The 143,537-nt window shown below is 49.5% G+C and overlaps 2 protein-coding genes across 2 annotated transcripts in view; one reads left to right on the top strand and one right to left on the bottom strand.

Moving 5' to 3' along the window:
* Positions 1-8,906, bottom strand: part of RSPH1 (radial spoke head component 1) — a 24,337-nt gene extending 15,431 nt beyond the window's left edge. The window contains exons 1-3 of the mRNA XM_075542905.1: positions 8,853-8,906; positions 4,550-4,663; positions 4,339-4,444 (exon numbers count right to left, since the gene is read on the bottom strand). Of these exons, the coding sequence (XP_075399020.1) occupies positions 4,339-4,444; positions 4,550-4,663; positions 8,853-8,906 (274 nt within the window). The remainder of the gene's footprint in view (positions 1-4,338; positions 4,445-4,549; positions 4,664-8,852) is intronic.
* A 39,235-nt stretch (positions 8,907-48,141) lies between these two features.
* Positions 48,142-103,246, top strand: SLC37A1 (solute carrier family 37 member 1). The gene is made up of 18 exons (XM_075542904.1): positions 48,142-48,343; positions 57,382-57,463; positions 67,825-67,957; positions 68,562-68,640; positions 70,275-70,410; positions 71,039-71,115; positions 72,870-73,036; positions 80,927-80,964; positions 82,760-82,840; positions 84,205-84,336; positions 85,492-85,582; positions 86,914-86,976; positions 87,416-87,501; positions 88,459-88,507; positions 89,767-89,840; positions 91,026-91,104; positions 99,543-99,640; positions 103,178-103,246. Exons 1-18 carry the CDS (start codon positions 48,234-48,236, stop codon positions 103,244-103,246), a joined length of 1,644 nt encoding a protein of 547 aa, XP_075399019.1. The 5' UTR covers positions 48,142-48,233.
* Positions 103,247-143,537: the final 40,291 nt, after the last annotated feature.

The following is a 143,537-nucleotide window of genomic DNA, read 5'->3' as shown; positions in this document are numbered from 1 at the left end:
AAAGGTACTCAATCTGCTCCCTGAGCGGCAATAAGCCTTCTCTCCACCCACAGCTCTTATCAGATTTTCACCCTCCTGGGACACTGGGCACCCATCCGAATCACCCTGGGCCAGGCACCCAATGACTAGGGATAGCCACTACTTCCCTCCTTGTTGCTATTAGGTGCTGTCATGTCAGTTTCAACTCACAGTGACCCGATGTATGACAGAGGGAAACCCTGCCCGGGCCTGCTCCACCTTCACAATTGTCCTGATGCGCGATCCCATTGCTGCAGCCACTGTGTCAGTCCCTATCGTCAAGGGTCTTCCTTTGTTTTTATTTCGTTCACTGACCCTCTACTTTACCAGACATGATGGCCTGTTCCAGGCACTGGTCTTTCCTGATCACATATCCACAGACGGCCCTTTGGCCCGTAGAATGATTCAGAATGCCCAATCCCCAGGAAGCCCACAAGACCTGCATAACCCCAGCCAAAATGCCCTCCATGAGCCTAGACTTACAAGGCCAGTTTGCTGGGGCAGACCCCTGTGTGGCTCTGCATGATGGCATTCTGTGCCTTCCTGCCGCTGGGACTGCGTGGGCAGCAAACCTAGTGCCTTCCCCCTAGAGACTCCTCTCTCCTGCGCCTCACCTGACTTCGTTAGAGAAGGTAAACTAGGTGACGGATGGGTGAATCCAAAGAGCCTGTAAGATTAAGCCCTGAACTAGAAAACGCAAAGGGACCTCAAATCATACACTTCACATGTGAAGGAAACTTAATGGCCATTTTCACAAATTTAACAAGTCTCCTAAACATGTACACGACGTTATGAACAGCAAGTTAAGCTGAAAAACACTTTTTGAAATGATGAACAATTAAAAAAAAAGTTTTCTCCATCTGTTGAGCAGAAGAAAAATGAATCACCTTCCTGTTCTATTTGTTGTTGTTATATGCCGTCTAATCTCTTTCAATTCATCACAACCCAACACAATAGAGCAGAACTTCCCCCTACACACACACACACACACACACACACACACACACACACCATCAGGTTAATGCATTGGGATGCTAACTGCAAGGTCAGTAGTTCAAAACCACCAGCGACTTCTTAGGAGAACGAAGAGGCTTTCTAATCCCATTAAGTTACAGTCTCAGATACCCACAGGGCCCGTTCTCCCCAGTCCAATACGATCACTGTGAATTAGAATTGACTCATGGACATTGAGTGTGGTTTTTTGGAATCTTTACAAACAGATCAAGAGGTCTTTGTCCCATGGAGCCAACTGCCTGGGTTCAAACTGCCAGCCTTGAGGTTTCAAGGTCAGCACTTCATCATATCATCATGGCTATAACCAGGGCTACAGATGAGTGCTGTAAAATCATTGTTGTCATGTACTGATATGTTCTAAGAGTATTTATTAGCTTAAAAGTGGGGGGGGAGATATTCTAGATGCGTGACAGATATTAATAAGGCTCAGGTTACTACCTTGGATTTTGTGCTATTTATGATATTTATAATGTTTTAGTTTATTCTTATTTCTTTTCTCGTTACAAATTTAAAAGTCACTTTATGTCAAGTTTATATCTTTTTTTTCTTTCCTAAAGAGGAAACTTGGATAAGCCCCTATTCTACCTTACAAATCTGGCTAGACCAGAGGATGTACAATGGTATGGGTAGGAACTGGAAACACAGAGAATCCAAGATGGATGATCCCTTCAGGACCAGTGGTGAGAGTGTCAATAGTGGAAGGGTGGAGGGAGGATGGGTTGGAAAGGGGGAACCGATTACAAGGATCTACATATAACCTCCTCCCTGGGGAATGGACAACAGAAAAGTGGCGTGAAGGGAGATGTTGGACAGTGTAAGATATGACAAAATAATTTATAAATTATCAATGGTTTATGAGGGAGGGGGGAACGGGGAAGGAAGGGGAAAAATGAGGAGCTGAAGCCAGGGGCTTAGGTTGAGAGCAAATGTTTTGAGAATGATGAGGGCAATGAATGTACAAATGTGCTTTACACAACTGATGTATGTATGGATTATGATATAAGTTGTATGAGCCCCCAATAAAATGATTAAAATTAAAAATACTTGTATAAGCTTCAGGCTTATTTAAAAAAAAAACCAGCTCCACTTCTATAAAAAGAACACAGAATATGCTAAATGAAATGTTAATGAGCCGAGCAGTATGTGTTTACATGAATAAACACCAGCATTTATATACAAAAGGAAATTTCTCCATATTTGCCAAAATCAAAACAACATTTATTCAGCTCCCATGACGTCCTGAGCATTCTGTGAAGTATCTATACATAAAACCGAAGCCAAGCCCACTCTCACCAAGGCTGCTCCAATTCAAAGTGACCCTGCAGGATGGAGTAGAGCTGCCCCCTGGGGTTTCTGAGGCTGCAGATCTCTACAGAAGCAGGCTGTTCTCTCTCTCTCTCTCTCTCTCTCTCTCTCTCTCTCTCTCTCTCTCTCTCTCTCTCTCTCTCTCTTCTGTGGAACAGTAGGCAGATTCAAACCACCAACCTTTTGGTTAGCAGCTGAGTGCTTAACCCACCGTGCCACCTGCGCTCCTCTACTTAGACTTAGAGTTGTAGGGTAATTACGCATGTCCTCCAGTAGCCTGCACTCCGCTGGAAGGGTAGTGAGACATGGATAATTAGCAAAGGACAATGAACGGTCCCATGCAGGAATACACTGTGTGGTTCACAAAGTGAATCATAGTTCAGAAGAAAAAAAGGAAAGTCTATAAAAAGATTCTACTCTGAGTCATGGAGTTGCTATGAGTTAGAAGTCACTCGCTGGAAACAGGTCATGGCTGGTGGGCAGATGTGTAAATAGTGCCTGGTGGTCAGGCAGAGATAGAGACTGGTAGAGCCCCAGGACTAAGGCTGCTAGGCAGCCTCCAGGTCTAGAACTGAACTCACCCCATGGCTCAATTTTCAGCCAAACAACTGACAAATCTAGAAAAGGAACAAGAACACTCGTGAGGTGAGCACACTTTAAATCATCAAGAGGGCAAAGTTCAGACGGGTTAGGAAAGGAGGAAAGGAAGCAGGAAACGCCGGGAGGAAGTGGGGCAGGTGGGGACAGTCCATTGAGGGACTGCAGTCAACAAGCACAATGTGTATGGATTATTGAGTGTAAAGCTGGGGACCTGCTCAGTAAACCTTTGTCCAATTTACAATAAATTTGCTTGCTTGCTTTAAATCAAACTGGGGGGGCGGGGGGATGTCGAGCAGGTGGTCTCCTGCTCAGAAAACTTGTTAGCTTTCTGCTCAGTAGATCCCAGGGCCGCCGCAGCAAACCCTGCACAACTGAGGAAGGTGATTCTGAGACTGGCCACTTCCTGGAGCAGGGCATTAACGGTCACCAGGCAGGTTGCCTTTTTTTGAAGTGGATGGCTTTTCCTATATTTTATTCTCTTGTTTCAAATCTGGATTTCACTTTTTTTTCTTTAAGTATTATTCAACTCTTCCTAACTCTGCTATCTCCCCAGGATCAGGCCCGCTTCCCTGGTTCCTCATTGGAGTTGGATGAAACTTTGAGTCGCATGGGGTGTATGGAGGGGGCGGTGAGGGGTTGGAAATAAGGAAGGAGTCATCCTCCTGAGAAGTACAATTGGCCCGGAAGGAAGAGTGGCTGAGTCAGGAAGAGCCACTGACAAGAAGACCTCCTGGGTCTCAAGAACCCATGTGCTGGCCAGAAGAGGTGTGGTACAGAAATGGCACGTTGCAGAAGGAATGTCAAAGACACCCACGGTACAAACCAGTTGTCATCAAATTAATTCCCCCTTGTGTGTCTGACGTGAACTAGATTCTACTAGGTTTGAGGAAGCTGCTTTTTGGGAGAAGTACATCACCCGATCTTTCTTCTGAGAGGCCTCTGAGTGAAGCCGACCCTCCAGACTTCTTCTTTTTTTTTTTTTAGCAGCCATGCACACTAACCATTTGCTAGACAAATGGTACCCAAAACCCCTGTGCCATCAACTCAATTCCAACTCTCTGAAGTCGTGGTCCCACCACCTGCCAGGTGTGTTCTCCCCAGGCCTTGTCCCTGCAAGCTGACTCACTGGAGAGAAAGTGCTGGCCACAGAGACGGCCCTGTTTCCCATAGTGGACTAATGAACTAAACGGCAGCCTGCTTTCTCTGTCCAGCCCCTAAGTCTGAAAACACAATTTGTGTTCGTTAGCTGACTGGCTACTCCAGAGAACTTAAAGCCATTTCTTGTATTTCAGTATCCACAGACAAGCCTGATTCCCCTATGAAAAATATATATTGTTCATTATTTATATTTTATTATATATATATTACAATGGGGAAAAAAGATTCCGCATACTATGTTACCTTCATATCGTGATCCATCCGGGTATATAAAAGTGCCTTGGCCGTGCTTTTTGTTCTTAAAATATTCTCCAATGTAGCGAGCACCATTCTTAAATTTGTAGATTCCCTGAAACGCATGGAGCATGTATTTCCTGCGGTTCCTGAATGTCTACTCGCTCATAGGCTCCACCCAGCTCTACAGGAAACCCTCTGCTCCGGCCACCGTGCTTACCTGGCCGTGCCTTTTGCCGAATTCATACCTCCCTTCGTAGGTGTCCCCGTTGGGCAGTCTGGCTCTCCCCTGCCCGTGCCGCTCACCCGCTTCATTCCGCTCCCCTTCATACTCCTGGGGAGAGACACTGAGATGGTGACAGCCCCACTGCTTCAGCGCGCACCCCGGGTGCCACGTGCTCCATAAACGCATGTGAATGATGCTCGCGGGCAAAGGATACCAGGGACTGTAGAAGTACAGCCAGAATGCTTCTGAGAAGTGAGCATGGAGTGACTCTGTCTCGTGTTCTTTGGGCATGTCATCCGGAGGGGTCAGTCCCTGGAAAAGGGATGTATTGCTTGGCAAGGTAGAGAGGCAGCAAAGAAAAGAGGAAGACCCTGGAGGAGGTGGACTGACGCAGCGGCTGGAACACGGCAACAATTGTGAGGATGGGGCAAACCAGAGCAGTGTTTCATTGGCTGGCGCGTCTGGCTGCAATGCGTCAGAACCAATCTGACAGCACATAACAACAACACACTACTGAGCCCACACATTTCTGCGCCGTGTACAACTTTCCTGGGGAAGTGGGTGGCCAAGCCCGGCAGGTAAAACATTGGTCCAAAGTCCCACAACTTGGCGGCTGGCCAGGGCGGCAGCCACCCTCCTTCCTAGCACCCGAGTGCACAAGTTGTAATGATAATCCTCTACACTACAAGCAAAATCAACCAATCTGAAGATTACTAGGTACTTCAAAGAAGGTTCTTAATAGCAGTGGTTCTCAATCTTCTTAATGCCCCGGCCCTTTAATAAAGTTCCTCGTGTTGTGGTGACACCCCCCCCCCCCCCCCGCCGTAAAATTATTTTCATTGCTACTTTGTAACTGCAATTTTGCTACTGAAATGAATCGTCATGTAAACATCTGATATGCAGGGTGTATTTTCATTGTTACAAATTGAGCATAATAAGAGCATAGTGATTCATCACAAAAATGATATATCATTACCTATTGTGAAATATTTCTAATTTCAAATTAATGAAATTTTGTCTTGAAGCATGGTGTAGCAGCACTTCAGAAGAAAGGCCTGGCCGTCTACTAAAAAGCCACCCATGGAGTCCTATGGAGTATAAGGCTGTTCTGACACAGGGTAGATTGCCTGCCATGAGCTAGGGGTGGCTACGGAGTAAAAAAGTGGATAGTAGCCGGTGCTGGTGGCTCAGTAGTAGAATCTTCACCTTCCATGTGGTAGACCTGTGTTCGAAGCTCAGCCAATCCCCCACATGCACAACCAGTCCATATCCCTCAGTGGAAGCTTTCCTGTTGAATGGGTCTCAGAAAAACCTACAAATTAAGACAGACTGAAAATAAAAGGCCAGGCTATTGACTTGTGAGTCAGCCAGCAAAGACCTGACTATGCACTTCTGAGAATTAGCCAGGGGAACGCATGTGGATCACAATGACCTGATCTGCAAGTAATCGTGGGAGTGATGTGGGATCCAGCAGGCTTCACCATGAGACGGTAAGTCTCAAGGGCAGTAATAAGAGTAACGTATATATGACTATCGTCGCCAGGCTTGTGGATTCCCTGAAGATGGTGGGGTTCTCACTCTCCATAAGCACCCAGGTAATTCTCAATGGACACGGGAGCCGGGTCGCATTGGGAAGATAGACCCCCGAACTCCAGACCGAGGACTCCCGAGCTGCAGTGGGGATCCAAGTGTCTCTTTGTACTCCCCCAGTTTCTCTGTGCCATTTAGAAAAAAAATCCTCTTTGATGTCAGGCTCCGCACACATCTCGTGTATACAATCCCACTCTCCCCAAAGACACCCAGTTGGTAGTGATGGTGCATGGTTTCACCGATACGCCTTATGCCTGCATTCTTGGCTGGATGGCAGAACCTATGAGAGCTTCCAAGGTCCCCGTACCAGCAATATGTTCTCCACACATGGCAGGGGAAGGACGGGGCTCCCAGAGCAGCAGGGAGCACAGACAGAGGACAGCTGCAGCCAGGTAGCCCAAGAGGACACAGAGGTCTCCAGAAGGCTCCGTGCAGATCTGGAGAGGCAGCGGTCAGCTAGAGCTGCCCACACAGTGCAGGCTTCCTGGGAGAGAGGATTCGTGGAGGAAGAGCACGGGGCACTTTGGGAAGGAAGTGGCTCAAGAAGAGCTCCCTGCCATCAAGTCACTACTCACTCGCAGCGACCCTATAAGACAGAGTACAACAGCCTTGTGAGTTTCCAAGACTGTCACTCTTCACAGGAGTAGAAAGCCTCGTCTTGCTCCCTCTGAACACCTGGTGGTTTCAAACTGCTGGCCTTTGGGTTAGGAGCCCAATGCGCAGCCACTGTGCCGCCAGCACTTCAAGGAGAGGGCCAATTCGATTTGAAGCTGGAGGAGGAAACCAGGGTGGTTCCCTCCAACATAAAGGATCAGGAAGGAGGATAGTTCTGGGCTGTGAGAAGCCATCACAGAGCCTCAACAATACCCAAGTGGCAGTGTTTGGAGCAGTGATATGGGTCTGGATTCTGGAGAGAGGGATAGTGGATAGAAAGACAAGAGAGTTATCCATCCATAAAGGGAAGCAAAAGCCATTCGCAAGCAGAGTGTGCTTGATCGTTGTAAGATGCCCTTCACTGTCCTGGGTCAGCCTGGCTCATCACGCTGGCCCTCTTGTGTGGGTCCAGCTGCAGACTCCTGGCTGGCCTGGAAGCTACAGAATGCCAGCTCTGCCCAAGACACACTACTGAACACAGGGACCCCCAGAACGTGCTGCTGCTTGCCATCGCGTCGAGTCTGCCTCCCGGTGACCCTGCGAGAGCCAAGGAGCAGTGCTCCTGGGATTCTCACAGGCGTGGCCTTCCGGGAGGAGGCACCTCAGCTTGGGAGCAAACTCTCTCCCTTTGGGCGAGTCATCGAGCACTCAGCCAGGTATGCCATTCAGGGGCTCGGGTCTCTACACACTGCACTGACTACATTCATGCAGCTGATGTTCAAACCCCACACTCCGGCCTTGGGTCCACTGAGAAGCAGAAGGAATTGGGTGCCTGCCCTCCTACAGAGATGAGTCTCAAATACCCGAGCAGTAAGTAAGTTTAAAAATAAGCCAGTTACAAAAGGACAACTATTGTATCCTTCCACTTATACGAAATGTCTAGAAGAGGCCAGTAAATGCCCACCCAAGTTCACTGGTGGTTACCAAGAGGCGGGGTGGGGGTGGGCAGGAGAGGGAGAGAGGACTGGCTGCTTTGGGAGCCCTGAGCTCCTGTTAAGGGTGATGGGGACTTTTGACAACAGGTAACAGTGGTGATAAGCACAATTCATCCCATGAGCTGTACATGGGAAAATTGCTGCCATGGCAACGGTTTTGTGACATGGACTCCAGCCGCACCTGACAAACAAATCCAAGCATCCTCGAGGAAGAAAAACAGACGTAGGAAGCCCTATGTCCTACCTTAGAGAAAGTGGCCCACAAGGAACAGCTCAGCCCCTCAGAGGGAACTGAAGAAGCATACGGATTCTAGACCGCAGGAATCGTTCTGATAGTGACAGGTTCCGCAGAAGCAAGGACGGTGAGGTGCACTCTGGACATGTCGTCAGGAGGGGCCAGTCCCTGGGAAGGGACATCAAGCTGCGTCAAGGAGGAAGACCCTTAGGGAGATGGGCTGACAGGAGCTGCAACAGTTGGGTAAAGGAGGAGGACACCGAGCTGGGTAAAGGGAGATGGACTGACAGTAGGCAACAGTTGCTGGGGACAGCCCAGGCCGTGGCAGTGTTTCACTGTACTGTGTACGGGGAGGCTGTGGGTCGGATCAATAGCTCGGCAAGAGCAAAGGACCTCTCAGCGCCTCTTGGAGGCTGCCACCGGGTGCGTTTCCTTCCCCCTCTTAGTCCTGGGGAGCCCCGACCTCAGATGCAACAATGACTGATTCAAGGGCAGTGTGACAGCTGGGGCTCGGGGACCCAGAAATCCCAAAGAAAGTACCTGAGAGTGGAAGTGGAGGTGGCGGTGGGGTGGAGGTGGGGTTGGAGTCGAGAATAGGTAGTGGAGGGGTGGAAGTGGGGGGGAGGGGGAGTTTCGGAAATCTTTGACCTTGGAAACTTTGCCTTTGGAAGAGGAAGGGCACCGGCCACGTGGGAGGAAGAGATGTGGTAACTGAAGGTTTCATCTTGCACAACCACTTCCAAGAAGCAGCGCCTGGTGAAGCTAGCGCGGTCCTCCCCGCTGGCTGGGCTGGCTGGGGAGGGTGGCTCTGGTCCTCTGGCCTCCGGCCCTCCCCTCCTGACTTCCGAGCATCTCCTCCCCCCCCCCCCCCCAGAGCTCTCACCCCAAGATCATTCTCTCCCTCCTCCTCCAACTCCTCCGAGCCCAGATCCGACATGGCCTCGCCCCGGCCTGGGTCCCCGCCGACGCCGCTGCAGCCAAGGTGTCCCTTCCCCTCGGGAACCGACGGTAAGCGGGGACGCGTCCAGCGTTGCCTAGGCGAGCTAGCCCGCCCCGCCTCCCTCGCGTTCTGGGCGGGAAGAGGCGTGGCTAAAGGCGCGGGGCGGGACTAGTGAGAACCAAGGCTGTTGTCATGGCAACGTGACGGCCAGGCGCGGGGAGGAATCTGTGGCAGCCGCAGGCTACAGCTCGTGCAGAGGAAAGGCCAATCCGCCAATCGCCGCCGAGAGAGGGCGTGGCGGGTCAGGGGTTGGACCCCGAGTGGGTCCAGGAGCGAGCGGCCAGCGAGCTCGGAGCCTCTCTAACCCGCACTGGCGGCGCTGGTCACTAGGGCCCTTAGAGGCCACCTTTAGAACTGTGCCCCGGTTGTTACGGAGAGTGCACTGGCACTGCCCACGTCCGACGTCCTCCCCTCGGTCCGCGGGTCCCTGAGGGTTTGGCCTGCGCCTTCTAACTTTTCTGGGTTCCTTGACCCTTTGGTATTGGCGATCCAGGGCTGGGGCCCCAGTATCTCTTGTTTGCAAACAGCTCCGCCACTCTAGAGGAACCAGATCTGGTGTCTTGTGGATGCGTGTCCACACGGACGTCTGCCGAATCTGGCATCTCTTCCCAACAAAGTGACTGTGGACCACCTTGGGGTCTTCTAGGGGCCTCAGACTTGGGTATCCCAAACGGATCCCCATCCCTTCGCGTTTCCTTTACACACATACACACACGCACACACGCATGATCACCCATTTTCCCATTTGTCATTGGACCCCCTTCATCACCACCCCCTTGGCTTCCTTTTCCCTCAGCCCCACAGTCCAGTCGCCTGACACTCCTGCCCAAGGATCTCCTGCTCTCCTTTCCATCTGTCATCACCCCAGGATGAGTCCTTCCTACTCCCACTCCCACGTCTAAAGTCAGCTCTAGAAATCACCTCCCACGGAACCTCTAGGCCTACGCCTCGAGCTTTCTTAGGCACCCTGCAGCCCTCCTCGAAGACCACTGTATGAAAACATGTAGCAGAACTCAAAGCTCCCTGTTAGTCCGGGTTGACTAGAAAAACAAATCCAGAAGCACTCATATGTGTAATAGAGAACTTTATATCAAAGAGTAATTGTATATTAAGATAACATTCCAGCCCAGTCTAGATCAAGTCCATAAGTCCAATATTAGCCCATATGTCTGATCTCAATCTATAAATTCCTCTTCAGACTCACGCAACACACGCAATGACGCTGAATGCAGGAAGATCCCAGGCCAGTGGGTGGAAAGTCTTGTGGATCCAGTGGTATTGTAAGCATCTCAGCCCTGGCAGGGATCTCCACATGGCTCCTCCAGCTCCAGGGCTCTATTTCCATCAGTGTAGCGCCATGAGTCTTGTCAGCAGGAATACCAAGCTGAGAGTGTGTGTCTCACCTCCAGGGGGGAAGACAGGAGTTCCCAGAATCCTCAGAAGGTCATGTGCACACAGAGGCATTATTGACTACAACCTAATTGACAGGATAGACTCCACCCCTTACTCAAGTTGACAGGAGATTATATAACTGCCACACTCACCATGAGAACACCACCATCTTCATCTTGTTCTACCGGAAATCACATTCATCACTCATGGGGGAAAGGCAGAGATTTGATAGTCATACAACATGGAGATACGGGTGCATCAGATCAGCAGATGCTCCCACAGGAGTGAGATGGGAACTTCATCTGTGAGTCAAGTCAAGGTCAGGGGGGAACATCTAGATTTCTACAGAAGCATTTGCATTTCTGTTGGGTAAATGGGGAGGAGCCATCCCAGGGGAGCATCAGCCCTCTACTACATTCTTGGTTAGAGACTTTTTCACTCACCCTTGGTGACCCACCCATGTGCTCTGCACTATGGTGACCTTTCAGGGAATATGGCATCCCTCATAGGCCACATCAGAAAGACTCGATGTGGACACTCCATTAAATAAATGGACCAAAAAAACCTCAAACTCACTGCCATGAGTCAATACTCACCCCACCCCCTAACCCCCCCACACACACCTTCTGCCCGTGGTTTCTGAAACTATAACTGTTTAGAGGAGTAGAAAGCCCAGTCTTTATACAGCAGAGATAGAGGTGGTTTCTACCTGCTGACCATGAAGATCGAAGCCCAACGTGTAACCATTACTAAGCTCTACCTCAAAATAGCCTGTAGCCCTTGACTTATAACTGAAATTCCCTGGTGTGGGAAAAAAAGGACGGCCACCCCAAAGTTGTGCAGTGGGCAGTCAGTGGCCCTGGTTAGGGTCCCGGCTTTGCAGGCATCCAATGAAAGGTGGTCCAGAAGCACCGCATGTTCACTATTGTCATGCCCTCCTGGCTCTACTACAACGTGTGTTAATCCCACAGGCCAGGTTCTTCCCGTGTAAATGAATGTGACTGGAAATCCTCCCTAGCCCCAAGACCCACGCTCAATGTAAACAGAGCCCAATCATTTAAGAATTCAATCTGCTGGCCCCACTATGAGAAATGATGCCAATCAGTGACTAAGGGCAATACAGGGGACAGCACCGGAGACACAGTGTGGGAATTGCACCTGACCTGATCCCACCACACCGAGGCAAAGCACTGGGGGAGTGCAGCGGAACAGCAAGGGAATGGAGTGGCAAGGTCCCCAGGGAATGCTGAAAGTGGACTTTGGGGCCAGGGCGTGGTACCCAAACAGACTGGACTGGAAAATGCTCCTAAGGGCCAGTAAATGATCCCTGAACTAACTACAAGCTTTTCTCTTGTGAAGTGTTTTGTTTTGTTCTTTGTCAGTGGTTTGTTTTACTGTCTGGTTGTATACTGTTGCTTTGTTTTCCTCTGTCTTGTTTTTGTGCATGTTAGTGTCTCCACAGGTCTGTCTGAATAGTACAGGCTGGATGAACTATCTGGAGGAAAAACAACGGGACCGACAGTTCCGGGGGGACTTGGGGTGGGGGGTGGTAAGGAAGTGGTGTTAACAAACACAGGGACAAGGGAACAACATGGGATCCCAAATGGTAGAGAGGGGGGAGTGGCAGGCCTGGTGGGAAATGATCAAGGGTAAGGTTGCTTAGAGAAGAGGTATACTCTAGCCCAGGTGGCGACGAAGCATGGTAGTAGGGCAGGAGGAAAGTCAAGGGAGATGGAGGAAAGAGCTAGGAGTCAAAAGGCATTCATGGAGGTCTAGACAAAGACATGTACATGCAAATATATAGGAGGATGGGGAAATAGATCTATGTGTCTATATTTATAGGTCAAGTATTAAGGTGGCGCAAGGACCTTGGGCCTCTACTCAAACACTCCCTCAATGCATGAATACCTTCTTTTATTAAATTGGAATTCTATGATGCTCACTCTCCCGACACAACTGCTGGAGCCAAAGTGGGTGAACAAGTAAATGTGGTGAAGAAAGCTGATGGTGCCCGGCTATCAAAAGATATAGTGACTGGGGTCTTAAAGGCTTGAAGATAAACAAGCGGCCATCTAGCTCAGAAGCAACAAAGTCCACATGGAAGAACACACCAGCCTGTGTGATCGAGTGGTCATGAAGGGATCAGTTATCAGGCATCAAAGAACAAAAAATCATATCATTGGCTGCACACCTCCATGATAGGATCGCTGAAGACAAATGGGTGCATAAGCAAATGTGGTGAAGACAGCTGATGGTGCCCGGCTATCAAAAGAGATAGTGTCTGGGGTCTTAAAGGCTTGAAGGTGAACAAGCGGCCATCTAGCTCAGAAGCAAAAAAGCCCACATGGAAGAAGCACACAGGCCAGTGCGATCACGAGGTGCCAAAGGGACCAGGTATAAGGCATCATGCAAAAAAAAAAAAAGGATATATGTGTGTATATGTATATATAATATATGTGTGTGTGTATGTATGTGTATATATATGTGTGTGTGTGTGTATATATATATATACATACCATATTGAATGAAGGGGGAAGTGCAGAGTGGAGATCCAAGGCCCAAGTGTCGACCACTGGAGATCCCCTCATAGAGGGGTTTAGGAGAGAAGATGGGTCAGTCAGGGTGCGAGGTAGTACCAATGAAGAACACAGCTTTCCCCCAGATCCTGGATGCTTTCTCCCCCCAACTACCATGATCCGAATTCTACCTTGCAGGACTGGATAGGGCAGAGGTTGTACACTGGTACATATGAGGGCTGGAGGCACAGGGAATCCAAGGTGGATGATACCTTCAGGATCAGGGGTGTGAGGGGCGATGCTGGGAGAGTGGAGGGTGAGTGGGTTGGAAAGGGGGAACTGATTACAAGGATCCACATGTGACCTCCTCCCTGGGAGAGGGACAGCAGAGAAGCGGGGGAAGGGAGACTCCGGATAGGGCAAGATATGACAAAATAACGAGGTATAAATTACCAAGGGCACATGAGGGAGCGGGGAGCGGGGAGGGAGGGGAAAAAAAAGAGGACCTGATGCAAAGGGCTTAAGTGGAGAGCAAATGCTTTGAGAGTGATTGGGGCAGGGAATGTATGGATGTACTTTATACAATTGATGTATGTATATGTATGGATTGTGATAAGAGTTCTATGAGTCCCTAATAAAATGTAAAAAAAGAAAAGAGGAAAAAAAAGAAAATGATTAGGGCAAAGAATGTACAGATGTGCTTTATACAATTGATGTATGTATATGTATGGACTGTGATAAGAGTTGTATGAGCCCCTAATAAATTGTTTTTTTAAAAAAAAAAGAATTCAATCTGTATAAACGAACCACTCATGGATCGCCGTTTGTAGCTGGGTTATACTTGCTTTTCTTTTTAAAGCAGTATGTAAATTATAAGCCATTGGATAAATTAATGACACTCAGTGGAATTGCCTTCTGTTCCAGGGGGATGCTTGATACTTTTATATCTCCCTCGTAACCTATTTTGGATCTGCTCTAGTTTTCAACATTTCCTACTTTTTTCTCAACAGAAGTTTTTTTTTCTCTAGTATATTTTAATATAGTTGTTGGTCTTTGATTTCTTTAAAAAAAAATGTTTTCCGATATGTGAAGCACAGGCTGGGGGGATGTGTAGAGACACTGGCGTATGGGGGTGGGGGGACAGAGGTTGGAGGGAAATGGGGAGCAAATAGTGAGCAAAGGAGGGGAGAGGGCGTTCTAGACCTGACTGTGACGATGTATATACAGCTCTTGTCAAGTACGCCTGAACTATGGAAGTGTATGATATGTGAATTATATCACAATGAAATGTTGGCGGGGTGGAGACAGAAAACCAGACCCATCCTTCAAAGACTAGCTAATGCGCCACTTCCTGGAAATGCTCCAGGAGCGGTGAGCTAAGGGCGCCTTTGCGGACAGCAAGGGGAGCAGGGCTCCGAGAAGGAAGAGAGAACTTCAGCTCTGGGTATGGAGCTACATTCTTTACAGTTGAAGCGAGTGTGGCAGAGGATAAACCTCCAGTCCTTTCCTCACAAGACAGTGTGTACATTGTTTAACTGTCTCATTTTGGACACTGTATGGATAGCAACAACAAACCTGTTTTCTAAAATCTTTCTACATTGAATGACATCATTATTCGTGATTAAGACAAAGCACCTTTAACTTTTCTCCTTCTTTCCCTTTAATTATTAATTCTCAGATGAATAATGTGTGATGCCGTTTCCCAAATACCACTTACCACAGTGCTGCAGCTATCAGGAAATTTGGCAGAAGCAATGCCCACAACAGCACGGAGAGCAACAGCAGGGCTCCCTCCCAAACGCAGACGGGCCCACGTGATTGGAACCTCCTTGTAACTGGGCAGTTACAACGTGTTTCCAAATCATGCTCTGACGATGCACTTGCTGAAAGCAAATTGGCAGAAAGTTTTAGCCTTGTTGACATATTGATAATAAAATTTTAGCCTTGTTGACATACCGATACTTGTATGGCAGCCTAAAGAAAAAATGTCTTTTCGTTGGTATGCCTAACTAGAGGGATATTTTTTTATAAAAAATAATAAATTTCTGCTGAAACTACACGAAAAAATACATAAATCTTGACATCACCTTCTCTAGTGTGTCACCCAGTAAGGCCCACATTCCCCCCGGTGACACAACTGGTTTCAAACATTCTTCCTTTATCAGTTTTATTGAAAAGATTCTATTTTGTCCTTTGCAAATTATACAGGTAACTGTGCCTCATTGAAAATCTAAATATTGTTTGGTGCTCTTTACTGTTTGTGACGTTTAAGGTCTCTAATATAATAACAATAATAAATCAATCATTTTATTCCTTTAAATATAGCTATTTAAAATTCCAAGAATCTGTCTTAACAGAGGATAGTAGGCCATAAAGTCACTGTTTGGGGGGAGAAAACATTGCTTTCCTAAAGTCAGAACACCCAACTTCTAATTCTGTGCTGCCCTTGTTTATTAGCGTGGGTGGCCTTGGGCAACTCACCCAAACGCTGAACCTCAGTTTCCTATTCCGTAAATTGGGGAGAATAAGCGCTCCCAAACTGAAAGGGATGAGTGGAGATCAACAATATCTTCCTACCGTGTTGTCATCCATTGCAGTAGTTACACAATTAACCGTGAACTCTACAGAGAAATTACATCGTGGAAAGTGCTCTCCATTCCCACCCCACCATGTGTATTTGTTTTGGCTGCAGGACCCTGGGGAGGCAAGTCTGAGTAAATGCAGACTTGGGACTTGTTGGCAGCATTAGGTGGCAAATCCGGGGAGTGAATAACCCAATGTCTTCCAGAATGCACACACCCTGCCCTGTGCCCCAGACTGTTGCTTGGGAGCAATGACGTAATGGAAAGTTACCATCCGAACCAAATCCTCAGGTCCAATACATCACTTCCTGAATAAGAAAACAATTAACTGGCAAACTTAATAAGCAAGGCTCCACAATTCCATTTAGTTGCAGAGATGAAAATAAATTTGAACAGGCTCTCTGAGAAGGGAAGAAGTTTGAAATAAAAGACAATGATTGATTTTTTTAAGTACTTGCTGGTAGTTCAGACACCTAGTACAATTAATGTCATGTCATATTTGTATAATAAAACAAACAAAATGTTAAATGCTAGAAATCTGGAATGGTAAAAGAATTACAGATGTGCAACAACAACAACAACAAAAGAGTAGCTTTGTTTTTGTTTTAAAAAGAATGTCAGAAATTCCACTTTCAAATTTGTTCCAAACATTCTCTAGCGCGCGCGAAGGGCAGGCTCCAAGACTACACTCAGCAGACTGCATGTGTTCTCTCCTGAAACCCTTGCTGTCATTCCCCCTGTATTGCTCTGGACACCGACTCCCAGTGAAGTCTAGCAATGGCTTCACTGCGTTGCAAACCAGGCAACCACTCCACAGCCCTCCCGGTGCAGGGGTTGAAACGGGTAACCATGGTTTTCTGGGAGTTACCTTCAACATCCTACCTAGCAGAGAACCCTCTGTGAGCCTGAAACTGTAGAGACCTCACGGTGGTTTAAGCAAACAAGTGGTAAAGGGAACCTTGTTCTTAAACCAGGAGAGTAGCAGTTGGGTGTCAAGTCCAAGTGCTACTGAATCACAAAATTTACCATTTGATTTATAGCCCATACGGATTATCACACACACACAGTCCTTCAATCTGCAGTAGTATCATGATCTTGAGGTCATCCTCCATATAGTGGACATCAAGCAATGGCTGTCCCCAGTGGAGTCTGAGGACAGAGTTGAATTGTCCCAGAGGACTCCCAAGGCTGTAAATGGCTCAGGAACACCTCGGCGCCACGTTCTTTGTTGGGAGAGGAGCCCTTGGCCTCAGCACCACCTGTTTCTCCACCGAAGGCAACTCGGCGAAATAACAGAAGCCGCTCCCCTTGCAGCTCAGATCCAGCCAAGAACCTGAGCTGCCGGCAGCGCTTTACGCGCCGTGACGCAGAAGTGCCTGCAGATTCACAGAGGTGGTCCTTCCCAATTGTGGAAGTCCTCAAAGCATTTGTCCTTCTCTTCTTTGGGAAAATATTGGACAGGACGGTATGAGATCACCAAGAGGGTTTTTTGCTTTGGTTAGTTTCACTGAAAAAGGAGGAAATCTTCCACCTCTGGAAACCCTGGTCCAGGAGGAGCTTTCCACGGTGCACCTGTTGCCCTTTCCCTGCAGGTACTAGATAGAGCGCTTTCTCATTGTCCTCCCACGGGGTCTTTCCATCACACACACGCACACCACTGGGCCCTAGCCATCATCACGCAGGAGGGGTGTCCCATAATCCACTGGCAAGCCTCACCCATCATCCCCCAACTTGTTTCCCACCATGCACCAGTGGTGGATGCAGCCCCTACAGAGGAAGCTAGGGTCAGGGGTCGTAGCAAGATGGGCCGTAGATGTGTGGAGGGGGTGCATGCCCACGGTTTAGCCTACCTCCATTTCTCCAGTCAGAAGTTACTTCCTTTCCTTTGTTTAATATAAATGTGAGGCCCCTCCCATGCCCACCCTCCCTACAAAAAAGAAATGAGTGAAGGACAAACACTGTCCTTGGCTGGCCAAAGTGGGTCGCCATAGAAGAGCTGCAGTGCCTTCTGCTTCTGTCTGCGTCTCGGAAACCCAGAGAACCTGGAAAGCAACCCCTGGGACTCTGCTACCAAGTCCTGGACAACCTTTCACGCCAACCTCCAGCCTTGGGGCTGGGGCAACCCGGCTATTGCCACGGCAACTGGCCAGTCCCTGAGCTTGTCTCCTCCAGGCAACCAGTTGGAGAAAGATTTTCTATCTTTTAGAACTGGTATAGAAAAGTGCTAACAGATTTTTTTTTCTTTTTAATGTTAGTAGCAATTACTTAAGTCAAAAAGGCTTTCAAGAAAATGAATTCAACCCCATCTTAACTATGTAAATATGAGGTTGTTAGTTGAAATCATTGTATTCTCATGTATTTACATTGGGAGTATGTTTACATCTCTGCCTATTTGGGCACACATATTAAGATATAAATTAAAGCGTCTTATTATACTGGAGTGAAGTAAAATGATTTGGCATGGTTCTTCAATCCATCGTCTTTGTAACCACCTCCAAATGACGGACTGAGATCTTGCAAATAGGGGTGTAAGAGGGATTGGTCAGCTTTGACATTGCACTGGATAAAAAGTGAGCTATTTCAGAAGCAGGAGCAGAGAACACCATAACCAACAAGAAAGAGTCAGAGTGAAGTACATGAGATATCTCTGCATGAAGCAGCAGCAAAGGGGCAGCACCAAGACCAAGGAGCAGAGCAGGCAAATAAGACAGAGTGCCTTTGGGCAGAAGACTGACTTGCAGAGTGACGTACCCTTTGGGCTTTGATCATCAGCTCCAGAGGAGCTTCGTAGCACTGTGCCACAGAGAAGGGCCGAGGCCCCAAACCAGAGAGAGACCAGCCTGCCAGCATGGCTGAGAAGAAGCTACTGTAGAACAACAACAACCCGTATGCTTAACATTTGATAACCCCTTAGGTTCCCGAATAAACTCCCTAATCTGGAATTTCGTCTGGGAGTCCTGTGTGGCCATTGGAATGGATGGTCAAGAGCGCCGTGGGAGAGACAGTTGGTGTCAGAATAAAACAAAGAAGGTGGAAGTAAGTCTGACCTCACAGGAATCATCCTTGGACAGGTATGGGGTTGGATTTGCCTCCTGTTGGTAGGCAGAGGAGGTCAGGCATGACTTCCATGCCGTTTCTCCACACACAGAGACAGATATATACAGGGGGCTTCAAAAGCTGTGGAAGGACTCAAAGATAATGGATTTTTACTATAAACTCTTTGAAGTCTCCTCATACACATAGATATAAATAATACAGGTGAGTAAATCTGGGTTGCCTAGAGAAACAAATTCATAGACACTCATACGTGCCTAAGACAGAGCTTTATATAAAGAGTCATTGTACATTAAGAAAACATCCCAGCCCAGTCCAGATCAAGTCCTTAAGTCCAATATTAGCCTATATGTCTGATACCAGTCTATTAAGTCCTCTTCAGACTCACGAAACACATGCAATGACACAGAATGCAGGAAGATCACAGGCCAGTGGGTGGGAAGTCTTGTGGATCCAGTGGTGTTGTAAGCATCTCAGCACTGGCAGGGGTCTCCACGTGCCTCCTCCAACTCAGGGCTCTAGCGCAGCTCCATGTAGCTTGTCAACTGCAATGTCTCCGATGGAGTGAGCCAGAGCCCCGCCTCCAGCGAGCTAGTTATCTCCTTAGTGCCTCCAAATGAGTTCATTGAGCTGTAGCTGCAACTGATTGACAAACTAAACTCCACCCCTTCGCTCTTAATCCTCTCAAATTGACAACAGATTATAAATTCCACAACAGGAATTGATACTTTTTTTTTTATGGGTATTTGGTGGGTAGGAGTCAGACCCTGGACGGGAGTCTATCTTGGTTCACAGCTCTCTGAAGTCAGTTTTCCCATCTGTAAATCAGAGAATAGTGATCAGAATGATTTCCTGAGAGGTCTGAGAGATTTATAACAAGCTTTCGACACAATTAGTACTTGGGAAACGTTAGCTACCATGGGTAACTATGCTGCTATTGGAATCTAGACTGTCTGGAGTCATGGAGGCTGAATGAAACCCTGGAACCATTGCCCTGACATTTAAATCTTAAACTCAAACTACCCCCACTTTGAGCCAGTTCCAGACCATGCAGCCCCTTCCCCCAGCCTCTCAGAAAGACGGGTGATCTGCTGGACTGTGCAGTCCCTGCCTCCAGCGTTCCAAGCAGCTGATCTCTCCGGGCCGGGTCTGTACAGCCCCTTCCCTCAGTGTTCCAGGACAATTTGCTCACAGAGCACTTCCTGACTCAGACCCTGCGACTGCAGCACCAGAAGGCCTTCCTTCCCCTCATCAGCACATACGTCCTTGGCTCAAGCCCTATATATGTCCCACTGCCTCCCTACCAGACACGACTTCCCTGACCTAACTCACTGGGTCTCGGAACCTTCCCGGGAGATCAAGATGCCCCCATCTCTTTGCTCTCCCTTCCCTCCTGGGAGTTCTTAATAAAATTGTTCTCAACTTCACATTCCTGGCTGAATTCTACCTGTGCTCTGCACCTCTGGTTTCCACCTCTCACCCCAGGTGGTCTTTTAAAAAAACAAACAATGTTTTTGTTGTTGTTGTTGTTGTTGTTAGGTGTCATCGAGTTGGTTCCAAGCTATAGCAACTACAGAACAAAACACTGCCCAGTCCTGCCCCATCCTCACAACTGTTCCTATGTCTGAACCCCTGGTCCCAGCCACAGTATCAGTCCATCTCCTTGAGGACCCTCCTTTTCTTTGCTGCCCCTCTGTCCTACCTAACATGATGTCCTTCTCCAGGGACTGGTCTTTCCTGTGGACAATATGTCCAAAGCAGACAAAGTCTTGTCATCCTTACCTCTAAGAAGCATGCCAGCCGTGTGTCTTCGCTACCTTGAAGAGGTCTTGGGCATCATATTTACCTAAGGCAGGTTGTCTATTCCTCTCTTGACTGCTGCTCTCATGAGCATTGAGTGTGTACCCAAGCAAGACAAAGTCCTGGGCAACGTCAACCTTTTCTCCAGGTATTTTATCGTGATGTTGCCTATTGGTCCACTTGCGAGGACCTTGTTCTTTTCTTTAATGGTAATCTTTACTGAAGGCTACAAGCTTCATCAGCAAGTGCTTCAATTCCTCCTCCCTTCAGTAAACAAGGTTGTGTCGTTTGTGTATCGCAGGTTATTAATAGGCCTTCCTCCAATCCTGATGCCACATTCTTCTCCATATTATCCAACTTCTCTGATTGTTAGCTCAGCATATAGAGTGACTAAGTATGGTAAGAGGATACAACCCTATCGTACATCAAACAATACTTTAGCTGAACTAGTAATGAATGTATTCATTGAGCACTGTGCTCTCTTAAGAACTGTCTATATGACCTCCCCCAGAAGGATTTATTTCAGAGGACAGCACTGAATCTGAAGCTCCAGGAGAGGGAAATGTCTGATTGGAGCACACGGGAGCAGATGAAGGGGGAGGAGGAGAGAATGGAGCACATCCTGGCCCACCAGGCCTTGGGGTGATATTCCCACTCAGAGCAGCCATTCCACAGAGAGGACCACATGGCCAGCCCCACTATGAGACACAATGTCCCTCACTGACTCTACAGGGACAACACTGGAGACACAGTGTGGGGATTGCACCTGATCTGATCCCGCCACACCGAGGCAAAACACTAAGAGAGGGCAACAGAACAGCAAGGGAACAGAGCAGCAAGGTCCCCGAGGAATACCGGTATACTTTGGGACCAGGGCTTGGTGTCCCAACAGACCGGACTGGAAAACATTCCTAAAGGCCAACAAACAGTCCTTGAACTAACTACAAGCTTTTCTTTCTTGTTGTGTTTTGTTGTCATTGGCTTGTTGTTGTTGTTTTGTTTTATATTGTTGCTCAGTTTTTCTCTGTCTTGTTTTTGTGCATGTTATTATCTCCACGGGTCTGTCTAAATAAGATAGGCTGAACGAACAATCTGGGGGAGAAAACAGCAGGACCAACAGTTCTGGGGGGACATGGGAGACAGGGAGGTGGGGGGTGGGAAGGTAGTGGTATTAACAAATCCAGAGACAAGGGAACAACAAGTGATCCAAATTGGTGGTGAGGAGGGTGTAGGAGGCCTGGTAGGGTGTGATCAAAGGTAATGTAACCAAGAGGAATTGCTGAAACCCAAATGATGACTGAGCATGATAGTGAGACAAGAGGAAAGCTAATGGAAATAGAGGAAAGAGCTAGGAGGCAAAGGGCATTTATAGAGGTCTAAATAAAAGCATATACATATGCAAATATATTTATATATGAGGATGGGCAAATAGATCTATGTGCATATATTTATAGGTTTAGTATTAAGGTAGCAGATGGACATTGGGCCTCCACTCAAGTATTCCCTCAATGCAAGAATACTTTCTTCTATTAAATTGGCATTCTATGATGCTCACCTTCCTGACACAACCGCTGAAGACAAAGTGGGTGAATAAGCAAATGTGGTAAAGAAAGCTGATGGTATCCAGCTATCAAAAGATACAGCATCTGGGGTCTTAAAGACTTGAAGTTAAACAAGTGGCCATCTAGCTCAGAAGCAACAAAGCCCACATGGTAGAAGCATACCAGCCTGTGCAATCACGAGATGTTGAAGGGATTAGTTTTCAGGCATCATCAAAACAAAAAATCTCTATCATTGTAAATGAGAGGGAGTGTGGAGTAGAGACCCAAAGCCCATTTGTAGGCCACTGGACACCCCCTTACAGAATGGTCTCAGGGAGGAGACAGGCCAGTCAGGGTGCGATGTAGCAACGATGAAACATGTTTCTCTAGTTCCTAAATTCTTCTGCCCTCCTACTATCATGATCCCAATTCTACCCTACAAATCTGGCTAGACCAGAGGATGTACACTGGTACAGATAGGAACTGGAAACACAGGGAATCCAGGGCAGATGATCCCTTCAGGACTAGTGGTGTGAGTGGTGATACTGCGAGCGTAGAGCAAGAGAGGGTTGGAAAGAGGGAACTGATTACAAGGATCTACACGTGACCTACTCCCTGGGGGACAACAGAAAAGTGGGTGAAGGGAGATGTCAGACAGTTTAAGATATGACAAAATAATAATTTATAAATGATCAAGGGTTCATGAAGGAGGGAGTGTGGGGAAGGAGGGGAAAGTTGAGGAGCTGATGCCAGGGGCTTAGGTGTAGAGCAAATGTTTTGAGAATGATGAGGGCAATGAATGTACAAATGTGCTTTATACAATTGATGTATGTATGGATTGTGATAAGAGTTTTATGAGCCCCTAATAAAATTGTTTTTTTAAAAGCAAAACAAAGTGCTACTAATAAAAACCATAAGAGCCAAAAAAAAAAACCCAAAAAACAAGTGTCTATATGGAATCACATTGACAAAACAATTGAAAAGATTTGACAGGAACCTGAGGGTGCAGTGGGTTGATGTTAATGAGGGAGACACTCAGAACCGGTGGGTGGGAATGCTTGCTTAATTGGAATAATGCAATCAGGGCCATTGAATTGTATGTGTGGAAACTGCCGAATTGGTGTATGTTCTGCTATGTGCATTCTCAACAAGAACACCAAATAGAAAACAAATTACTTTTCTAATTGTGCTGTCGTTTCTTTCTAGTGGGTTAAGCATCTACTTCCGGTCTGCCGATAGGTATTTGGGGAAGTGTTGACTGCAGCTGACCCTTACCTTTTTCCGCTGTGTTTCCTTATTGAGAGTCAAATTGGCGCAGATGAATCAGCACTTGGCTGACTGCGACAATCAGAAACTAGTTGATGATGCGCAGATTACTTCCGTGTGTGTGTGAAAATATACACAGCAAATAGTCACCAATTCAACACTTTCTCTGCGTACAGATTGATGGCATTGCTACATTTTTTACATGTGTAACATTCTCACTATCTTGACTCTTACGTTACATCACCCTCAAATTTTAACTCTCTCGGCCTCTTAAAGTTTTCATTTCTCATTAGCGTGACCGTTGTCCTGTATAGATCATGTGATCATGTACAGCTACTTCTTTAGAAGATCAGAATGCTCAAGGCTGATATTCCTTCTTAATTGAGCTAAGTGATTGTTTTATTTTACACATAACTACATAGTATCGCCCGGTTCACAGTTTAAAAACTATTTCAGGATGATAGATTTGTGCATTCTCCCCAGTCTCCATGGATCCAGTAAGTCTGGTTTCCATAGAAATCCAATGTTCTGTCCCACAGTTTTACCTCCTTTTGACCGGGATCTATCTCCTGTGAGCAGATTGTCTTTAATACTATTAGCGCTAATACACATGAAGGTGGATAGATGAGGGAATTTCTTGAAATATATAGAAATGTAGATCCTTGAGTATAATGTGTGCTTCAACTGAGCAGTGTGCTTCATAAGATTGGCAGCCAACAAGAGGAACTCACCGGATACACACCTACCTGCAGTATGTGGTTTAACAGGAGATGTTGAGAACACAGTTGCTGAGAGAACAAAGTAACTTCTTTTCTACCCAGGAAATGGGATTACTGAGATTCATCATGCCCTGTGGGATGGGCAGTCTAGTGGAAGTCAGCAGGGAGGAGACAAATATTTCAGAAAATGGAGTTTCCTCCCACTTCATGCTGGGCGGCAGCTCCTGTAGACAGCCTGGCTCACCTCCATCCTCCTCCCACCCCAGGTGACACATCACCCATGCTCAGTCAACATGGCTCAGGAAGGGATGTTTGTTTTGTAGCAGAATTGAACTTTATGCAACCCTTGGAAGGGGAAGTAAAGCAAAGCCTATCAATTTTTCACTACTTGTCCTTCTGCTTTATGATATCATTATGACTCAATTCAGACCTCATTTTCCAGGGGTTTTCTCAGCACGGTAGGTCAATAACTACTTCTCAGTGTCTGCCGGGTCCTTGGGTCAAACTCTGTGGGGCACTGAGGAAAAGATAAGGGAGTTATAGACCCATCTAGGTTTGCAATGAATCTATGCCATTAAAAAAATTACCAAAATGATGGCCCGTGTGAGTCCCTTCTTACAAAATGGATGCCATGCTCCCTTCTTGGTGGCTATGCAAAGTTGTTTCTATTTGTAACGTTACATTCATATCCCTCTGACCAGGGATGGTACTGGGAGATCTCAAGGCACGTGGACCTTCACTCTCCAAGGGCGAAGGATGGATCTCTGAGAAAGGAGCAGGGGAGAAGGCAATACTTTGATGGCTATGTCTATTTTCCCCCTAAAATAAAGCTTTCCCTGCCCAAATTGTATGAAGGTTGTGAAGATCGAATAATGTAATGATGATGAAAATGCTTCATCTGTAAATTCTAGATGCTGTAAAAAAAATATGAAACCAAAGAAGAGAAGCCCTGACCCTGGGTCCATTCTGACCCAGAGCATCCCTGTACGTCCTTAGAGGAGCGCCTGGGCTCATCTTTCTCCCTCAGAGCTGCTGGCGAGGTTGGACTGACGATTTTGCAGCTTACCCGACAGTGCCACCAGGACGCCTTGTAAAAGTGTAAAGTTGATAACCAATATTCCAATTATATAATACCTGATACCTACAGGAAAATGTGTTCACTATTGGTTACATAGGAAAACGCGATGAACACCTGTGAGCCCACTGTCAAAATTGAATGAATGAATGAATAAAATAATCCTGGGCATCTTGGTGCATGGATCTTTGTCCACATCTCAAATTCAATTTTATATGAGATTAAGGAACATTGAGACTCTAAATCCGTCTCGCCACGTGGCCTCCTGGAATGACTGGGCTAGTTTCCGTCTCCGGAGCATGGAATCAGTGACTCATGCTGCCGTAATAAAGTCCTCTTGGCTAATTTAAGGGCAACCATAAGTAGCACCAGAACTCATCTCTATTCAAGAGATGGAAGAGACTCAGGACCAGCCCAAAGCTGATCCTTGGGAGTGGAGATCAGACAGAGACCTTCTATCAACCATGCCCACACGCTGACCCCGAGCTTTGCCCGGTCCAGGCTAATAGTAGAATTCTTTAGTTCTGCCACCAGGGATGCAGGGGAACCTCACTCTGCCAGGCAGCGGCCTCTGAAGGCACTCCACTCTCTTTAGCTCCGTGGTCACCGTGCCCACTGCAGCGACCACCTAGCGCCGTGGGCTGGAAAGTGCAGAAAAGCTGCCTCGTGCTAGTCTTGTGGTTTCTGCTGCTACACTGTCTCTAATGTTACAGCTCTCGGTCTCCTGGGTCAGGAAGTCCTCAGAGTCCATACTGAGTCCACACTGTCCCAGGCTCTTCTGGATGGTACTGAAGCGTCCCTCCACCTCTATCGGATTGGCCCTCTTAATAGCCGACCATGACCACAAACTGACCCATACCCTTGGTAGGCCACAGTCACTTGATTTGCATTGTAATTAACCAATCCCCATGAGAGTTTTCATAATACACTAATCAATCCCCCTAAAATATTGTGGCCTGGGAAATCATCTTGGCAGAACTGCAAACACAAGAGTTGACACATATAAGGAGAAGCACGTTCTACTGACTCAGTGCCTGCAGTTTGCATTCCCTTGTGTATTTGTATAGATAATCACCCCCTCAAACATTTATAGGTCATCTGTATCGATTATTGTTAACTCTTTAGAGCATGACGCTAATCCCTCACACCTCTGACTGTGCTGTCCCTCTTCCTTGAATACTATTCCTAAATTTCTCTGCTTGATAAACAGTTAGCAGACGTTCATACCTACCCATATGTAATCTCAGGTGCACTACTTAAAACCCAGGATTGTCTCCAAGGGCAGCAATATAAAAGATTCCAAAATGGGTAACTTTACAGAACAAACATTTGTTTCCTCACAGCTCTGGGGACTAGAAGTCTGAATCAGGGTCTCCACCATGTTGATTGCTTCAGGGGCCTTTGACCGTAGAACTTTCCATGCCCTGGTGCTAGTTCCTGGCAGCTGCTCACAATCTTGCTCGTTCTTTGGCTGATAGAGGGATCCTGGCATGTCATCTTCTTCCTAGGTGACCGTGTTCCCAAGCCTGTCCTCTTTTATAAAATACCACAGAAGTAAGGAGGGTTTCTTTCTTCTTTTACCCTACTGTGGCGTAATTTTGTTAACTAATGATCTCGGTCAAGAAACCTCTTAGTTCCCCAGTCGAAATCGCATTCACCTGTGCAGCAGTGTGATAGGTGGGTTTATTGTGCCAACTAGGCCAATGGGAACATGTGGGTCGAGTTCGGTTGGGACCCAGTGACCGAAATGAAGACAGTCAGCATCCCATCTACTTCTTGTTCCCTGGTGATCAGACCAGCATGCTGCTTCCTTATTTGGTTCTCTGCTTCAACCTGTGTGCTACACTACCTGTGGGCCAAACCAACCCATGGATTGTGTCGCTAGAGCTTGAGGCTCCTCTGATACTTATTTCTCCACGCTGATAGTGTGTACATTGCTTGAGCTTGAGGCTGGTGGCTTCTGTCACCATGCTTGAGTTTGAGCTCCCATAGGGGCCTGCTTCACTAAGCTCCCAAACTACAGACTGTTGCTGACCCACCTGCCATCTGCTGTCTGCAGGCAGACACTCCCTGCCTGGCCTGGAAGGAAGACTCTCCTTTCTGCTTCCTTGATCTTGGAGCTGGCAGCCCATGTGAGTTGAAGGACTTTCAGTATAATAACTGTGAGTTGAAATGAAAGGGACTTGAACTAAGGCCTCTTTACTGCTGTGTGGACTAATTAGCTGCTACATTCATTCTTGCTGTCTATATCTATCCTCTTAAATATATACATATATAATCATAATCACATAATCATAAATGTCCTGGTTTTGTTTCTCTAGAGAACCCTGCCTAACACAAGCAGTTAGGATTTCCTATTTTTTTAGGGACACAATTCAGTCCATAAAAAACCCTCTTTTGATACTTTTCTGGATTACTCCCTTGAAAATTGTGACTGTGTTTCCAACTAACTGGCTTGCATCCCAAAGACCCTCTGAATCTAGTACCGAACTTGATGCAGAGTACAATCAGAATAATTAAAATGTGCCAAGTTTTTTTTTAATCAGCTATTGGGGCTCATACAACTCTTATCACAATTCATGGATACATCCATTGTCTCAAGCACAATTGTACATTTGTTGCCCTCATTATTCTCAAAACATTTGCTCTCCACTTAAGCCCTTGGTATCAGCTCATTTCCCCCTCCCTCCCTGCTCCACCTCCCTCATTGACCCTTGATAATTTATAAATTATTATTTTGTCATGTATTACACTGTCCGACATCTCCCTTCACCCTCTTTTCTGTTGTCCGTCCACATGGGAAGAGGTTATATGTAGATCCTTATAATTGGTTCCCCCTTTCTACCCTACCTTCCTTCCACCTTCCCAGTATTGCCAGTCTCACCCCTGGTCCTGAAGGGATCATCCGTCCTGGATTCCCTGTGTTTCCAGTTCCTATATGTACCACTGTATACTCTCTGGTCTAGTTGGATTTATAAGGTAGAATTAGGATCAAGATAGTGGGTTGGGAGGAAGCATTAAAGAACTAGCGGAAAGTTGTATGTTCCATTGTTGCTACACTGCACCCTGACTGGCTCATCTCCTACCTGCGACCCTTCTGTAAGGGATGTCCCATTACCTACAGATGGACTTTGGATCCCCAATCTGCACCAAGTTTTTTTTAAAAGGGAAATTACAGTAAAATGTAAAGTAGAAAAGAGCCAATTGTCTGTAGTCCTACCTCCCATTCCTCAACAATGCTGGCATTTTGGTGTGAATTCACCCAGGCTTTTAAAATGCATCTATATGGTGACTTAATTGACATTGTTCCAATTATGCATGTTATTATCACTTACATTTAGATGATGGGTATGTCAACATTTCTTCAAATTTTTATTTTAATTAGTGGGAAGCATGCAACAATGCCCTTTATTACCACTTCTAGTCAATATTGTGCTGCAAATCCTAGCTAGAGCTATAAGGCAGGAATGGAAAATTAAAGGCATACAAATTGGCAGAGAAGTAAAAATATATCTATTTGCAGATTGTATGATTTTATATGTAGAAAGTGCCAAAGACTTGGTAAGAATAATACTGAGATGAATCAAAGTATTCTGCAAAGTGGCAGGAAACAAGATCAATATACAAAATCTGTCAGATTACTTTATACTCATGAAAATAACTTTGAAAAGAAAGGGGGAAATACCATTTATTATAGCCACCCAAAAGATGAAATATCTACTAATAAAGATAACCAGAGAAACAAAAAATTGTACAAAGAAAACTATAAACACTATGATTAGAAACCAAAAGAGACCTAATAAATGGGAAGCTATAGCATGTTTATGGATAGGAATATTTAACACTGTGAAAGTGCCAGTATTACTCAAAGCAACCTACTGATATGCAATGCCAGCCAGATTCCAACATCATCCTTTAATGAGATGGGAAAACTATATGGAAAGGGAAGAGACTTCAGACAAGCAAAGCAGTATGAAAGAAGAACAAAGTAGGAGGCCTCATATTTCCTAACCTCAAAATATGTTAATAGCCACTATAGCCACTGGTATATGACAGACACATAGACCGATGGAATAGAACTGAGAACCCAAAGTAATTCTACCCACCTATGGACAGCTGATCGTTGGCAAAGAGCCACACGCATTAAATGGGGAGAGAGTCTCTTCAATTAGAACTGGGAAAACTGGATATTCATTTGCAGGAAAATGAAACAGGACTTATATCTCGCACCATATCCAAAAACGAATTCAAGGTGGATCAAAGAGCTACATGTAAAACCTAGAACCATAAAGACCATCAATGAAAATATAAGGATAAATTTGGGGGGCATAATAAGTGGTGTAAATACACTATCAAACATAACTGAAAGCATATAATCAGCAGAAGACAAACTGAGACCTCCTAAAAATTAGATGCTTAGGAGGAGCCTTGCTGGTGTCGTGGTTACACGTTAGGCTGGGATCCACATGGCAAGCAGTTTAAAACCACCAGCAGTTCCACTGGAGAAAGGCTGGGGTTGTACTCCTGGAAACAGTTACAATCTCGGAAACCCACAGGGAGACTCTGTGTCGGTATCGACTCAGTATCAGTGAGTTTAGTTTTGATGTGGTACGTACAGCAAGAGATTTTCCCCAAAGCGTAAAGAAGGAAACCTACAGACTAGACCCCCCAAAAAGTGTTTGCAATAGTGTATCAGATAAGGAACTAAGCTCTAAAATGTACAGAAAACTTTTGACACCTCGGTACCAAAAAGACAATCTAATATAAAAATGGGCAGAGGATATAAACAAACACCGCCTAAGAAGACATCCAGGGGCCAACAAACATGACTAAATGTTCTCAATCAGGAGCAAGTCAAGAGATGCAAGTCAAAACAACTGTGAGATATCATCTCAGCCCACCATGAATACAATGTTCGCACAACAACAAAAGCACGCTGGTGAGGCCGTGTGGCATGGGGGCTCTCCTATTCATCAGTGGGACTGTCAGATGGGACCGCCACTGTGGAGAAGAGTGTGACACATCTGGGTGAAGTTGGAATAGAAATGCAGCACGATCCAGCAACCCCACCAGCTGTTAGACTGCCCACATGTTCAAGAAGTCTGAAAAACCATTTATGATAAGCAACTCAAAACAGGAACTATCTAGTAATAACTGTAACCAGAGAAATAAGAGCTGTGACTCAAATGGATGTAGGTACGCCATGTTCATCATGACATTAGTCACAATAGAAAAAAGATGGGAACAACCTAAATGCTCACCCATGGAAGAGGAGATAGACAAACCGGTGTGAGAGAGGGACCGTGAATCTTCGAAGTGCCTCACCGCGTGGAAGAACCTGGAGGGCAGCATGCCAAGTAAAATCAGTCAAGTCCTGAAGGACCAATACTGTGTAAGTCCACTATTGAGAAAAAAGAAAAGAGTTAAGGAAAGGTTTCACACTCACAGAAGCATTCTTTGATAGTTTTCATGGGAAGGAGAGTAAATCACTAACCTGGGAGACACGTATTGGTTTGAATGAAGAGGGGAGTGAAAAACAAAAATCCCCTAAAATATTTTGAAAGACTGAATAGTATTTTACCTTAAAAAAAAAAAAAGAATTGTATGAGCCCAGAATAAAATTATTTTTAAAAAAAGAGTATAGAAGACCAAATTTGGCATAAACCTGACCTGAACAGTTAAAAATTTCCAGTAGATTTCCCCCTCTGCTGCAGGCTGGACTTGATCTAGTTTCCAAAATGTTCTGTAATTTTGGTTTGTATTGTTCGGTTTGGTTTTTGTTCCTTCACAGTAGAGTGTATCTCCGAGTGTATCTCCATTGCTATGTCAATGGAGGTCACCCCTGAAGCTGGTCATATCCTTTTCTGTTTTTCGGTGCATGAAACACAGGATTGATGAACCTATATGGACAGCAAGGAGAATAGGGATTTCGGGGGGAGGAATGGCACAGTGGGGGGCGGGTGAGGGTGAGGGGGTGGGGTGGGGTAAAAGGAAGACGATGTCAAGGAGTCCATGTAGAGAAAGAATGTTTGGAACCTGATTGTGGCTTCAGTGTGCAATGCTACTTGATGCGACTGAAATATGGAATGATCTGTTATGCTCGTATGTATTAAATCCCAACTAAAAATAAAGAAAAAAGCACATACCCAAAGTATTTTGACTCCATACATGTTATATGAATGTTTGGATGATGCAAATGTTTATCACCAGCTGGGAGGAGGGAGGGAACATTGCTTCAGGAAACTGTACTCCAAGATAATTTCTTAGCATCTTTTTACTTATTTATTCAATACATAATTGGGGGGAGAGGACTCCCAATAAATACTTCCTCAGCCTCACCCTTTTGGGGGGCTTTGGCACCCCTGTAGATTTTTATGATCCTTCTTCTCATCTCTCAGCCCACTGTTAATTGTCCAGCTGTTTGATAACTGAACAAATCGTGTCCCTCCCTGTCTACAAAGAGGACAGCAGGGAGGTTTGGAAAGAGGCCTGCAGTTTGAGGTTTCCTAGGCCGAAACCTGTGCCACCTGAGCACGGAGGCCTGATGCTAGGCCACTCCTTGGCCACTCTGGGCCTGACGGTCACCCCTGGGCAGTATCTATCTTCTACCCTAGGGGACCATGCAAGTTTCCCCACTGAGCAAGAATGGACAGGTAAAAAATCAGAATCTGTTATTAAATCAGAGTATTGTCATGAAATTCCCACAAGCTCAGTGACATAAGGGAGGCGCCCAGGCAGTAGCTAAAATCTCAGCTACAAACTGGAAAGTAGGTAGTCCAAACAGGGACAAGCCGTTCATCAGGGACAACAGAGTGGCCATCTGTGTCTGTCAAGACCTACAGCCTTGGCAACCTATGGGCAGTTCTGCGCTGTCCTGGAGCATCAATGTGATGTGGACGTGATGTGGATGTGGCGGGACTCTACTGAGTTTGGCTTTTTGAGTGGGTGACCTCAGACCACAGGAACTTGCTCTCTCACAGTTCTAGAGGTCAGAAGTTTGAACTGAAGCTGTCAGCAGGGCCATGCTCTCTGGAGTCTCGGGGAAGCATCCTCTGGCGGCTGGCAGCAAGCCTTGGTACTTCTTAGCCTAGAGTCACGTCACTTTACTCTCTGCCGCTGTCTCCACATTGCCTTCTTCCCTGTGTCCTCTATGTGGTCCAATGTCTCTCACCGCACAGGGACATAGCCACTGGAGTTAGGGTCCACCCTAATCCAGTATAGCCTCGTTTTCCCCTGATCTGCAGAGACCGAATTTCCAAACAAGGCCCTAATTACCGGTGGAGGGGGGATGGGACGGTGGGGGATTGGTTAGGCCTGCAAGAACCATGTTTGTGAGGGAGGCAGTTTAACTCACAGCAAGAAGCTGGGACAGTGGCTCTCCACCTCCCTCATGCCGTGACCCTTTCATACAGTTCCTCATGTGGTGGTGACCCCCCCACACCATAAAACTATTTTCTTTGCTACTTCATCACTGTCATTTTGCTACTGTTATGAATCAGGCGACCCTGTGAAAAGGTCATTTGACCCACAAAGGGGTCAAGACCCACAGGTTGAGAACTGCTGAGTGACGAGATGCTTTCACACAGCATGTGATTCACATTTCATTCCCTTGGTTAGTTCCCCTAGTAAATGCAAAATATTGATTTGTAAAAATTATCACATAAAATATGCATTTTGCCCCTCCCCCCGAAAAAGTTTCTGTTAAGGAAAGAAATGTAAGTAAAAACCAAAACATATGTAACATCTTAAAGATTGGGGGGGGTATTTTAAGTTATGTGATTTGAAGTCCTTTCAAGTTCTAAACCAACTACATGGTGAGTGATGGAGGAAAGGGAACTGTCAGCCCCATCTTTGTTCCGAGGACAAGGGCTTGCAGGTTGAACACACGGTGACCTGGAGGAGACGACAGGAAACGGGGGTACAAGGTACCAGTGCTGGAGTCAGGCCGGAGGCGACTGTGCGAGGAAGACGCAGTCTCTGGACAAGCCAGGGAGTCTTGCTGTTGGTGCAGGTTGGGAGGGGGCCCCGCTCAGTGCCACCCCTCTGAGGACGTGGAATCAACCTCCACGGCCCTCCTTTCCCACAGTCCACGTTGAGTGGGAAAAGATAGGTATTTGTTTGAGCTTCCTGGGGCTGCCACAGTGAGGTAACAACTGAGTGGCTGCAAACAACAGAAATTGATTCATAATCCTGGAGGCCGGACGTCTGAATTAGGGTGCTAGCAGGTCAGGATCTCTCTGCAAGCTCAAGGGGGAATCTTTCTTGGTCTCTCCCAGATTCTGTTGGCTCCAGGGGTTCCCCAGGCTTGGGGCAGGCTTACTTTATTTTCTGTTCAAGGAAAATTTTTATTAGCTTTTAAATTCAATGTTTCCACTGATATTTTTTCATCATTTTATTGGGAGCTCTTACAGATATCATAACATCCCATAGTTCAATCACATCAAGCAGGATTGTACAATTGCTACCAGTCAGTTTCAAAACATTTTCTTTCTTCTCAAACTCCTTGATATCAGCTCCCCTTTATCCCCTCCCTCCTTACTCCCTGCCCCCCCCCCCAGCAACCTTTATTCATTCATTATTTTGGACATATCTTACACCTTCCAATATATCCATTCCTGGCAGGCTCACTTTAATTTGCCTTTGTCACCACATGGCCACATTCCCTCTGTGTCTCTCACATCTGTGTCTCCTCTTCTCATTTTACACTTAGATTAGATTAGGACCCACTAACATATGACCTCATGTTAACCTCTTATATCTACAAAGACACTATTCCAAATAAGATGACATTCATGGGTATCAGGTAGTACGCTTCAACATATCTTTTTGGAGACATCATTCAACCTGTGACAGGTGAGATGATACAGATTTGGTAAAGAGGACATGTTGTCGTGCTTAGGTGCTATTGAGTCAAGTTCAGCTCATAGTAAGCATAGGTTCAACAGAACAGAACACTGCCTGGAACAGTCTTGCCTCAGGCAGAATGCAATAGAAAGTGGATTTCACCCCCCTAACCAGCCCAGAGCAGATCAGGCTCCCTTAGTGGCTTGCCTAAGTGTGTCCTTGATGGAGTCATGGGTTCAGAAGACCGACCTTGTAAGTTCTTCTGTCTAGTATAATGTCTGTGTCCCAATCATGCCATTCCCATTTCTATCGACCAGTGGTTCTCAACCTGTGTGTCCAACCTCTTTGGGGGTCGAATGACCCTCTCACAGGGGTCGCCTGATTCATAACAGTAGCAAAATAATTATGAAAACAAAAATAATTTTATGGTTGGGGTCACCACCACATGAGGAACTGAATGAAAGGGTTGCGGCATGAAGAAGGTTGAGAACCACTGCTCTAGAGTCTACTGCAACTGTTGATCGACTGATCTATTGCTAGTCACACTGCTGCGACCATTTCCTTTGCCCCGGTCCTAAAGCCTACAGCTCTCTGTAAACTCGTAGATGTCATATGACCTCCTGCTAATGGCCCCCTTCACTGGGACGATGCGAGTTAGTCTTTGTCTTGTCTTTTCCTGTGTAAGACTTTATCCATATTCTCCTGAAATTATATATATGTAATTATATATATATCTCCACGCCCCAGTCCTGTACCATCTTCACAATTGCTGCTGTGTTTAAGACCATCGCTACAGCCACTGCATCCATCCATCTCAGACATCTTCCTCTTTTTCTTCTGCCTGTTGACGTTACCAAGCCTGGGACTTCTCCAGGGACTGGTCTCTCCTGATAATATGTCCCAAGTATATAAGATGAAATCTCACCATCCTCACTTCAAAGGAGCATTCTGGCTGTACTTCTTCCAGGGCAGATTTACTCATTCTCCTAGCAGTTCACAATATAGTCATCCTTCTTGGTTAACACCAATGGCGTCAATTCCTTTTTTGGCCTTCCTTATTCATTATCCAGGTTTTGCCTGTGCATGAAGTGATTGTGAATACCCTGCCTTGAGTCAGGTGCCGCTTAGTCTTCAAAGGGACAGTGTTTTATGTGCTTTATAAAATTGATGTATGTATATGTATGGATTGTGATAAGAGTTGTATGAGCCCCTAATAAAATGTTTGAGTTCTTGGCTGCTGCTTCCATGGGCACTGATTGTGGATCCAGCCAAATGACCTCCTTGACAACGTCAATGTTTTCTCCATTTATCATGAAAGGAAGATGGTGGCTGCCATTCCCCAGTGGGATGTTAGCAATGCCTTCCAAGAAAGCTTTTCCTAAGTTACCAAAGGACAGGCTGAAAAGAGTTTTAAATCGCATCCCTTTGCTGCAAGCCACGCATTTCATTAAACTACCCCTAGCCTGAAGCACTGAGCCATTTTGAAGACCTCATCAAAATCCTTCTGGCTTATCTCTGTGCCAGCCCAGCGGAGGGAGTGACTTCTTCCTTTGTGAGTCACTTCCCTATTTCCGGGTTCCTGGCCGCCCAGCCTCCAGGCTTAGGCCTCAGGGGTGACTTAGGGCAGCTGAAGGGTTTGGGCCATTTGTTATGCTCAGGAATGGAGAACTGGTTTGGGAGATCTAAGTGACTGAAAGAAATCTTAGTCCCTGAATTAGAACAAAGCCTTGGTTTGTATCTGTGTGGTAGTTACGTAATTTTGTGTCAATTTGAGGTTATTGAGAATGAAGGGGTGGAGTCTAGCCTGATGATGGGCATGGCTTTCTCATGAGGATTCTGGGAACTTTTAATGTCTCTCAGATGTTGCCCTCTCGTTGGCAAGCCACTTCAATCCAAGCTGAAGGCAGCCAGAGCCCTGGAGATGTGTCTACTGCCAATAGATCTGCAAGACTTTGCACCCACTGGCTTGTGATCTTCCTGCATCCAGCAGCATTGTGAGTAGCTGTGTGAGTCTGAAGAGGAACTTGTAAACTAGCCTCAGACACATGGTCTAATGTCAGACTTCTGGACTTGATCTGGCCTGGGCTGGGATGCTTTCTCAATATATAATTGCTCTCTGATATAATGCTCATGCTCTTACACATATATGAATTTGTCCATGAATTTGTTTCTCTAGTCAACCCTGTGTAACACAATCCCCATTCCCCAAACGCACTCAGGCATTTTCTCAATGACCACTCCCCTTACTTTCAGGAGAAACACAAGCAAGAAGGATGCTCTCTTGGGAAAGATACTTTCTTTCGAGAAAGAAAGCCAAGGAGTGTGGAAACAAGATTTGCCCACCTTAGATTGTGCAGGGAACTTCAACAATGGGTGGCTTCTCCAAGCTGGTATTTCAGGGCACTAAAATTTACCCTAACTCAGACATCACACGTGCCTAAAATTCTACTGCTCTAAAGGTGTTATCTAGGCCAAGCACAGTCTTCTATCTTTTTTAACTTAGTATTTAAGGCACGATTCATAGGAATTAATGTTTGTTTTATCATCAGATGGTGCTAAAAGGCACATTCGGGGGAAACTGCTGCATTTGGGCTCCACCCCTCCCACTCTGCACTCTCACTCCCCAGGGACAACTCCTCTAGACTGTCATTCTTCTTTTCCATGTTTCTAAGGAACTTAAGTGCCCTGCAACTTTTCTGCCCAATGATAAACCTCTTATTGGGCCTCTTGTTTGGGGCACAAGAATCTGGCTCTTTTATGCCCCTCCCATTTCCACGAACCCAGGGCTCCCAATAGGTCCCTCTGACTCTTTCTGGCAGGGCTGTTCCCATCCTTCGGATAACAGAGGAAAGCTTTTTAAGGGCTGACAGAATCTACATATATGAGTCAATGAGCCGGCATCGGGAGCCCTGCAGCTGAGGTATGGTGCAGCGTGTTAGTCCGGGTAGACTAGAGAAACAAATTCTTAGGCACACATATGTGTATTAGAGAGAGAGTCATGTAAAGGGTACATTAAGAAAGCACCTCAACCCAGTCCAGTCCAAGCCCATAAGTCTGATATTAGCCCATATATCTGCTACCAATCTATAAAGTCCTCTTCAGACTCATGAAACATGTGCAGTGATGTTGAGTACAGGATGATCACAGGTTAGTCGGAAGGAAGTCTTGTAGCTCCAGTGATGTTGTAAGCATCTCAGTGCTGGCAGGGGTCTCCACATGATTTCTCCAGGTCTGGGGTTCTGACTGCATCAGGATAGGTCCATGTGGCTTCTCCTCAGGGTTGTCTTGCAAAGAGTGAGCAGAGAGAGAGAAGTGTCCTCTGCCTCCAAAGAGGAAAAATAGGATTTCCCAGAATTCTCATGAAACTTTGCCCACACAGAGGCCTCATTGAGTATGATCTGATTGACAGGCAAGACTCCACCCCTTCACTCTTTATTCTCCTAAATCCCAAATGGACACCAGATTACCATATATAATTGTGTATAAACCGAGTTTTTCAGCGCATTTTAATGCAGTTTTTGGGGTAAAATTAGGTGTCTCGGCTGATATTTGGGTCAGCTTACACTTGAGTAAATACTGTATGTAACTACTACAAGCAGGGTGGGGGTAGAGCTGCTTCCTGGTCTCCTGCAGAGCCCGGAAGGCACCCCCACTCTGGATGTGGCTCCTTGAAGTAAGGACTGCCTTATATCCGGAAGCCTGGCACATGTTGGCAATACAGAGGGTGCTGATTAATGAGAGACTTTTCATTCATTATCAATCACAGTCGTGACTAAACATCAGTCATCTTCCTCACCAGTTCCCCAGAGGGCTGGGAATCTTGTCTTCGGATCAGTGGAGATAAAATGGGACTTCTGGTTTCAGTCAGCAGGTTCTGATTTTACCAGCCCTCAGAGGGGCGGGGTGGGGGTGGGGGGTGGAGGGCTTTCCACTCACAAAAAAACCGTTACATTCTGGGAGACCCACAGGGGCAGTTCTACCCATCTCTATGAGTCGATGAGGACCGTGCGTTTCCTTTGGCTTGGGCTCTTGCTCTATTAATGTTGAAAGTGTGTCAAGCATGAGACCTCTCCTCCAGCCATGACACGAGGTGTCCTCAAAGCTCCCTTTAGGGGAGGTGGGGGTGGAGGGAGAGGCTCAAATCCCCAGGAGGTCCTGCTACCCACCCACCTCACCCTCTCCAGGAATGCTTCCTTGAGCATTTGTGATGCATCACAGGCCTGCAGGTCCTGTTATGTGGGTTGGTTCCTGTGGGGGGGGGGGGAGACTTGCCCTAGGCAGCAGAGTTCATTGTTGTTTTCCTTTGTTTGGGGTGCAAGGAACTCTTTCAGCACTTTGCTCAGGGTGGTGGTTTTTGCTGTCAATGGCCATTGGTTCACTGGTGTGTTTGGACCCCTTTCTGCAACTCTTGGGTCAATCCCTCTCCCTGGTCTCACTGGCCCTCTACCAAAGGAGACGACCTTTCCAGCAATTGGTCTTTCCTGAGGACGTGTCCAACGTGAGTGGGTCGATGCTTCCCCATCCTTGGGCAGAGCAGCTGCTCATTTCCAGCAAGCCCATCACATCCATGGGCAGAGGCAGGCCTACAGTCGGTGTCAGGGCTGCCTTCCTGAATGTCGGGGAAAGGGCTGGAGGACCAGACCTCTGCCTTCTGGTGGTCCAGGTGGAGATGGTCTTTACCAAACTAGACCCTTATGCTGGATCTCCCCACCAAGTGTCCTCTGGGCAGGCCCCTACTTGGCTTAGAGACCCATTCATACAATCGCACCAGTTGGTTGTAGAAAGTATTCATTCCTACTCTGTGACCTCATTCATTACCTTTCACCACAGCGCCCTGTTGCTTCTATAGTCAGATGGTTCCCTTGGGCCCTCTCCCTTTCCTCCAACACCACCCCAAGGGAGACCACTGCCTCCGCTTCATTCTCAGCCACCGAGACTTGAACTTCTGTCACAGCCTGTATCACCTCCGTCTACATCAACACTTGGGGTGTGGGGTGGTCTTCTGTCAGTTTGTCCTTCTGGGGTGGCTTTTGTGTTGCTGTGATGCTGGAAGCCATGTTGCTGGTATTTCAAACGCCATCAGAGTCCCCCCAAAATGAGCAGGTTGAAGCAGAGCTACCAGACTAGGAAGAGACCATGAAGAAGGACTAGAGTGTCCACTTCGGAGGAATTAGCCTCGGAAAGCCTATGGGTAAAAACGAAGCATTGTCACATCCTGCAACCCCAATGCCTAGCAGCAGAACATTGTCGGAGATAGCTCCTCAGATAGGGATGGACACAGCGGCTGCAACAATGGCCGGAACCATGGGCACAGGGCGGACGGCCGAAGACCGGGCAGTGCATCCTGCTGTTGTGCACAGGTTGCTATGAGTCAGAACGGACTCATTGGGTCCTCACGACAACAACACACCGACTCTCAAAGGATCCCTGGTGGTGCGGGGATGAGAGCACTTGACTGCTAGCTCAAAGGTCCACAGTGCAACCCCACCAGTGGCTCGGCAGGAGAGAGCTGGGGCAGGCTGCTCCTGAAAGACTGCACAGCCTGCTGTAGGATCCAAGGACAATGAAGAGCAAACCTAAAGGAGGGAAAGGTGTCTGCTATAGTTTATTGTGCCAGCCTGGCCAATAAACACAAGTAGGAGTCACTGAAGGGCAGAGGGATAAATGACTCAGTGAGCCTCACCTTGGTTGTTCTGTGCCTCAGTTTAAAGGGGTACACTACCTGTGGGATGCCTAGCCTGTGGACTGTGTCGCTGTAAGCTGAGGTCCCTTTAAGCCCACACGATTGGAATGTTCATCTCTGGAGCTGGGGACTGACAGTTGATGACAGTTGGGGAACTGCCTTGCTGTTTGCTGCCTGGGTATATACAGCCCAGCTCTCTCTACAGAAGGGGACTGGCAACTGGCAGCTCTCAAAACTTGAAGGATTGCTAGTGTCTCATTGCTTTATAACTTAACTGTTAATTTCTTGTATTATCTATCTGTACATTATTTAACGGTTTATTTCTTTAATAATATATCTATCTTTTAAAAATATATCTATCTTTATAAATATATTTATATATAATTACTAGCAATCTGGTTTGTCTCTCTAGAGAATCCTGTCCAATACAGTATCAGAGCTTAAGTTGTGCACACCTCGTCTGCAAAAGGCTTCGACGGACCGTGGGAACCCAAAAATCCATTTGCACGGTACAGGGGCTCCTGGTGGTGTCGTTGGTGTGCACTGTGCTGCCACCCACACGGTAGCAGTGCACACCCACCAGGCGCTCTGTGGAAGAAAGACAAGGCTTTCTACTTGGTGAACAGTTACAGTCTTGGGACCTCACAGGAGCAGTTTTACCCTGTCTTATAGGATCACTCTGAGTCAGCAGCAACTCAATGGCAGAAGGCTTGTTGTGGCTGCTATTGTTTTATACATAGATTATGCCTCTGGTGGGTCCCCTCTGACCATGGTTGAGGGATATCAATAACCTTGCTGTCAGACAGAGACTATTGTAAACTGGATTACAGCAGCTAAAATCAGGTTAAAATGTGGTACCTGCTCATTTGATCTCCCCTTTGACCAATTTTGGATTTGTTCTGGTTTTCAATATTTCCTGCTTTTTTCTCTCTCCACCAAGGTTTTTTTCCTCTGGTTTATTTCATCATTGTGATTGGGCTTTTCATATTTTGGGGTTTTTGTTGTTTGCTTGTTTTGGTATGTGTTCTAGTATAAGAAGCACGGGATGAGGGATGTGTAGAGAGGATAACTGGTGTACTGGCTTCTCAAGGATGGGGGCAGGGTAGTGGAGAAAAATGAACAAATAATGAATACAGGAGGAGGGAGGGTGTCCTGGGACTGACTGATTGTGATGATGTATATACAACTCTTTTTAATATGACTGAACTATAGAAATGGATGATATGTGAATTATATCTCAATGAAACTCTTGGGGAAAAGTATAAAGAAAAAAAATGGGTTGCAGACTGGGAAACCCTGTGGGGGAATTTCTACTCTGTCCTACAGAGTCACCATGAGTCAGATGGGTTCACAATGGGTCAGAATTAACTTGATGGCAGTGGGTATCCCAGTCCTTTGCCCATTGTCCCTTCTCCACCAAAGGCCTGTTCCCTTGTCAAGGGCTTAGCTCTCAAACCACCAGGGACAGTAGCTGTGTATTCAGTGTAGCTGTGTTCTTCTACCAAAGAGTCTCACTTCTTCCTCCTCAACCCTGCTCATCAGCCGCCCGGGCCTGTCAGCTCTCTCCACTCCCAAAGACTCGCCTTTCCAGGCCCCCTCCCCCAGGTGTAGAACCCCTCCCTCAGACTGGCACCACTTCTCCCATTGTGTGCAAAGCTTCCTGCATTCTTCCAATACTAGGGCCTCTTTGGGACACAGGACTGGCTCCTAGTAAACAACAAAAATGTTGAGTTGGTGCTAACTCTTGGCAATGTCATGTGTGCAGAGTAGAATTACACACCGGAGGATTTTTAGAGGGTGGGCTTCTGGTAGCCAAACCTTTCTTCCAAGGGTCTTTGGGTGGGTCTGAACTATCAATCTTCCTGACCCTACTCAACTGTTAGCATCACCCAGAGACTTTTTAGCCCAGGTTCCAAACTCACTGCCATTGTGTTGATTCTGACTCCTACTGACCCTACAGGCACAGGGTAGAAATGCCCCACAGGGTTTCTGAGATGGTAACTTTATGGGAGTAGAAAGTCTCACCTTTATTCTGAGGAGCAGATGGTGGGTTTGAACTTCCAACCTTGCAGATAACAACCCAATTTATAATCTACTATACTACCAGGGCTCCTTGGTAGTCACTCAATAAGTACCAGTTTGTAGGAGGCATCAGGCTGATCAAGGTGTTTACTAATGGGTGACCATTTAGTCCCCTGTGCCTCTGTCTTTGCAGACAAAAGCATTGCAAAATGACTGCTATTTGTGACCTTGCTGCTAAAAACATTGAGATAACTCAGTTATTTAAGATCTCTTTGAGGCTCTCTTGAATCTTGCATATCCTTGTGATTGTCTTAGAACTTAGTGTTTTTATTATTCTAAGGTTAAGAAACTGTGACTAGTTAAGTAACATCTGCATAGATAAGAGTTTAGGAATGTTTAAGTTCTTTGATGTTTGTTTTGTAATCAATTCCCTTGTGTAAGAAGAGTTTAAAAACCAAGCTTCAAATATACTTGAGACTTCGTTCAGTCCATCAACTTCCAGAAGCAGCCTGCCCCAACTTGCTCCTGCTGGTGGCCTTGACAGAGAAAGGAGAGGTGATGTGGTTTACTAGTGATCCGAACTCTGTGATGTTGAGTTCCAAGGTCACGGGAAGACACTGGCCTAGAGAGGCAGGGACTGGGTGGGAAGAGATAAGGACAAAGGGTGAGGGAAGCCGGGGTACCACAGCTGCGGAGGTCCACCCTAGCAGGATAAAGGGGAGCCCAGATGCTTCCTGTGGTTGAGCCTGGGGGCGGGCAGGTTGTCCTTCTGTAGCAAATGGTTCTCAGAAGCCTGAAGAAGTGGCGGAGGTAATACAGCCCAATTCAACAAACAAAACACTCGTGGAGCTGGGCGTGCAGGAAGTACAGAAGGGCCCTGGGCAGGGCCTGAAGGTAGCCGGAGATGGCCAAGCAAACTGGCCCTTTCCAGAAGATCCAGAAAGTGGCGGGGCGGGGTGGTTCCACCCCTACCCTCCACCCAGTGCATAGAGGCCCTGAACCGGTTGTAGCTTTTAAGCATTGTTGTGAAGTGGCTAGGCTTCTTCCTGGAATTGGTTTCTCAAAATGTGTTTTCCGCCTCACCCTTTTGCCCTTCCAGGGATGTACTCTGCCCGGAGGTGCTGACTTGACACCTTGCTCACCAGGGGGATGTGGGGGGGGGGGTGTCTACAGTACCCCAGGGTCAGGTCTCTCTCTGGGTCTGCTCCAGGTCCATTTTTGGCACGAAGTAGGCGGGACTTAACGTACAATTGGTCCTGGGGTCATATAAAAATTACCTGCCGGGTCTAGGGAGGCGGTACCGCGCGCCGGACCCAGGTGATGGCACCGGCGTGGGCTTTTTCGAAAGGGGTGAGTGCGTCTCGCGGCGCACGCCAGGTGAGGTCCAAGATGGCTCGGCGCAGACGCTTCCAGGCGCCCCGCGCGCCAGGCTCGGGGGTGGGATTCTGGCCGCGGCCGGGACACAATGGAAGCGCACACCCGCGAGGCTGCGAGCAGGCCCCTCGGCGCCGCGCGCTGTGGCGCCCGCCGGCCCGGGGAGCATCGAGCGGGCAGCCATGCCGTAGACCTGCCTTTAAGACAAAGGGGCACCGCGCCGGGCCCCCGGGAGGCTGGGCGTGCGCTTCTGAGCCCGCGGGGAGCGCGGGCGGGCCGGCAGGTGCGGGCCGCGGGGACCCGGGAGCGGGCGGGAGGCGGGGCGCGGAAGGCACGCTTCGGCCGAGCGCGCGGGGACAGGGAGGGCCGGTGGGCCGCCGCCCCCGCCGGCCGGCCCGGAGCCCCGCGGCCGGGGAAAAGTGAAAGTGCGGCGGGCCAGCGGCGCTCCAGGAAGTCGCGAGCAGGAAGCGCCCGCGGCGGCCGTTCTGAGACGCGGGGACACGCGGGTCTTGGCGGCGCAGGTGAGACGCGGGGGGCGGGAGGGGGACCCTTCCCCGCACCTGCCGGCCACCGGGGCTCGGGCACCGCCACCCGCCGCACCTGCTGCCCGGGGGTTCGGGTAGGGGGGTCGAGCGGGAGACTGGGCAGCAAGCCCCTTCTCTCTCGGCTGTCCCCTGTCCCCAGTTTACCCAGGGTGGAGGTGGGTAGCCGGAGTCCTGCCTGTCTTTCCAGGGAGGCGGTGAGGATGTGGATGAGTGGCCTTAGGCAACAATTCCCGGCGTTCTAGAACCTGGCGCCGCGGGGGAGCTGTGGAGGTGGGGGGGTGGGGGGGAGGAAGGCGACGGGTGCACTGGAGCCCGGGTGCGGGCGTAGGAGGGTGTTCAGGGACCCTGGCGAAATGTCACCCCATGTCTTGTCAGCCGCGCGATGGGGACGTGGGCGTTCCCGTTGAACTCTTCCCCCTGCCGGGAGCGGAGAGCCGGGAAAGGGCCAATCCCCAAACCTCGCCCTGGGCTCAAGGACCAGTGCCCGGGCCTCTGGGTGGATGAGTGGGTGGGTATTTAGCGTCCTGCCCCTGCGCCCGTGGCCCTCGGATCAACAAGGAATGGCAGTGAACCTCTGAGCATAGGGGGCTTAGGACGCAATCAGGTCGCTTGGCTCCAGAGCTCAGGGAGGATCTGCCTATGAAAGTCCCTCACCATCACCACCCATAACCCCTCATCCTGCAACTACCTTTCCTAGGTTTGCATTCTAGAAATTCTATAGCCTACTGTCTCTTTAACGCTCTTAAATCTGACTGCTTGGACTAGGGGTTGCATCCTCTGTAAGTCGAAAGACTTGGAGTTGTTTAACCGAGTTGGTAACTGTTTTAGATGCCCCCCTCCCCTTTTAAGATTCCTCTTTTGATCAAACTTTTTTAAAAGCCCAGAGTTCTTAGACCTTGTGTATGAAACCGTACCCTTGAGTACTTGTAGCCCTGTCTGCAGGCCACCCAGGTACTGGGTGAGAGGGGAGCCAGTAGAATTCCAAGTACTTTTGTACTTATGCCAAAGGACAGGGAGGGCCATTTCCATTCACCATTGATAGCCTTTAAAGCACAGAACCATAGGCCTGTGTTTACTCTGTACAGGAGGTTAGTTTGTGTCCCTCTATTAGTAAAAGGGGAAAAAATGGGAGGAAACGTTTCTTTCAGTTGGGGAGGGGCGGCACATTTCTCACCTACCTTTGTCTTTAAAACAGATACAGCTCTAAGTTTTTTTTGGTCTTTTAGTAGGTTGTGTACAGTACACCTAGGACTGGTTTCATTGTTTTAAATGTTGGCCCAGACATGGAAAGACATTCTTGCCATTGCTTTTTTTACTTGAGTGTGGGAATTTGAGAGCACGCCTGGCCTAGGACTGAGAGATCTTCGTTCAGACCAGCCAAGCCTTTTTTTTTTTTTTTTTGCCACTGACTGGTGTGAGCTTCTGGGGAGCTGGCCACCAACTGACTCACCAATGACTCTCTGTTTTGCAGAGAACTGTGCTCTGTGCACAGTTGGATGCACTGTTGGTGGAAATACCTCACCAGGCCTATCTTCCTATGGAACTACGGGATGGTTTTGAACAGCCAACCCTTAGGTTTGTCATCAAACACAAATGGTCTGCACCACTCAGGGGCCTGCTATTGACCAACCTAGAGGACAGGCATCAGCTTCTGCTGAGGCCCTCTAATCAAATGTTTACACAGTAGAAGGGAAACGGGCATCCTGACACTTCCCCCCTGGCGGGTTTGTCCATCCAAGGGACACGTCTAAAAAACAACTGTTAAAGGGGGAGATGTGCTCTTTTTATGTGCCTGGCTGTCAGCCAAAGCCAGTGACTTGCTCCAGTTCCGCTGCCGGGTGTAGAAGGGCCAGGCTGGTGGGAGGCAGGGACTGCCAGAAACTGGACAAAATAGAATTTTCCCCACTGTATCCAGCTGACCTAGGCTTCTTCGACTCAGCCTCCTTTGTCCTCATCGGTGAAATGTAGACGAAGCCTTTTCTCTGGCATGGTTGTCCCTGGACTCACATGTGATATCATCATCATCATCATCTCTTAGCATCTTCAGGGGCTCCGCCAGCCTCATGAGTAGTGGTTTCCAGTGGGAAGGGGCTTTATGAGCATCCGAAATGCAGCATCACTCTCTCTAGCATCCGAATGTCACTTGCTCTGAGAATTTATGGCAGTTACTGTAATTGTTTTAAAAGGAAGTCAGGGAGCATCCCCCTCCCCACCATTGAGTTAGTCCCTTGAGCCTTGTTGGTGGTTGCTACCCATTTGGACAATTGAATTGAGGCTGATGGATTGAGTCACCTTGCTAATTAGCAATGGAGCATTTCTAAACTAAAAAGGTCACCCACATGCAGGCAGGAGACCCTGGGTGGTGCAAACTGAGTTGTTTCAGTGCATGCGCAATTGCTAATTTGGAAATTACTAATCCAAAGGTTGGTGCTGGGGGCATCCCCAAAGGCAAGTTGGAAGACTGGCCAGGTGTTGTGCTGCTGAAAACACTGTGAAGCCCAGTTCCGCTCTGACACACACCGTGGCGCCGTGAGTCCCCTCCGCCTCCACAGCTGCTGGTTTGGTTGGTTTTTCTTGGTGCACTGGGAAGCAGACTTTGATCCAGCATGTCCATCGCAGCCCTTGTGAAATTTAAACACAATCCCTTTTCTTGAAGCCACCTTTGCAACAGCTTTTTTTGTGTGTGGGCTGTGAGGGGAAGGTGGAAGGTGGGGATTGTTTTGTTTTTAGTATTGCTAGTCCCAATCAGGAGCTCATTCACTGTGAGCAAATTTAAGAGTAAGTTCTTTCTCTAACCTGCAGTCTCCGCAGCATTTGTGGCCCTATGGTCTGCACAAGTTTCTTAAGCATTTGTTGGGTGCGAGGTCCCGAGCTCCGCATTGGGGATAGGGTAGTCCCCTGTCGCCCCAGGCCCTGCTGCTCTGAATTTACCAAGAGGGTAATGGCAGCTGATCTGTATTGAGCAATTTGCTCTACACCAGGCCCCTGGCGAAGTGCTTATGTGGGTTATTTTGTTTCATCTTTAGAACAACAAGCAACTTAGTTGCTTTCTTCTTCAGTTTGTAGCTGGAGAAGGTGAGAACCTCAGCAAGGTTTAGTAAATGCCCGCAGCTTTGAACCTTCGGTCAGCTAAGAGATCAGACCTAAAAAGCAAGTCCATTACTATCCGGTAGATGCTGAGGCTGCACATGTTTGCAGAAGCAGATCCCACATCACAACCAAACTTACTGCCATCAAGTCCATTCCGACTCGTAGGGGCCCTAGAGGACAGGGTCGAACTGCCCCTGTTGGCCTCTGAGACTGTAACTCTTCGCAGGAGTAGAAAGCCTCTTCCCCACAGAGCAGCTGGTGGTTCCAAACGCTGACCTTGCGGTCCGCAGCTCAATGCATGACCCCCCACACTATCAGGCTCCCTGGGACAGAAAGCCTCATCTTTCCCCAACATCACCACGGACCACATTGGTTTTAGAAGCATTGAGGTGAAATGCATCGAGTCTGTTACAACCTGTAGGGATGTAGGGCTCCAAGGAGCACAGGTAGCCGGTCTCCTGACTGGAATTAGTGGGGTCTATTCACGCAGCCAGCAAACAAGCTGCCTGCAGAAGAGAAAGCAGTTGGGTGTGGCTCCGGGATGAAAGGGGCTCAAGGGGGTTGGATTTTGTTTTTCCCCCCTCAAAGCCCTGCCAAATAAGATCATCAAAGAAGGTACTGGGTTTGAAAACTCCCCCTGGAGGGTAGGAAAGTGCCGACACCTGTCTGGGGCACAGGGGCTTCACAGGCCCATGAGAGCTGTTCCCTGTTGCTCTCCTCTGTTCCTAATGAGTCAGGACAAGAAGGCAAGGTGTTGGCTATGACTCATCTCACAGCAAGCTGTCTGAAGGCGTGAAATACATCTCGCTGTCTTCAAATTCAGACTGAGCTTTATTCAGAAAGTTTTCTTTTTAATTTTAAATATATAGAGATTTATATTTATATTCACATACATAGCTGGTGTGACAATGCTATAAACGCCCACATAGAAAGTGACCGCGGATGTTGGGTCAAGCACTGGTCCTCAGTGTGCTGTGTGCTTGATCCCAAAGGAAGGCGAAGACCAGGCAGCCCCGCGAGCTGGCAGCTCTGTGGCTCTCAGCCCTCCCTTGCCATGCCTGACTCTGCCTCCAGCCTGGACAGGGTGCCTGTCCCTGACCTCACTGCGACCCCTGGCTATGAAAATGGAAGAGAAGAGGTGGATGGATAGATGGAGTGTGTTCACACCATGTGACATGGGGTTAGATTCACACTGCACAGCCACGGGAAGTGCCTGTCATCTGGCACAGGCCTGCGCTCCCTCCTGTGGGTCCCAGGCCACCTGGTCCCCGTGGATGGGACTGAGCCTGTCCAGCTGCCCTGGCGCGCTCTGCACTTGAGCTCAGCATAACTGCTGGGCCTGTCCTTGGCTTCAGGTGACTCAATTCCGCTTCTGCCGTGTGTCCTGGATCCCAGTGGGTGGGTGGTTCTCTCATGGCCTTCCAGATACAGATGGCCTCTGTGGTCCTTTTTAATATTTCATTAAAGCTTCGTGGGGCATGCATGTCCGTTTCCTCAGAACACACTGCCCTGAGGACAGACACTGCCTGTACCTGGCAGTGCCCACGGTGGGAACCCCCTGCCCTGTTGCCCTCACCCAGGCTGGGTGACAGCCATACTTGCAGAGACTTATGCCACAACACCCCTCCTCCTTACAGAGTGCCAAGCCCCGCTGGAAGAAGAGGGCAGAGGAGACCCAGCAGGACGTCACCCCTGCCCGTTCCCCGCCCGTGCAACCTCTAGCGGCCCTGAGAAGCAACCCGGAGCAGAGATTACCCACCCATGTACAGCGCCTCCTCCCTCAGGACCGAAGCTCCGTGCTTAGTGGTGACATCAATGGCTCGGCTCCCTGTCGGCATCCGCATCCTCGTCTCCTTCTCAAGGGACCAGTGGTAAGTCCTGGGTGCAGGTCTTTGGCGTGGCCTGTGCACAGGTTGCAAGTGGGACTGCAGAGCCAACTTTTCCGCCCCGTTGTCCCCGTAAAACACAGTGTCGGGACGCTTCCCGGGTAACTGTTGAATTGTATTGCTGCTTGGGGGTAGAAGCCAGGGCTGGGAGCAGTGAGTTGTGCTTCCATCGTTGGTTCTGGAGGGGGCATGTAGTGTCTGAATCCCCTCTGGGGTCTGTAGGGATTGCTGTAACAGTCAGGGTTCTCGCAGGAGCATGGTGACCGTCCGTGAGCAGGGCTGTAACGTGGCAGTGAACGTGCGCGCTCACAGGAGTGGCCTGGCTTTCGGAGCGCCTAGGAAAGCCCACCATGTCATAGTAGAATGCCCACCATTGACTGTTCCAAAAGGGCTTCTCCTTCAGCGCCGGGAGGCCTTCCCCCGAAGCTCACACTCAGAAGGAAGCCAGTGCTGCTGGGGCAGAGTCTGGGGCGCCCGCTCTCCGAGCCCTGAGCCACGGCTGGAAGAAGTGGCTCTTTCCTGCCCCAGCCCCCACTCACGGCCTCCACACATGCTGTGGTTTCGTGGGTCCCTGGTGACCCAAGAGCCAACCAAGCCACGAAGGTTTGACTGGGAAAGAGCCCCCTTCTCTCACCCCCTGCCCATCCGGCCACAAAGACATGGTTCCACTGTCCACGTTTTAATGAATGCACTTTTACCATCAGCGTCTTTCGTTTTGTAACTTTATTGTGATAGAGTTTCAAATTCACCGAGGAGAGTTGTAAGAATGTGACAGGACACTGCAGCATGACTGCTCCCTGCTCACATTTCCCCTATTTGAGTCTCTGTTCTGCCCCAACCTGTTCCGCTGGCCGGCCCTCTCTCCCAGGCCTACTCCCTCCGCCCCCCTCCCCACCTGGCTTCTTCCACACCTACATGCACCGCACATGCTTCCTCTGTAAGAGACAGCTATCGTGGCCTGTTGATAGCTACTGCCTAAGAGCAAAAGCCTTCTCTCATAAAACCACAGCACAATCACCCAAATCAGGATATTTCACACCCACTCAATACTGTGTGTGATCCAATCCACAGTTGATATTCCAGATGACACAGAATATCTATAGTGTCTTCTATAGGTGTTTGTTCCCCATCCAAGATCCTGTGCAGAATGACATGGTGGAGTCCACTGTCCTGTGGGTTTCGGCTCCTTTTATTGGGATCATCTTGGTCTTTCGTGACCTGGACATCTTTTGAAGGGACGAGGCCCATTATTTTGTAAGCGGCCTCTTGCTTTGGCTGTGTCTGCTGTGTCTTCGGGATTCTATCCAGAATGTGTGTTTGGGGCGGACGGTGAAGGGAGTCACACTGGCCCGCATCCCGCGGTGGTGGGTTACAGGGAAGGTGGCTAGGTGTGATCTCGCGGATTTTAGCCTACAAATAGATAGGTCGATGCAGTGATCTTGGCTGTTTGGCGCTGCCCAGTAGGTTCCGACTCACAGTGTAGCGAACTCTGTGTACACAACACCACCAAGCACTCCCTGGTCCTGTACTTCCTCACAATGGTTCTTAGGTTTGAGCCTGGCTTACAGCCGCTGTGTCCATCCATCGCCTTGTGGGTCTTCCTCGCTTTCTTGCCATTCCACCTTACCAAGCACGGTGTCCTTCTCCAGGGACCGGTGTCTCCTGACAACATGTCCAAAGTACATGAGACCAAGTCTCACCATCCTAGTTTCTATGGCGCATTCTGGCTGTGTTTCCTCCAAGGCAGAGTTGTCTATCCTGTTGGCAGCCCCGGGTCCGTTCAATATTCTTTACCAGTACCCTCATTCACAGGCATCGATTCTTCTCTGGTGTTCCTGCTTCAGTATCCAACTTTCAGAAGCATAGGAAGTGATTAAAAAGACCACAGCTTGGGTCAGCTGCACCTTAGACCCCAAAGTGGCATCCTTGCTTGTGAACACTTTAAATAGGCCTTGGGAAAAACAGATTTATCCAATGCAGTGTGTTGTTCGATCTCTGGACTGCTGCTTCCATGAGCATGGATGGTGGATCTAAACAAGATGAAATCCTTTTCACCGCCAATCTTTCCTCCACGTACCATGAGGTTACCTATTGGTCCAGTTGTGAGGATTTGTGGTTTCTTTATATTGAGTTGTAATCCACACCGTAGGCTGCAATCCTTGATCTTCTTCAGCAAGTGCTTCAAGTCCTTCCGACAACCCAGCTTTGTAGCCTGGGCTCAGCTTACAGATTGGATAAGTATGGCAAGAGGATACAGCCCTTCCAGACACCATTCTTGACTTTAAGCCACACGGTACTGCCTCTGGGTCCATATAAGTCAGTGTTCCAGGATTCCTATGCTTCCTTACGATCTATAGTTTGTTATGATCCAGAGAGTTGAATGCCTTTGTGTAGCAATCGGGGTGTGAGTGTAGAAGGTCCTAGGAGAGGACCTGAGAGCAGAGCAGCCATGCCCCAGGGTCATACCTCGGACCAGATGTTGGCTTCTACATGCCCTTCCTCCTCCACGGTGATTCCAGCAGTGGGTCAGGAAAAGGGAAACATTGTCTCCTAGAAAATGCATTCAGTGCTTTCAGTGAAAGGGACTTTCCCTGGTCAGGTCTAGGGGCATTGGAGATATAAGATAAATCTCAGTAAAGATGGTAGCTTGCTGAACAACCCAAGACCCGAGGTCGTCTGCGTGGTTGCGCATACATCCATGGACTAGCGGAAGATTGGGATGCTCTACCTGCAGCAGAATGCCAGCACCTTCAGTCAAAGACTGCAAAAGACAGGACATCGGCATTCTGTAGCCATCGGAAGAATCATTCATTCAGGCAAAAATTCATCAATGGACTCTAAGCCTGTTGGTAAAATTTCAAGGGGTAGGATACTACATAACCACAGATTTCCTTAGATTCTTCAGGAGCTATTTGGGGGGAAGGTGGGTTCATGTGGAGCATCGTGGCAGGTAGTGGCCACTTGGTTAGTGGGGTGGCATCACCAGCATAGAAGCTACCAGAGCGGGTACTCTGAGAAGGCCACAGTGCCTTGTCTGGATTTCAGCTCTCCTTTTCTTGTCTTCTTTAAGTTGATGTTGCTCGTAGACCAGCTTCCACAGCAGATGATGCTGCTCACTAACTCTCCTCAAAGAGAGGTGCATAGTCCTCATTTGTAACTGAGATAAATACCAAACAAGGTGGCCAGCCAGCAAGATGAGTCTCTGAATTTCAAGGCGGCCGCTGTGGAGTCTGAGAACACGTGTGATATTCTGGGCCATCCGACTTCACTTTGTGTTGGCATTGGGCAAAAGTTTGCGGAGCAAACTGGTTTTCCAGTCAACAGTTCATGTGGGTCTAGTTCCATGACGTCGGCGGTGGTCCCCACCGTGTGCCAGCACCCTGCCACGTCTTGCCTGTGCTGACCGTTTACATTTCTTTTCCTTTCTTGGGCATTCCTGGAAAGGTAAATATTTGCCTCTTGATTCGGTTGACGGCTTGAAAGGTGTGTGTGCCTCTCTGGTGTTCATTGTCCGCCTTACAAGACTGTCCACTGTCCCACTGTCGGTGGAGCCGTGGAGGTGAGAGAGCTCCTGAAGCAGGAGCAGAGGGCCATCCGCCAAGATCAGGAAACCTGCTCCGTACTCAGTTGAGTTTTGTCCCTTCTGTCTCTCCCACTCTGTTGGGTTTCCTTTCAGAGCAGCCAGCGGTGGCAGTCGGGCACCGTCGGACAAGCCTGCCGCTCTCAGAGAGTTGTGGCGGGTGAGGTCTGCGGGTTCAGTCATCCTTGACTAGTTGCTTCCCAGTGCCCCGGAGTCTCTCCACTCTTCTCAGCTGCGGATGCAGGGAGACCAGTGGACCCTCCTTAGATGACCCACAGGCCACTCCCCCAAGAAAGATGTGGAGGGCATTGTCTTTGTGCAGGAGGCTCCGGCAATGGACCTTGAGGTCCCCTGGGACCTTTCTAAGGAGGCTTTGAAGGCGCACGCCTGTTCTGTGTTGTTCTTGTGGAGTCCTGCTGCCTGGAGAGCCAGCATTAAGCCACGTGCTTGCGCTGCCGGCGGCTGCAGGAAGGCTGTATATGACAGTGACCGAGACGCTGATGAATGGAAAGAGCAGAGAATGTTTTCAAGTCAGATTGCTGTAACGTTCAGAATCCTATGCAACACCAAACAAGAGCAAGACCGATAAATGGAGATAAAACTCACCCCTAACTCCCCACTTTCTAGAAAAGAGAAAGGAGGACGCGAGGATAGGGTTACAAAGGGGGAAGAGAACTTTCGGAGCACGCTTCAGAGCAACAGCGTGACTCAGCCCAGGTCCCTGGCCAGCTCGGCGGATATGAACGGTCTGCTCACGTCCCAGGACAGGCTGGCTGTTGGGGGGCCCCTGGGGTGGCGAAAATGTGCCTGGTGGGGAGCGGTGGTCAGCCACTGTTTCAGGGGACACACCAACCTCAGGCTGCCAGCTCCTCTCCTCTCCCTCTGCCCTGTGTGAAGGCGACAGTGCAGTGCGGGGAAAGGACAGTGAGAGCAGAGGACGGGGCGGGGAAACAGGAGGAGAGTTGGCCTGATCCTGGCTAAAAGGCTTTCCTCATTCGCAGAACCATCTCGTTTCTCTTAGCAAAGCCGGGCTGGTGTGCCCTCGGCCTGACGCCTCTGCAGAGCTGCTCGCGGAGAAGCCTGCGCAGCCGCGGTGGCCTGTCTGTTTCCCTCGGGAATGGGCTGAGTCCTTGAGGTGCTTAGAACCGAGGCTTCCAGGGGCACATGGGCACCCTGGGTGTGGGTGGCAGCTCAGCTTCCCCTTGCAGGGGCCAGCCATGACAACAGTCCAGAGCACCCCCCACCCCACCCCCCCACGCCCAACGCAAGGCACTGGTCAGGGGAGAGATGTAGAGCATGTCCTGGGCCTGGGGACTCTCCTCAGACTTTATCTGATCACACCGAACGCTCCTGATTCCCGGGCTGACTGGGTAGAGTCCAGAGCACGACCTGTGTGCCCATTTATGTAGAGGCGTTTGCTCAAGCACCGTTTTTATCGAGCGTTTATGAGACTCAAATCCTGATGGACAAGAAAAAGAAAAAAGCCACCTCGCTACTGTCAAGTGAATTCCGACTCATCGTGACCCGGTGAGGACAGGGAGCGCTGCCCCTGCTGGATCCTGAGACCATACATCCTTCGGCGGGAGTGGAAAGCCTTCTTTGGGGGGGGCTGGTGAGTCCCAGCTGCTGATCTCTGGTGAGCAGCCTGACTCGTAATCCACGTGCCACCAGGCCTCAAGGCTCCAACCCGGAGCTCCCGAAAGAATGGGTCTCGGATGTTTCCAGAGCATCTTTGGTCGAACTTCTCACTCAAACTAGAACTTTCAACAGTTGGTTTTTCCGTGGTAAGCAGAACCTCAGGTTTCTCTTCTGGGATGTCCCTGGGCCGACTCCCACCTCCCACCTGGTAGCAGGAGCCCCTTAATCATTTGGCCCCCCTCCCCCAGGAGCTGTGCACAGATGGGGAGGGGGTGGGAGGTAGGTAGTACAACGGAGAGCTAACCCAAAGAATCGTGAGACTTCCTTTCCCTCCTCCGTTGGATCGCTTCTCTGGAATGTAAGGGCAGAGCCTGTCACAAGGGAGCGCTTCAAAAAGTCATGAAAAAACCCCATTATTATTTTTAGCAGGTTTTATTGGCTTATAAATCATATCTCACAGCATTCTATAGTTCCACCCCATCGGGAAGAACTAGCTGTACAGTCCTCATCACAGTCAGTTTTAGAACATCTCCTTCATTCTTGTACCCGTCACTAGTACACCCCCATTTCCCCACAACCTCCCTTGCCACACCCCCAGAGAACCCTGAATTCCATTACCATCTCTGTAGAAAAATCCCATTACTATTCAAGGTCATTTTCCACGAACTTTTGGAAGCCCCCTCCCATCTGCAGTCTTTGTTCTTGGGGCGTTTGGACAAATTGCACATTGATTTTTTCATCTGTGATCCTGCCTGGCTGTCGGCAAGGCTACAGAGAGCCAAGAAACCCAACACACTTCCTCGGCGCGCTTCCTTGTTAAAGCAGAGACTCATGGGCTCTTCTCTACTCGTTTAAAAGTGTTTATTGATGGGACCACCTGTTCCGGTGGCCAGAGAAGCAGGTACCACCTGTGGTTCTCGTGGAACTCCACCGAGGAAGAAGTCAAAAGCAGTAAAGGAAACAGAGCTGAGACTGGAGAACGTGACCCTGGAGAGAGAAGGCCGCGCACAGGCCAGGCCGTGTGCAGGAGAGCACCCCCCGCCCCCCCCATAGCGAGGGGCGCCCAGTCAACCGGGCACTCTAGGGCCACACTAGGTGAGAAACTGGCTGAGCTGGTGGTTCTTGGGGCCTCGGTCATTCTCTGCTCCAGGACACCCTGGCTAGGGCCCATTTTCCATCCTCTCTTGCAATACCACCTTCCCTACTTGTTTCTAGACCCGAATTAACATCGATCCTGTTCCTGAAGTCCCTGGTCTTCTCTCTTTCTCATCCTTCAACACTTTTGAATGCCTCTTTTCATAAACCCGGGAGCAGGAGGGCTGGGGGGGCCGCTGACTGTCTTCGTGGTTCATCTGCGTCACCGAGTGTTTTCTTTGGGGGAGGCCCATCAGGCCGGTCAAGTTGTTCTATTTTTGCCTTGCTTGTGTGCTTCTGAAAAGTTGCACAGAAGGACAGAGTTAAAAATAAACATGATCTTAGCGCCCAGGATAGCAGGCTGCCCGGGAAGTGTGTGATGCCTTTGGTTATCAGCAGAACCATCCTCTCATCTCCTCTGCTTTGCAAATCCACGTGTGGTTGCTCTGAACCCCAAATTTGTCTTGGATTATACTTTTTAAAATATCATTTTATTGGGGGCTCCTACAACTCTTATCACCATCCATCCATCCATCCATCCATCCATCCATCCATCCATCCATCCATTGTGTCAAGGACATTTGTTGCCATCAGTATTCTCAAAACCAAGGGTCCTCAAACTTTTTAAACAGGGGGCCAGTTCACTGTCCCTCAGACCCGTTGGAGGGCCAGACTATAGTTTAAAAAAAAAAAAAACTAAGAACAAATTCCTATGCACACTGCACATATCTTATTTTGAAGTAAAAAAACAAATGGGGCAAAAACACCCAGTGGGCTGGATAAATGTCCTCAGCGGGCTGCATGTGGCCTGTGGGCCGTAGTTTGAGGACACCTGCTCAAAACATTTGCTTTCTGCTTGAGCCCTTGGTATCAGCTCTTCATTTTCCCCCTCCCTCGCCACTCCCCCCTCCCTCATGAACCCTTGATAATTTATAAATTATCGTTATCCTGTCTTTTTTTTTAAACATTTTATTAGGGACTCATACAACTCTTATCATAATCCATCCATATACATACATCAATTGTATAAAGCACATCTATCTGTACATTCTTTGCCCTAATAATTTTCTTTTCTTTTTTTTACATTTTATTAGGGGCTCATACAACTCTTATCTCAATCCACACATATACATACTTCAATTGTATAAAGCACATCTGTACATTCTTTGACCTAATCACTCTCAAAGCATTTGCTCTCCACTTAAGCCCTCTGCATCAGGTCCTCTTTTTTCCCCCTCCCTCCCCGCTCCCCCCTCCCTCGTGAGCCCTTGATAATCCACAGATTGTTATTTTGTCATATCTTGCCCTATCCGGAGTCTCCCTTCCCCCGCTCCTCTGCCATCCATCTCTCAGAGGGAGGTCACATGTGGAACCTTGTAATCAGTTCCCCCTTTCCAACCCACTCACCTTCCACTCTCCCAGCCTCGCCCCTCACACCCCTAATCCTGAAGGTATCGTCCACCCTGGATTCCCTGTGCCTCCAGCCCTCATATGTACCAGTGTACAACCTCTGCCCTATCCAGTCCTGCAAGGTAGAATTCGGATCATGGTAGTTGGGGAGGAAGCATCCAGGATCTGGGGGAAAGCTGTGTTCTTTGTCGGTACTACATCGCACCCTGACTAACCCGTCTCCTCTCCTAAACCCCTCTGTGAGGGGATCTCCAGTGGTTGACACTTGGGCCTCAGGTCTCCACTCTGCACTTCCCCCTTCATTCACTATGGTATGTGTGTATATATGTATATATATATATATATATGCATATACATATATACACACACATATATATATATTCCTTTTTTTTTTTTTGCATGATGCCTTATACCTGGTCCCTTTGGCACCTTGTGATCGCACTGGCTGGTGTGCTTCTTCCATGTGGGCTTTTTTGCTTCTGAGCTACATGGCCCTTGTTCACCTTCAAGCCTTTAAGACCCCAGACACTATCTCTTTCGATAGCCGGGCACCATCAGCTTTCTTCGCCACATTTGCTTATGCACCCGTTTGTCTTCAGCGATCGTATCTTGGAGGTGTGCAGCCAATGATATGATTTTTTGTTCTTCGATGCCTGATAACTGATCCCTTTGGGACCACGCGATCACACAGGCTGGTGTGTTCTTCCATGTGGGCTTTGTTGCTTCTGAGCTAGATGGCTGCTTTTTTATCTTCAAGCCTTTAAGACCCCAGTCACTATCTCTTTTGATAGCTGGGCACCATCAGCTTTCTTCACCACATTTACTTGTTCACCCGCTTTGGCTCCAGCAGTTGTGTCGGGAGAGTGAGCATCATAGAGTTCCAATTTAATAAAAGAAAGTATTCATGCATTGAGGGAGTGTTTGAGTAGAGGCCCAAGGTCCTTCCGCCACCTTAATACTAAACCTATAAATGTAGACACTTAGATCTATTTCCCCATCCTCATATATATATTTGCATGTACATGTCTTTGTCTAGACCTCTGTAAATGCCCTGTCTTTTTTTTTTTAAGGAACATTTAAACAGTTCCGTTTGGACAAAGCCAAAGTAGTGAAAAGCTGACTGCTGTAATATCGTACTGATATTTATAAGTAGGGTCGTTCTTGGCTTACTGAATTATAGTTAGCATAAGCAAGTTTAAGAGTAGTTAAAATGTATTCCGAACGCATCTTGTATCACCCCCTCCCATGTCTTGTGTTTCAGGTACAGAGCCTTCACGTTCTTTTTGACGTTTTTGCTGTATGCAAGTTTCCACCTATCTCGAAAGCCCATCAGCATAGTGAAGGTAAGCAATCGGGAAAGGAAGCCTCGTGGCTGTCATCCGCGCAGTGCTGGGCCGAGGTCAGACCGGAGAGGAGGTGGATGACCAGAGAACAGAGAAAACAGATCTATGGGCAAGGCAAGCAGCAAACGATTCTGCTCCGTGGATACTGAGTATCCTGGGTCTGAATTCTCTAGTTTTCTCTTTTCTGAAATGAAAAAAAAAATCCTTCATTTCAACGTGAATCTTAGAATGTATTGTTTTGGAGTTCTGAGCTTTCCATCGGCAGGAGCCCTGGTGGTGTAGCGGTCCTGTGTCCGGCTGCGATCCGCATGGTCGGCAGTTGGGAACCACCAGTGGCTCCTCGGGAGAAAGACTGGGTCCACACTGAAGCCTCAGAACCTCACAGGCGCAGTTCTGCCTGGCTGCAGGCTCACTGCGAGCTGGCATTGACTTGATGGCAGTGAGCACACTTTGGATGAAGGAGCCCCCATGGCAGAGTAGGCTATGTGTTGGGTGCTGATTTCAAGGCCGGCAGTTTGAATCCACCAGTCACTCTGGCGAGGTTTCTTTTTCTCCTGGCATAGATTTATAGCCGTGGAAAATCCTGTTTAGGGTCACTGTGAGTGGGAATCGATCCAATGGCAGTGGATGCTCTCAATCAGAAGGCTCTGGGTGGCACAAAGGGTTAAGTGCTACTCTTGACTGAAAGGTGGAGGCTTTGAGTTCACTGCAGTCCTGGTGATGGACCGAGGCTTCTGAGGCAGCAGCTGCTGAAAGCACAGGGCACACAGTTCCACTGGGCCACAGGTGAGGCAGAGGCCACCGGACAGCGGCTGGTACCCGTCGAAGCCCTGGTTGACAGTTTCAGAACTCTAAAACTTAATGAGATAGTTGCTTTTGTGTAAAATCCACCCTCCACCCCAGTACATGGACGTCCTACTGTTTCCTAAATCGCTTCACATCTCATTCCATTTGATGCGAAGTCAGCCGGTGGTGGTGAGTCTCCCTTCCTCTTAGAAAACCCAGTTTCCTTTGGAATGACGGCGTGGGCTGGAGCTTGCTAACTAGTATTTAAGGAGACGTCGCGAAAGGAAGACTGAAGTAGAGAATCCTACCTAATAACCGGCTCTGACGCGGTAATTTCCTTATCCTCATTAAGACTGCAGTAGTTTGTGGCTAGCCGGGGCTGCAGGCTCGAATGGCTTTTGGCTCTTGGTTGTAGACTCAACAAGGACATTGTTGAGGTCCAGAGATAGCTCATTCCTGCTTACGTGGCCCCTTCCCTCACTTCCCTGCCGCGGGCCTGGCCGGGATTCAGACTCGAGGCCTGTAATTGGATTGTGTTGACCTTTGTCTCTGGCTTCCTCCACACCCACAGGCTGCTGAGCACCCATCAGCTCCTCTCTGGCCTCAGGCCAGAGGGAGAGGCAGCGCTCGATGGGTTACTTCGGTGGATGCTGTTGTGTTCTCTGTGTGCAGTAACTGCCGTTGGGTGTGCAGCGTCACCCGGTTCCTCAGAATGGCCTCACTTGCCTCTCTGAGCCCTAGGAGCAGGAATTGCCCTTGGCCGCCATGTTTCAGCTGACCGTAGCTCAGAGCCAGGGAATATTGTCATCCAGGCAGAGATAAGGATGGGGAAACAGGTGTGGTGCCTCATAAACTTGTCATTTATGGCATGAGTGATGTTGGAGGTTGAACCCAATTTCTTCTGGATGGGTAAACGGTGGTGACCAGTGGTGTCCACAACATTTATTGAATGAGCTGTTTCCCCTCCATTTCACTCGAGGATTCTACATTTTCTGTTCCACGCCACTGACCCATTCCCTTGCCAGGAACATCATTTGATTAAAGCCAGTTTGCATGAGGTTGATCGCCATGTGCGGCAGAGAAGAACTGTGCCCGCGGGGTGTTCAGGGAACGGTTTTTGGCAAGTGGATCGTTAGGGGTTTCTTTTGAGAAGGACGGACTCACCAGCCGCTCTGACGGAGAAAGACTGGGCTTTCTACTTCTGTTCAAGGGTTGCAGCCTCGGAAGCCCACAGAGGCAGTTCCACCCTGCCCTATGGGGCCACGGTGAGCCTGCATCAACCCCATGGCTGTGAGCACTCCTGGGTGGACTAGACCTTCCACCGCCAGTTAGCCTCCAGGAGCATTAACTGTAATACCCAGGGCACAACTTTTATTACCAGTGGCTTACATCATTCTATTACAGCTGCTTAACATACACTCATATGTCATCCTTCTTATATTCTTCAAAACATTGTCTCATAGAAACCTTAGGGTCATTTCATTTCAGTTGGTGGGGAGGAGGGGGAGCTGGGGTTTTCTTTGGAGTTGAATCACGTTTAAATATCAATACAAAGAGCACTGGAACTTTGAAGTTAGCAAGTTTTCCACCCAAATCAGGGCTACTTCCAGTCTTTCAAATCCGGCTTTCTGGTGGCCACTTAGAGTCCACTGATTTTCTTTCTACAGCCTGTATGGGGCTGGAGTGAGCGGGCCAGTCACCGCAGCTCCATGCTCTCAGTTCCCTTGGGGTTCAGAGACCCCTGTGACTGACGTTCTTCCAAGAATTCTACGTTTTTTTAGATGACAGATATAAGACATTCAAAATCCTGGACTAAAATGATGGTCGTCTTAGGAGCAAGACCTTGGAAAGCTCAAAGAACAATGGACTATGGCTGTGAGTAGGCAGGTCACAGACTTGGCATTCAGAGTTCCAAGAAACCCATGAAGTACATTCTCGCTTATTAGACCTCACAGACGCAAATTTAAGAGTATGAAGAGGCTTTAAAAAGTTTGAAGTCCATTCTTATTCAATCCTGTTTTCCCATGACCTTTTTGAAGTATCATACGTATCTTTATTTATAGTAACAGTTTTACTAGCACTTCATCCACATGTGATGCAATTTAATAATTCAATCGTATCAAGCAGCGTTGGGCAGTGATCACCACATTAATTCTAGAACGTGTTCTACTTCCTTGTAATCATTGTTATTTGTGTAATTTTTTTATTGTGGCAAAAGTGTACTCCACAAAACATTTCCTAATTCCACAACTTCAACGAATGTGTATTTCAGTGTGTATAATTCAGTGTCATGGATTATAGGCTTCATGTTGTACAACCATCATTGATTTCTGTTTCTAGATGATTCCACCATCATTCGCATAAACTCAGTGCCCCTTAAACAACAACTCTTTCTCTTTTCCCATGGTAACCATTGGTCAAGTTTGGTTCCCTTTTCTTTTTAAAAAAATTATTATTTTTATTATTAAAAAATAATTTCATATATCATCCACTTGAATGGTTAAATCATTTTTAAAAGAGTTGTATATATGTCATCATGATTAGTTCTAGTGCTCTCTCCCCCAACCTGATTCATTATTTCCTCCCCAAATTCCCTCACCCTCTCCACCCACCCTCCACATCCCCAGAAACCACTACATCTGCTATTGTCTCTATGCCCCCACTCCTTCTGTGCTTTACAAACTGGGAAATCCGACAGAGACAAAAACTACAAGAAGAAAATAATAATACAAATAAAGTATAATAGAGAAAAGACCACCTTTAATATTTAACAGAGACGAATAAAATTACAGAAAAGAAATTTCTATAGTGGAACAGGTCAAAAGTACTTGAGCCTAGAACAAATTTGGTTTGGCTCAATAGGGAGGTCAACTTACCACATATCATACCATGGTTTGGTCTACCATAATTACCTTTCCAACTGTCTCTGTTGACAGCAAACCCCCTCGCCTGTGGCTAGAGGCTTCATCTGACGGGGTGCTCTGCAGATGGATTAGGGGCTCCCACTGTCCTCCACAGCCTTCTACAGATGGGGTGTTTGCCATTTAAGCTCTGATACTTTTCCCTTTGTTGTGTTTGGATTCTGTTATTGTCATCTCTGTGTGGACTTAGTTGACTCCTCACTTAGATGGTTGCTTGTTCACATACCAGCCTTTTAGACCCCAGACACTATTCCAATTGATAGCCAGGTACCCTCTGCTTTCTTCACACTTCAGCAATCATTCCATGAAGGTGAGTGTTGAGCAGGGCCCTGTTATAAAAACTCAGCATTGGTGGACTGGGGCCAAAGTTAATTGGGAGCCCAGAACCCATCTGCTTGTTCCTGGGTTGTGAACGATTCTGGTTTACTTTGGCAGTCAAATGATGACAAAATCAAGAACAACAAAACAAAAGCAAAGAGTAGAAAAACAAAACAAAATACTCCCAAAGAAACAAAAAAGAAAAACTGTTCCTCATCCCCCTGGGGTATAAGGCGAATGCACTGATAACATGGATAATGATGTTCCCAATGGCATAGAATGTTCAGAGACTGCTGACACGGGGAGCTTATGCGTCTCGTTCAACAAGAAGTTGCAATCCACGAGTCGTTGCTTCGTGCAGAGGGATTTCTGGATTGATTGAGATCTGCTTACACCACGTACGGGGATTGGTGCTACAGGGACATTTCCTGTATCCATTCTTACAGGTGCAGATCCTTGCCTAACAAACAAAAACCTGTCGCATTAATGCAAGGGGACCACTGAGGTCTATGGTGGCTCTTTGCTTCCTCTCCCATCAGAGTGCTTCAGTCCTCAGTCCAAGGGTACAGGTGGTTTTGAGGTAGGGCCCATTTCATTCCGTCTGTAAGGCCAGCCTGTAAAGCCATCGTCTCAGGTCATCGTGGTACTTAGTGCATGCTGTGATTCACAGAGGGTTGGGTAGAAACATGTCCAGTGTCCACCCAGGAACACAACATCGAGTTTATTGTCCGTGTAGGTTCCCTACAACTGTTGTTCACCATCCCTTCCCAATGTGAGGCGGCTCCTCCCCATTTGCCCACTGTATTCACCGACAGAAATAGCAGAGCCTCCTCTGAAGTGTAGATGCCCCCTCCCCTGGCCTTCACTTGAGTCTCCAGTAAGATCCTCCTCTCGCTGCTGTGGAGGAACTGTGGATTCGATTGGTCACAGTCTTGTCTCAATGCTGCACAGCCTCAACAGATGGTCTTCTCCCTTTGCCCCTGAGATGATTCTTATGACGTGCACATGGGTGTGGGTGATGTATGGCTCATGGCCAGTGGGTTGCCTTTCTACCCTTTTGCTGGGGACTTATGCACCTTTATATTCATCATCTGGCAAACCGGTGGCGGGAGAACTCATAGGCTATGCCATTAGAAATAGAAAGGGCCACCCTTTGGAAAGACATGTAGTGACAGCCATCGAAATGAAGAAGTGCACGTGTCCCTCAGTCTTACTCTGGGAATTTTGTCCATAAAAATAAAATGATGTATGCGTAGGGATATCTGCATAGCATCTTTATTGTCGCGTTGTTTGCAGGGAACACAAAGAAAGAACTAAACCAAACCCACCACCTGGTTATGGAATGAGCCTAATTGGCAGGGGAGTGGCTGGGGATCTGTAACTACTGAAAGGCGCCCTGGTGGCATAGTGGTGACGCATTGGGCTGCGACCCACAAGGCCCTCAGCTCAAAGCCACCAGCAGCTCCACTGGGCTTTCTACTCCCGTCAAGAGCTGCAGCCTCAGAAACCCACAAGGATAGTGCTAACCTGTCCCCACAGGGTCCCTATGAGTGAGCATCGAGGCAACGGCAGTGAGAATGTACTGTGTGGAAGTAGAGATGTGCGCCTTGTATCTGCCTTCATCCCTGGAGACAGTTTCCTTTGGCTTCCAGTAATGTAGTGCACGTGCGTTTGCGGGGAGAGAAGCCTTGGGGTTTGGAGAGAGAGGAACTGGAGAAGGGAGAATAAACCAGTCGATGTGGAGTCTTCTCTAACCCATGTGCTTCTATGTGTCAGAGCAGAGCTGTGCCCAGAGCGTGCAGTGGTTTTCCAGAAGTAGATCACCAGGCCTTTCTTCTGAGGCACCTCTGGTGGCCTCCACCCTTTCAGCTAGCAGCCAGTGCATTCATCATTTGAATCCCTGAAGGACCTCGCAGGTAGAACAGCATGCTGCTGCCCCAGCCCCCTGCATGCAGCCTTCTCGCTAGATGGTAATGGGTATACGTCCCTACATGATATTGATACTGTTCTTCTCCCATCCCACCCCACCCGCTAAATTCCATCATGATTTGCTGTTTATTCTTTCATTACTTTTTGAAAAATAGTTGCGGTGTTAGCCTGCAGACCTGGGCACATTCTGCTTCACTTGTCTTATCACACCACGGTCTTTTTCCAAGGTGTTAGGTAGTCTCTTTTTAAAAATAATTGTTTTTAAGTCAGTGGATTATTGTTGTTGGAAACTATACGAGTAGAAAACCAAAACCAACCTCCTTGCCATCAAGTCAATCCTAATTTCTAGCCACCGTATAAGACGGGCTGGAACTTGTCCCTGGAGGTTTCCGGGATTGTAACCCTTTATAGTAAGAAGCCTGGCCTTCCTCCGTGGAGCAGCTGGTGATTTTGAAGGGCTGACCTGGGGACAGCAGCCCAGGACCACCAGGCCTCCCGTTTCAGCCATTGGACCAGTGTGGCTCAGCGACATGGTTGACACTCTTCAAGTTGTGCTGCCATCTTCACCTTCTTCCTCTGAGTTGTTGCTCTCTCGTGAGCATGAACGGACTGCCCGATGCATGTCCGATGCCCGGGTGGCTGTTGTCATGGAGTCCCATGAGGATCACGCTCCAGGCAGACACTCTTTATGTTGGGTCAGCTCATCGGGAGCCTGTGTGTAACACAACTACACACTGCCGCACCCTGCGCCAGCCTCCCCAGGGCCCATTGAAGAACATTCACAGGATGTTTCCGGTGTAAGGGTTCCAGGTTATCTCACGGCAGGAGTGTCAGGGATTCCAGAAAATCTGCATTCCACCAGAATTTGGAATTCTGTTCTGCAACCCCCACCCCCATGTCAGGTACTCTTTTAATTGGTCATTTTTTTTTTAGCACCTCCTAATATTCCTTAATTCTGTATGGAATGTGTTGAAAGCCACTCACGCAAAGCATTTTGCCCAGAAAAATGGCTCTTATCAAAGCCCGTATTTCCCAAGCAATTGGATCCCCTCCCACAAATGGTTTTAAACCAAGGATATCGTGACCGTGGCTATAGGGAGATGAAGATAGCCCTATTTCACTGGAGCACGATCCAGTGAAAATCAGGCCCCCTCGAGTGCCTTTCTCTGATCATTTCCTCTTAGTTGAATGAAGCTCTACTTGTTCCCCCAAACATGCCAGGATGAAATGTATGGGAATTATTGGAATACCGTATGTTGCAAAAATCAACCTGCGTATTAAAATAACCTCCGACCAATTTCTGCTGGAGGAATGTCAAGGTTTTTTTGTTTAATTTTTGCAGCAGCAAAATGGGCCCAGCTATGTTTTCTCATAGGGAAGAGGGAGGCTGGGGAGAGGTGGGCTGAGAGCGAGGCTGAATGGGAGCAGAGGCCCTCCAGCAGCTAGGTCTCTATGGGAACCACCAGACAGCGTTAGTCACAGTGGCCAGACCTGGAGAGGTGCTCTCCACCCACAGTTCATCTCTGCGATGGTGTTTCAGTCACTCTGCAGTCTCAGGCCCGTGGGGCTCTGAGATCCCAGTTTACGTCGGTGCCGAAGCTGTGCTCTCTCACCAGTGTGCTAGACTGACTGCTTCTGCGTGCAAAACACCAACCCCGGGGAGCCCTCTGCTTGTGGATGAAGCAGGATGGTCGGTTGTTTTGCATGGGTGGTTCATCCCTGGGAACATTTCACAATGGAAGAGGATTTGAAAATTCTGTTTCAAGCAGTGGGCTGCAAGATTCCTCCCTGCTGCCCTGCAAGGCTAAGTATGATAGGAACTTCATTGCTTAAATTGAGCCCGGCAAGCGCTAAGCCTGAGAGGGACTTCCCCATGCTTCACCCTTCATCTTCCTCCCACGTCAGGGAGTCAGGGTCATGGCAGCAGCAGTGGGGCCTCCGGGTCTGGCCAGATGGGCTCTGTAGGCTCACTTGAGCTCAGAGCCTGGTAACAGTCTTGCTTGGAGAAGGAGCAGGGCCCAGGGCCCAGGAGGGAGCAGCTTTGGCACTTAGGGAGAGACTGATGGGTCTATTTACCAAGCTAGAGCACCTCCTGCCTCTGGGGAGAGGAGCTCTGTCGGCAGATCATTATTTAACTCTGTAAAGCTGAGCTGTGGGCAGCCCAGTGAGGTGTGGTTGATAACAGAATAGCCAAGTGTTGGGACCTAGCAGTGTGGCCAGAGTGGCTGGCTGCTGCCCACCATGCCAGGGTACAGGGACCGGTATCTCTGTGTGGCTGTGTTTAGTGGGCTTGACTGTGGTCCCAGAGAGGGCAGTCGTTCAGAGGTGACTGCTGCCCCCTGATGAGGTGGGCTGGTGGGTGATGGGTGGGACCCTGGCTCCTGCCTCCGAGACAGATGCGCTGGGCCCTGAGCCTGGAGAGATATGCTGTTCCCTCCTCCTCCACAGCCCTCAGGACCCCTTCTCCCACTGCATGGTCCCCAAAGGGTCAACTGAACCCCTTAATGGTCATCTCCCTGATCACGAATGCCCTTCTTCCTGCCCTTGCTCCTAGTGATATAGCTGTTCTCCTGAGCCCCTTGGGGGCACTGAGCCTGTATGAAAGACTGTGCCCATCAGCTTAAGTGGGAGCGGGAGTGGCCAAGGTGGGCCTGGAGGAGACATGTTACATGTTACAGAGTGACAAATCTGCAGATGGGGGCACTGGACCCTTCTCAAGGTTTTCTGGCCACATCAGTTTCATCTCCCAAAGGAGTGCACCAAGGAAGGGTTCCCCCTCACCTTTGTCCTGTTGCACAGGCTTGTCTCTATACCCAGCTGTAGTGGCCGCCGTTTCCCCAGCACCTCCCTCAGCGAGCACTGTGCTCACACCATGCCCACAGCCTGCCTGTGATCGGCCCTGCCATTCCCAGGCATGGGCAACAAGTGAGGATGGGAAGCTTCATTTGCAATGAGGACACTGAGGTGGGTGGTAACCTCCACAGGTTCACACAGCCCCTTTCCACCCACCTGCTGCCTCTCCAACAAGTACCTCCACTAGTTGCTGGCTCTATGGGTAGCCTGATGGGCTGGTGACTTCTCCCAAATATGAGTTTATAGCCTGCCAGATAGTTGCATGCACACCAGGTAAGTATCACCTGGTGATGCTCCCACTCCTGCTGACTCCATTCTCCCCAATAAGGTCTGCACCTAGTGCTACTGTCCAGACAGTGACACCTTTAGGGGAGCAGACAAGTACATAAACTCAGTGAGCTCACTGCTGTCAGGTCAGTTCCAACCTGTGAGCGGCCCCGTACAGCAGAGTGGAACTGCCCCTGTGACTTTCCAAGGCTGTAACTCTTTATGGGGACACAAAGCCTCATCTCTCTACTTTAGAGTGGCTAGTTGTTTTGAACTGTTGACCTTGTGGTAAGCAGCGTAACTCATAAGCCACTACAACACCAAGGCTCCTTGACAGCCTCTTCACTGCCATCAAGTCAATGCTGACTCATAACAACCCAGGGGGACAGGATAGAATTGCCCCTGAGTTTCTGAGACTGTTACTCTTCACAGGAGTAGACAACCCGTCTTTCTCCCTCGGGGTGGCTGCTGCTTTCAAACGGCTGACCTTGCAGTTAAGCAGCCTAAGCGTAACCTCTGTGTCCCCAAGGCTGCTCCTGACAGCCTTATAGAACCTTTATACCATAGGTCCTTTGTGTTAAGCAAGAGCCTGGGAGACTCCTTTGCACCCAGTTCCATCCACACCTTCTCCCAGGTGCCGGGGCTCGTGCAGTGTGCACCCTTTTGTGTCTGGCTCCCTCTGCTTTCTACCGTGCTTGTGAGATTTGCCCTCAAGGCGCTGTCGACTGCTGCGATGACTTCCCGTTGCGTTGCTGGGCAGCGGCCAGTTCTGTGGACAGATGTCTCTGTTCTTCTGTTAGGGACAGACGGTCTGAAACCATGGATGGTCAGGACCCTAAGGAATAAAGCTGCTGTTCAGGCATTTGTCCTACGGTGGCCCCACTCACTGCCGCCGCATTGATCCCGGCCCCTGCCCCCATGGGTTACAGAGGCTGCACATCTTTGTGGGAGGACAAAGCCTCTTCTTTCTCTCTCAGAGGGGCTGGTGGCTTCAAACTGCTCACCCTGCATCTTGGCAGCCCATCGAGTCACCCCATCCCAGCCCCAACCGGGGCTCCTAGGTATGCCAGTGCTGCTTGGCGGTGTCTGTGCCCTGGTGGGCTACAGTTGACTTCACCAAGAGCCCCTCAGTGGCTGAGTCCCGGAGACTCTCCTCCTCCAGCACAGTGACTCTCGGAAGGCCGGGCAGAGGACAGGGCAGCTGGTTTTGCTCTGCGTCTCCCTCGGCGTCTCACTTGAGCTCGCGTTTTCTCTCCTTGCCCCCTGCCGTCTCCACGGGCATCACAGGGTGAGCTGCACCAGGACTGTGCCGCTGTGACGGAGGGCGAGGTCCAGCTCAACAGCCCAGGCAGACCAGCTGGCTACCGAGGCCCCCAGCAACCACTGGACAATGGGACCGACTGCGGCTGGGCGCCATTTGGTGAGTTCCCGTCAGCCACCTGGTGTCGGGTCAGCCTTGAGCCAGGTGAGCAGGGGACTCGCTCATCTTAGCAGCCACTGCCCCGTCATGATGTGTGGTGTGTTTCCCGTGCCGACTCTCCCCATCACACCAGCTAACCATCTGTACTGCTATTTGGACACCGGGTGGCCGGGTGTAGTGAGTGGCATTGCCACCTGAAACAAGAGCTCCCGGGAGGGGAGTTTGCCAGCGATGATTCGCATTTTCTCCCAGTCAGATTTGAAAGTTCAGATTCAGAGCACAGATCTGCGGGCAGAAAGCGGGGCGAGAGCTCGGGGCTGCAGTGTGGGCTGTGGCAGCAAATGGACCCAGGCTGATAGCATCTCCATCATGCCTGCTTGGTGATTCCTTGACATTGCGGTGACTTGATTATCCAGAATGTCTAGCCATGGACTTCATGGACTCCCGGTTGCCCGGTTGGGGGTTCCCGACGGTGCTCTACACCCCCCTCTGTGTTCCGGCCAGGCTTGGGAGCAGATGCCTGTGTTTGATCCAGAACCAAAATTGATGTCTAGGGAAGCTGGGGAGTGATGCACTTTTCCTGTTTATTTCTAAATCCACGCAGACAAGGACAACTACCAACAGCTGCTTGGGGCCTTGGACTACTCCTTCCTGTGCGCATATGCCGTCGGCATGTACCTGAGGTGGGTGTCTGCAGCTTCCCCAGGCCCTAGACTATGTCATCCGTCCAGTTTAGGAACTCTTTTAGGTGAATGATGCCTGGAATCAGGGAGCCCTGGTGGCATAGTGAGTGGGTTATGCGTTGTACTGCTCATCTTGAGGTCAGCAGTTTGAAACCACCAGCTGCTCCTAGGGAGAAAGATGAGGCATCTACTCCCATAAAGAGTTACAGCCTTGGAAACCACGGGGGCAGGTCTACCCTGTCCCCTAGAGGCGCTATGAGTCGGAATCAACTCTGTGGCAGTGAGTTGGGGGTTTGGTACTTGGAATCCTGCTTACCCACTCTGAGTCTCACTTAGCCTGTGTGGGTGGGACGACGTCAGAGGTATTGCTTGCTCTTAAGTGACACACAGGACATCCTGTCATCACAGAAATGATCCCACCCAGAGTGTCAATATGCCAAGGTTGAGAAATGATGGCTAAAGTAAATAAAGTTATTTTATGGTTGCTTTTTATTGGCAAAGATCATTTTTCCTGCAGTTTGTCCATTAGGGCCATAAAAACAAACTGCTATCTAATGTGAAACTTTATCAATAGACACATGACCAGAACAAGAGCACAGGTACAGCTAGGAACCCTGGTGACCTAGTGGGTTAAGTATTGGGCTGCTAAACAAAATGTTGGCGGTTCCAATCTACCAGCCACCCTTTGGGAGAAAGGTGAGGCTGTCAGCCAGCTCCCATAAAGATTCACAGCTTTGGAGCCCTGTGGGCAGTTCTGCTCTGCCCGGTACAGTCCCTGTGAGTCAGAATCAACTCCATGGCAGCAGGGCTTCTCTTAAGGGTTAGGGAGCTCTTTTTCATCAAAAGGAAAATTTGTATGGTACATAGATACCTTAGCTGGAAGCCCAGAGTGTTGGAGAGCATTCCAGAAGTGCTGCTAGCCTGCCCTGTGGCGTCCCCTATGCGTTGGCGTGGACTGGATGGCAGTGAGTCCTGAGTTGCCCACTTGTTCCCCAAATAACTTTATGAGGCGAAACTCTCAAGGGGTTCACTTCTTACTGAGTCATGTTGTTGAGAAGAGCCTTAGAGACTCTGCCCCTGGGTTTCAACCCGTATCCTGAAGACACTCTCCTGCGTCTGATACAGACGTGGTGGTGGCCAAGACAGTGGTATGTGGCTCTCTGCCAAACCGATCCTGAGAGGTGTTTCAGTGTAGATGCCCCCGGGACTGCCCACCTGGGCAGGAGGATGTGCTGGAGGGCATTAGTCACCAGTGTTTGTCTGTTGGTTGGTGGTTGGCGTTTGAAAAGACAGGCCCTCGCAGGACGGTGTTTATGCGACAGCAGGATCGACCAGCAGGCCGAGGCCCTGCGTTCTCTAATGGCGGCAGCATCGGCAGTCGGTCATGTTTGAGTTTACCATCTGGAAGCTAGGGGCTCTCCCTGGAGACAGATCTCCTCCTCAGGGTGAGCCGCTTGCCAGGTGGTGGTGACTACATGCTCAGTGGGGAAGCGGTGGCAGCTCGAGTCTTCCTGGACATGTGCTCGTGAGCTCTCCGTGTCCCGAGGACAGCCTGCAAGCTTCCTGAGGCCGCGGCAGGCCATCGACCTGGAAGGGGGGCTTTCTCACGCTGTCCCCCCTTCTTTCCATCCCAGTGGCATCATAGGGGAGCGCCTGCCAATTAGGTATTATCTGACCTTCGGGATGCTCGCCAGTGGCGCCTTCACCGCCTTGTTCGGGTTGGGCTATTTCTACAACATCCACAGTTTGGGATTCTACGTGGTCACTCAGGTAAGGGTTTGGGGCCCACAGATCACCAGGGGTGGGGGCCCGTGATGAGTAGGAACAGGGCACTACTCACATGTAACCCCGCTTCTGCCAAGAGAAACGGGTGGGGGCGGGCCGTGTCCTGTCGGAAGTGGGGGGGGGGTCCATGCTGGCAGGCACAGTCCAGCACATGCCTGTGACGTGTACTCTAGATTCAGGTGTTACTTTCCAAAGAAACCTGTTTGTCAGTGCCAGACCCCCCGGGGACACACACACACACACACACACACACACACACACACGCCCCCACTGAGCCACAAAGGGGGGAAGGTGAAGAAGAAGCCTTTATACACCTTCTGTTTGGGTTGGGATGAGTTTGCGATGCTCTCCCGTGGGGCAGGGGCAGGAGGGCTGTGGGCTTCAGGGAGGGTGGGGGGAAGGGATGCCTGGAGCCCTTGGGTCAGTGGAGAGGGAAGGAGCTGGCCTCCAGACACACAGGGGTGCAGGCCTGCGAGTATCTTCGGGGAATGCCCTACACTTGAGAGCATCAGTCAAGAAACAAGCTTGCGTGGCACACAACCACCCCCTTTGCAGAAGCACTTCCGCGAGTGGCTTCCGATCCTGGTTTGTCCCCCTCTCAACCCCTTTGCAGATCATCAATGGCCTTGTGCAGACCACCGGCTGGCCCAGTGTGGTCGCCTGCCTCGGCAACTGGTTTGGGAAAGGAAGGTGAGACACGGCCCCCTGTGTTCCCACAGCAGTGACCACGGCAGACAACTTGATTATAGGATGACCTTTGGGCCACGTTTAGGTCATTTTCTACATTTAGAATAAAATTCTTGGCTCTTGATTTCAGATGGTCCTTTGGCCTGGGAGGGAGGCAGTAGAGGCTTGCCCTGAGCATTGTGGGAGGGGGAGGTCCATGCCGTTTATAGAGAGCTCCACAGGGCAGAGCCCGTCCTGGGAACTCCCCAAAAGTGGAGAGTCTTGACGCAGCCCCAGCCCTTTTAAAGAAGTCTGCATTTGAACAAGGCTCCCAGGAATTATGTGTTTGGGAAGTCCTTAACCAGGTCACCCAGAGAACTCACATGTTTGGGAAGTCCCTAACCAGGTCACCCAGCGCATATATGGCAGAGCTGGGACTCTGCATCTAGTCACTGGATGGCCAGTCTGTGTTCAGTCATAAATGTGTGAACAAGTGGACAGAGCTTAATCAGGCCAAAGGCTGAGTAACGGGGAGGGTGATGGGATGAGGGAACAAACCCGTCAAATCTGACTTAGGTAGTCCACCACTGCCTTGTTCTCAGGAACTTGTGCTAGTAGGAAATTTAGGGAAAGGCCTTCTTTTTAATGAAGAAGTTGTTGCTTGGCACCAAGGAACCCCAGTAGCGCTGTGGGTTAGATCTTGAGCAGCCAACCACAAGGTCAGGGGTTCAAATCCACTAGCCTCTCCAAGGGAGAAAAGTGACACAGTCTGCTCCTGTAAAGATAGGGAATCTCGGAAACTCTGGAGAAGGGTCGCCCCGAGCCCGTACCCAGAAGTGCCTCCAAGGGAAGGCTTTGCAGTCTGCGTCTGAAACACCAGCCGCTCACAGCCCAGTAGAACCCAGTTTTACTCTGACCCACGAGGGATTGCCATGCGCCGGAATCTACTTGACCACAACCAGCTGTGTTAGTCTGGGTAGACTAGAGAAACAAATCCATGGACACGCATATGTGTATAAGAAAGTGCTTTATATACAAGAGCAGTTGAATATTGAGAAAACATCCCAGCCCAGTCCAGACCAAGTGCATAAGTCAGATATTAGCCCATATGTCTGATACCAATCTACAAAGTCCTCTTGAGACTCACGAAACACATGCAATGACGCCAAATGCAGGATGATCACAGGCCAGTGGGTGGGAAGTCTTGTGGATCCAGTGGTGTTGTAAGCATCTCAGTGCTAGCAGGGGTCTCCACGTGGCTTCTCTAGCTCCAGAGGTCTGGCTCCATCAGCCTCTCTCCATATGGCTTCTCTGGCTCCATCAGCCTCTCTCCAGGTGTCTCTCCGCAGGGAGTGAGCAGAGTGAGATAGTCTCCCATCTCCACTGAGGAATTCAGGAATTCCCAGAATCTTCAGGAGAAGGCCGTGCCCACCCCCGAGGGCCTCACAGAGGCTATATCCTAATTGACAGGCTAGACTCCACCCCTACACTCTTAATCCTCAAATTGACGCACGTTGTGTAGCTACCACATTAGCCTTATTACTTTTGTTTATTTTGTTGTAGAATAAGACTGAGTTCTGAGAGGGAAATGAGAATGTGTGATGATAAATCCCAAGGCAAAATAAAAAGCCATCCTCTTGTAAGCCCCCGTGGTCCCGCATCCCATCCCGTATTTGCCTATGTCCACATGACCTCCCTGGGCAGTCACCACGTGCCTCAGGGCACTGGCTCGTCAGTTTCTCCATGACATTACCATCTTGTTTTCTGGTATGTTGCAGGCGAGGTCTGATTATGGGCATCTGGAATTCCCACACCTCCGTGGGCAACATTTTGGGGTCCTTGATTGCTGGCTACTGGGTGTCCACGTGTTGGGGCCTGTCCTTCATCGTACCTGGGGCTATTGTGGCGGCCATGGGAATAGTGTGCTTTCTCTTCCTCATCGAACGTAAGTACATGCAGTTAGCGTCTGTCCCGGGAGGGCTGTGGGGACTGACTTGTCTTGGATGGATGGCTGCGTCACGCTCTGCTTGCCTGTGGTTGGTTACTGGGTCTCTACCCTCAACATGTAGATGGATTCCCCCCTCCCCAAGAGCTTTATTGGCATGTGATTCACATACCTTACAATTCAGTGGCTCAGTCATGTCAAGAAGAGTTGTATCCTCGTTAGCACAATTCATTTCAGAACATGTTCTCGTTCTTGTACTCATCGTTATTAGCTCCCCATTTTCCCCAGCCACGCCCTGGCATACCCCTAAGGAACCGTACATCCAGTTACTGTCTTTGTAGATTTGCCTCTCCCACATTCCATCTACAGAAAACATTAAAAAAGCAAACCAACAAAACTAACAAGAATGGCAAAGTAAAACAGATTAAAAACTTCTGTGGAAAAGAGAGTGGAAGATATTGAAAACTGCAACAAATTTCAATGATCCTAAGGGAGATCAAATGATAGGGCGCTAAATTTTAACCTGGCCGCCTCTGCATAGTCGGCTTTCCCACGCAGCGAGCCTATTTGCATCCCTGGTCCAGATACACAGGCTTCTTTGTTCAGGGATAGCCACTACTTAGCCAGTCTCCTTGGAGTCAATGCAACCACCCTGCGTGGTGGCTGGAGCAGAGCTCTGTCCATAGGGTTTTCAAGGTTGTGACCTTCAGGATGCAAATCACCAGGCCTGTTTCCCAAGGTGCTCCAGACTCTAGACTGTTCAAACAGCCCATCTTTTGGATTAGAGCCCTACCCTTAGCCATTTGGGCCCCCTAAGGATCCCTTATTCAGGTACATCGCTGGGGAGTCATTGCTGATGGATGGTGCCCTCTGCCTTGCAGCAGAGGACTGCCCCTTCGGGTTTCCTGGCTGCAGGCTCTGTGAAAGCCAGCCAGTCCTTTCTGCTGTGGATCTGATGGGTGGCTGTGAACAACAACCTTTAGGCGAGTAGCCGATCACAAACCACTGGCCACCCACAGGGACCATAAAAGAGCCATTGAGTCCGTGCCGACTCATAGTGACCCTACAGGACAGAGTAGAACTGCCCCTGTGCGCTTCTGAGACTGTCAGCTTCCCGGGAGCATAGCAAGCCCCCCTTTTCTCCCGTGCAGCAGCTGGTGGTTTTGAGCTCCTTAGCTTGTGGCTAAGGTGCCCGATGCATAGCCCATGACAGCTTTCCCAAGCTCCAAGTTCCATTTCCGGAATTCTGCAGTAACGGATGTCGAGATATCCTCTGCACTGCCCTCCTGTCCACAGCTCTCTCCCTCCGCTCTTGTCTCCGCGCCAGCACGGCATGGTGCTTCCCTTGTTTGGGAGGCCTATCTCTACTCCACCCGGGGGCTCCATCTACTCTACAGTCTTGCTGCCACAACCCGAAGTGCCCGTGGCCAGTTTGTCTGCTCTCTGATAAGCTAGAGCCTGGCTAACATTGTAAGACCAGACCATGACTAAAGACAGACCTCCTATCCTAAGTAGGCCCAAAGTGTTCTGAAACCAGAGGATCAAAGTCTTTGCTCCATCCCAGGTTTCATACCCGATCTTTTAACTTCACAGACTGTGCAGGTATAATGTTCAAAAGTAGAGAGCCGGAAGCCGCTGCTGCTTTGGCAGCGATACGTCAGGGTGTGAGTTCCACCCTCGCAGGCTAATGCATTCCGGTTGACATTTCGTGCTTTGACTTAGCCTTGAGTTCCATCTCATTCCATGGTACTAGACAGCGCCCTGCAACTGTTCTCAGGGGGCGCGTTCCAAAGTCAACTGCTTTGGCATTCATGTTAGCTTCACCTATGCCTTCCGAACTACCAACGCCTCATCCAAGAAATAGGTGCCCTATTCTATTCTATTTAACTTCTCGCTTCTGATTTTACTCCTGCTGGAGCTAACTTTGTTCTTGTTACAGTAAACCCCATACAGCTCTGAGGCTATGGGGCTCCCGGGCCAGTCTTCGCTGTGTGTGAGTGGGGCAGTAATGGTCAGGTGTAGGGTTGCAGACCACCAGTGTGGATGGAACCACAGGGGCCTCCCAGGTGTTTTCTCGAGAGGCTGAGTCAACTTCCGGCCAAGTGGTCAAGCAGGTGGCTCACGGGCCAGGTGGGAGGTGTGCGGCTGCCTGACCAGTCTGCCATACAGAGGCATTTCAGTCCAATAGAGTGTCCCACATTCTGGGAGAGTGTGTCTTTCATTCTTGTCACCTAGCCCTGGGAGTCCTGTGTGCTTGCTATTCTTAGAGATGGTCCCTTGGGTTTTAGTGCCCTGTCAGAGGCCCTGTGTGCGCTCTGTCCGGTGTAGAGGGGCCAGTTCCCGTCTACTCTCTTCCTCGGCTGACACAGGCTTGGCTCTGGAAAGAGGGGGTGTGAAAAGATGGAGAACAGAAGGTGGACTTGTTTGCTGGTAGGGGTCTTTGGGGCCCAGCGTCCGTTCAGCTCAGGTATCCCAGGGGCATGGTCCCTGTTAGGTGCAGGGTGTTGGGCGGGGGCAGTGAAGCTCCTGTTTGCTCCCTTCCTGGGAACCCCCTAACTAGCACCTTGAGTTGGAGAGGGGCAATGCTGAGGGCGTAGCACAGCACCAGTCTCCTGGACCTGCCTGCCTGCTGCCCCGCCCCCTGTGCTTCCTCCATCACTGGACAGGGGTGGGGGTGGGGAGGCTGATACCCCCTTGCTCTTGTGGCCTGGAGTCCTGATGTTCTCTCCCCAGACCGCTCTGAAGAAGTCCCAGTGGGTGCATTGGGCTGCTTCCCCAAGGCGGGCAGTTCAAGCCCACTAGCTGCTTCTCAGAAGGATGAAGACATCAGCTCTCATAAGGACATACAGTCTCTGAAATCGGGTACGACAAGGCTGCTATGAGTCAGGATCGGCTCCATTGAGCACAGTGGGTTTTTGGCCCACTCTGGTACAGAAATGAAATATCTCGGTTTCTCGCAGCCGGCCAGGCCTTCCTGAAAGCCAGGAGGGTCGTGCGTTTGAGGGGTTTGGGACAGCATTTCTAGAAGTGATTGGAGCTCTGAGACCATTTCTTGACTCTGGTCCGTACAGGCAGCAAGCTGGTGCCTGTGCTCGAGGGTAAGGGTCGCTGGGAACTGAAGGCCAGCCTACCAGTGTGAGGGAATCCGCCCCTCCTCTCCATGCTCATCCCGTCTGCAGTCTGGTGGGTTTTCCTGACACACAGTGTTATCCTTCAGCCATTATGTGTCAGGATCTTGTATAAGATCCTCATGTTGGTGTATGTTTTCTGTTCTTCCGGGTCGCACCAAAACTTCCTCTGTCAATATTCCTCTGGGGCGGAGTGAGTCCCTTATCGTGGCCCTTCCAGTCAGACTCTTTCTGATTCCCACCAAATTATTGCGTGGATTTATGCAAATAAGGTGTCCGTGGTGCAACAAGGGGATTAGACCGCCTACTAAACATGCAAATCAGGTGCACAGAGCTGCAGTACGGATTGTTGTTAAGAGATGTCCAGTCCGCTCCTACTTAAAGTGACCCTGCCGAGTACCGCAGTCCGAGCTGAGCTCCCGGTCCTGCGCCATCCCCACAGTGGCCAGTGTTTGAGGCTGTGTCGGCAGCCCCTGTGTCCATGAGGGATTTTTCCTCTTTCTCACACCTTCTACTTGAGCAGGCATGATAGGCTTCTCCAGGGACGGGGCCCTCCTGCTATGTTTGCCGTCCTCTCTTCTAATGAGCCTCTGACTATACTTCTGCCACAACAGACTGGGTTTGGTTTGTTTGGCTTTGCGGAGGGAAGTGGTCGCTGGTGGGTTTCCACTCTTGGCCAGCACCGTAATTCAACTGCCTCAGCTATTCAGTTTTCCTCATTCCTCGTCCAGCCTTCGCATGCGTAGGAGACCATGGAAAATACCACAACTTGGGGCAGCCACCCGCGGTCCTCAAAGTAACATCCAGCTCCACAGGGGGCCTTTGCTGCAGCTGTCCCCAACCCAAGGCATGGTTTGATGTCCCGACGGCTGCTTTCCTGCGATTGTGCATTCAAGTAAAATGGGATCCTGGACAATTTCACCCTTCCCTGGCGTCTCGCGGCGCTGTCCGTTGGTCTAGTTCTGAGGACTTTTGTTGTCTTTGTTACGGTGTGATCCATCCTCAAGGCTGCAACCAGGACCTGCATCAGCAAGTGCCCCTAGACCTCTTCACTTCCAGCAAGCACGGTGTGTCACCTGCACATCACAGGTTCTTAGTGAGTCTGCCTCCAGTTCCTATGCTGCTGTGTCCTTTTCCTCGTAGGTTAGCTTCTCGGGTTATTTGCTTTTAGCATAAGGATGCAGTATGGAGGAAGGATACGACCCAGATGCAACACGCAGTAGCCCTTTGACGGACTGCTTCTTGAGCTCTGTCTGGAATTGATAGGAACACAGTGAAGCGCAGAACTCTCATTCTTTCCCATGTTGCCCATCGTGGCTTATGATCTGCACAGCTGAATGTTTCTGAAGAAAGGTAAACATCTTTCTAGTATTCTCCGCTTTCAGCCAAGATTCAGCTGGTGTCAGCAATAAGCTCTCTCGTTTTGTGTCTTCTGAAGCTGGCTGGAATGTCTGGCAGGTCCCTGCTCATGTTCTGCCGCAACCATTGTGAGATTATCTTTGCCAAAATTTTATTTGCGTATTCCCGCTACGGTTCAAGAAGTCCCGCCTTCTGCTGGATCATCTTTCGTCAGCCATGTGCACAAACGCAGATCTCTTCCAGTTGATGGGCCAGGTGACGTCCTTCCACATTTCTCGACATAGATGAGCGGGCAGCTCCGGCATTGCATTAGTTTGCTAAAACATCCGAAGTGGTGTCCTGTCAATTCCTGGAGTCGTGCGGGTGGGCGCGCACCTGGTGGGGTCACTTCCTGCGTTGCAGCTTGAACTTCCTTCCGTCCTCTCACTCTTGATCACTTGCAGCCTCCTCAAATGGGTAAATGTCGACCAGTTCTCTGGGGATAGTGCCTCTGTGCGTTCACTGATTTGACGTTTACGGTGCTGATGAAATATTTTGCGTACGGAATCCCCTAGGATTGCAACTAAGGGTTGAATTTCCCCCTTCAGTTCTTTCAGCTGGAGGAATGCCCGAGCCCGCCCTTCCCTTTTGGTTCGCTGACCACAGGTCTGTGCACATTGCCTTAGTGTGCTTCCCTTTATCTTCTTGGGCCTCCTTAGAAATCTTGTGTTTGGCTCGTCATCTTTTTTTATTTCCATTTGCTTCAACTCTTCTTTGTTTAAGAGCAAGTTTCAGAGTCTTTTTTCTGACATCCATTTTTTGTCTTTCTATCCTTTTTGTTTTCTTCTTTAATAGATAATAAATCATTTGCTTTCTTCAGGTATGTGATCCGTGACTTCATCCCACAACTTGGGTCAATGAGTCAGTCTCTTCTTGAGATGTTCTCTAAGTTCCGGTGGGACCGACTCAAAGGCATCTTTTTTCTTGTGTGCTGTTTAATGGTCTCTGCTTCAGCTGGAGTAGGAGGCACGATGATGATCTGCTGGGCCTTCAGCGCCTCGCCCTATACTGATCCACTGAGCTTCTCCGTGTCTCTTTCCACAGATGCACCATCTACGTATAAGCCGACCCGAATAGCAGTCGAGGCACCTAATTTTACCACAAAAACTGCATTAAAAAATGTGCTGAAAAACTCGGCTTATGCACGGGTACCTACATTAGTTGATTTAATTCCTGTGTATCTCATCCCATTTTAAATGGCCCACGCCAGTGTCTAGTCCTTGTGTGTAGTCACTGTCAGGCCCAGTTGACTAGAGGAACAATTCCGTGCACGTGGGCTCTTTCCTCCCTCCCTCTTTGTTTCCCATCCCTTGCAGACTTGGGATGGGGTAAGTCCTGAAGGAAGCTATTTTCTCGGGCTCCTGGCCATGACCCTGGAGGAAGCTCCTCCCAGCTCCCTTCTCCTTCCCTGATCTGGACCAACAAGAGTCAGGCATGTCTGCCTTCTGAGAGCAGCTTCAGACTGCAAACCCAGAGTGTCCCGACTCAGCTTGTGTTAGATTCTGGCAAGGTCTGAGCTCTGGAAAAACACAATATTGTGGGGACTGTACATTACTGGTACCCCCAACCTCCACCCCTCACCCCCTCAGGGCCTGGAGCACTGGGGGTCAGGGAGGCGTGGTCTCTTCTTGGTGTTTTATCTGCAGGGACACAGTGCCCGGCAGCACCACCTGGTTAAGCTGGCACCGACCTGTGTCCCTGTAGTGGCCTGAGGACATGGGTTGCCCAGTGAACAAGCAGGCCCAGCTCCTGTGGCTGGTTTTAAAGTTCAATTAATTCGCTTGGTGCTGTGGCGGGGCAGTGGGGTACATGCTGGGCTGCTGACCAAAAAGGTCAGTGGATCACCCCACCTGCTGCTCTTGGTGTGGCAGTCAGCTTCCATAAAGATGCACAGCCTGGGAAACCTGTGGGGACAGTCCCCCCTGCCTGACTGCACAGCTGTGAGTTAGAATTGAGTGGGCTGTGTTCCAGTGCAGTTCAATTGCTTATCACAGGTGGTGAAAAGACAGGTTGCTGGGTCCTGGGAGGGGCAGCATCCAGCCGTGTTTGTAAAGCCGGCCCTCTGGCTTCTGAACAAGCCGCTGAAGCCGGGCTCCCACCAGGGTCTCAGGCCTCGCAGCTTCGGAGTCTAGGTATTGGCCACGGGCCACTGGTGTGCTTAAAACCAAGGTCCAAGGCAGCCGAGCCCCATGTCTCTTTCATAGCCTGCACTTAGACTGAGCACCCTTTCACCCTGTGTCCCCATAGTCTTCTTGTCATGACTGCATTTTACTTCTAATGAATCCCGTAGCCTTGAAGAACGTGTTAAAAGGCTACTCAAGGGGGGTGGGGCGGGGAAACACTTGACTGGATTGTGATGATGGATATGCAACTCTTCGTTAAAGTGACTTAACCATGGAAGTGTATGATATGTGAATTTTATATCAAGAGGACTACTAAAAAAAAATTAAGTTGACCGATGGCTACCATGGGTGAAAGTGGAAGAGTTTCTACTTAGCGGGCGTTGGGTTTAGAATGAGTGGTGGAATACTATGGACGAGATCTCAATCACGGTTGTGTAACTGACTGCGTAGAGCTCTGAAATACACGTAGAGACGGGGTTGAACTGGAGAATGTTTTGTTGTGGATATTTTCCCCACAGGTAAAAAAAAAATAATAATCGCCCTAGTGAATACAAGAGAGAAGGAAATGTACAAAAACTGACTGTGGCAATTCTCCTTGATGTGATTGAACTGGTGAATTGTACGAGATGTGGAACCAGTGCCAATAAAACTGTAAAAAAAAAAATCAGTGGAGTGTCAAGAGGAAAATAAGTACAAATAAAAGCTGACAGTAGAAACTACAAGCATCTACTCCGATATGTTGGCCCCGTCTTTGTAGTTCCTTCAGATCCTTGGCCTTCCTGTGTTTCCTGGGATCAGTCCGCACAGCATACGTGCGCTGCTGCTTTCTCTCTGTAGGATGCATTGCCAAACATTTTCCAGAAGTCAAAGGGGGAGTCTTTATAATATTGCTGGGTTTGGGGGTTTTTTGTTTTATTTTGGAGGGGGGCTTGGTTGGTGATGTGCTGTAGCCCTGGGAAGCGTTGTATGTTGGTGCATAAAGGTTAAGCCCTGGGTGGGCATCGTTGGTGGGCGGCTCCTACGTGTGGACGCTGTTTTATTTTCCAAGGCAGGGTTCACCCTTCATTGCCCCCCACCCCCACCCCAAATGGGCCTGCTTTGGGCCCATTGCCTTTTCCCATAAATGTTTGCTGTTTTCATAAACGTCCGAAGTGGCGTCTTGTAATTTCGGTGTAATGTGTCGTGCTAGTAGACGTGTGAATCATGGGACTCACCAACATCTCTGTGTTCTGGTGTTTCAGATCCGAGGGACATCAAGTGCTCGTCCATGCTGCCAACGGTAAAGCCCCGCTGCCCACCCCATGCCATCTGCCAGAACAGTGTGTCCTTGCCACATGTTCCAGTGACTGTGCCCGTCGCCACCTTGTCCTCCACGAGCAGTCCCGTGAGCCCCACCCTGGGCACGCAGGCAGTCTTAGCAGAGAGCTGGTAACGACAGCACAAAGCAGACCTGGTGCTGCCGCAGGCCGCACCGGGAGCCGCGGTGCTGAGGGCACCGGCCCAGCCTGCTGAGGGGTGGTGGGGACACCGGGCCCAACCTTGGGGCTGTGGCAGTGACAGTGGGGAAGAGCTCACGGTTGAGTAGCTTTGAAATCTTCATTTCATTTCATTTCAACTTAATTCCGAATCGGGTGGAGGCTTAGAGAGCAGATCCGTTTCCCATTGTACACCTGGGCCGCTCCTCTAGAGCCAGCCACACGGTCCCATTGCTTATCCGGATCTCTCCTTCTGCCCCTCGCAACCTCTGCACCTTGTCCTCAGGTGAATGCTGCCCTTCTGACCTCTAATGGCCAGTGACTCTCAGGCCTGGTTCTGTTGTTCCCCGGTGGACCTGCTTGTTGTTTGCTTGACAACCGAGCCAGGGGGCCCAGTGTATTTCCAGGCTCAGGGCATCGTCCCATCTGTCTCAGATTCCCATAAGCTTGGTCTCTGTGATGATGTTGAGTTTCATTCCCCGTTTTCTCCCACTCTATCCAGCGCTTTCTAATGGGGTTTTTCCCAGCTCGGTGGCGAGTGGCCGCTGCTCCCCTAATGCTTCTCCTGGCCTCCGGCCAGACTCCTTCATTCCCTTCCGCTTTGATTGACTTTACTCCACCTTCCTCTGGGCAGAGATCCACAGTCCTGCCTTAGCTGACCTCTCAGGAACGTGTACGACCTCCCCCCCACCCCCACCCTGCCTAAGAACACACACAACGCACGGCCATGAGGTCGATGCCAACTCTAGTGACCCCGCTGGACAGGTAGCACTGCCCCTGTGAGTGGACAGGTAGCTGGACAGGTAGCACTGCCCCTGTCGCTCGTGACAGCTGGTGGGCTCCAAGTGCTGACCACTGTGCCCCCTGTCTGTGTGTGGGGCAGCTCCCTGAGCTCCCGTGGTACTGAGCTGCCCCGGTGCTAGGGTCCAGGTGGCCTGGGAGAGAAAGGACTCTGCTTTGGCTGTTCTCCTCGGACAGTACAGCAGGAGGGCTGAAACGGGAACACGGAAACGTCACCCGTGCAAATGGGGCTCCGACTCAGAGGCATGTGTGTTCTTCCTTCGCAAGAATTGTGGCAGGAAGGACCGCCCCTTCCTCACTTCCTTAAAGAACACTGTGGCCTCTGTTATTCCTGAAGATCTTTCCATCTCCCAAGCAGCTTTTAAAGGTCAGAGCCTCTAAGGAGGGTCATTGTGTACTGTCAAGGTGACGTCGCTGATGCGCGTCAGAGAACGGCTCTTTAGACACTTCTCAGTGGCTGACATTTTGCCAGGCGATCACCAGGCTGTTCTTCCAAGGGAGTGCTGAATGGATTCAAACCACCGATGTGCGTTAACCACCGGCCACTCTGAGCGAGAAAGACGAGGCTTTCCGCTCCTGGTCTCCCCTGTCCTGTAGGCTCACTGTACCCTGGAATGAACCTGATGGCAGCGGAGTCTGATTCTTCGTGAAAAGGCTCCCAAGCTGGGAAGAAAGCGATGAGTTTATTGTTTCCTGTGAACAATGTCTCCTCGTTTCCCTTGGTAGCTTTCTCTGAGGTTCGGCTTCTTTGTGGGCTGCCGAATCCAGAGGTGGGCTCATTAAGCTGTTCATTCCCAGCATTCCAGAGGCCGTGAGAATGGCACCGACAGGTGTAGGCTCCCGAAGCAAATCCTGCACAGCGAGAAGCGCACGCTTCTGGTGAGTCACACCCAAGCTCCCCACCCCCACTCCCTGGACAGCCCGGCAGGGAAACCACATGCCTGCTCTTCTCCAGGTCTTGCAAAGACTGCCGCTTGGTGGCAGACTGTCCCCTCAACTGTGTGACAGATTAGTGGGTGGGCTTGGGTAAAGAGCAGGCGGTCTGACGTTGAGTCACTAACCACACAAAACAAGGAGAGGACAGATGGCTCCTGTGTCCTGGGTTGGGTGTCCCTTACAGCTGCTGGCCATTACTACTACGCAAGTCAGAGAGTGGTTGTTTCTTTCAAGGTGTGTCTGGGAGGATTTGAACCTCTGATCCTTTGGCCAGTAGCTGAGAGCATTCACTACCTGTACCACCTAGGGGCTCCCGTAGTAAGATCCAGTGAGACCTAATCTCTTGAAATCCAGAGGAACCTTTCTTTGTTAGTCCTTGAGCGTCAGAGTCGGTGCGTGAAGAATGGGGTTAGATCATCCGGGTTCCAGTCTGAAACCCCACCCCGAGACCAGGACCACGCCTCTCTCTGTCAGTGAGCGCACCAAACCCGGCTCCTTAGGAAGGTCCAGCATGTTAGGATTCACAAGATGCCGAAGCTCCTTTATTCGCTCTCTAGTGAGGCCTCTGTTCATGTCTGCCAATGAGGGCTCTCCTCAAGCAACACCCATAAAACAAAAACAGAAACTCACTGCCTGCTGTCCACTCAGGTCTGACTCATGGTGACCCAGGACCAGGGAAAGCATCCCGTAGTGGTCCTTCCCTGACAACCGCATGTAATTCAGCCACCCAGAGATGACCAGGGTCAGCTTAGAATTTAGCTTCCCCAGTCCTAGAAGGAGATGTTCTAGTTGTCTCGTTCAGTGCAGAGAGATGTAAACATCCTTGGAGGTCCTGAGGAATATGCCCTTTTAAATGGTGTCTTTTTACAAGCTTCCAAACAAAGTGATAGGAAAGCCCCGCGATCTTTTCACTTCCGTCTCCCCAGCCTTTGGAAGCCCCCCGGGCTGACATGCCATGCCTTCTCCCCTGCCACTGAAATGTCACCGTCTTTTCCCAACCTCAGCCCCGCCCTGTTTGTGGCTTTTCTTGGACATGATTCCCGCAACGGGGGTGGGATATCCATTAATCAGGGACGTATTTTCCCCTTTCCAAAATGATGTTCACCCAGTAGGTCCCAGTGGAAGAAGAATTCTGGGAGTTTGGTCAGTAGTTCCTAAACATATGTGAGTGAGGACGACCTTCTGGGGCGACCTGGGGACTGGAGACGGAGAGCAAGTTTGTGGCACCGAGTCAGTTCTATGAGTGCCGGCTTCACTCTACCCGCATGACCACTGTCGGCCTCCTCCTCCCGGTCTCTCCCCTGCAGGACACGGAGACCCAGTGCTTGCTGCTGTCCGATGGGAGGGGCTCCGTCCATCCCAACCACTTCATCATCCTCCAAGCCGAGGGCACCAGTTCCACAGCCGCCATCAGCTTCACAGGGGCCTTGAGGATCCCAGTGAGTACAGGTACCTGGGAGCAGGCTGCCAGGTGTCCTGTGCTGGACTTCCCATGGGGGTGCAGTGAGAAGCAGGGATCTGGCCTCTGTGGACGCTCAGTCTTACAAAAGAAACACTGCATGTTTAATAGGACGCTGGCCAGGCCTGACAGGCCGCTCCTTTCTGCAGGAATGGTGGCAGCAGCGCTGCTTTGCCTGCCTCGTGCTATGTTGACCGATTCTAAAAATTAGTTGCCACCATGTGGAGACTGAGACCCGTTATAGATAAAGCTGGCTTCCTGTCAGAGGGTCTGTACTCCAGTGGCTGTCACCCCTACGTCCTCAGCCTCCCTATTGCAGCTCCCTCCTCCCCGACCTGCCCCAGGCCTGAAGGAGGGCCTTGCAGGTGAGGCTCTGGGGCGAGAAGCAGCGCTGAATTCTGTTCTGTGGCCAGAGGTCAGCTGAGCGCTTGCCTGTGCACTTCTGATAGCTTGTTGACTGTGTCTAACTGACCGTGTGTCGCATGAAGGAGTGTGCAGAGCCGAGGGGCAGGGCCACTTGCGGTGTCTGCAGAGAGAAAGACCCAGGTCTTGGTGTGCACACAGGGGGAAGGGAAAAGCTCGGCAGTACAGTTTCTTCCTGCACTGGGCAGAGGGTCTGAGGAGCTGGACAGAGGGACCGAGGAGTTGGGCAGAGGGTCTGAGGAGCTGGACGGAGGGTCTGAGGAGCTGGACGGAGGGACCGAGGAGCTGGGCAGAGGGTCTTTACACTGTGGTCTTCCAGCACAGTGACCCACCGTAGACACAGCAGGGCCTAGAGCCAAGAACCCTGAGCAGTCAGGGAGAGGGCTCACGACTGATGTAGAGGAGCCTTCATAGCACTGCAGAGGAGGCGTGGGGCTGCTTACCACAAGATTGGAGCTTCAAACCCTACCAGCCCCTCCTGGGGAGAAAGATGAGGCTGTCTGCTCCCATACAGCCTTATTGTCTCTGAAACCCTAAGGTGCAGTTCTACTCTGTCCTCTAGGATCGCTAGGAGTCAGAATGGACTTTTGATGCCATTGGGTTTGGGCTTGGGGTACACAGCGCCAGAGCGGCTACGAGGCCCAGGGTAGTTAAGGAGAATGTTGCATGTCTGAAGACATGGTGATGCCCACCCGCCTGCCCTTTCTTCCAGGGGGTGATAGAGTTCTCTCTCTGCTTGCTGTTTGCCAAGCTCGTCAGCTACACGTTCCTCTTCTGGCTTCCTCTCTACATCACGAGCGTGGGTGCGTATCTGCCATTAGAGCGTGGGTCTGAAACTCTGGACAAGTGACAGGGACATGGACCCCTACCCCCTGCCGTTTCTGTGGTCATGGAAAGGACAAGGGGTGCCTGGGGAGCTGAGAGGCCTACTTGGAATCGAACGGCATAATCAGTAGAAATGTATAGACAAAGAGAGGATGCAGGTATGAGACTGGTAGAGCTGTAATTACTGGCCTTCGTGGGCTAAAGGGTACCCAGGGTCCATCCTGGCTCTGGCCTTCAGGTCCACCGGGCATGGGGATCTGCTCTGGGCATTGCTTCTTAGAGATGAGCTCTGATTTGGAGGGCTGGAAGGGGTGGGGAGGGCCAGGAAGGGCCCTGAAGCCTCTGGTCCCCGGGAGCCAGGAACACCCACGGAGAAGATCCAGGCTTTGGTGAGACAAAGAGGAGAGGGACTTGGAAGGGTAGGTGGGTATGAAGAGCACAGGTGCACATTGAAATCGAGGTGACCTGAGCAGGGGGAGTTGAGGAAGCACAGCGAGAGGACTGTCCCCCAGGACACGCATGGTCAGAGATGAGTCTGTAGGAGCACAGGGTGGCAGGCGGTTGGTGAGGGTGCCGAGTTGAGAGTAACTTCCAGGCAGACAAACAGAAGTGTTCATGAACTCGGCTCAGGGAGGTTCTGTGCCCCCACCCCTGCCCCATTCCACTTCCAGCAAGAGAGCCTCCTGGGAGCTGCCCTCGTTTGTCCCCCTGCTGGGTGCCTGCTCCCCTCTTTGAGTCCAGCCTGGGGGATTGCTTAAGGAAAGCCAGTCCTGAGTGGCTCATCCAGAGCCCCAGGAGAGACGGGGCTCACACCATCATTCCGAATGCACCCCACTCTCTCTCCTGTGCTGGCTGATCACCTGTCAGCTCCTGCGGGGCTCCGGCTCTCAGGCCTGCACCAAGCCTGAGGTGGGGGCTCTGTTCGCTTTCTGTGACACAGAGGAGTTCCAGCCCCCGTGGATGGTTTGCAGCGTGGGGGGCTCCCTCGGGCCGTGCCGTAGGCATTTGAGGGCTGTGGCCTAAGTACTCTCCCGTCTGTTTCTGTGGGGCTTCGATCGCCATGGCTACCTTGGAGGGTCCGCAGCACCCAAGGAAAGGACTCTCGGAAGAGAGCCTTTCTGGGTGTCGGTGTTCAGGTTCCCCCTCGGTGTCTGTACCCACAGGGGGCGGGCCAGTGTGAATGGGAGGTGACTCAGTTCCCACCGGGGTTAAATCCCATGTGTGTGAAGTAAAGGATGTTCTGTGTGGGCACCCCAGCAGCCCAGTGGGAGGGCACCCTCACTGACCAGCCCCTGCTGCCCTCTCCTAGACCACCTCGATGCCCAGCATGCGGGGGAGCTCTCCACCCTGTTTGACGTGGGCGGCATCTTTGGTGAGTCTGTTTGCATTGACTGTGCACGTTGCTAAGTGAGGGCCAGGGCCCAGGCTCTGGATCAGGGGCCGGGGCTCTCTTGGGGTGGGATTGACTGCCCACACAGAGGATGGCCTCTCTCCCTGCCCCTGGAGTCTGGCTGTGAGCATGAACTAGCTTTCCCTCCAAGATGGGCACCTGCCTCACAGGGCAGGGAGGTGATGGGTAGGGTTGGGGTGGGGGGTGCTAAACCAAGCATGGTGGTCTCAGGGAAGGAGCCTCCCAGGTCACTGCTGTCTGACTCACATTCAAGCAAGGCCTGAAGATGGGTCAGGCAGGTGGGCAAGGGCGGGGAGGGGTGGGGAGGGACTCCCCTGGCAGTGACAAATGGGGGAGGGGCTGAGCAAAAGGCTGTTTCCCATGGCCTGTGACTCATGTTCTCTTTCCCCTGGGGAGGTAGGTGGGATCCTGGCAGGCCTGGTCTCAGACCGTCTAGAGAAGAGAGCCTCCACCTGTGGCCTGATGCTGCTGCTCGCCGCACCCACGGTGAGCCCACCCGCCCGCCCGGGAGCCCCTGATGTGGCCACCCACCCACGCCGGGCCCTGTCTGCTCGCTCTGAGCCTGTGAGACTTGTCCTACTCCGTAGAAATCCTTAACAGGCAGAGCCCCCGGGGCTCTGTGAGCGGCCCCAGCTCTCCAGCTGGTTTCCCAAAGGTCCTCCCTCCCCCGCCATCCCCAAGTGCCTTTCCTTGGAGCCCACGCCCCCCCCCCTCCAAACTCCCCCAACGCCCCCCCCCCCCGGTTTGCTTTAGGACCTCGGCCTATTCCGCAGACCCCGCCAAGTCGGGCCCACGGAGCACGCCACCTTTCCTCAAAATGCGGGGCAGAACAAGCTGCTCCTAGGTCCTTCTGTGCTGGTCAGCTCTCAGGGACCCACAGCCCCCAGAGTCGTCTCCACCTTGTCTTTCCCGTCACCTTCGTGTCTCTTCATCACACGTAGGACCCCACCCTGCCCAAGACCTCCCACGTGGGCGCCCTCCCAGACCCGCACTGTGGTCTTTGGGCGCTAGCGAGTCTGGAAGCAGCCACCACGGTACGGTCCTCCCACGGGCAGTCTCCGCCTGGCCCACGGCCACTCTCCTAACAGGTGGCTTCCAGAGCCCTCACAGGCACCACAGCTTCTCGGTCAGCTGCCTTTGCCTGCAGCCGCCTGTTGGTTCTTTAAGGTCCCCAACACCTGTCCCCCCTGCCCCCACAGCGCTGATCTCATAATCCCTGGTTTAGACGGCTTTGGGGTGCATCGGTAGCTTGAGTTAGAGCAGGCAACTTCACCTTGCTGTGCCTCATCTGAAAGAGTGGGGTTGACCGTAGTCCCTGCCTTGTGGCAGCCCTGGGTGCAGGGAGGGGTGGGGTGGGAGGCGGGAGGAAGCGGTGCGCAGGGCAAGGGCTCGCCCTCCAGGACGTCCTTTCTTAACAGACCGCTGTGTTTCTGTGCTTCCCAGCTCTACGCGTTCTCGGCCATCAGTAAGATGGGGCTGGAAGCCACGATCGGTGAGTACACGCGGCCTGGCTGCCCCTCCCCATGTTCAGCAGGCATGGAGAGTTCCCTGTCCCTCACCAGATGGGCACTAGCCACTGCCACTGTCCTCAGGGACTCAGGCCTCCGAGCATGGGTGACGATGCAGGGCCCAGGCCAGAGCAGAATGCATGCTGAGAGCCCATGAGGAAAGGGTGCGGCTGTCTGCCCCACTCCCGGGCAACACTGGCCGAGTGTCTCAGGCTTCGAGCATGGGCACTGAACCCAGGCTGACGCGTGGACTGTGGTCTGTCTCCCCATCAGTTCTGCTCCTCTCGCTGGCTGCCGTCCCCCCTCCTGGGTCAAACTGGGGGACTGTGCTGTGTGTGTGTGTGTGTGTGTGTGTGTGTGTGTGTGTGTGTGTAAGCAGACCGCCAGCACCAGGAGGGCATGGTGTTTACTCTAAGCCTCTGCCCCTAGAAACATCAGAGCAAACGGGAGTGTAGACACAGTTTGGGGAAGGCTTCACATGCTTCCAGGCAGAGCGTGTTTGCCCTCCCGGGGTGAGCGCGGCTGGTCGGGGGCTGCCGTGAGGGGTTGCCACCAGCAGCTGTAGGCGATGGAAAGGTTTCTTGTCCACACGAGAAACATTGACTGCCTTTCCAACCAAAAAAGTCAAACCCACTGCCCGCGATCAATTCAGACTCACAGCAACTCTATGTAGGGTTTCCAAGGCTATACATCTTACAGGGGCAGCTTCCTCTTTCTCCCACAGAGTAGCCGGTGGGTTTGAACCATTGACCTTACAGTTAGCAGTCCAGTGCTAATCGGACAGCAGCATCAGGGATCCTTGTGGCTGGCCCTAGTCATTCTAAACCGGTATCAGTCTGGCACAGGTGAGCCCGGGCATAGGTGTGGCACCTCCCCACCTGGCTCTTCTCTTCTCATCATGCTGACAGTGCTGCCCACTGAGGACTGGTAGGCCAAGTGGCCTCTGGAGTATGGACCTCATATACCTTTAGGGGGGTGTGACTGACTTCACATCATTATTGATAAAGGCAAGTTTTAAGGAGACAGGATGCACCCCCAGGGAATTCATGTACCCCCAGGGGATTGGTCAGCCACTTGCCCACAGCTTTGCATAGGTCCACCTTGCCCGCCGTGTCCACCACGTGGTAGCCGAGTGTGCAACTTGGAGGGCAGGGTATCCAGGCTCCACCGAGAGGGTTTCTGAGAACACGCAGACCCTCCCGGGGGACTCCTGTTGGCTGAACGCCCCTTCTGGTTTCCACAGCGATGCTGCTGCTCAGCGGGGTCCTGGTCAGCGGGCCCTACGCACTGATCACCACTGCTGTCTCCGCCGACCTGGTGAGTGGCCGCGCCTGCCTGGGCATCCCGGGTTCGTGGTCATTTCAGAGCAAGCCCGAGGCTCTTGTCCCTGCCGAGCAAGCCTGGGGAGACCCTTGCAGTGCAGAGGCGTTGGGAAGTCCAGCTGCTCGCCTCCTCCCTATCCACCATGCCACTGACCCAAGGCAGCCGGTCTAGCCTGCCTTGGCCACCTGTGTGCTTGAAATGTACCTGCAGTGGCTTCATGAAGTGTGTGCTTCGGCAGTTAGGTGTGTGTATGTGCTTGAGTCTTAGGTGGGATAGAACATTCCAGTAGGTCAGACGGGACATAGAAGGCAGAGAAGGGACTAGCGTGTGCTTTCCGTACTTGTGTCCTACATGTGTGTACACATCACAGGTCCAGCACTGCAGTTTTAGAGGTTCAGACTGCCAGGTATTGTTTTCCCGGGCACTCCCCCCCTCCACCCCCACCACACACACACACACACACACACACACACACACACACCTCACTTTGTTCTTTTATTGTCCTTAGGGTTGTGCTGTTTTGGGATTTTGGGTGGTGGTTATTTTGTTTTGTTTTCACCTTTTATGGGTGGCTTTTTAAAAAATCAAAACCCTGGCGGCGTAGTGGTTACGCATTGGGCTTCTAATGGCAAGATCAGCAGTTCGAAACTACTGCCATCAAGGTGGCGTTCCTTGAGACGCACGGGGCAGGGCTACCCTGTCCTGTAGCATTGCTTTGCCGGCATCGGCACAACGGCAATGAGGGGATTTTAAAAGCTGGAGCTCCCGCTGGTTTGTCCGGTGGGAGTTGCCCTCCTATCTGGTTGAAGTTCAAACCATAAAGCAGAGAGAGCCAGCATGCAGACATGTGGCAGGGACGCTCGTGCCATGTATCCCTCTTTTCCTGTGCCCCAGGGAAGCGTGCATTTGTGCTGAGTCAGTAGCTCCTTTGGGGAAGACAATGCTATGATGTTTGATGAGCTAGCATCCACACGGGCAGGTGAATCATTTTTACAACCGAAACCCACAGAAGCACAGCCTAACTGGGCACGTTTGGGAACGAGCAGAGCTTAAGTTTTTTAATGGGCTGAACGGTTTTGCAGGGTTGTTTGGGTCTGTCACCTGGAAGGAAGACAGAGGCTGACTTCTCAGCTCCAGTGCTGCGGAGACAGCCGTCACCTGCCTTTCCCTCTCTTTCAGGGGACCCATAAGAGTCTGAAAGGAAACGCTCATGCCCTTGCCACTGTGACTGCCATCATCGATGGGACCGGCTCTGTGGGTACGTGGAGAATCAAAGCTCCCAGAGGGCCGTGTTGGCCCAGGGATGCCAAATCGCCTCATCCCAATGGACCCATCCCCAGGAATCCGGTTGCCTTGGCAATACTAGGGTCAGCTAACCTTCTTTCAGTATTACAACTGCAGCAGGGCAGGGGAAGTTGTCCTGAGGCCAGAGGAGAGTCAGTGTAGTTGACTGGGTTAGGAGCTGGTGGGTGTTTGACTGGCGCTAGTTTTCCTTAGGAAGTAGGTGGTGGATGTTTCTGACTGGCACTAGCTAGTCCTTAGGAGGTAGGTGGGGGTTTGCGACAGGGACTAGTTTTCTTCAGTGCGTGAGATGTTTCAGTTTTTCCTCTAAACCACAGATTGGCAGACTATAGCCCATGGGGTAAGTGTAGCCTGACTTAACTGGCAGTGGCAGGAAAACCAGTGACCTGAGTGCACACACTACTGAGTGGTCTCAGCCTCAGGGAAGCCCGTGGAGAACATTGGGCAGCCTCTTCTGGGGGAAAGAAAGGTGACTCAATCATCCACTTATCCTCTTATCAGTGGGCAGTGCGATTGCTCCAAATGCCCAGCCTGTTCTGTCCGCAAGTCACTGAGAGCGGCCGCCATGTCCTTGCCTCTAGCCTTTGAGCAGGGGGCATGGGTACTGTGGTCCCCCTCTGCTGAGGTCCCCAGAGCGTCATGGGCTAGGCCCTTCCACCTGCTGCCTCCCCTCTGTGTAGGGAGTGGAAGTTCAGGGTGGTCTGCTGATGTGTCCCCACCCTCCAGCTGTTCCTGAAAGGTCTGGGATAGGAAGGTTCTGGCATGTCTCCTGCTGTTACATCCCAGAGCCTGTCAGGAAGTGTGAGTGGGGAGGACCGGTGGAGAGGGCCCCCAGGGGTGGTCTGTGCTTGGACCCTCATGGCAGTCCCAGACCAAGGCAGTGCAGATGGTCTAGCAGCAGAAGCACAGAGCGCCAGAGCCGGGACTCGGCCCTGCCCCTCTGCTCAGACGGAAGAAACGGGTTTAGCTCTGGGCGAGCCGGGCAGGAAGCACAACAGGGTGTGTTTCTCCGACACCCATCGAGCTCTCCTTCATGCAGAGTCTGAAGCCCTTCCCAGCCCTCCTCACTCCTCAGTCCAGGGAGCTGCACAGCCTCTCTGCTGCACCTGAGAGCCCTAGGCATGGCCTCTGTGCAAGGATCCCTGGGCCTGGGACACCTGGTCTTGCTTCCTTGTGCCACTGAAGTCTGGGCTCACCTTTTCCCCTCTTATAAAGACCCCCAGGCTGCGTGGGTCCCTCCTCTCTTCTCAGTCAGCCTCGCTCTGTAGCACTGGCCACCTTCTCCAATGGGTCATTAACTCACTTGCTATGTGGTGGTCTGGTCTCTCTCCACTGAACATGGGAACTCTGTGAAGACAGGGATTTTGATCCACTTACTCGCTGCTGTCTAACCAGTTGTGTTAGTCTGAGTAGACTAGCGAAACAAATTCATAGACACACTCATGTGTGTATAAGAAAGAGCATTATATCCAAGAGCAATAGAATATTGAGAAAACATGCCAGACCAGGCCAGATCAAGTCCAAAAGCCCAATATTAGCCCATATGTCCGATTCTATTCTATAAATTCCTCTTAAGACTCACACAGCCATGCAATAATGCCGAATACAGGAAGATCACAGGCCAGTGGGTGGGTAGTCATGTGGATCCAATAGTGGTGGAAGCATCTCGGCATTGGCGTGGGTCACGTGTGGCTTCTCTAGCTCCCAGGGCTCTTGCTGCCATTGGGTTAGCTTCATGTGTCTTTGTTAGTAGAGAGTCTCTCAGGGAGTTAGTATCTGTCTCGCCTCCAGCAAGTTATTTCTCTCCTTAGGGCCTCCAAAAGAGGTCATCAAGCATCAATCTGATGGACAGGCTAAACTCCACCCCTTCACTCTTAAGTCTCAAATTGACAACAGATTATGTAACTACCACACCAGGACTGAAACAGCATCTAGAACTTGGTTGTGGTTGGTGGTGGTGGTGGTGGTTGCTATCAAGTTGGCTCTGACTCATCGCGACCTTATATTAGAGCAGAACAAGATGTGGCCTGACACTGTGCCGTCCCACGGCTCTTGAGGAGTTCCCCAGACAGGCGTCCTCATGGCTAGTCTTTCCTGATGAAGTGTCCAAAGCAGGAGAGCCAACATCTCACCTCCCTCACTTCTGAGAAACGCTCCGGCTGCGTGTCGTTGCTGAGTCTGGCTGGTGCGTCCTCTTCGCCATGCACGGTGTGCTCAGTCTCCTTCATCAGCGCCGCGGTTCAGAGACGGCCGTTCCTTTCCCTCCTTCTCCACCGTCGCCTTTCATGAGCTTATGAGGCGACGGGAAACACAGTGGCTTTGACTGCATTAAAATGACATCTTTGCACAACGTCGAAGAGATTCTTTGACTAAACATTTGCCCAGCGCAGTAGGTCGCTTGATTTTGTGATTGCTGCTTCTATAGGCATGAATCATTGATCTACAAGAATGGAATGCTTCGTGATTTCAGATTCTCATTGACCAAGTTACATGAACGGGGTCAGCCCTCGGTGAAGCAATGCTAATGATTTGGCCGGCTGGTTTAAGGTTCCTAGAATTAGAGCCATGGCCAGGAGGAATCGATTCCAGGCAGTTGAGTTCACAGGCAAGGGCCTGGTCAGAGAGGCACCAGGGTACCCCATAGGCCATTCCTTCACTAGGCAGGGGGACCTGTCTCTGGGCCATAGTAACCCCAGGCCCATGCTCCTGCTGCCATTGCCAGAGATTCCCAAAGCTTGCCTTCTTCCATATGAGAGATGATGTCTGTCCTGAGAAGGACTGGGCAGGCCCAGGGTGAAGGCTGTCCATCTCTGGTGGTTCAGTGGGCCCATCTTCGGCTTCTAGCTCACCAATGTCATACCTGCCCCGTCGTTGCCCTCCATAGTGACGCCTGCATCTTGCTGGGTCCAGGAATGGCTGGGAGTTGTCGGACGGTGTGAGTGGTCACCCCTTTGATGTTTCCAGGGAAGCCCTTCTCTCCTGGACGTGTCTTGGACGCACGCGGGATGAAGGAGGGCCTGTGCCACATGGCGGTCCCTGAGGTGGTTGCCATCAAGAGCTCAGAGCTCCTGTGTGGAGCACGCCTGCTTGCAGACTCCTGGCTCGGCGGTCCACCAGGCGCACTGTGCAGTCTGCAGGCACACTTGCTGGGCGTCAGGAGGCTCCTGCACTGAGCGTGCGTCTAATTAACCGTGTGGCATTGAACAGCCTTCTCTCAGCCTTCTGCCAAAGGAGGTCTTTGTCTGGGAATCACTCTGCCCCCCGCGGTGAAACCCTTTTAGGAAAGCTAATTTGGAGCACAGCGGGCAGCCCTGATTGCTATTTTAAAGCAGACCAGGGGAGTGCAAAGAGAGGGAAAGTATGAATTAGATGGAAAACACGTTTCCTTGATTCTCTTCCCAAAAAGGCAAGGAGGCGGAAATCCTCCTCTCAGGGTGGGCTAAGGCCCCGCATCTCTCTGTAGAGGGAAGGAAGGAGGCCCACTGCCCACTGAGCACAGTTCTAAGTGCTGTTTGCGACACCCAGAAGCCAGGCAGGTGTGCACGGTGCCATCGCTGACCCTTTCACAACGCTGCACGGAACACAGAACCATCCAGATGCCTCACCACCCACCTTGACCTCAGCCGCCCTCACACGTCCGCCTGTGGGGACCCAGCCGCCCCCGCTGGCACTCAGCTGCCCAGTGCACCAGGGGCTGATAGGATCACCATGGAAACGGCAGTGCGCTCTGTCATTACCTCCCTCCAGAAAGGCTGCCCAGGGAGACAAGAGCAGAGAGACCCGCGAGTGGAAATAAATGCCCGTCGTTCCAAGAGAGAAAACCCAAATTCCTCTCACAGGGGAGTTCGTGCCATTGCATTAGGGTTGGAAATGCCCTCGAGTGGCCCGCGGCTCAGGAAGCCAGGGTAGACCGGCGGTCTGTGGTCACTCGGTGCCATTTGGTTCGGCAGCCCAGGTTTGTCTGTTCACTGCGTTTGCAGGGTTGACGGTGACATCCTGGTGTGATGATGCGAAGCCTGCCATTGCTGTAGCTCTCAGTCACGCGTCAAAGGTACCTGTAGCTGTAGGTGCCAGATTGTCTGATGGGCTTTTTCTGATGAAAATGACTTCCCCCATCCGTGCTCCTTGAGCTCTGTCTTTGTGGAAGCAGTTACCCTCAACCCTTTCTTCCTGGATTCTCTCTCTACTTACATATCTCATGATGCGCCATGAATACCCTCCTGACATCCCTGGCCTCCATCCTCATCGATCATCGTGGCCACGTTGATACCACTCAGCCTTGAACCTTAGAGACCCTCCTCCTCCAACAGACACTTTGCTCTTCTTCCTTTTGCTCCAGTTTCTGTCGCCTTGGCCCCGCCCTCCCCAACAGCACCGTCTGATTCTGGCCCCTCTAACCCCGCCCATCCCTCCTGGGCCCTCCACAGCCACCTGCTGACCACACTTCAACAGGGCCTTTCCTCTCTTGCCTACACTGGGCTCCTGTCTGCTGGACCCCAGGTTTACCTCTCTAGTAGCTTTCTGTGTTGTGGTTCGCTGGAGGTACGTTCTGAGAACCTGCGGGTCTGAGGTGCCCTTGTTCCATCCTCTCCCTAGATGATGGGCAGTTGGTCAGGGCGGAGGGTCCCAGATTGGGAGTCCTGCACCTTCGGAATGACTGCGACCTCCCATTGCCACTGTTGGGTCGTCCCACGATGCTCTCAGCCCAGTTCTTCGTTGATGACCTCGTTTTTCCCTGCACCTTTGCTTGTCCCTGCCGCCTTCCCATCATTTGTGCCGTGGGAACCTCGTGAGCCTGCTCAGGCTGGAAATTCAGGCCCCTTGGGTCTGTTGTTTCTGGGTTTCCTCTCCGGAGAGCCGATCAGTCAGCTGCTGTGCTGGCTTTTTCTTCAGCACCCCGTCTTCCTGCCCGTCTCCTTGTTCTTGTCTTGTTTCCTCCGATGTTCACGACGTTATTTTCCACCTTCGTATGGTCCTGTATGTAGGTTCACCAGTGTGATCTGCCTGCCCTGTGAGCACACCCTCTTCTGATCTCTTCGATGCCATATGAAACGGCCAGTATTTCAACGACAGCTATGAAGACAGGAGTTTTGCGGGGTTGCTCGAGGTTTTATCTCACTTCCTCCAGTCCCTCTGACTATGTTCTCCTTTCCTTAGAATTCTCTTCTCCCTGGGCTGCCTGGTTCCTCTAGGTCAGTGGTTCTCAACCTTCCTAAAGTCGAGACCCTTTAATACAGTTCCTCATGTTGTAGTGACACCCCCCCCCCAACCATAACATTATTTTTGTTGCTACTTTATAACTGTAAATTTGCTACTGTTAGGATTCGGGTGACCCCTCTAAAAGGGTCGTTCGACCCCCCCAAAGGGGTCGCGACCCACCAGTTGAGAACTGCTGCTCTAGGTCCTCGGTGCCCTCCGTTTGCTTGCTCTTGTGTTGAAGCTGCCCAGTTTGCATATTTACAGATATACCACTGTGTTAGTCTGGGTTGACTAGAAAAACAAATTATGTATGTGTGAAAGGGAGAACGTTAGATCAAAGAGCAATTGTACATTAAGAAAACATCCCAGCCCACTCCAGGTTAAGTCCTTAAATCCGATATTAGCTCAGATGTCCATTACCAATCTATAATTCTTCAGACTAACGCAAGACATGAAATGATACTGAATACAGAAACAAAGATCACAGGTCAGTGGGTGGAAAGTCTTGTGGATCCAGTGACGGTTGCATCAGCTCAGCACTGTGAGTCTCCACATGGTTCCTCCAGCCCCAGGGCTCTGGCGCCACCAGTGTAGCACACCTGGCTTATCAGCAGGAAGATGAAGCCGAGAGTGTGTGCCCTCCAAAGAGCTGTTTATCTCCTTTGCACCTCCAGATGAGGTCATCAAGCTGTGACCTGATTGACAGGCTAGACTCCACCCCTTCTCAAGTTGACAGGAGATCGTGTAACTACCACAGCCACTAAATGCCTGCTAGGAGTCCTTTTTGCATAGGAATGCGTGTCACCCACTGGTCTTCATCGTAGTGGAATTCTTCTGGGATCTGACTAGGGTCCCGCAGGGAGAACGCCTGCTGTTTCTGCCTGAGGGGGTGTGAGAGGGTGGACAGGCCTACATGGTGCATGCCAGCACCTTCTCCTGGATGCCCCTGTTCAGTCCAGGGCCTTGCGTCTGTTCTGTATTGAGCTTAGCATCCCCACATCCAGAGCCAACTAGTTCAGAACCTTCTGCGGGCCTCAGGGTAGAGTGATCTGCAGAGGAGCGAGGTGGACAAGGGGGATGAAGGGACCTATCTTTTTTTTTTTAATTTTAACAATTTATTAGGGGCTCATACAATTCTTATCACAGTTCATACATATACATACATCAATTGTATAAAGCACATCTGTACAGTCTTTGCCCTAATCATTTTTTTCTCCTCTTTTCTTTTTTTACATTTTATTAGGGACTCATACAACTCTTATCACCATCCATACATATACATACATCAATTGTATAAAGCACATCCATACATTCCCTGCCCCAATCATTCTCAAGGCATTTGCTCTCCACATAAGCCCCTTGCATCAGGTCCTCTTTTTTTTTTTTTCCCCTTCCTCCCCTTTCCCCCCTCGAAGGGACCTATCTTAAGAGATTCATCCGACTTCCCCTTTTCCTGTCACCCACCTTCCCGTGCCCTCTGCCCTCTTCTGCCTCCTGTGTTCGGGCAGGCCTGGGTCTGAGGGAGCCTCTGCTCCTTGTGGCCATGTAAGGACACTGAGCGGGGCAGGGCAAGCCAGAGCCTTTGACCAAGAACACGTGTCTTCTCTCTGTGGGCTTATAATCATCACATTCCACTCACAGTGCATTTCGTGATGGTTGGGAGGCATGGAGAGAAACCTATGTGAGTGAGTGATCAGTTTTATCTGAAAGTTCTTCTGAAGCTTAGAAGACACACACATGATTATAAAAAAAAAAAATTCCCAAAGTCCTGAGTGCTCTTTATAGAAAAGGGGGAATAAAATGAGAATGTCAGGTGGACATTGGGCCTCCTTGCACAATTCCCTCAATACAATAGCACCTTGCTCAGCTAAACGGTCATTCCATGATACCCACCTTCCCGACATGATCGCTGAAGACAGACGTGTGCATAAGCAAACGTGGTGAAGAAAGCTGATGGTGCCCGGCTATCAAAAACATATAGCATCTGGGGTCTTAAAGACTTGAAGGTAATCCAGTGGCCATCTAGCTTGGAAGCAACAAAGCCCACAGAGAAGAAACACACAAGACTAAGTGAACATGGGGTGTTGAGGGGATCAGGTAGCAGACACCAAAGAACAAAAACCATCATTGTGTGATCACCTTCTCCACATAAACGCTGAAGATGAATGTGTGCATAAGTAAGTGTGGTGAAGAAGACAGATGGTGCCCGGCTTTTGAGAGATATAGCATCTGGGGACTTAAAGGCTTGAAAGTAAACAAGCAGCCATCTTTCTACTTGAGCCCTTGGTATCAGCTCCTCATTTTCCCCTCCCTCCCCACTCCCCGCTCCCTCATAAACCCTTGATAACTTATAAATTATTATTTTGTCCTGTCTTGCAGTGTCCAACGTCTCCCCTCACCCACTTTTCTGTTGCCCGTCCCCCAGGAAGGGGGTTATATGTAGATCCTTGTGATCGGTTCCCGGATCCACAGGACTTGTGATGCACTCTTCCTCCACCTTTCCTCCTCCCCTCCCTCCCCGCTCCCTCTCTCCCACGCACACACACATATGCAGACAATTGCTTATACTTACGCACGTCCACATGCATACTGCCATCTGAACTGCCCAAGAGTAAGAGGCATCCGCACTGCCCCTGGCCCTGAACTACTTTAGTGACTGTCTCCTAAAAAGAAGCAATGGTCCTGTGTCACCATGGTACAAGGACCAGAATCAAGAAAGGAACTCTGGCACCGTATTCACATTTACAGACCCGATTCGTCGAATGCCGACTCCGCTTCTTTATAATAAATTAATTTTGTAAATAATAAACTTAATAGATTTTTAAATTTTAAAGTAATTTTTAATTTCATGAGACTGTTAGAACACAGGAGCGAACATTATTAATACCATATATTAAATCTTTTTCAGATGTGTTTCCAGAAAATCGTTGAGCCGACTGTCCCTAATACCAACTTATGCTTTATCTTTTTCTCACTGCCTTGGAGTTCATTTGGACTCTGAAGCAACCCTATAAGACAGACCTCATCAGTCTGATAGTTGAGAATGGGTTTTATTGCACTACCATGTTGGTTGGTTGGTTTCTCATTATGAACAAGGTGTTCAGCATCGTTTATATGTTGACTAGGCTTGGGTGTGGGAAACATCACGTGTTAAGAGTTTTCCTTCAACACTCCATGTATGTCTGTCTGTTTCAGGAGCAGCCGTGGGCCCTTTGCTGGCTGGGCTCATCTCCCCCTCTGGATGGAACAATGTGTTTTACATGTTGATGTTCGCAGATGCCTGTGCCTTATTGGTAAGTCCTCTCATTTAATCCAAGCAGCACTTGAGGAGCAGCATCTCTTGAGAGTGGTTGTCCAGACCCTTCTGTGGACACTTTTTCTCCCCTTTTTCCAATGACACATCCCAACAGATGGCCCTTCCCTAAATATGCCTGGTAGAGAAAAGCTTCCATCTGGTTTGCTTAGAATGCTGGAAACAGGCTGCAGGTCGGCCTGCTGCTGGCATCTTGGGCAGGATGGTATTGACGCTGAGAGCGTGGGCGCCCTGGTTTAGAATGCCGGCACTGCCAACTCCCCTGTGTGCGTGAGTTACTTAGCCTCTCCGTCTGCAGCTTCTGCGTTTTCTATGGGAATGTTTATAGTACCCAAGGAATTACCCCATACAACCACAGCACAATGATCAGAATGAAGAAATTATTGTCTGGATTCTTGTCTGGATGACAGGAGATAATGGACAGTGTCTGGCCCCTTCTGTGGTGGCCATTACTGTTCTAGTGTCCTCCTTCCTATCAGGTCCTCACTGGAGGAGCACCTGACACCCTTTCTCCCAAAGGTGTGGGAAAGGGATAAAGGAGCAAAGAGGGTGCCTCTGTCTCCCTGTTTCCTGGCATCCAGCTTCTCCGCGCTTCCTGTCTTGAGAAAACTCAAGAGTTCCTTCAGGTTGAGCAAGATGTGGATGGCGTGACTGTCACACCGGCATTCCACATCTGCGCCTTACCTGGCTGCCCATGGTCCCAAACTTAAAGCCATGCCTCTCTTTCTTAGCCAGAAAATAAGCTGAGGTTGATCCTGACTTTAAAAGTCCTGCTAGAAATAGCAACTATATCAATGAAATAAAAATATTTTTTAATTTTAGGGGCCCCTAAAAGACAGCTTCCCCATTGTGTGCAGAATAAAATCCCATATTTCAATTCATGAGCCTATTAAAGCTTAATGATTTGAGAGATGGTACACGACCCTGGTGGGGTAGTGGTTACGTTTGGGGCTGTGATCCACAAGGTCAGCAGTTTGAAGCTACCAGCCATTCTGAGGGAGAAAGACGGGCATTCTGAGTCCTGTCTTGGAAACTCGCGGGGGCAGCTCTACCAGTTCTAGAGGGTCGCGATGAGTCAGTTTTTCCTTGATGGCAGTGAGTTTGGTTGGTTGTTTTTCTTCATTAACTTTTAAACTGATCATTCTCAGGCCATTTGTTTTATAAGTGTCTATGTGGTTTAGTTACAAAGCTAGATGCACTTCCACTGAGTCCCAGTGAGAGGTCCGCCCCCATGATGGCTTAGAGTCTCTGAAAATTCTTCTACTTCAGAAATACTGGGTAACATATGTTTAAAAGCCTTCTCAATGCATATCTGGACTTTATAACCAAGTCAGGAAATAGCCAGGAGCCAAAAAATGTAGAGCCAACCAAAAACTAGTCCACGGGTTGATGGCAGAACTGCCCTGATGCAGGGTAACAGCCTTGGGAACCAAGCCTGGAGTGGTCATGTCCATGGGGTGTCGGGCTAGCCCACAGGGGAGTTGGGACTGGAGCCGGGGATCAATGAATAAGGGCCATGTGCCTCATGGAAGGGTGTGGCAGACAGGGTGTGTATCCACCTTAGCCTGGTCACCAGAGGGGGGACAGTATCCATTGGCATTTTGGGCTTGTCTGTAGTTGGCATTGTTATAAAATTATGTTACAAGAGTACAAAAAAGCCAAAGAAGAAAACCGGTTGGTCCTGGGGTGACAGGTGATCTACGTGACTCCTGGACAGAAGCAAATCCAAAACCATTTGAGGGAAATGTCAGTCCAAGTGCACAGAGTTCTCACAACTGAATTGCGTCACAATCCCAACCGGGACATGGTGAGGAGTCACTCCACGGGGAAGGAGTGTGGACCGTGGACAAACAACGGAGCAAGACCTGCTCCCACTGCAGATACACGAAGGAGCAGACAAACTTCAGAAATGGCCAGTCGGTTTATTTTATAGACAGGAGCGGAAGAACCGGCTCCTGAGAAAGGACAAAAACACTGCAAAAAAAAAAAAAAAGAAAGAAAGGAAAAAGCAAGGAAACACAGCTCCTTTAAGAAGCCACCAAAGAGAAGACGGAGAAGTGGAAAAGGCGGTCGGTCTTCAGCGGAAAAACATCCCCAGCGGATGAGTTTCTGAGTCAAATTCCGTATGTCTACAGACAGAATTGCTTGCAGCGGATCTGGAGAGAAGAGAATGATCTAGACTGCGGCACACGTGACGTGACGAGGTGGAAGGGCTCCAAAGAGACTCAACATGAAGTGGAGACGGCCCGGTGCCCGAGAACATTTGTCGTCTCTGTCTTGTTGTTCCACGTCTCTTAACGATCTGCTGTCCGTAATCGGAGACGTCCTCCTGCAAACAGCCTGGAGGACTGGATGGGGTTTATGGTGCTGATGAGGCAACCGGCTTCCACTCACACACAGCTAGAAGGTTAAATTCACGGTGGTGAAAGCGTGTAACAATAATGTTTCCGCCCTTGATTCTGTAGCCACCGAAATGTCCCCACCTCCACACCCCAGGACAGTCGTAATAAATGCTCCACGGTATTTGGAGCAAAGCAACGTTTTATCTGTAGGAGAAATATTTGTGCTTTTTTTTTTTTCTTGTCCCTCACCTGAGCTCATGTCATGTGGGGCTTCTCAGCTTCTGCTTGAACAATAAGCTTCTTAGAAAAGAACCTTGTACGCCTTCCAGAGCGTTGACCGGAGGATGGAGAGTGCCATCTGCACACATGTGTGTTTGTGACACATGCCCAAGGGCCCCCTCCAGCATCCTCCTCCCCGGGGCTGGCCCTCCCACATGTGCTGGCACCGTGGGCCTGTGGGGAGCTGCTGCCCCCTAAGATGAAGCGTGAGAGAAAATGGTCTAAGCCAGCCCCCTTGTGAGACCGCGGGAAAGAGAGGAGCCACGGTCCCCAGAGCTGAGAAACCCAATCATATGGCCAGTCATCGGGCCCTCTAAACTGGCCTTCAGCGTGAAGGGAAGGCTCTGGTCAGGGGCAGGGCAGGACCGGGCTGGTTCACGGCTCGGGCAGCTGTGCTCTAGCGGAGCAGCTTGCGGATGGAACACGGCTGCCCCCCGGGATGCACCCACCCCCACCCCCTGGCGGCCACATGTCTGAGGAGGTGCCCGTCTGGTGTTCACTGTAACCCCCACACTCTCTGGGGTCACCCTGTCTTTGTAGTCTGTGTTTCCCCCATCTGTGCATTTTACATCCACGCTCATTTCACTTGACCCATTTCTCGAATCCAGAAGGCATTCAGGCTGCTGAACGCCGCCCCAAGCATGTTACTTCCAGGAGGATGGCGACCACAAACCCTTACTTGTAGGGCCAACTTGGGACACGGCCCTGCCCTGGGCTGAGCACTCTGTGAGAGGCTCCCTCTGTGTCTGTGCTGTGGCTTGATCTGTTCCTCTTCCGCCCAGGCATCTCCCACAGCAGATATGTGGGGCGTGCCGCAGGGGAGGGGAGGAGAGGGGAGGGGAAGGTCCAGGCATCAAAGGGCCTCCATGACGTGTCTGTCTCTCTTCTGGGTGCAGTGCCTGATCCGCCTCATCCACAAGGAGCTGGGCTGCACAGGGAAACCGGCAGGGGACCAAGTTCCGTAAGTCCACCACCACCGACCACTACTGCTTGGGGTTAGGGAATGGCCTGAGAAGAGCGTTCTGGCTCATCTGCCTCTCCCACACCCAGCTGTCCCTGCCATTGCCCCGTGTGTATGTGATCTTGGCCGTTGCTGCCGAGACCCGAACACAGCCGTGTAAGGCTCCTCTGCCCCTATCTCAGGGAGCCCCAGTAGCATAGGGGTTCCGAATAGGACTAACTAACCGCAAGGTCAGCAGTTTGAAACCACCAGGAGAAAGTTCTGCCGTGCCTGGTAGGGTCGGCCTGGGCTCGATGGCAGGAGGGTGGATTTTTGGTTTGTTCCTTGTCTCTAGGAGCCATGGCTGTGTGGTTCTAACCGGAAGGTCTTCTAACGTTGGGCTTCTAACTGGAAGGTCAGCCGTTGGAACTCACCAGCTTCTTCAAGGGAGAAAGATGAGGCTTTCTGCTCCCATAGGATTTACCGCCGGGGAAACCCACAGGGGCAGTTCTACCTTGTCCTGTGGGGTGGCTGTGGGTTGTCGTCAGCTCCCTGGCAGTGAGGAGGTGAGCCTTTGCCTGTCAGTGGAGCTTTCCAGCAGCAGGGGCAGCTCACATTGCCTCCTGTCCCTCCTCTCTGCCCATCACCAGGCTGCAGGCTGTGGGGGTTGGGTCAGAACTTACTCCCCATATCTGCTTCCTGAGAGAGGCTGGCCAGGGAGACAGGTAGGGTGGGCCCTCTGTGGGCCGTGGGGGTTTTGCGTGGCGTTGACACTGTGCCTGGCAGCCTCTTAGCTCATCGCTTCTTTCAGGTTTAAGGAACACTGACTGTGTCACTCGTCCTTCACAACCCATCCTTCACGAGAATCTTCAAGACTTCCTGGGCCGAGGAGATGTGGGTGTGCTTGGCACGCACACCTAGAGGAAACACAAGCGCCAGTGTGGGCATATTCGGCTGCAGCTACCCCGTCAGGCCTGGGACGGAGTGAGGGGGTTTGTGGATGCCGCTGCGGGCTGCCTTAGGGCCCAGGAAAACACACACTCTGGCAACCAAGTGCCTCCCCCATGCTGAGTCTCACACCGCCACTCCCCAGGCATGAGACCAGTGAGGAGCCATGGGTTCTTAGACACAGACGCCCTCTCTCAGGTATTTAGGTCACAGAATGTTAAAGAGACGTGGATGCTGTGCCCGCGGGAGCCCCGACCGCCCGACTATATGTCTGTCATTTCCAGAGACCCGGCCAGCAAAAGAGGGTGGCATTCTTAAACAAATCACTGTGCTCTGAAATGACATCAAAAAACGATTCAGAAGCCAAGACTGAACGGGACCCCTCACATCACCCCAGAGACCTTTCCAGGGCTCCCTTGAACCCGGACACGGAGGGCAGTGAAACCACCCCTGTTGGCGATAGGGCCCAGACACCTGGGAAGCACCCGGCACTGGCACACCTGCCCACATACGGGTGGCATGGGCAGGCAGGCAGCAAGGGGCACGTCTCCAGCTCAGCGATCTGCCTCACTCCAAGACACACACACACACACACACACACACACACACACACACACACACACACACACTGGGGGGCACAGGTTTTAGATGCACCATAGCAGGGTCGACGTTAGTTATTTAAAATGTTTAATATGTTACGTGAAAGTCAGGAACTACCGTACGTGGTGTTTATTTATTAAGACAAACTGTGATGCCTCTAGGTCCTTTGTGTTCCCTGCTGTTGCCCCAGCAAAGCACCTGCCCTTCAAAATAAATGTGTTTTAAAAAAAACAGACTTCCCCCCTCCAGAGAATGCCGCTGGTCATTGGGAGCATGCCCACTGTACTCACAGTAGAGTGAGTGTGTGCGTGCTCAGGGCTGTCTTGGGATTGGATACCCTCCACGCCGCAGGGACTGAGGCCATTTCCACCCAGATCAGGAGCAGGCCACGCCCAGGCCCTCTGGGTGCCCAGCTGGCCAGTCGTGCAACTGAACGACTCTGGAAAGGTCCAGCCTCTGCTGTGACATGTTGCACACCAAGGGGCCGTAGGTGCACTTGAAGATCACACACTGGGGGTGGGGGATGGGGGTGGGGTCTGGCTTCAGAGCTTTCTCCTTGCACACAGATCCTTCCCAGGCTCTTTCTCCGAGGTGGAGCTCCGGGTGTTTAAGCAAAGAGATGCAAGGGGAGAAAAAGACTAAAATGAGACCAGACTAGCCAATACATTGAAATACCTAAATATCTTCCAGAGGACCGATTAGAACCGGCCGCTTGGATGGCTGCTCTCCCAGGGTGGCCGGTGGCCCTATGGACAAGCCCAGATGGACAGAAGGCACAGGCGCTGGTTCTCTGCCAAGTCCCATGCCCCATTAGGCAAAAAGCAGTCAGTCACCAATGAGTCAGCGCCGACTTGTGCTGGCCCTGTGCTGTACCAGGCTATATCAACCACGCCACGTTATTAATAATCAATGCCTTCACTTTACAGCTGGATGAAGCATAGGCTAGAGCCTGGAAAACCTAAGAAATTCCAGGATTTTTATAATCCAAGTAGAGGGCTGGCTTAAGGGAAGGGATATTCCCAGTTACATTCTTATCAAACTGTCAGCATGGAGGGGGGTTGGGGGGAGCACCACAGCTGCAGGTACTCATTCAGGGTCTAACAGGAGGGTTTACATCGCTTGCTACTTGGGCAGGCAGAGACATCTTGAAGTCAAGTTCTATCAGGAGATGGGGGAGGGGCTGGCTGCTCACAGGGGTTGGAGGCTGTCTACAACCTATTGGAGTTCTGCTGAGCGAGGTTACAGCATGTGAGTGTCAGAATAGAACTGCGCTCCCCAGGGGCTTTGGTAGCTGGGACACCTGAAGATCACCAGGCCTTGCTTCCGAAGCGTGGCAGGTCTGTCTGTTAAACGAGTTGTCTGTGCACTGAAACCAGTCTTCCTCCTGAGAGAGAACCATCAGCTGCACAGGTCTTGCTCTCACTGCTCACCTTTTCCTCCTGTGCTCGCCCATCGTGGGGATCCTCTTCGGCCTTAGCCACCTTCTGAGCCGGCCTTCTTCCCTCCCCAGACGTCAAACGTCCCACCAACCCCCACCCGCACCGGCCTCCACCAGTATCAAATCCCAGCTCACTGCCCTCCCCACCAGCTCCCCCCACACCCACAGGGCACTGTCTCTAGGTGTTTCGGTTTTGAAATTGAATTGAATAGCTTCAAAGGGGGAAATGAGACCCAGATAAATGTATGACACTGAAAAAGCGCTGAAACCTTGCTGAGAGAGAAGTCACAAATATTTCTCACTAACGAGAGCAATAGACAAGTTGTAAGGCCTGGAAAGTGAGGCAGTCCCATGGCATGCCAGCCCTCAGATGTCCCTGTCCTTGGTTTGGTAATGCAATGTCCTTGTCCATGAGACGTATCTTCAATTCATAAATAGAAGATTCCATCCGAAGTGTTAAGGGTCTATGATTTCAAAATAAAAATACATCTGAATTTCATCAGGAACCTAGCTGAGCTCACTCCCCTCCACCAATAGCCTTCTGGGGAGCTTGGGTCTGGCATTCAGATGGAAATATGGCTCTGTGCCCCTGAATTTGCATGCCACAGCAATGGGAATGCCTGGGATGATTGAAAGGCACTTGGTGAATTGTCCTGGGGAGAGAGCCACGAGGAGGGACCCCAGTTTCCCCACCACTTAGGACAGAACTAAGGTCAGTCCTGGAAGCCACCTTAAAAAAAACCACTTCACAGCCTTGCTTGGGCTCGGGCTGGGGCCCTCCTCAAACTGGCTGAGGCCAAGGGCCAGACCCCATCACCACCCCCCACCCTTACTGGTTTGTTAAAGTCAATACGGGCAAATGCGTAGGACTAGAGGACCAGAGAGTCTGCTACTTCCAAGCTGGAAAAAAAATCTTTTTTTCAAGCTTTAATTCTTGTTGTCCAAGTCAAAGGCCATAAAGCAGCTGTCAGCGAGCTACGGACATTTGTAACTACTTTCTGCACAGCTACCTGTCTGCGCTCACCTCAGCGCAGGCGATGGCATGGTGACCAGTGGACCACACCTTGAGTATGTGGAAAATGGGGCTGGGAGCTGGCCCACACAGAAAGCGAACCCCCTGTGTCAGCAGTAGCTGGTACAAGGACGGGGCAGCAGTGGGGAGGGAAGGCAGCTGAGGGGCCCCATGATCTGTGGCCCAAATACAACCTTGAGCCTACCCGACCTGAGATTTGGGAATCTCTCAAGAACAGATTTGGAGCATTGGACACTAATGAGCTGATGAGCGGTGAGAGAGGACATGAGGACAGCATTCAGGAAGAAACGGGTCAGTAAGAAAGCAGCAGGGAAAGAAAAGATCAATGTGGATGTCAGGAGAGACTCGGAAACTTGCTCTTAAATGTAAGGTAACTAAATAAATGGAAGAAACGATGAAATCAAAAGAGCTGAACAGAAAATTTCAAAGGGCAGCTGGAGAGGACAAAAGCAAGTATTAGAACGAAATGTGCAAAGATCTAGAATTGGCCAAGCAAGAGGGAAGAGCATGCTCAGTGGAACGGACTCAAATGGAAAGAACTCAAGAAAACATCCAAGCCTCGAGTTGCAACATTGAAAGATTTATGGGAAAATGTTGAATGCGGCAGGATGCATCCAAAGAAAATGGAAAGAATACACAGTCACTGTATCCAGAAGAACTAGTCGACATTCCATTTCAGAAGGTTGCATATGAGCAAGAACCAGTGATACTGACGGAAGAAGTTCAAGCTGTGCTGAAACATTGGCCAACGACAATCTCCAGAAATTGATGGAACACCAATCAAAATATCTCAGCAAGCTGGAGAAGCACACACTTGTCTACACCAGGAATTTGAAAGACAGATACTTGGCCAACTGACTGGAAGAGACCCATAATTGTACCCATTCCAAAGAAAAGTGACCCAACAGAATACTCAAATTATAGACCAATATACTGATTGGTATCACGTGCAAGTAAATTTTTGCTAAAGATCATTCAACAATGGTTGTAGCAGCACATTAACAACAAGCTGCCAGAGGTTCATGTCTGATTCAGAAGACAGGGAACAAGAAATATCATTGCTGATGTCAGATGGATCTTGGCTATAAGCAGACACTACCAGAAAGAGGTTTTCTTGTGTTTTCTTACTAAGGCAAGGACTTCAACTGTGTGAGTCATAACATAGTGGGGTGGCCTTGAGAAGAATGGGAATTCCAGAGTGCTTCAGTGTGCCCATGTGGAACCTGTACATGAATCACGAGGCAATTGTGCAAACAGAACAAGGGGCTACTACATAGTTGAAAATCAGGAAAGATTTGTGACAGGTTGTATCCTCTCCTCATTCTTATTCAATCTGTATGCTGAGTAAATAAACCAGGGATGCTGGGTTATATGAAGAAGAATGTGGCATCAGGATTGGACCAAGGCTCCTTAACAACCTGTGATATGCAGGTGATACAGCCTTGAAAGTGAGGAGGACTTGCCGCACTTGTGGAGGAAGATCAAGGATGCAGCCCTCAGTATGAATTACCACTCTACAAGATCTTCACAGCTGGACCATCGGAAACATCATGGTCAGTGGAGAAAAGATTGCCGTTGTCCAGGATTTTGTCTTGCTTGGATCCACCATCCATGCTCATGGAGGCAGCAGCCAAGAGAGCAGACAACACATTGCCTTGGGTAGGTCCACTGCCAGGAAGACCGCCTTAAAGTGTCAAAAACAAGGGGGTTACTTTGAGGACGAAGGTGTCCCTTTCCCCATTTTGTGATGCACAGGGCGTTTTTTGTCCGGTAGAATTGTTCACGTTTCAGTTTTTTGTTTTCCTGATTGCATCCTACCCCTGTGGCTTACCACTTCTTCAATATCCTTGTTGCCTGGAAACGGGCCATTAGAGGTGGAGACTTGGTCTGACTTTAGTTGAATTCGGGAACATCTCTCCATCACTTTCCTCTGGAGCCAACTAATGCCCTGTCTCCTCTCCCTTTGTGATGTTTGGACGCATCAGCCTGTTCCACCCATTATAAAGTTCCCCATTAGCCATTCACTCATTGGTGTCAACAGTCACTAGTGATCTTTGCTTAGCTCCATCCCTGCACTGCAGGAAAGCTGCTGTTTCTTGACATTATGAACTTATTATATTCCTTGACAGAGGGATAAAAGTACAAATTATAGTGTCAAGTGAAAAGAAAGAAAAAGCTAGTAGAGAAGAGCATCCTGGGGACAGCTTTTGTTTTGTTTTTAGAGATTCTATGTAAGAAAGGAGCCCTGGTGATGCAGTGGTTAAGCTTTTAGCTGGTCACCAAAAGCGCAGTCGTCCAAAGCCACCAGCTGCTCTGCAGGAGAAAGATGAGGCTTTCTACTCCCACAAAGAGCGACAATCTCAAAAGCCCACCGATGAGGCAGTACTACCCAGCCCTGAAGGTCACCATGAATCTAAAAGGACCCAAGGGCAGGGAGACTCTGAGGATGGATGGAGGAGAAGACCTGGAAGTCTAAAATACAAGCCAGAGCAGAGCATCCGCTGATGTGCTAGCTCATCCTCTCATGCAGGCAAACCTGACATGGCTCCTGTCCTTGGGGTATCAGACGCCAATGGGATCTTCTGAGCTTGATTCCTTAGGGGAACACAGCATGAAATGCCTTTCTCTCACACACAAGCCACCACAATCTGACACACTGACAGACAAGGGGGTAGATACGTAGGTTTTCATGGGCCTCCCCCGAGAAATATTTGTTTTTTTGATGTGAGGGGAATAGTGCATTTGGCATTTGTTCCACCAGGTCAGACTGACTGTTTATCAAGCTTTCTATTAAGAGGGTCTGAAAAGATTGCTTAACAGTGTACAACAAAAAAGGCCTGATTCGTGGCAGATGGGGGACTGTTTTTGCCACCACAACAATATACCTGCTCACACAGCCATGGCAGTGCTCCAGTTTGGGGCAAAAACCAGCATGTCTCTCTCGCCCCATGTACCTGATTCAAATGACCTTACTCCGTGTGATTCTTCTTGTTGCCACGAATGAAGAAGGACATGAAAGGACAGCAATTTAACAACATGGAAGAGGTGAAGAATAAAAGAGGGAGGTGCTGTCAGCCGTCCGAACAGATGAGTGTGAGAAATGTTTCCCAGAATGGAATCGCAGATCTGATCAATGTATTGAGTATAACGGAGAGGACTTTGAAGGTGATACGGTTGTTTTGTTTTTAAAAATTTTTTTTAAATACATAGCTTTGAAAAAAAATTCTGGGTTTTTAGGGGGGTACCCCCTTGAATATTACCACATCCTTTCCAGAAGTGCTGCTGACACCTGTCCACCACAAGTGACCCTAATGATCTTTGAAAGACTGGCGCCCATGGTTGGGTCACTCACTGTAGGGTCACTCATGTTTCACTGTGGCTTACAGACCAGGACTGAAGGATGTACCTGGAAATCGACTTCTGGACGAAGGGTCAGTGGAAATTACTGTACAGCAGCAGGAAATGTGCTGGAAGACACTCAAATCCGTGTCTCGGGAAGAACTGCCTCCTCCGAGCCGAGTCGGTCGACCTGGGCGCAATGCATGGAGGCCAGCTCTCAAAACCTTCCTTTGCGGAAGCGGGACGACTGGACATGGGAAGCGGCTGCACACAGCCACGAGAAATCCAGACGTGGTAGGTAGATTGTAGGAATCCAGGAAACTTGGAGGTTTCCGAAAATGAAGTAGGATGCTTGAAGAGCAGTCTCCTAGGCATCAGTGAGCCGGAAGGATTCATGCTGGTCCTTCTAATTGGACGATCATAAGACCAATGGCCCCTTCATTGCAAATCCCTTTTTCAACAACATGAGCCGTGACTGTGCTTGGACCTCACCATATGGAATACAGAGAATTCAAACTACATCTGTGGCAGGAGATGTTGGAGAAGCTCATTCTAAGCAGTCTAACTGAGTTCAAGGGACAGACCATCAATTGCTCATGTGTCAATTCAGATTGAAGTTAAAAAAGCAAAATTAAAACAAGTCCATGAGAGCCAAAATACAACCCCAAGTAAAGCCTATCTGAAGTTAGAGAATGTCTCAAGAGCAGATTTGACACATTCATCATCAGTGACAGAGACCTGACCAGCTGTGGGATGACATCAAGAATGAGTTAGTCTGATATTAATCCATATGTCCGATACCAATCTATCAAGTCCTCTTCATACTCATGAAACACATGCAATGACACCAAATGCAGGATGATCGCAGCCAGTGAGTGGGAAGTCTTGTGGATTCAGTGGCAGTGTAAGCATCTCAGCACTAGCAGGGGTCTCCACATAGCTACTCCAGCTCCGAGGCTCTGGCTGCCATCAGCCTGTCTCCATGTGTCTTGTCAGATGCAATGTCTCCTAGTGAGCTATTTATCACCATAACACTTACCTCCAAAAGAGGTCATCAAGCTACAACCTGATTGACAGGCTTAACTCCACCCCTTCACTCCTAAGCTTCAAGTGACAACAGATTATGTAACTCCCACAAAGACCATAATACACGAAATAAAAGGTCATTAAAAAGACAAGAAAAAAAAAAAAAAGACAAGGACTCCCTCAGTCTTTCTGGTATTCTCTGCATCCAGCCAAGATCCATCAATAATAATAGCCCTCATTCCATATGGTCTTTTTCCACTTTTCCTTATTTCCGAGCCCTTCTTAAATCTGTCCTCCGGTAAACACTGCCCCGCTGCTCCCTAGAGCTGATGTCTCTCAGGTTGTGTGCTTTGGGCCTTCGATTGGCCTGTCTTGTGTGGCTGAAATTGGAGCCACAGGCTGAGTTCCGCTCCAGACCGGAAGGCTGTGAAGCGCATCGTTTCAGGAGTTCCACCAGTTTCTATTTGACTAGCAAGCCCAGCTTTTACAAAATGGATTATTTTGAGTTTTGTTCCACATTTTTCTCCCATTCTATCTAGAACCTTCTAAATTTTTCTTGTTTGGAGCCATTAGTCACAGCCAGCCATCACCTAGTTCTTATGGCCATGGGATCGCGGGCTGAGGTTCGCAAGGCCTATTGGACTGATTGTGTCTGCGTGTTTTCTGTTTTCTTTACTCTTGCTGCCTCTCGATGGGGAGGCCAACAGTTGCACCTTACCTGGGTGCTCACAAGCTTTGAAGACGCCCGTTGCCACTCCTTTGAACCTCTGAGGTTCAGGTCGCCATTAGGATCGGGTCCGGGAATACAGCTCATCCACCTGGGAAAACTAGACTAGGGGAGGCCCATGACAGCCCCCAAAGAAAGCCGAGCAAAGCAGTTTTCCTTGTGGTGGCATTTTGTGGGCTCCTTACATTTCGAAATCTGGAATTTCTATGCCTACACCAAGACAGACTTACACTATCAGACAAGCCATCATCAGACATACCCATCATCCAACCGCTGCTCTACTTTTCATGGGGCGGCTTTGGACTTGCGTAAGCCAATTCTAGGCTCATATCCCTACACCCCAAACAACTTCAATGTTCTCCCAAGCCATCTAAGGATGGCCAACGTTTCTTGATTGACAGGAGGAGAGACCAGACACTAATCTCCAATTTCCCGCACCCTGATTCCTCTCCTGCACCCGCCAAAGGAAGAGAAACGAGTGGGAAATGAAAGCTTCCACTGCCTTACTGTAGAAACTGCATTTTTCATGCAATGAGAAACCAGTGTCCCTGGAATACCAAGTGGGGACATGATCAACCCGTGCCTCCAAACCGCGCAGGAAAGCGCAGTCCGTCCTGACCTGGGATGCCCCTGCCCCCCCCTCCCCGTGAGAGGGCCTTCCATTCAATGATCAAGGGATGTGTGAACCACACCCTCCAGGAAGAATACAGCTCTTCCAGAGCTTTCCAGAGCTCTGGGAAAGGCAGTGTGGCAAGCAGAAAGGTTCCATGCTTTAGGACTCAAAGCTAGGGAAGAAGCAAAAACCCAGGCCCTATTCCCCCAATTGGGTGCTCAAAGGTGGTGCAGGCGCTGGGAGGTGGACTCAGCCTGAGGAGTGAGCGAGTCTCAAGAGTGCCCCCAGGTGTGCAGCCGGCAGCAGCGCAGCGCAGAGGACAGCAGGAGACCAACGTGTGTGGAAGGTCGGTGAGGGGGCTCCCCACACTCTACACACACACACAAGGGAGTACCCCCCCAAAAAACCCTGGATTTTTATTTTAAAGCTATGTATTTCAATTTATTTTATTTTTTACAAAATAACCTTACCACCTTTAAAACACTCCATTACACTTAAATACATTTGTCAAATCTGCTATTCCATTCATGGAAACTCATCTGTTTGGATGGCTGACTGCACCTCCCTCGTTTTTGCTATTTTTCTTTACCCCTTCTATTGAGTCAAACCACTGTCCTTTCATGACCCACTTCATTCCCGGAAACAAAAAGAAGTCACACGGAATAACGTCAGGTACATGGGGCAAGAAACGCATGCTGGATTTTTGTTTTGCCAAAACTGGCGCACTGAGATGGCTGCGTGAGCAGGTGCATTGTCGTGGTGGCAAATCCAGTCCTCCATCTGCTACAAATCAGGCCTCCCCCCTTTTCCGCCCCCACCCCCGCACACTGTTACACAATCTTTTCAGAACCTCTGAATAGAAAACTTGATTAACAGTCTGAACTGGTGGAAAGAACTTCAAATGCACTATGAATTGACATTTTCATCCATTTGGGAAATTGTGAATGTCCAGAACGAGGTTTGTCATCAATCAACATTTCACCTTTTTGAAACAAGAAAACCACTCGTACACTAGAGTTCCCCATAGCACTTTCCTTGTCATCTGTGTTCAATATCATTTTCCCTGAGCAGGAAACAAAATTTCAAAGCCTCATGATGTTCCCTTAAATCAGCTCGCTCTCTCTCTCTCTCTCTCTCTCTCTCTCTCTCTCTCTCTCTCTCTCTCTCTCTCTCTCACACACACACACACACACACACACACACACACAAAAGGGAGGTTTGCACGAAACTGCTCTTATGAAAAAAATTCACGGTGATCAGAGAGAGCCTTCCCAGGCGACAGCACTGGGTGCACCAACTCAAAGTGATGCTCGATGCTCACTCGATGCTCACCTAGCGGGGAAAGTGCGTACTACAAAAGCTACGCCCAGCAGAGCTCTTTTCCAGATATATAGATATAGATGATATAGATAGATATAGATAGATACACACACACATACATATTTCACGGGCTTTGCTTCTCTAGAGAACCCAGCCTAACAGACCACACAAACTATAGAACCGTTGCCCTTGAATCAAGTCTGCTTCATAGCAACCCTATAGCACAGAGTGGAACTGCTCCTTGGGGTTTCCAAGACTAAAGCTTGATGAGAACTACAGCCTCCTGGTCTCCCAAGAGTAGATAGTGGGCTCAAACTGCCGACCTTGTGGTTGGCAGCCCAGTGCTTATCCTACTGTGCCTTTGAAGCTACATCCTCTCTCTCTCTCTCTCTCTCTCTCTCTCTCTCTCTCTCTCTCTCACACACACACACACACACACACACACACACACACACACACAGAATTAAATCACTCTGGAGCCTCCTGTCTGTTTCTCAAACCCCTAACTCATAGGTTCCAAAACTTGGCTGATCATTGGAATCACTTGGGGATCTGATGAACATACAGATCCCTGGGCTCCTCCCCCTAGATATTCTGCTTCATTTGGTGGCAAATGGAGCCCAGGGAATCGGTAATTTCACAGATCCCCAGGTGATTCCAGAGACCCATCAAGTTTGAGAACCTAGGCTCTAACTGGATCCAGCCAGGGCCCAGGGAATAATTTCAACTGGACATAGTGCTCAGGGGAAATACCTTATAGCTGAGTCTCTCTCTCTCCACCGCACACCCCACCCCCACCCGTAGTAGTTGCAAAAAGCTATGATGAGTTGAATTGTGTCCCTAAAGAAGTTACTTGGAAGGCCTAATACCTCTAACTATAAATGGCACCCTACTTAGAATCAGGGATTTTGTTATGTTAATGTTAATGACAGTCAAGTGGGTCCTAAACCTAATCACTCCTGAGTTACAAAAAGAGCAGATTAGACATAGAGGTACCTGCAGGCAGAAGACATCACATGAAGACAGACACACACTCAGCAACTACACCCACAAGTCTAAGGATTACCTGCAGCTACTTGTGGAAAAGTTAGACAAAGAAGGGTCTTTCTTTAGAATCAGGCCCTGTGTCGTACTCTGGTCTCTGGACTGTGAGAGTATAAATTTGTGTGATTTAAAGCCACCTACCTGTGGGACTCTTGTTATGACAACACTAGGTAATGAAGATGAAATCCAGCTACATTTTTAAAGAGAATGGTACTGCCAAAGAACCTACAAAAGCTATAAAACTGTAATATATATATATATATATATATATATATATATATTTGTGATCACTGAGAAGTTAAAAATAACCCTTGGATCCCCATTCCTCTAGGAGCAGGGGGTAGGCTCGGAAAGCAGGAGAGCAAATCTTCAAAGTTTGGTTCAGAGAGGGCCAGAAGGATAGTATAAAGGGAGAGACTTTTTAAAGGACAGAGGCTGGAGCCACAGAAAGAAGTGAGCGGGGACCCGCTCCCAGAGGAGAGAAGCTGAGTTAAGTCGGAGATTGTCCTACATTCCAGGGGATTGCGGGATGGCTACAGACACATGAAAGATGCCTGTGCTTTGAGTTACGCATTGAACTTCATGGGACATTGAAAGTTCAAACCCGCCAACCACCCCTCAGGAGACAGATGAGGCTATCTGCTCCCATAAAGATGTCCAGCTTGGAAACCCCGTAGAGAGTTGCCTCAGTCCGAATTGAGTTGATGGCAGTGGGCTTTTATTGGGGCATAGGGCCATGATACTCCCTTGCTCATGCAATGGCTAAGCACTCAGCTACCAGCTGAAAGGTTGGAGATTCGAGTCCCCCAAGAAGTGGCTCACAAGAAAGACCTGGCAATTTGCTTCTGGAAATTCCCCCACTGGAAACCCTGGGAAGACAGTTCTTCTCTGACATGCACGGGGGTCTCCAGTGGCCACAACCGACTCCATGGTAACTGGCTGGTTTTCATCATTTTTCAAAGACTGTGCCTCCTTTGTGTCTGCCCTTCAGCTCCTTTCTGAGTAAGTACAGGGCAGGGGTGAGGACAGGAGGTCCGCACTGGAAGGTCCGCAGTCGGGCTATTTTATTTATTTATTTATTTTTGTTTCCAACTTTTTTAAAAAACATTTTATTAGGGACTCGTACAACTCTTATCACAATACATACATACATCAACTGTATAAAGCACATCTTTACATTCTTTGCCCTCATCATTTTCAAAGCATTTGCTCTCCACTTAAGCCCTTTGCATCAGGTCCTCTTTTTTCCCCTCCCTCCCTGCTTCCCCTTGTTTCCAACTTTTGCATTTCAATCACCAGTCATTATCAATGCATCTTGAGCGCATGTTTGATCAATTTCAGGCTGAAAACTGGTTAAATTCTTTAATTTCTTCATCACCAGTTTTCAGGGATTGGTGCATAAATTTGAATAACAGTTGTATTGCCTGGATTTCCTTGTATGTGGAGAGATATGATCTGGTCACAGACAGCACGTACTTTGAGCGAGATCTTGAAATGTCCCTTTTGATGATGACTGCGAAGACATTCCTTGGGAATCTCTCATTCCTGGCATAGTAAACCATATAATTTTCTGATTCAAAATATCCAGTGTTATTTTATTGCAGCTCACTCATTTTTTATGACTTCCAGTTTTCCTAGATTCATACTTCATACGTTTCAAGTTCCAAGGTCCTGGTTGAAAGAGATCATCAGCATGAGGTCTAATGGTGTGGAAAGGATTCGCAGCCACTTAGTTCCAAGACGGGAGAAGGCCGTCTCGGAGACCCACAGGACAGTTTCACCTTGTTCTAAAGGGTTGCGTTAGTCGGAACCAACTTGATGGCAGTGAAGTTCATGCTTTGCTTTTTTGCCCTCTTAGCTCTGCCCCACTCGATGGTCCACATAGAGGGAGAGCCGCAGTTGGGCTATTAACTGTAAAGTGAGCAGTTCGAAACACCAGCCAGCTTCCCCGGTGAAGCATTACCATCCGGAAATCCACAGGGGCAGCGCTGCTGTCCTATGGGGTCGCTATGAGTCGGCATTGACTTGATGACAGTGAGCTTTATTTGTTTGTTAGGTGTCTTTTTTTTTAAAGGGGTAAAGGTTAATAATAACTTATTTTCATTTCATAGGTTTTCAGATCACGAAGGGACCAGACCAGACTCAATGGGAACACTTGAAGCTTGGTAGCAGAACTTAATGGAAACTAGGGGGCAGAGTGAACCTTGGCCAGCAGGGACCGCTGTGTAGGCATTCCAAAACCCCCAAACCCAAGTTCACTGCCAATGATAGGATTCTGAGTCATCGTGACCCTGAGGGACAAGGTATAACTGCGGGGGTAGAAAGTCTCATCTTCCTTGGAAGGAGCAGCTGGCGGTTTCTGGGAACAAGGGAGGCATCCCTAGTACATTCCAGGAAGCACACTCCGAACTGGCCGAGCAGTAGGAAGTGCCCTGGGGCTGACATTTTTGGAAAGTGGATGCAGGGGAAGGTTTGAGCCAGGATAGAGGGGAGTCAACAGAATTAACTTACTGCACAGACACAGCTGAAACAAAAACAGCTACCAGAGAGGACCCAGATTAGCTGAAAGGGCCAGCTGCCATGGCCCTGACTTGATGGCTTCTGCCTCTTCTGTGGTGGGCTCTCTGGCGAGTGAGGACGGAGGTGCTCACACCGCTCACCACTCCCACTACCCAGCCCTCTGACTCGACTCCACGCCATCTTGTCCCCGGCCTTTACCTTGCACTTGCCAGGCCCCTGTGAAGCAGTGGGGTTGGTTGTCCCCACTGCCCAGAAGCTAACATCTCTCCTAGCCTCAGGACTACCGCTCTTTCCGTGCAGCGAGGGCCAGCCAAGTAACCAAGTGTCTTGGGGTGACCGTAGCAAAGTCACGCGCATGGGCAGCATCAAACAACAGGAAGGTATTCTTGCCCATTTCTGGAGAGCACACGTCCAAATTCAGGGTGTCAGCAGGGTCAGACTCTTTCTGCAGGCTCCAGGGTAGGATCTTCCTTAGATTCTCCAGCTTCTGGGGGTTTGTGTCATCTTTGGCACTTCTTGATTGGAAGATGCACCGCTCCAATCTCTGCCTCTGTGGACACACGACTGTTTCCCCCCTCTGTCGCTGTCTCTTCTCCCCTTTATGACGGCACCCTCCTACAGGGACCCACCCTGGCCCCCTGAAGCCTCATGTGAACTGAGCTAGTAACGTCTTCAAAGACACTATTTGCATACAAGGTCGTGGTCTCAGGTACCTAGATTAGTAAAGCAATTGCAACGTATCTCTTTGTGGCTGTTGTTTGGCTTTGGGTATTTGCAGAATGATGTTAGATTGTGGTAAAAGATACATGTATGACAAAACATCTGGCAGTTCAATCACCTTCCCTTGTGTAACTCCATGACCTTGATGATACTGTCATGTCGCGCAGCCATTAGCACATCACCGCAATCCCCCCCAGGCTCCTTCCCTGGATGACTAGACAACCTCCAAACCCTATTTTTAAGGTTCTTTTCTCCAGTAAATAAACTATTTTTACCTACTACCCCATTACCACTTTTCTGTTTTTTTCTCTTTTTACTGATCAATTTAAAAATAAATCAAGCCAGGTTTCCATTCCCAGCAGGTTTGCATTGCCTACATTTTACTTAACTGATGACTCAGTTGCACTCCACTTTGGGGTATGAAACCAAACCCTTTCTGGTTCTATTGTCACTTCAAAACAGACACACACATTCGATGAACGTAAGAGATTATTATCAGTCCTCCCAGGGACACAAGCCTTTAGTGTCAGCCACGCTTGGTGGCACTGAGCGATTGCTGTTGTTGTTTGCCATCAGTTGGCTCTGACTCACGGCAGCCCCTCGTTCCTACAAAACCACCCGAATGTGGCTCGGTCCACTGCTTTGTTCATGATCACTGCCACGCTCCAGTCCACTGGGATAGCCACGGTGTGTTTTGCGTATCTTCCAACCTAGTGGACTCAACTCCCAGCACTGCGGGTCCTGGACAATATTCTGCAGCGATCTGTAGGGTTTTTGTGGGCCAAGTTTCAGCAGTAGATAGACAGACTTTTCTTCCTAGCCTGACTTAGTTTGGAAGTTCTGCCAAAACCTGTCCATCATGAGTGAACTCGTTGGCTGTGAAATACAGGTGGCATGGCATCCAGAATCACCGCAGCATGGCGGCACTGCGGTACAGCACATGGACACACTGGGGGTGAATTGCACAGAAGATTCTTTGAACCCCATACACCTTACATAGTGGATACCACTTTCCCCGTGGAGAAACCGAGGCCAGAATCTTTGAACAGGTCACTGGACTGCTCAGATCATTGCTCCTGAGCTCAAGGTAGGTGCTTTCTCAGCAGGTCTACAGCATTTTTTGTTTCATTTATCTATCAAACTCCCGATTTATGATCCACAGTTTTTTTATCAAAGTATCTCTAGTATAATACCATGCTTCCCAAGGGGCTGCTATGGATTGACAGCTGGGCATCATCCTGGGATCTCTAGAGAAGCAAGCCCAGGGACACACACACACACACACACACACCAGGACAACACAAAGCTGAAAGGTTATATGTATATTCGCTGTCATCAGATGCCATCAGGTTGGTTCTGGGTCATAGTGAGCCCTTATACACTCAGAACAAAACACTGCCAGGTGCTGTGTGATAGAGATAGATGACAGATAGAGGGATTTCTATTTTAAAAGAAAAAGAGCACACAGAGAAGTAGATCACACAAATAGGTGTAGAAGCTGGCACAACCAGCCTGAGTTTCATGGGTCAGGTGTTCAGCTGGAGGCTTCTCCTGACTGGTTTCAGGAACGGATATACCAAGTGAGAGGTTAGAGACAGAGATGTGGAACAGAGATAGAATTTAGCCAGGAATGTGAAGTTGAGAAAGATTTTATTGAGACAGGGAAAGAAATCCCAGGAGGGAAGGGAGGGCAGAGAAAGGGACAGGGGCCCGAGGCCCCGGGGGTTCTGAGACCCAACGAGTTAGATCAGGGAAATCGCTGCTTGGGATTCCTTGACAGAAGGAAGGGAGAATTTTTATTACTTGCAGCTGCAGGGCCTTGAGTCAGGATGTGACCCATGGGAAGTCATCTTGTTGTTGGCAAACCTGCTCTTCTGGAGTGCTGGGAAAGGGGCTATACAAACCTGCCTGGGAAGATACATAGCTTCCTGGGATGCTGAGGCAGGGGCTACACAAACTTGGCCTGGAGAGATAAGCTCTTTGGGGTGCTGGGGCAGGAGTTGCATAGTTCAACAGGTCATCCATCCTTCCAAGAGGCTTGGAATAGGACCTGTGAGGTTTCATCTTCCTGAGGAGCCGGAGAGGAGGTGGGGGCTACCCGGTCCAGACCCGGCCCAAACATCAAGAACAGCAGAACCACCACAGGTTGACATCAGGCTGCAGAGGTAAAGATGCCAAAGCCAGCAGGTCAGGCTTGTGGTTGGAGAGATAAATGAATATGAGGTGGGCAGACAGCAGGTCAGGTGGCAGGCCACTGATGGCTCCTGAAGGTGGCAGGCAATATGGCAGGCCATTGGTTCAAGTCCAAAGCACCGAAAGCCAATGAGCCAGATACAAGATCAGACCCAGGAAAAGGCAAGCCAGCTTTCTGACGGTGTGCACTTACATGGGAACTAGGCTATACCCCTTAGGGAATGACCTGTCCATTGCTTCCGGGCTGTGATCTGAGTAAGAGACTTGTCCTACACTCTAATCTTCTTACAACTAGTGGCTGCCCCCAGCAGGTTCCCTCACGGAGTTCCTTACATTATGACTAGGCCAATCAGATGGCCAATCCAGATGCTGCCTTGGGCTCTGGTAATCCTCAGAGGGGAGTTGCACTGCAGCGCTCTCTGATTCTAGAGCAAGGCATTCTATCTTCTGCATAGAACTGCACAACCATGGAAAGCCAGCTCCTGCCATGTTTCCGGGTCCTGGGTCCTAGCAGAGGCTGACTACATAACAACAAGTCATGATGTAGCCAGGACTGCTGCAGAATGATCTGCTCATCATCATCTGGGTATTATCATACCCACGAAGTTATGTGATGGATTGGTCCAGCAGCAGCATATCATACAATGTGAGTGGTAGATATTGCCCCACATATGGGATAGACTCAAGAAGTTTCAGAAAGCAAAAATAAGCTGCACAAACATATGCCCAGACCCCTATATCACCTCTCCGTGTTGCAAACCAATGCATCTTCCTGGATGTGCATTGATGAATTCCCAGTGGGAAGGGAGTATCCTTTGATCCCCTGATGGAGAAGGAAACACTCACATGAGCCTGGTTCACAGGTGGGCTGGTTCAATGGGAATGTGTACCAACATGCATGAGCCCTTACTCAGGAGTGACCTTGAAAGACAGTGAGGAGGGCAAATCATCGAAGAGAACAGAGATTTGGACAATGTACCTGGTGAGCCATTTTGTAGGGCAACTTGGCAACAACACCCTGACAATAGGGAGTCCCCAAAACTTCACCCACCTATAAAAACCGAAAGCAATGTCATACCATCAGGGAAATGAGAAAGATTTGCATCTCATAGACGCAAAGGATACAACTAGGGGCACTGCTGAATACATGAGCCCAAGAGCCCAGGGATAGAAGTAGAAGTGGCTTTGTTCTCTCCATCACTCCCAGAGTTGCTCTTAGGACATCTGTGATCCTATTTCAAGTCGAGGGGTTCTGGTGCCCACTAAGGGAATGATTCCCCCAGAGGACACCTGAGAGTCCTACCACACTCCAAGCTGTGATTTCTGCCTGAGCTCATTGAGTTCCTCAGGGCCAGCAGATCAGTGAACAAAGAAGCTTGTGCATAAAAAGGCAGGAAGGAATATGTCAAGGTACTTGTATGGTCCTCACAGGCATTTCTTCTTCTCCCACGACCAGTTTTCATTGGAAATAGACACAACCATCAAACGAAAACTGCTCGGGGTACAGTGACCCTCATTAAAACTGCTTTCATCTGCAGGAATGCCAAGCAAGGGCAAGGAGAACCCAGAACAAAGGAAGGGGAAGATGATGATTAATAGGTAGAATCTCAGGATAAACTGCCACAGTGAGAGCTGTGGTTTGTTACTCTAATTGTCCTATTTAAGTTTTCCTGGAAATTCTAATCAGCTAAAATCCTGGACAACCTCTGCCAGATGATGAGTGACCTGAATGTGAGATGCAAGCCTATCTGAGCAATGTAAGGGGTGGACTGTAGTAGATGCTACTGAGCTCTGCGCAGATCTCCTTTGCCAGTGAACCACCAAATGTTACTCTGAATGCTCCCCTAACTGTACACCGGGCCTGTACCCCTGACTGCACACCAGGCCGGAACCCCTGACAGTATACTGGCTGGTACACGTGACCAATATACTATACTGCAACTCGTTCTTCAGACTACAGTCTTTTGGAAATGTTGAAGACATTAGCTCTAGGTCTCAAACCAACCCTACGATCATGAAGGTGGGGCCTGTGACTGGGCCACGTTTCGTTTTTTATACAGAGGGCTGCCATGTCAGCCAACTCAACGAAAGCCACACCCAGATTGAAAGAACAATAACCAGACCCAGACTCGTGGCTACAGCCACAGGGTCAAGAGTAGCAACAAATGTGTGGATGGCACAGGACAGACAGTGCTTCCTTCTGTTGGGCGCAGAGTCGCTGTGAGTCAGAGCCGACTGGGTGGCACCTAACAGCAACGTACCCAGGGTGAACTTGGCGGAGCGTTCAGGAGAGCATAGCCCAATGGAACGTCTATCATTCCCCCAAGGAATGCAGTCAGGAGCGATGCTTGCTTGTCGCAGGAGGGAGCCTTCCTACCGGGGATTATTTTTCCCATCAGAAGAGGTAACCTGCATCGTCTATTAAAAGAGAGAAGAAACAAGCTGTGTCGGGACCTGCTTTCTGGACACAAATCATAGCGTGTTTTACAATACAACACCCTGCTCTAAGAGCTCCCCTGCAGCACATCAGTGCTCCGGTGGGTCTTGGCGCACAGGCTTGCGTCTTTACACAAAACATTACCTCCTGAAAAAACGTTTACAAAGGAGACATAAGGATTTAAGTGGCAATTTAAAGTGGGCTTCAGCACCGTGAAGCTCTTTCATAAAGCTCTCTGGGCACTTCTAGCTGTCTCCCTCAGTAAGTAATTTATTGTACACATCGCCCCATAGACAGCAGCACTCTTTTTTGGTTAATTCGCTTCTTGTCATGGTGTATCCAGGTAAAACAAACATGTTAGCATATTGTGAGTGTACCCTATTAACATGCCCACACTGGAATCGTGATGCAAATTGTTACACCCTCAAATGATTGCTCTAACCCACCCAGAGCAATTGCATAAGGAGGGCCGGGAGAGCTACTTCCCAATGGCTGCAGCCTCAAACGCTTAATAGTGAACTCTTTGCTGAAACGCATGGGTCTCTGTGAGCCAGACCCAGACAATTACCCACCTGACAGTCGGCCTTACTGTGCGTGGTGCCTTGTGTGTTGCTGTGATCCTGGAAGCTATGCAACTGGAATTGCAATGGCCAGCAGCGTCACGCATGGTAATAGGGTTCAGAGAAGCTTCCAGGTTAAGGCATTCTAAAGAGAAAGGCCTGACAATCTACTTTCAAAAATCAGCTCATGGAAAACCCTACGCAAGAGCAATGGAACAGTGTCCAAGATAGTGCTGGAAGACGAGCCCCCTAGTTTGGCAAACCCACCAAACCGAACTCATGACCCCGTAGGACAGGGTACAATGAACTGCCCTTGCGCGTTTCCGAGACTGTAACTCTTTCCGGGAGCAGAAGGCACTCAAAATCCACAAGGGCTGCAGCAATGCACACAAGCACCCCAAGGGCATAAAGCTCTCAAGCAGCCCCCATTGCCAGCAGGGCACACGGTCCAATGTTCTCAGAGGCGGAGCACTCAGCTTTGACCTGTTGTTACCCCGGACTGGTCTGCTGGGGTCATGCCCCACGTGAAGGGAATCATTCAAAGCAGACACTCTAGAAGGGCCCAGGCGGTTCTCAAAGTCGTCTAACAGTGAAGGTTGGCGAGGCCAGGTCACATTAGAAAAACTCTCAGCAAAGAGTTACCGCCATCCCTCCCAGGAAATGGTGCCATCATGGCAGGGCTGAGCCCTTGGAGCAAAGCACCCTTCTCTGGTGCCGGTGCTGTCCTGTCTTCTACAATCCTGATGAAAAGTAGCATCTGTATTGCCACTTCAGAGAGATGTAAAGGCACTGGCTTTACCAGCAGAAAGATTGGCTTTCAGGGATCCATCTGTTCCCAGGCAGACCATCTTGCATATGGACGAGTTAGCGCACATCCAGAAACTTAAGCAAATTTCTTTTGTATCAGTTTCCTCGTGAAATGCAATACAAAACTAAAAATAAAAAAAGTCCCCCATCTAAAAGGACAGCAGCTGCCACTGTTTAGGGTGTGTACGTGCTCGGGAAGAGGAAGGAGCAGTAATTGGGGAAAAATGGCCCCAGTGATAGAAAGGCAGCTGGAGATGGCCTGGCAGAATTTTGCAAGATCAACGACTTGTTCTTGCCAATACCTCTTTTTGAACAACGTGCAGAAAGACTGTGCACGTGGACTTCTGTAGATGGAACATACAGAAACAAACTACTTCCGTGGGAAGACATGGTGGAGAATTTCAAATCATGAGCCAATAGGAGGCCCAGGTCATCAGTCACCTGTAAGTTGAAGTACCTTGGACTGCCAAAAGGACAAACCAATGTGGCTTGGAAGAGGCACTGCCAGAGCGCTCTTTAGAGGCATGGATGGTGAGAGCCCATCTCACGTGCTTTGGGCACCTTGTCAGGAGAGGCCAGTCCCTGGGGAAGGACATCCTGCTTGGTAAAGTGGAGGGACAGTGACAAAGAGGAAGGCCCTAGTCGAGACGGACTGACACGGCGGCTGCAACAATGGGCTCAAGCCTGGGAACCATTGTGAGGATGGGGTGGGACCGGACGGTTTCTCGTTCTGTTGTGCACAGGGTGACTGTGAGCCCAAACTGACTTGATGGCACCTAAACACAACAACATCAAGCTGAAGTTGAAGAAAAGTAAAACAAGCCCTCCAGAGTCAGAATGCCACCTTGAATATATTCCGTCTGAATATCAAGACCTTCTCAATAGAAGATTTGACTCGCTGAAGACTAATGACAGAAGACCTGACCAGCTGGGGGCTTACATCAAAAATATCATACATGAAGAAAGCAAAAGATCACTAGAAGGACAGGAAAGAGAAAGACAAGATCAAAGTGGATGTCTAAAGAGACTCTCAAACTTGCTCTTGATCATAGAGTAGCTAAAGCAAATGGAAGAGAGGATGAAGTAAAAGATCAGAATAGAAAATTTTCAAAAGGCATGTTGATAAGACACAGCAAAGTATTGTAATGAAATGGGCAAAGACCTAGGATCCCTGGTGGCGGAGTGGTTATGAGATGGGGTGCTAACTGCAGGGTAAGCAGTTTGCAACCACCAGCCGCCCCACAGGAGAAAGACCTGGCTTTCTGCTCCCATACAAAGTGACAGTTTTGGAAACCCACAGAGACAGTTCTACGTTGCCTTCTGTGGTGGCCGTGAGGCAGTCTCACTGTGACGGCAGTGAAGTTTTGTTTTGTTTCTGGTGCAAAGACCTGGAGTTAGAAAACCAAAAGGGAGGGGCACACTCATCGGATATCAAACTGAATGAACTGAAGAAAAACCGCAAGCCTCGAGTTACAACATTAGAAGGTTCTATGGGCAAAATAGGGGGTGATTCCGGAAGCATCAAAGGAAGATGGAAGGAATAAACAGTCACTACATCAAAAATAGCTAGTCCACGTTCAAATATTTCAAGAGGTAGCGTATGATTACGGAAGAAGTCCAAGCTTCACTGAAAGCACTAGTGAGAAACGAGGTTCCAGAAACTGATGGAATACCAACTGAGTTGTCTGAACAGCTGATTGGTTTAACAGGCAAAGGGCACACTCATTTGTCTATGCCAAGAAATTTGGAAGCTGGGAACTTGGCTAACCCTACGGAACAGATTCATATTTGTTCCCACTCCAGAGACAAGGTGACCGCCCAGAATGCTCAAATTATAGAACAATATCATTGATGTCACATGCTAGTAAAATTTTGCTGAAGATCATTCAACAATCGTCACAACCATACGTTGACAAGAAGCAGCTGGAAATTCAAGCTGGAGTTAGACGTGGACATGAAACAAGGGATAGAATTGCTAACATCAGGTGGATCTTTTCTGAAAGCAGAGTACCAGAGAGATGTTGACTTCTTTTATTGACGATGCAAAAGCATTAGCCTATGCAAATCATAACAAATTAGGGAAAACATGGAGAAGAACGGGAATTCCAGAACACCTCGTTGTGCTCCTGTGGAACCTCTCCATGGATCAAGCAGCAGCTGTTCTAACAGAACAGGGGAACACTGCATGGCTTAAAATCAGGAAAGGTGTGTGCCAGAACGGCTTCCTTTCACCATGCTTATTCAATCTGTGTGCTGAGCAATGCATCGGAGAAGCTGGCTTACATGAAGAAGAGTGAGCATTAGAGGAAGGCTTAAGAACAAGCTGTGACACGCAGATGGCACAGCCTTGCTTGCTGAAAGCGAGGAGGACCTGAGGCACTTGCTGATGAAGACCAGGGATTACAATTCAATGTAAAGAAAACCGCCATCTTCTCAAGTGGACTAGTAGGTAACATCATGATAAACGGAAACCAAAACTGAAGTTTTAAAGAGTTTGTCTTACTTGGATCCACGATCAATGCTCATGGAAGCAGCAGTAAAGAAATCAAACATACATTGCATTGGGTAAATCGTCTACGCAAGATCTTTTTCAAGCATGGTTCAAGCACCAGCTTTTCCATTCCCAGCTGAGCATTGAATCGGCACACCAGCACTCCTTACAGATTCCCCGAAAGCAAACATACCCATTTCAATACAACAACAACCTGTTACTGTCAGTCAGGTGGTCGGGGGGGGGGGTGTTACATCATTTTCTAAATTCAACCACTTAAAACAACTTACCAAACCTCTCACCCCATCTTTTTTCCCCTTGCATAATACCTTCCCCTTCATTAAAGTAACACCTGTCCACCCTCTAGTTTATTACATCCCCTTCCCTCTCTTCCCCTCCCACCCCTAGTAACCATCAAAATCTGTTTTTCGGGTATGAAACCTTTTATTGATCCCCCCAACCCCCATGGAAAAAAGTGATCTCATACAATATTGGTCCTTTTGTAATTGACCCAGCATAGTGACTTCCCCAGAGTAAATGCTGACCCACAGTGACCCTATAGGACCAGGTAGAACTGCCCCTGTGAGTTTATAGGAGTAGAATGCCCTTTTTCCCTTGGAGCAGCTGGTGATCTCGAACTATTCATCTTGTGGTTCACAGCCAAACGTTTAGCCACTATTCCACCAGGGCTCACACAGCATCCAAATCCATCCAGGTTGTGAGGTGTATCAGTTTCATCACTCATTAGTGATGCCTGGCATTCCATTTCGCGTATGTTCACTTATCCATTCTCCACGGATGGGCACGGAGGCTGTTTCTATCTTCCTGCTGTGTGAACAGAGCTGGGACGCCCAGGGGTGGGAGTTTTTCTGCACGCCATAGCTCTATGTCGTTAGGCATATAGGAACTCCCGGGTCATACGGGATTGCTACCATTTGTTGGGGGAAGCACCATACCACTGTCCATAGCGGTATATGAGGGGACCAGTCTCTCTGCACCCTCTCCAGCGTTGGCTATTTTCCATTTTTAAAAAGCGTTGTGATCCATGCCTAGCTGAGGTGGTTATCTTGTTGTCATAGTAGTGCTACTGTAGCAGGGCTTTGCTTATCCCGAGTCTCTTTCCTTTCCATGTAAAGTTGGTGATTCGTTTTCCCATCTTTTTGAAGGATGATGCCGGGATCTGTATCAGAATGGAGATGTATAGCTAACTTTGGCTAATATTGAAATTTTCTGAATGTTAAGTCTTCCTACCCATGAACATGGAATATTCTTCCATTTGTGTGGGTCTCCTTTGGTTTCCTGTAATGGTGTTTTGTAGTTTTCTTTGCGTAAGTCTTTTGTTTCTCTAGTGAGGTTTATTCCTAAGTATTTTATCTTTTGGGTAGCTATAGTAAATGACATTATTTTCTTGATTTTCTTCTCAGATCCCTTTTCATTCATATACAAGAATCTGATAGGTTTTTGTATGTTGATCTTATACCCTGCCACGTTGTTAAATCTTGTAATTATTTCTGGCAAGTTTCTTGTCGCATTTTGGGGGCTTCCACATAAAGAATCAAATCATCTGCAGATATGGGAAGTTTTACTTCTTTTTTTCTGAAGGGTTTTTAAATTATTTTATTTTTTTAAAATCATTTTAGTGGGGGTTCATACAACCCCTATCTCCCCCTCCCCTTCCCCTTCCCTTCCTGGTATAACTGCTCTCAATACCAGTCTTGAGAGGTTTATATGTCTTGGATTACCTGTTTCCAGCTCTCATCTATACCAGTGTACATCCTCTGGTGTAGCTAGATTTGCAAGGTAGAATTGGGATCATGATAAGGGGGGGATGGAGGAAGCATTAAAGAACTAGTGGAAAAGTGTATGTTTATCAGTGCTATACTGCACCCTGACTGGCTCATCTCCTCCGGGAAACCCTTCTGTAAAGGGATGTCCAGTTGCCTACAGACGGGCTTTGGGTCTCCACTCTGCACTCCACCTCATTCACAATGATATGATTTTTTTTTTTGTTCTTCGATGCCTGATACTCGGTCCTATAGACACCACATGATCACACAGACTGGTGTACTTCTTCCATGTGGGCTTTTTGCTTCTCAGCTTGATGGCCGCTTGTTTATCTTCAAGACTTTAAGACACCAGACACCACATTTGTTTATGCACCCACTTTGTCTTCAGCAATCATGTCATGGAGGTGAGCATCAGGGAATGCCAGTTTAATAGAACAAAGAATTCTTGCATTGAGGGAGTACTCGAGTAAAGGCTACCTTAATACTAAACCTATAAATATAAGCACATAGATCTACTTCTTCCTCATCATGTATAAATATATTTACATAGGTATATGCTTGTATTTAGACCTATAAATGCCCTTTGCCTCCTAGTTCTTTCCTCTATTTCCTTTTACTTTCCTCTTATCCAACTATCATGCTCAGCCTTCATTTGGGTTTCAGTGATTCCTCAGTTACATTGCCCTTGATCAATCCCTACCAGGGCCTCCTATACCCTCATTACCACTAATTTTGGATCACTTGTTTTTCCCTTGTCCCTGGGTTTGTTAACACCCACTTCCTTTCCCCTGCCTCCCCCTCTCCCATGTCCCCCTGTCAGTCCCATAATTTTCCTCTTCAGATTGTTTATCCTTCCTATTTTATCTAGATAGACCTGCAGAGATAATAATACGCAAAAAAAAACAAAACAGACAGAGCAACAAAAGAAAACAACAACAACAAAACCAACTACCAAAATAAAGAAAAGCCTGTAAATAGTTCAAGGTCTGTTGACCTTTAGGAGTGTTTTCTGGTGGAGTCTGATGGGGTGCCATGCCCTAGCCCCAATGTCTCTTTTCCATATTCCCTGGGGACTTTGTTGCTCTGCTCCCCTTGTTGTTCTGTTGCACGCCCTTAGTGTTTCGCCTCAGTGTGATGGGGTCAGATTGGGCTCAATTCCTGCACGTGTCTCCAATGTTGTCCCCCATAGCTCTATGGTTCAGTGAGAGACATTGTGTCTCATAATGGGACCAGCCCTATGGTCTTCTCTGTGCATTGGCTGCTCTGAGCGGGAATAATGTCCTCAAGGCTGGGTGAGCCAGGATGTGCTCCATTCTCTCTTTCTCTCCCTTCATTTGCTCCTGTGTGCTCTGATGAAACATGTCCTTCTCCCTGAGCTGTAGCTTCAATGCTGTCCTGTGAAGTGAATTCTTCTGCTTGTAGTGGAGCTGTCCACATAGTTGGGATCGGGCCGGCCCTCAGACCTCTCTGTTGGTTCCCTGCTTCATGCCAGTATGTTGCATTCACGTCTTAGAGCACTGGGTTGAAGTGTGGTCCCTCTTTCTCCCTTGGGTAGATTAGTGCCCTGGGGAAGGCTTGCTTCTTAGCCATTTTACGTGTCTTTGGTTTCTTTCTGTTGCCTAAGAACCGTGGCTAAGGCTTCCAGCACATTATGAAATAAGAGTGGTGATAGAGGCTACCCTTGGCTCTTATCTAAAAGGGGAATATGTTCTTTTTCTCCGGATGAAGGAGATGTTAGCTGTTGGTTTGTGCATATATGGACTTTATTGTGTTGAGGGATTTGTCTCTGTTCTTATTTTGTTCAGTTCTTTTATCAGAAAGGTGTGTTAGATTTTATATGATCATTGTGTTGGGCAGGGTCCTCCAGAGAAACGAAACCAGAACACTTATGATTATAGATAGATAGATATGGATATAGATATATATAGAGAGATAGATATAGGTTTATACAGTGAGAAGGAATATAACCGCAAATTAGTCTACACAGCAGTACAGAGGGTTCAGTTCAACTCACATGGGCTGCCTGGTCCAAGGTCAAGGAAGCAGACAGTAGAGTCCCCTCTGGGGAAGGCAAGCAGAATCTTCCCACAGGCAGCAAGCAGCAGGCTGGGTCACCAGCAGTCTGTATCTCGGGAACATAGCAAAGCAGGCCCGGATGGGATAGCAAACACAAGTGAAGTAAGGCAACAGGATCCACCAGCCTCAAGCTCGAACGATGTATGGACCAGCAGCGTGACAGAGCAGGTCTCGGCCTCAAGCTCTAGCGACACAATCCATGCGTTGGCCTGGCCCACAGACGGTGTAGCTCACAGGTTGAGGTGGAGAACTCGCTACAGCAGCAGCACACTCCAGCATGCTCCGATCACCAGAGAGCAAGAGAAGGGGTGGGCCTTGAGAGCCATTTATCTCTTTGCCCTCCAATCAGACTACAGTCTGATTAATCCCACATGCTCCTGTTGACCAGGTTAGCACAATAAACTATCACAATCATATAGGCTTTTAGTTTCCTTTTAAAAATTTATGCGACAGATTACATTGATTATTTTTCTAAAGTTGAACCACCTTTGCATACCTTGTCTGAATCCCCCTTGATCATGATGTATATAGAGATCCAGATATGATCCTATTGGCAATGATTTTGTTAAGGATTCTTGCATCTATGTTCATAAGAGCATTGGTCTATAATTCCCTAGTCTGACAATGTCTTTACCTGTTTTGGGGGAGGCAGGGTTACAAACATACACACGTTTCTATTATTGGTCTTCTATCCACTCTCTTCTAAATCACCATTTAAACAGAAGCTAAGTCATTAGAACACCAGGGAGCAGAATGGCTACTCCCCTCCTCCCCTTCATTTCTCTTGATCAGAGAGACTCGCTGGGCAGGGTCGTCTCCTCTGCTTCTCCACGCCCATCATGTATACTTTCAATCTTCCATTGCGGTTGGAATTGTTTGTCTCTAAGCTTTCTCCCCACTGGATGGTGAATTCTAAGTGTGAGTCACGGTGGCTCAGTCTGGGTCACTGGGACCCAGGTCCATGCCTAACACATATTGACATTCAAAGTCACTCTGCTGAATGAGTGAGTGAGTGGAGAAATGCTGTCGTAGCTCCTTGTTATCATGCTTCGTGAGAGCATTGCATGATGGTCTTAGATGCAAGATTTAGCCATTGTACCACATCCATTCCTGTTGAAAGTAGAGACGCAACTTTTCCCTCTTATTTGTCTCTGCCAATGACTAAACTAATCCAGAGTCACTGTTGTTTTGGGGATGCCACTTCCACACCCCTCCTCCTGGTTGTCATGAGGGGTAGGAGGGGCTTATCTGTGTCTGTGGGTTGTACCTTTCACTCACCACGTGGAAGTTCGTTTTATTTTCTACCTCTCAGGTATTGCTTGCTTTATTTACTCAGACCTTAAGATATTATGTAAGAAAACAGAAAGGAAAGAGGGGATTGAGTCTTTCACATATGCCTGGCATTGTGCTGAGTGCTATAGGATTACTAACATGAAGAAGACATAGCGCCCGCCCTGAAGAGGTTCACAGTCTAGAGGGGGATACACTCAACTCAGAGAGATGCAGACACCGGCACAGCCTGAGCGTGTGTTGAGTCACGTCTCTTGCAGCTCAACTCACTTTGATTCAAGGTCCTGTCATCTTCTTTCCTGGTACAAGCTGTGCCTCAAAGTGTAGGGTCTTAAAAAAGACGGCCTATTCTATTTTGATGAAGTGTCTGTCTGTCATTGCCTTTCCATTATGGAGCAAGCTGTCACTCACTGCTTCCCAGTCAATGCATGTGAGTATGGGTATGCAGAGGCTCATTTAAGGGCAGCTGACTAATGACGAACACTGAAGAATTAATGACAGCTTGTCTCCTTTGAGAGACTGTTGAAACAGGATCAACCTAGTTCATGATCTTCATCTTGATAAGCTGCCTCGGTAGCAAAACTTCTTCCTGCCACGTGGGCGTCAATAGCTCAGATAATGTGACTCAGGAGGCAAAGAAGTATTTTGTTTGAGGGTTCTTTAGGGCAAAGAATAGGGGCTTCCCTCTAAGCCTTGCTGTGGAAGCCGGAATCCACAGGGCAAGACGGCTCCACTGCTCACAGCTGCCCCCTAGGCTGCTCTCCAGTTGGATTCTGAATGTGCAGCCAGCAGGAAGCTCTATGCAAAGATCCTCAAAGCTTACCGGGGCCAAACCCTAGGCCCACCTCCAGAAATGCTGACTCATTTAGTTCACCTTGTGGCTCAGCCATCAGCATTCTACAAAGTTCCCTAGCAGATCTCGGTGGGTGTCCAGAGTTGAGAACCACTTGTTCTGGGTGCGGGGGGGGGGGGGGGGGGGAACTCTTTTATATTGAGTACAAAGCCTTAAATGTTTTAACCCCCTGGGCTCAGCTTCCACCAGGTCTAAAGCACATTCCTAAGAATAGCTCTGCCTACATTATAATATTAGCTTTTCCTGAAATGTTTGACATGGTTTAGCTTATTCAACAGCAGAAGCTGTGACTTCGTAAAAGAAAGAAAAAGATGGTCTCGTATGATTTTTGTATAAAACCAACACTCAGGCTTGTCATATACAAGTAACCAAGCCACGGTGCCTAGTGAACTTTCTCAACATCTTCACAGCAGCAGGACCATAGAAAGATCACCTCATCTCATTGGTCTCAGGAGCCTGGTTTGTTTTCCTACGATCTAAACTCCTACAGACGCTACAGAAAACCTGATCCAAGAATAGATCCGCCTGGCTCTACGATGAGGTAAGACCTCGATAAGCACACAGCCCACCTTGATCAAGCAAGCTGATGGCACCTCAGAGGACAGAAGTCTTCTAAACACAAGCAACGAGGCTTTGAAGTGAAAAGGAACACTTGGGACCACCGGGTTCTGAGTTGGACTAAACGTTCATTTTTGAATAGTATGCTGTCTCTAGCAGGAACATATCTTATTGACATGACGTCAACATTTCTTTTGGGCCCAGAAAGGAACGTTCTATGCCTCTAACCATTTGTTTGCTGCTCGTTCTCTTCTTGGTGGACCATCGTCACAGAGACTGACCATCATCCTTCATGATGATTTGGTACAAGGAAGCTGACCCACGGATGTCGGGCTCACCCACTGTCACTGCTGGGAGAAGAAACCTGAAACGTGGTCTGTGACAAGGCTCATCAGCACATACCGAGCATGTTGTTCTGTGCACCTGGTATCTCCCACCCAATTCGACACTTGACCCCTGAAGATGAACTTTCTCTCCTCTCCAATAAGGACGGACGACCCCACGAAGGAATCCCTGTGGTGGTAACAATAAGCCGGTGGTTCTCAACCTTCCTGATGCCACGACCCCTTAATACAGTCCCTCATGCTGTGGTGACCCCCAACCATAACATTATTTTTGTTGCTACTTCCTCACTGTCATTTGCTACTGTTATGAATCGGGTGACCCCTGTGAAAGGGTTGTTCGACCCCCAAAGGGGTAGTGACCCACAGGTGGAGGGAGCCCCGCTGCAGTAAGGATGGTTATTACCATTATGGAACCAAACACTGTCCTAGACAGTTCTCCTCTTTAGCCTCAGTCCTCACTACAACCTGGCAACTTAAGCCGTCGGCTATTGGGCACAGAGAGAATCATCATCACATGGTTGAGGAGCTTGTCCACAGACCTTTGGACAAGAAATGGAGAAACTGATCCACGGATGCCTGCTGCCTCAGAGGACGTGCTTTCTCACTGACATCCAACTGGGCGAGCATCATGAGACTCCCCGGGTATCTTTCTGACATCCACACGCCTCTGTTTTATGATGGAACTCCCCAGGGAGGGCTACTTTGGACGACTGCAATGAGCTTCCTGCTGTGTCGTTACAAAGCACCCCCATGGGTGCAGTTTAAAACAATGGACATTTAGGCCTCACACTCTAGTGGTCAGAAGTGTGAATGCAGGGCGTTGATGGTTCACGAGACTGTCTTCTTTCACCGCGCTTCTTCCCCCTGCACACGGGGACACTGGGAGTCTAACCTTAGGAGGCTGGTCATGACCTTGAAACACTCCCTTTGCTACTCCCCAAAGCAGGATGTGTGCTAGAGCGTTGTCTTTGCCAATTATGTCCCTTGGGTCTCGGGTCCTGGGCCCGCAGGCCCGCTGACTCGTCTAATAGTTGATCTTGTTATGGAAGACATGCAGGAGGATACACAGGAAAGAACAATCTTTGGAACGAAGGTCTGGTAGAAAGGGGGAACTGATTACAACGATCTACATATAATCTCCTCTCTGGGGGGCAGACAACAGAAAAGTGAGTGTAGGGAGATGTTGGACAGTGTAAGATATGACAAAATAATAATAATTTATAATTATCGAGGGTTCATGAGGGAGTGGGGAGTGGGTGAAAAATGAAGAGCTAATACCAAGGGCTCAAGTAAAAAGCAGATGTCTTGAGAATGATGATGGCAACAAATGTACAAATGTGCTTGACACAATGGATGGATGGATGGATTGTGATAAGCATCGTATGAGCCCCAATAAAATGATTTTTTAAAAAGAACAATCTTTAAGAAGAAAGCCCTTTCCTGCTTCTGAAGGTCTCACAAAAACCAAGCCTAGGTTTTAAGCCTTCTGTGTCGCTGGCAGTTCCGCCATCCTGACCTGTTCCATCTTATGCGGCAGGGCTGCTCCTGAAAGGCGGGCAAAGTGGACTTCCTCAATCTCGATCTAAAAGTTCCCCACCGTGAAATCTGAGCTGCAAAAATCACAGAATAGCAACAGCTGCGTTGAAAGACCCATGAACTTCCAGGGTCATTCAGAAAAGGAGCCTCGGGGAAAGCGTCCCTGGACATGGACTGGGTTCGAGAAGGCCATCAGCGGGGCTGGCCACCGGAGCTCGCCAGCCAGGAGACCTGTCGGGGCCTCTTCAAGCCCTCGGGTTTCCGCGCCTCCCATCTCTGAAATCTTCTTTCCGGTCTCCTCGTTTGCATCTTTGGTGCAACGTTATTTGACAGGTGTAGGCAGGGAGAATAGGCATTTAGTCACCTTGACACTCTGATGAGGATTCTGCTTCCCTGGTAAACACTCTATTCAAGGTCTTTCAGGGCGCTTTGCCTCCAATGTCTCCCCGCACACCTGCTGGGCAGGCACTGACAAGCTACGCTCTGTTCACATCAGTGGAGACGTTTCTCAGCATCAGAGACCGGGTTTGAAGCTGGAAGGGGTGGAGAGATCCTCATTCGACCCCTCTTCCCACTGGGATAGAGAGAGGAAGAGCTTGCCTGAAGCCTGGGTACAGGCCAAGCGAGGGGAGACCCTCTGTCCATGGTTTCACAGCAATGTGAGGTGTTTTCTCCTTTGCGGACACTTTTAGATCTGTAGCACCTGATTCAAGAAGTTGTCATCTCCGTAGGGTTGTGCCTCCTGAGTTTGCCATTTATGGCTCCCTTGTCTGACTCCTGCATTGTCTTCAGCACGAGTTACCAGATGCTTCATCACAGTCAGAAGCAGAAGTCCCTGTTTTGAGTCACACAAGTTCGGTCACTAAGTTAGCTCCTTGACCATACGGTGAGCCATTTTAACATTATCTTTCTGATACCTGATATCAGTAGAATCATTTTAGAAGTTGTAACTAAAAAGTCAGAAAATGCTAAGAAAGGAAAACCCAGAACCAGGCTCACGGTCATTGAGCTGATGCCGATTCAGCGAACCTTGTAAGGCAGGGTAGAACTGCCCCTGTGGGTTTCCAAGACTGTAAGTCTGTACGGGAGTAGAAAACACCATCTCTCTCCTAAGGAGTCGTGGTGGTTTTAAACTGCTGACCTTGTAGATCTCAGCCCAACTAGTAACCACTAGTCTATCAGGCTCCTGCTGGAGAAGAATCCACCCAAAACTGGTTTGCAAAGATGCCGTTACTTTTCTAGCGTTTAAGGACCTCTGAATTCTAGGAATGAGTGAAATGGATATTGAAATTTTAAGAAAATCAAACCCATAGCCTTAATATTTTGAAGTTAAGGAATATGTGCATAGCTGGAGTTTTAGATGTGTATTTATCATTTGGTCCATTACCGTAAAAGGCTGCTGGTTCTTTACAAGTCAAAGATGCTATTGAGTAAATGGAAGGAGCCCCAGTATCAAAGTGGTTACATGCTGGACTGCTAACTGAAAGGACAGCAGTTCAAAACCACCACTGTTACCAGAGAAAAGACAGCACTAGCTACCAAAAAGTGACAGACCACAAAAAGTGACAGTCTCAGAAACTCACAGGGGCAGTTCTGCCCTGGGCTTTAGGGTCCCTGAGTCAGAGTTAGGTAATAACAGTGAGGATTCTGTTCGTTTGGGGTTTTGAATTGAGTCATTGGAGTCATGGAGGTGTAGTGGGTTAGATGTTGTGCTGCCACCTGCAAGATCAGCAGTTCGAAACCACCAGCCAATAGCTGGAGAAAAGAGGAGGCTTTCTACTCCTGTAAAGAGTTACAATCTCAGAAATCCATAGGGGCAGTTCTACTCTGCCCTGTAGGGCCACTATGAATCGAATCATAGCCATTCTGGACATAACAGAAGGGAAGACTCCCTGGTCCTGTGCCATCGTCACGATCGCCGTGATGGCTGAGTCCGTGGTTGCAGTCACAGCATCAATCCATCTTGTCAAGGACCTTCCTCTTTTTCACTGCCCTTCCGCTTTACCAAGTGCATTAGTCCAGGTAGACTAAAGAAGCAAATCCATGGAAACTCGTATGTGCATAAGAAAGAGTTTTACATAAAGGACAGTTGTACATTAAGAAAGCATCCCAACCCAGTCCGGTCCAAGCCCGTAAGTCTGATATTAGCCCATATGTCTGATACCAATCTACAAAGTCCTCTTCAGACTCACGAAACACATGCAATGATGCCGAATGCAGGGCAAAAACAGACCAGTGGGTAGAAAGTGTTTGGATCCGTGACGTTGTAAGCATCTCAGCACTGGCAGTGGTCTCCATGTGGCTTCTCCAGTTCCCAAGGCACAGGGTCTATCAGCGTGGTGCCATGTGTCTTGTGAGTAGAGCATCTCCAAGGGAGTGAACAGAGAGAGAGAGAAGTGTCTCCTATCTCCAAGGAAGAAAATGCAGGAGTTCTCAGAATTCTCAGGGGAAGGCCATGCCCACACCGAGGCCTCATTGGCTATAACCTAATTGACAGACTAGACTCCACCCCTTCACTCTTAATCCTCTCAAGTCCCAAATTGACACCTGATTATGAAACTACCACACCAAGCATGATGTTCTTTTCCAGGAACTGGTCTCTCCTGATAACATCTCCAAAGCACGTGGGTGGGATATGTAGTACAGTGAATGACGGCGCTTCTAGCCATCATCTTTGTCACTCCCACCAAATGATGGGTGGGACTATGCAAATTAGATCCATGGAACGCTAGCATGGGGGCAGCTTTACCATATCTCTGGGTATAAAATGAACCAGCTCAGAAGCAGGAAATGAGGAATCTTAGGACCATCAAAAAGGAAGAGCCCAAAATGGAGCGTGTCCTTTGAACCCTGAGACTCCTGTACTCTGAATCGTCTTGATCCGGGGGATGGAGAGCTGTGACACCAGAGACATGCTCGAGAAGCAGTGGCAACTGAAGTTACAGAATCAAGAGCCAGCAGTGGGTTCCCTGGCCCACAGAGCAGGTAATGCTCAGTGTCTTTGGGCAGGAGGTTTATTTTTGAAATGGGGTATCTTTGAGGCTTTTATTGGCAGTGCTAAGGATGCTTTGTAACACTTGGTCAAGTAGGGCCACGGGCATTGTGCCATGTAACTGAGACACCAATTACCAGAGAGGGGCATGCTGGTGGGCACGGTCGAGAAGAGGTAGTGTGTTAGTCTGGGTACATTAGAGAAACATCCATGGATACACATGTATGTATAAGAAAGAGATTTGTATACAAGAGGAACTGAGCATTGAGAAAATATCCTAACCCAGTCTAGTCCAAGGCCATAAGTCTGATATTAGCCCATATGTCCAATACCAATCTATAAAGTCTTCTTCAGACTCACAAAACACATGCAATGAGGCCAAATGCAGGACAATCACAAGCCAGTGGGTAGAAAGTCTTTGGGTCCAGTGACATTGTAAGCATCTCAGTACTGGCAGAGGTCTCTCTGTGGCTTCTCTAGCTTCTGAGGTCTGGTTGCATCCATATGGCTTGTCTTCTGCAATGTCTCCCAGGGAGTAGCAGAGAGAGAAGTGTCTCCCGTCTCCAAGGAGGAAGTACTGGATTTCCTAGAGTTCTTATTGGCTATCTCCAGATTGACAGGCTAGACTCCACCCCTACACTCTTCATCCTCAAATTGACACCAGATTAGACTACCATAGGTGGTAGGGACCAAAGAATTATGTCCTTAACATTTCTGAGCCTGAAGTGTTACCTTTACCTTCCCTAATAAACCTCGTGACTGAGTGGGTCTGTGAGCTCTGGGCGGCCACCGCAGTGCCTTTTCTAACCCTGTAGTGAAGTAGAGGGTGTCTTGGGAGGCACTGGAGTCAGACTTGGCGAAGGACGAAAGAGGTTGGAGGGGTGCCTGATCTCTGCTTCATAAGAACCAGCCACGAGCTGATACTGATGGGGCTTCCCCTCCCTCACCCTGTGAAGCCAGAGAAGATCAGACACTACCTCCATGCATTCCTGCAGGACGGGACATGGAAAATTCCCTGAACTTATAGCCAAAGCCACTGCCATGCAGTCAATCCTGGTTCATAGCAATCTGAGCAGATACCCTCAACTTGCTCCTGTGGAGCAGCTGTTGGCTTTGAACCATCCACCTTGAGGTTAGCAGTTCAAGGCCTGCCTGACACCTCCACCAGGACTCCTTTTATTTCCAGTATTGAGACTTGAGAATTATACCACCTGCAAGATTAATTTATTTAGATGATTAAGTAATAGGGAAAGTTTGACTTGTTAATCAAATAACTGAAGCACTCACTAAGAAGATACTAAATTTACAGACACCGTTAAAAATATTTCAAGCTGCTTAACACTTATTTATATTAGCCCAAGGTCCATTCAAAGAACTGTTCAAGTTTACCAGCCTTACAAAATATAAGACATGTACACTGACTGAAAGACACAAGGAGAAGTAAGTTATTTGCGTTCTCCTATTTGATAGGATGGCAGTAAAAAAAAAAAGAGGAAATTTCTGAATTATCACTTCTGCACAAACAGGCACCTTTAGAATGCCAAACTTCTCACATTCAAATGCAAGAGGAAGAAACTGCAGGAAGAAGCCGGCGAGCGATGACATTCATAAGGTGCGAACGTGTTCTCAGGGGAGCCCTTTAGAAAGTTTCTGCAGCGCGGGCTCCCCAGGTGCAGGAGTCGGTGCTGCCGCAGGGTGGCTCCGCGTGTCTGAGCAGAACTGAGGTCCCCAGGGTCTGATTCCTCAGGCCTTCCTCCTGACCCCAGGGACTTGGGGGCAGATGGACTCTCCAACTTGCCCCTGGGGAGCCAAGCCAGTTTTATAGAGGAAACAAGAAGATTTTCATCTATCTGCTTTATTTTTTTTTCACAGACAAACACAACGTAACCGAGTTTTATGCAAATTCTTACCTGTGCACAACCGTGTTCGCTGGGATAGGAAAGCGATCGGGCTGAGACTGGGTGTGCGGACTCTTTTTAGAAGGAAAAGAGGCAGCGTCTGCTTGACAGGTTAGAAGGAGAGTGAAAGGAGTCCGCGCAATCGCTGAACATGCCGCGTCCTCCCAGAGCTCCTCCAGGGAGCTTGGTCTGCCGGGACTCTGCGGGAGGACCCGCACCCTCACCCTCGTTAATCACCGCGGGGGTCGCCATGCCTGCCACCCAGGGGTGCATTTGGCAGCCCCTCTCAGCAATGCTTCCCCACCTGCACCCTCCCGCTCATTCTCAGGGCTGGGTCGTCAGGACCCCAGCGGATTTAAGAGATGCCAGATGGGTTTGAAAAACTCGTTTGGAGGTTGCACGAGGTCCGCCTGCAAGGAGACCCGCAGACTAGGGCTGTGGCAGCCATGGGCCGCAGGCGAGGGGGTTGACGCGGCAGGAATTTCCTCTGCTCAGCTTGGGAAGTGAGGAGTCTACAAACCCCCGCTCCTTCTGAAGGCTCCTAGGAGGACTCTCTCCCATGCCGCCCTCTTCACTTCCAGACGCCAAGTGCTCCCTGGCGTTTGGCACGATGTGGCTCCCAACTCTGTCTCTTCTCTTCAAGTGACCATCTTCTCCGCGTCTCCGTGGCTTCTCTTCTTTAAGGACGTCCGCCATGGGAACCGGCCTACCTGGTCGATGTGCTCAGCTGCTGCTGAGAGGTGGGAGCTCTGGCTTCACCCAAAGGCAGCTTGGCAGAAAGACCTGGCAATCTACTTCCGAAAAATCAGCCCTTGAACCCGCTGTGGGGCACCGGTCTCCTCTGCCATTTGTGAGGTGGCCACGCATGGGAGGTGACCGAGTGGCAATTGTTTGTTTTGCTTAGGGTCACTGGGTTGGACGTGCAGAGGCACAGGGCCACCGCACTGCTCTAGACAGTCGCTCTAGAGACCCATCGTGAGTCCAGGCGTTGAGGAGTCAGTCAGCCCTCTCCCCAAGAACACCACGCCCAGATGGCCTGGCACATGCCTAATGCTGGTCATCGGAAAGATGGGAATGAGCAGTGGTTTGGGGTGCGGAGGAAGGGCGGTGGGAGCAGCACACATGGTGGACACACCTGGAGACCGGCGCGTCATCATCCACGAAGCACCAGGGAATGAGAGGCGACTTCAAGGTGTTGAGGGAGGTGAGGAGACCCCGTGTCGGTTCACACACAGTCCCTGGAAGGCTTTATGTGGGCAGAGCCGGTACCAGTCTCCTCAGAGGAGGGGGAGATGTCTCTGGGAGGTTCCACATTTTCTGCTCAAATCTTCAAAGATATTCATCTCCCATCTCACAGGCACGCTCTTCACGCACCGGCACACTTACCCGAACATGGGCAGTCTCAACGATGCCGTTACCGATGTGTGGGCCCCGAGATGTCCTTGCAGTGGGGATGTGCTGTGTGTGGAAAGATGCGAGGCAGCACCTCGGCCCCCCAGCCGATAGATGCCAGAGTCACCTCTCCCAACTGCGACAACGGAAATGCCTCTAGACCCAGTCAATGTTCCCTTGGCTGTGACATCGCCCCCAGTTGAGGACACCACGTGGACTTCCTGGCCACATTAAGATGCTCTCACCTTTCCGTCCTTCCAACCAGGCCCCAGTCCTATCCAGTCTCCAGCAAAACCCTCCTTCAGAGCCTGCCTCCTACCTCTGAATTGCCTGCCGACTAAGATTTCATTTTTCTTTGTCCCTAGTATTTAGGAAGCCGAGAGACTCCAACCATGACTGTTGCCATAGCAACCCTGGCTTCCCGCCCAGCTCTTCACCTGCACTTCACTCAGTGCTGACACCGTGGGTGAGTCATCGAAATGCCACGGGCCCGTGTTTTGCCCCCATGACATTTCCCTGGCATGGATGTTGCCCCTGTCCTCCGCAAATAAATGACCAGTCCAACCCAAAACCTGCCCGCCCGCCTTCAAGGGATTGTTTCATAGGTCCCTCCTGGTACCAACTCTCTGATCAGCCAAAAGGCCAACCGGAGAATTAGGATGATTTGGTGGAGAGTATTTGCAAAGGGTCTATTTATAAAGGTGTGGGCGGAGGACTGGGAGCCTCCAAGGAAGCTGTTACCACCCTCCATCAAAGGAAGACTGCGTGAGAGTCTTTAGCAGAACCTGAAAGAAGAGGGCAGAAGGATGCCTTGGGAGGAACAGTGACCGTCGATCAGTGGACACAATCAGCCAGAGGCAATCTCCCAGGGACAAAAGATCCTCCCAGAATGTAAAGGTTTTTCCACCTCCTTAGGGGACTCCTGGTGGCTGAGCCCCACATACAAGGAGGCCTGCTGGACAGTCACCCCCGCACCCCATAAGATGGAGGGGAATGGAGAGTCGGCTGCCTCTCCCTGGAGAATGCTGCGGCCACGCAGGCCTTTGCAAGGCCAATAGGGCTGCCAGGTTCTTTCTACCTGAGCTGTTCCCTCTGCCTTTTCCTGTTTACAATGGGCTCCTTCCCATCATTCAGGCTGAGACATGAAGGCCCGCCCACTTAAAGTTACCCTCCTGAAAAGCAGGAACTATGGATGAGCTTCTAGCGCCTGCTTCAAAAGAAGTACTCAATGAATGTGTCTTTACAGCAACTCTCTGGTTGGATGTGTTGATATCTACTGACCCAAATCAAACACCCTTTATCCATCCTTCCATTCATGCACCACTCACTCATCAACCCACCCACCCACCCACTCACCCATCCATCCATCCATTCATCCATCCATCCATCCATCCATCCATCCATCCATCCATCTATCCATCCTTCCACCCACCTATCTGTCCATGTACCCTTCTGTCTGTGCACCCATTTTGTTTTCTCTTTAACTAGATTGTAAGATAGAGAGCGTGGTGTGGTGGCGAGACCTGAGGGACAACAGGTAAGGAAGACCAAGGAAGAACTTATCGCCTTGAATCATGATGTTGGTGAAGAATATTGAATACCGCATGAGCTGTGAAAAGAATGAACAAGTCTGTCTCGGAAGAAGAACAGCCAGATGCTCCTTGGAATTGCGCATGACAAATTCTCATGGACTCTGGGACCAGTCCCTGGAGGACATCATGCTCAGTAAAGTAGAGGGGAGCGAAACATAGGAAGCTCCTCGGACTTAGAACAT

The sequence above is a fragment of the Tenrec ecaudatus genome, chromosome 2 (genome assembly GCF_050624435.1).
Source record: "Tenrec ecaudatus isolate mTenEca1 chromosome 2, mTenEca1.hap1, whole genome shotgun sequence".
Lineage (NCBI taxonomy): Eukaryota > Metazoa > Chordata > Mammalia > Afrosoricida > Tenrecidae > Tenrec > Tenrec ecaudatus.
The sequence above is the reverse complement of the archived record's forward strand: the minus strand, read 5'-3'. Positions and strand labels throughout refer to the sequence as shown.

Excerpts from the sequence above, each read along its gene's own strand:
- SLC37A1 (XM_075542904.1), top strand. The coding sequence starts at position 48,234 with ATGTACAGCGCCTCCTCCCTCAGGACCGAAGCTCCGTGCTTAGTGGTG. Across the intron at positions 67,958-68,561 it reads CTGCGGCTGGGCGCCATTTG|ACAAGGACAACTACCAACAG; the intron begins GTGAGTTCCCGT and ends AAATCCACGCAG. Across the intron at positions 85,583-86,913 it reads TCTCTACATCACGAGCGTGG|ACCACCTCGATGCCCAGCAT; the intron begins GTGCGTATCTGC and ends GCCCTCTCCTAG.